The sequence below is a fragment of the Hermetia illucens genome, chromosome 6, assembly GCF_905115235.1.
Source record: "Hermetia illucens chromosome 6, iHerIll2.2.curated.20191125, whole genome shotgun sequence".
NCBI classification, from domain to species: Eukaryota; Metazoa; Arthropoda; class Insecta; order Diptera; family Stratiomyidae; genus Hermetia; species Hermetia illucens.
In genome coordinates this window covers 85,391,927-85,504,167 of record NC_051854.1, presented here as the reverse complement: position 1 = coordinate 85,504,167, position 112,241 = coordinate 85,391,927, and the positions used below count along the sequence as shown (strand labels likewise).

The 112,241-nt window shown below is 42.3% G+C and overlaps 7 protein-coding genes and 1 non-coding gene across 12 annotated transcripts in view; 4 read left to right on the top strand and 4 right to left on the bottom strand.

Moving 5' to 3' along the window:
* The first annotated feature begins 11,357 nt into the window (after positions 1-11,357).
* Positions 11,358-12,926, top strand: LOC119660001 (dehydrodolichyl diphosphate synthase complex subunit DHDDS). The gene is made up of 2 exons (XM_038068379.1): positions 11,358-12,321; positions 12,436-12,926. Exons 1-2 carry the CDS (start codon positions 11,671-11,673, stop codon positions 12,685-12,687), a joined length of 903 nt encoding a protein of 300 aa, XP_037924307.1. The 5' UTR covers positions 11,358-11,670; the 3' UTR covers positions 12,688-12,926.
* Positions 12,927-18,126: 5,200 nt separating this feature from the next.
* LOC119658831 (PH-interacting protein) lies at positions 18,127-45,293 on the bottom strand. Of its 3 annotated transcripts, none has more exons than XM_038066565.1 (16): positions 45,153-45,293; positions 44,947-45,005; positions 44,849-44,878; positions 44,518-44,577; positions 37,148-37,394; positions 36,923-37,083; positions 36,223-36,869; positions 36,059-36,158; positions 35,684-35,998; positions 33,895-35,625; positions 33,576-33,835; positions 33,360-33,512; positions 29,747-30,020; positions 19,806-20,918; positions 19,509-19,749; positions 18,127-19,389 (listed from the first exon to the last, which is right to left on the bottom strand). In XM_038066565.1, exons 1-16 carry the CDS (start codon positions 45,193-45,195, stop codon positions 18,332-18,334), a joined length of 6,492 nt encoding a protein of 2,163 aa, XP_037922493.1. In that variant the 5' UTR covers positions 45,196-45,293; the 3' UTR covers positions 18,127-18,331. The 3 variants fall into 3 exon arrangements, with proteins under 3 accessions (XP_037922493.1, XP_037922494.1, XP_037922496.1); XM_038066566.1 differs by having other exon boundaries at positions 18,127-19,386; XM_038066568.1 differs by lacking the exons at positions 44,518-44,577; positions 44,849-44,878; positions 44,947-45,005; positions 45,153-45,293 and adding an exon at positions 44,146-44,464.
* A 3,020-nt stretch (positions 45,294-48,313) lies between these two features.
* Positions 48,314-63,244, bottom strand: LOC119658587 (E3 ubiquitin-protein ligase RNF13). Of its 2 annotated transcripts, XM_038066043.1 has the most exons (10): positions 63,109-63,244; positions 62,819-63,051; positions 50,597-50,809; positions 50,358-50,536; positions 50,208-50,299; positions 49,949-50,148; positions 49,697-49,883; positions 49,372-49,638; positions 49,140-49,266; positions 48,314-49,068 (listed from the first exon to the last, which is right to left on the bottom strand). In XM_038066043.1, exons 3-10 carry the CDS (start codon positions 50,687-50,689, stop codon positions 48,678-48,680), a joined length of 1,536 nt encoding a protein of 511 aa, XP_037921971.1. In that variant the 5' UTR covers positions 50,690-50,809; positions 62,819-63,051; positions 63,109-63,244; the 3' UTR covers positions 48,314-48,677. The 2 variants fall into 2 exon arrangements, with proteins under 2 accessions (XP_037921971.1, XP_037921972.1); XM_038066044.1 differs by having other exon boundaries at positions 50,597-50,806; positions 62,819-63,194.
* On the top strand, positions 53,891-57,582 carry LOC119660065 (uncharacterized protein K02A2.6-like). The gene is made up of 3 exons (XM_038068444.1): positions 53,891-54,421; positions 54,500-55,256; positions 55,361-57,582. The coding sequence occupies exons 1-3, from the start codon at positions 53,891-53,893 to the stop codon at positions 57,580-57,582; spliced, it is 3,510 nt and encodes a 1,169-aa protein (XP_037924372.1).
* Positions 63,245-63,437: 193 nt separating the features above from the next.
* LOC119658585 (ER membrane protein complex subunit 1) lies at positions 63,438-85,440 on the top strand. Of its 2 annotated transcripts, XM_038066041.1 has the most exons (14): positions 63,438-63,675; positions 63,733-64,360; positions 72,119-72,265; positions 72,326-72,521; positions 72,581-72,697; positions 72,780-72,797; positions 73,181-73,515; positions 73,568-73,762; positions 83,727-83,804; positions 83,859-84,060; positions 84,125-84,277; positions 84,390-84,560; positions 84,622-84,855; positions 84,921-85,440. In XM_038066041.1, exons 1-14 carry the CDS (start codon positions 63,569-63,571, stop codon positions 85,079-85,081), a joined length of 2,742 nt encoding a protein of 913 aa, XP_037921969.1. In that variant the 5' UTR covers positions 63,438-63,568; the 3' UTR covers positions 85,082-85,440. The 2 variants fall into 2 exon arrangements, with proteins under 2 accessions (XP_037921969.1, XP_037921970.1); XM_038066042.1 differs by lacking the exon at positions 72,780-72,797 and having other exon boundaries at positions 63,440-63,675.
* Trnaa-ugc lies at positions 79,923-79,994 on the bottom strand. Its single transcript has one exon. It is a non-coding gene; the product is annotated as a tRNA-Ala (tRNA).
* A 4,424-nt stretch (positions 85,441-89,864) lies between the features above and the next one.
* On the top strand, positions 89,865-101,865 carry LOC119659362 (zinc finger protein swm). The gene is made up of 5 exons (XM_038067413.1): positions 89,865-90,047; positions 90,575-90,738; positions 98,660-100,967; positions 101,030-101,158; positions 101,236-101,865. Exons 2-5 carry the CDS (start codon positions 90,680-90,682, stop codon positions 101,386-101,388), a joined length of 2,649 nt encoding a protein of 882 aa, XP_037923341.1. The 5' UTR covers positions 89,865-90,047; positions 90,575-90,679; the 3' UTR covers positions 101,389-101,865.
* Positions 101,866-106,824: 4,959 nt separating this feature from the next.
* Positions 106,825-112,241, bottom strand: part of LOC119659423 (phosphatidylinositol 4,5-bisphosphate 3-kinase catalytic subunit delta isoform) — a 14,320-nt gene continuing 8,903 nt past the window's right edge. The window contains exons 11-12 of the mRNA XM_038067500.1: positions 107,340-107,459; positions 106,825-107,271 (exon numbers count right to left, since the gene is read on the bottom strand). Of these exons, the coding sequence (XP_037923428.1) occupies positions 107,143-107,271; positions 107,340-107,459 (249 nt within the window). The 3' untranslated portion in view covers positions 106,825-107,142. The remainder of the gene's footprint in view (positions 107,272-107,339; positions 107,460-112,241) is intronic.

Below are 112,241 nucleotides of genomic sequence, written 5' to 3'. Positions count from 1 at the left end.
GAGCCCATCCGTATATGGAAGGGCATCTTCCAGGAGGATTCTTTGAGTCCCCTTTGGTTTTGTATGACACTGAACCTCCTTTCATTGCTACTAAATGAAGCTAGAGAGCATGGTTTAGCAATAAAGTACGGCTTTCGTGCTAAGTGCGAACTGACACACTTGATGTACTTAGATGACATCAAGCTGTATGCTGGCACTGACGACCATCTTTGAGGTCTGTTGCGAATAATAGACATGTTCAGCCGTGATATTCAGATGTAGTTTAGATTAGACAAATGTCAAATCCAGGCCATCCGCAAAGGTCATCACGAGCCGCATGCCCGACATAGCATTGGTGACCTCTACATCGAAGCTACGACCGAGACAGACGAGTACCTAGGAATTCTGCAAGGAACCCATGCCTGAGTTGTTGATCTGAAGGATGCTCTGCTATCCGAATTCCTGCGACCTGTAAAGCTGGCGCTGAAATCGCATCTCTCGGGGAAGAAAAAAATAAGCGGAATATTGCCGTGGACGAAGACTGATCTGGAAAACGTCCAGCGGCGGATACGGACAACTATGTCCAAATTCCGAATGCATCATCCAAAGTCTGCGTGGAGCGGATGAACCTGCCTCGTGACATCGGAAGTAGGGGCGTGGTTGACGGGGCGGCACAGCATCATTGTCAAGTCGACTCGCTGCGCGCTTATTTTTATAGCAAATAGTAGGCGAGTCCCTTGCATGCGGCTGTCTGTAAGGCAGACTGTGGACTGACTCCACTTAACCTGAAGGATCGATCTTTCAATCCTCTGAGTGGGGTGAAGTCAGACCAAGAGCGGATCGATGAATGGAAGTTGAAGGCAATGCATGGTAAACACGTGAATTGTCTTTGGCAGCCATTTGTCGATTTACATTTGTCGAACAGATGATTATGTGCTGGGGAGCTCTTTGCTGAGACGGAGGAGTTCATGTGTCCCATTTAGGGCGGCGTGGTCCAGCCCGAAGATACTACTTTGGATATATACTGTAATAGTAAGGCCAATGATTACCTATGGAGCGGTAATTTGGGCAGAAAGAACCGAACTCAGCACACAAGCCAGGGAATTACACAAGCTTCAAAGACTGGGTTGCGTGTGTATCAATGGGGCAATGAGGACATAGCCAACGGCATCCGTGGAGGTCCTTCTAGAATTAACCCCTCTCCATCAGCACCTACAGATGCAGGTAAGGAGGGCAATATTCAAGATGGCCGGGAGTATCAGTGAGGCAGGGAAATGTCTAAACCGAAAGAAGATTTATATTATTTCTAGGCGGTATCCCAAATTACTGATATCAAGGGATAACATGACAACGATGTTTCACTTTGATAAGAAGTTTGAAACACGTTGGAGTAGCAAGGCAAACTGGGAGAGCGTGGCTGGGACATACGGCGTAAACCAGCAACTGATTATCGCAGGAGAGGGAGCGGGTGCCGGTGTCATTGATCCAAGGAAAATGTACTTCAAGCCACACTAGCATATTCCAGGCGGAAATATAAACCATAGACAGATGTGCCTCTTTTTATTTGCAAAGGAACTACAGGGGGCAGAACATTACGATTCTCACCGATAGCCAAGCAGCAATCAAGGCACTTAGGTTCATCTAGGTGAACTCTAAACTGGTATGGAAATGCCTTGAGAGACTGTATACACTCGGTTCGTCCAATAAGGTCTGAATACTCTGGATTCCAGGCCATGCTGGGTTGGAAGGCAATAAGGCAGCGGACGAATTAGCCAAGAAGGGAGCAGGGACGCCTTTACACAGGCCAGAACCCTTTTGTGGAATCGGAAACGATTTCATGGCTATGACACTAAGAAATGAAGAGGAACGGTTGAGGGACCTATACTGGACGGGCCTACCTGGGATGGAGCAGTCCAGGGTGTTTATTGGGGGATACGAACCCATGCGCACAAAGGATTGCTTAAACCTCACCAAAAAGAACTTAGTGAATATAGTGGGAATTCTCACTGGTCACTGTCGGCTAAACTATCCCCTAGGAAAGCTAGGGATATCTACGGACACTGCCTGCAGAGTGTGATGAAACCTCTATACACGTCCTGGGACAGTATCCGGCACTTGTGCAAAGTAGGTCGAGGCATTTGGAAGAACAGTTAATACCAGATGTAAAGTTGAAAGATCTGGAAGTAAGGAATATACTAAAGTTCCTGACGATTATAGGCTTGCTTGAGATACTATGGTTAATAGGTGCACTATAACCAGTAAAAGGGGGCAATAGTTGTTTAAGGATGCAGGACGACTTTCCCTTAACAGAATAATAATAACATAGAGCATGATTCTATCAAGTTTGGTGGAAATTGCACTATTACCAACAAAGTTATAATAGGTCCCAGTTATCACTTCTTTGCAAATTCAAGGCTTTGAATATCACCTGAATGTGGATATTCTCACATAATATATGCATATATTTCGTGCTAGGTACTAATGGGACAATGCACACTCAAATGTTTTTATAAAAGAAATACACAACCTTTCATACCTGAAGCGTCCAGCTTCCAGTTTCCCGATTTGTCTTCTATTTTTGGAGATAGCTCTGTTTCTAATCAACCACAGTCAATCCGGATGGTCATGCTCGTCGTCCTCAATTTCTACTATACATACTGCATCTAGCGTCCTTAACCTGGCAATTGAACAGTTCCTTGGAGGAGTTGTACAGGAAAAACTCAATTACATCAATATATTATCTAATCCTCCCAATATCCTCCAAATTTGCAAACACACAATCGAGATCTAATTCTTATCTCCATCCTGACCCGTGCCTTCCGGGAAAGTCAACATATTTCCTTAGAAAAAGATCAAGCGGGGAATAACTTCCGCATATTCATTTGAAATTGATTTAAGACAACACAAGGATCAAAGGAACTTAAAATTTTTCCACGCAAATTGCCTATTTGTGTGCGTCCGTATGCGTGCCTCGATAAGCTCGACCAGGACAAGTGCAAAGCGAGCAGGAAATTTAAATTTCAAATGGAACCGATTTAGATGCCCCGAAATTGGAAATATCCTATTTTAGGGTCCTGCTTCCCGCAAGCAGTTCTATCGCCGAAATACACACTCATATATGCATGGATGTGATGTTTTTGTGATAGAAAAGTTCCAGCTTCCCATACAAGGCAACCGCCCTGTTCTCACCCCCCTGCCCGCCCGTTCTGTGCCGTTTGAATTACAAATTGGTTGTGTCCATTAAATTCATGTTCTGCGCCGTATTTAATTTGAATGCTGAGCCAATTTTCAATTAGGGAATATAAAACACAACCAGACGAAATCGCCATGGAAAGCTCTTTACACGCGCAGATGGGTTCAACATAAACCAGTCATCCCCCGAGAGGAATTACGTGTGATGTGAACATTGTAAACATTGCTCGGTAATTGCCGAAGGTCGGGCTTGCGGTGGGTCTGCAGGTTCCCAAATGCAGATGGGTGAAACAGCAGAAGTGTTTGCAATTTGTGTTCGCAGGCTCCATTACGCCCCGAACAAGATACATTCGTCTCAGAATTTCCTCTGGACAGTTTGCGTTAATTCGCGTGGAAGCAGATTGAGTGCGATTAAAACTTCGACTCGCAGATTACGTGCCAAAAAGCCCGAAAAAACAGCTCCACATTCTTCTTGCTTCCAACATTCAGCGCTGGCTTCACGGAGCAATCCAGCGCCGAGAGAAAGTAAACACATGAGGAGACCACTCACGTAGGGGCCCCAGCCTACTCCATCTCTACTTGTTGCGCGCTGTATCCATCCACTCCGGCAGATACTCGAGTTCATAGTTAATGTCACGGCATGGATTCGCCCACACCCCCGCACTCGCAGCCAGGAGCTTTCTTCTTATGAAAAATGGTACATTTTCGTGAGTTTCAGTGGGAATTATGCAGGCTTTGTTCCTCACCAGTACTTACTCCTATTCGTGTGCTGTGAAAGCGCTCACGTAAGTACGGGAAAATGGGAGTGACTTGAATGCACAATGGAATATGAGTCTGTATATTGGCGGATGAATGCTCCTAAGCCAGCCATTGTTGCAGACCTCGAACGCAGATGGAAGATAAAGTGGGTGACATAAAACTCTTAGGTCCATAAAAGCATTAATAAAACTCGATCGGGAAATAAATATGTTACTCGGTCTTTGGATCTTCCGGCACCTTATGGGGAAAATTAACATATAAATTTCGTAGGCAAGGTCGAGACTTGGTTATTTTCGTGAAATGGGAGTAGTCTCTCTGGCATTTTTATTTGTGTAGTTATTTTAATTGACAAAATAAAGATTGAAGGGATTTCGGCAAAATTGTTAGCTAGACGGTTTCATATTGGATGATTGAACATCAAACCCTGCTTCCACTACTAATAACAAAGAGCTCCGTAAATTTACTGCGCGGTAAAGATAATCAGTTGATTGTAATTTGCCAATTCAACAATGGGGTAGGTCGGTTAGGTATCAGTAGCCGCTCCAAGGAGACCAATTAGCGCTGTGATGCGCTGTTTTGATGCCAAAAACTCCTAAGAACCTGACTGCTGTAGTAAGAGCAAGTAGGACAGAGTCCACCCAGCTCCGACTCTCAGAGCCGGCCCGTTGCATCCACGAAGGAAAGCAGCTCTTCCACGCTGCAACTAGAGATCTTCCAAGGTCCTCAAAGAATGGTTTACCTAGTGTCCGCAGCCTTGCTCTGGCTAGGCAGCCGCAAAGTAAATGGCTGAGGGTTTCGCCGCCTTTTCCACAGCCTCGACATTGCGAATTGTAGGATATGCCGGGTCTGACGACATGGTCCCCTATAGGCCAGTGTCCCGTCCAGGCCACCATAATGTTCCCCTCAGGAATCGTCAACGATCCTTAACGGCTCGCTTTCGATACGGGGAGTGGCGTCCCGGAAGTGCCCGAGCAAGTAGTTCTGACCCCCTAGCTAGCATAATACCTGCGTCCTGCAGGAAAGTTCCTTTTATGCGGAGCAGAATAGTAATTGATAATTACTCAGTTATCCAATCCAGAGTCCTGGGCTTTTGAAGACGTGAAATTGGAGGAGCTTTTTCTTCTCCATTTTCAACAAAGCAGAAATATAAACGACCGGTCTCCTGGGATGATCTTGAACTTTATGCCCCCCCAATTGTGGCTGACTTTAGCGGCGAACGGACCGAGAACCTGGGCCTAAGTAAAACGAGACGGTGAAATTCTGAAGAGTACTCCTTTCAGCCTTCACAGTGCTTTTGTACTCTATCTAGATGATGTTTTCCGAGCGTCTCATAATAAAATTAATTTCCAGTAATCTGTCCTAAAGTAGAACCATCACCTCATGCGGCATGGTTTCCTACTCAATCTGAATCAAGCACAGTTTTTGACAACTAACCCTGGTTAAACAGGCATTTCACTCTCAGTGGTAGCGACCTGTTCAGAACTGAGTGAATGAAGTATCCAATATCAATGCTATCAGGCGTTCGTTGCGATCGAATATCATGAACGTATGTTTCAAATCCAAAGTCTACCGCAGTATCGTTCGACCTGTTGCCCTCAATGATTCTAAGTGCTGGCAGACTACCAAAGGCAATGAATGCCGAAGATGTTGCATTGGATCAATGTCGCACCAGCTTATAATCACATCGAAAATTAGCACATCCGTGATCGATATGAGGTTACACTCATATGACTGATGACTAATAAGATGAAAAAAGTTCACAAACATGATCCGCTTATGGATTTCCTCCATTTCATTGCTGTCGTTCACTATCAGTAACCCTAAGTAACAAAGCTGATCACTTGTTCCAAGTTGTAGTGATCCAGTGGTACGTTTTGACATCTGCTTCTGCTATATTGTACACCGTTGTCTTATTCTCGCAGCATTTGGACCATGTCAGAATGTTTATATCATCCACATAGGCCACTATTAGAGAAATTTTGTTGAGTAAAGTGCCAACGCGACATGAAATGCCTCAATAATTCTCGAAGCAGAGTTTATAGCTTTCTTATATATGGGACAAATTGTCATTGAGAAGTTTACGATATTTTATTGCAAAACCATGCCCTCTAGCATCATTCCGTAGGAATGAAAGGGGGTTCCGTGCCAAACAGAACCTAGCAGGACTCAATGAATCCCCCCGGAAGATGCCCCTCCGTAAACAGATGGGCTCTGAGGTGTTAGTACCGTCAGATGAATACACTGATGAGGTGGTATGCCACCATTCCATGACTGTCGCCAAAAGCTTTATTAGTTTAAGACCAATGCGGTGCAGACCTAGGACATCGATCAGCCAGGTGTGGGGGACGGTGTCGAAAACCTTGGCGTAATCATTATAGTAACTAAAGAGATTTCTTTGGCTTTTAGTTGCCTCTCATACACCTACCAAGTCGATAATAAGTTGCTCTTTGCAATCCCTTGACCCAGCTCGGAAGCCCTTCTTTTCTTCCGACAGAATGTTGTTGGTCTCGAAGTACGCATTAACCTTTCAACTAATAACGTGCATTATGTACTTGTAGAGGATCAGTAAGCAAGTAATCGGTCTTGTCCCTGCGGGGTCCTGCACTGTGTCTTTTTTAGGGACAAAGTAAGTAATTCCCGCAGAGAAAAAAGGTGGTTTGTGCTGTGTGCCAACCGACCATGTATACCGGTAAACTTTTCATGCTAAGAACTCTACACCCCATCCAGACCAAGACGCCTCTAATTCATCGAGCCGTTCACAGCTCGATGAACCTTCTCTTTGGTAATGTAGTGGCATGTCGGGTGCCTTCGGCGGCAACACACTCAGCATGCCCAGCATAGTGGGCGAGTAACCCCCAAAGTCCACCCCAATACTCTTTTGCTTCTGTTGCCGAAAACTGTACTGCGTTGTTTATTGTATATTTATTTATGTATTTATTGTTATTTATATTATATATCTTCTTATTGCTATTTTTAAATGGAGCATCCAATTCCCCCCAGGTAAAGTAGGTGAATTTGTTTTCGCGCTAAGTGTTCATCATCATCAACGGCGCAACAACCGGTATCCGGTCTAGGCCTGCCTTAATAAGGAACTCCAGACATCCCGGTTTTGCGCCGAGGTCCACCAATTCGATATCCCTAAAAGCTGTCTGGCGTCCTGGCCTACGCCATCGCTCCATCTTAGGCAGGGTCTGCTTCGTCTTCTTTTTCTACCAGAGATATTGCCCTTATAGACTTTCCGGGTGGGATCATTCTCATCCATACGAATTAAGTGACCCGCCCACCGTAACCTATTGAGCCGGATTTTATCCACAACCGGACGGTCGTGGTATCGCTCATAGATTTCGGCATTGTGAAGGCTACGGAATCATCCATCGTCATGAAAATTCTTCGGAGGATTCTTCTCTCGAACGCGGCTAAGAGTTCGCAATTCTTCTCGCTAAGAACCCAAGTTTCCGAGAAATACATAAGGACTGGCAAGATCATTGTCTTGTATATTAAGAGCTTTGACCCTATGGTGAGACGTTTCGAGCGAATCAGTTTTTGTAAGCTGAGATAGGCTCTGTTAGCTGTTATCGGTTGTGATTTTCGACCCTAGATAGGAGAAATTGTCAACGGTCTCAAAGTTGTATTCTCCTATCCTTATTCTCCTTCGTGTTTGACCAGTGCGATTTGATGTTGTTGGTTGATTCGTCTTCGGTGACGTTGCCACCATATATTTTGTTTTGCCTTCATTGATGTGCAGCCCAAGACCTCGCACGCCTGCTCGATCTGGATGAAGGCAGTTTGTACGTCTCGGGTGATTCTTCCCATGATGTCGATATCGTCAGCATAGGTCAGTAGTTGGGTGGTCTTAAAGAGGATCGTACCTCTTGCATTTACATCAGCATCACGGATGACTTTCTCGAGGGCCAGGTTAAAGAGGACGCATGATAGGGCATCCCCTTGTCGTAGACCGTTGTTGATGTCGAATGGTCGGGATACCGAATTCTCTGATGGCCGTGTACAGTTTTACTCTGGCTATGCTATCATAGGCGGCTTTAAAGTCGATGAACAGATGGTGTAACTGTTGTCCATATTCCAACAGTTTTTCCATGGCTTGCCGCAGACACTCCAGAGAGAAAATCTGATCTGTTGCTGATTTGCCTGGAGCGAAGCCTCTTTGGTATGGGTCAATGATGTTCTGGGCGTATGGGGCTATCCGGCCTAGCAAGATAGCGGAGAGTATCTTATAGATGGTACTCATCAACGTAATACCTCTATAATTGCTGCACTGTGTGATATCTCCCTTTTTATGTATGAGGCAGATAATGCCTCGTTGCCAATCGTCAGGCATTGATTCGCTGTCCATACCTTGAGCATAAGTCGCCTCCATATTTAACTAATTCGGCTGTAATTATGATACATCGACTCCTGGCGACTTATGATTTTTAAGCCAATGAATGAATGAAGCCGATGAATTGCACGGACTGTTTCTCCTATACTTGGTGGTCGCAGTATTTGTCTGTCGTCTTCAGTTGCCCGGACCTCCAACTCGGCGATGTTCTGGTTGTTCAGTAGCTCATCAAAGTACTCAGCTCATCACTCCAATATGCCCATTCTGTCAGAAATCAGATTTCCCTCTTTATCTCGGCAGGATGAGCATCGTGGTGCATACGGCTTCATCCTGCTGACTTGTTGGTAAAACTTCCGCACCTGGTGCGGTTGCTCCCTATACTTTTCGAGTTTACAGACTTGTTGGTTCTACCAGGCTTCCTTTTTCCGTCTTCTCCGCTCGACGGAGTTCGTGATTAGTCTCTGCGCGTACCCGAGTTCTTTGAAAATGCAACATTACTCGGTATGCAGCATTCTTCCGTTCCGTAGCTAGCTTATATTCATCGTCAAACCAGCCGTTCTTGCGGCTGGGGTCAAGAATTTTTTTGGCGTATCAATGATAACGTTCTTCAGATGGTTCAGGTTTCTCCAGGATCTCTGCTGACTGCAGTTATTGTGGCATCCATTTCGCCCTTATAGGTGTTGCGGTGGGCTGTGTTGTGAATGGCTTCGGTATTCACTCTCGCCTGATTGTCAGAGGCGATTGTAGGTGGTGCCGTAATTCGAGCTCGAGTTTGTGGACCGCTTTCCGCGCAAACCAGGTACTTCCAACAACCCTTTCGTTCGATACTGCTAACTCAATAATCCGCAGTCCCTTATCATTGGTATCCCTATGTAAGCTATGGAAGCCAACGTATCGCGTGAATAAAGGCTCTGCCCCTACTTGCCTGTTGAAATTTCCAAATATGATTTTGATATCATACTTGGGACTGGCTTCCAGGATCCGCTCAACTGCCTCGTAGAAGGCGTCCTTCTCCGACTCTGCAGTCTCCTCTATAGGGGCGTGAACGTGAAAGTGTGCATAGCCTTTCGCTTATATTTTCAAAACCGATAACAGCAGGTTTCATTTTTTGGCTGACTAAGAAACCTACTCCGAGCACATGATTTACTGGATGGCCACTATAATATATGGTGTAGCGGCTCTTCTCCAGGAAACCGTTCCCTGTCCATCGTATCTCTTGCAACGCTGTTACATCAGCCCTATATTGGGACACGGTGTCGGCTAGATGCTCAGCAGCATTCGGTCTGTACAGAGAACGCACCTTCCATGAGAAAATGCGCAAATCGTTAATCCGTTGTCGTTGCCGGGTTCCTCGTTGTAAAATCCATCCTGTCCGAGGCTCCTTCCGTGGCTTCGCAGCATCGGTTTTCCATGTGGGGTTGTCAGCCCTACCCAACCACCAACCTGGAGGACCAGTTGGTACATTTTGACCCGTTTTTAGGCGTGGGAGACTCACTTTCATCATTTTTCGTCTGCAGTTTTGCATGAAGAAAGAACTTCCAGCGATCACTACGTGGAGGTGAAGATAGGGTTTGGTAGTAGAGCTGTTGGTGTTGGTTCAACAGGCGTTTCCCAGATTTTATGCTCCATTGTGGGTCCAACCCACGTTTCGCCCTGGGACCTATACTACCCTTTGACCGCCACATATATAGTACGTATAATAAATACGGCTGGTTTAATATAAAAATACATATATATCTATCTGAATTAGACACTACCCACAAACTTCATTAGCACGCATATACCATATACCTACATACACACATGTCTATTTGAAGTAATTGATATTCGTATACAAATGACTAAAAAACTAAAACAAAATAATTCTTTTCAACCCCATTCATATGAACCCACTTCGTTATGGTATTGACGAATTGATGTGACGATGACGTCATACACATTGTAGAATGCACGAAATTCGCAAAAAATGGTAAAGATTTACCCCCTATAACTTTGTTAATAATAGTTGGATTTTCTTTAAACTACGCACTATGTTATCCCTTACACCCATGCCAAATTTTATACATCGGGGATGGACATGGTATGGTATATTTCTAAAATGTCGAAATATACTATTATTAACTTTATTTATGCAGATATCGGAACCGGATGTATTTTGAGGTCTAGATTTCATAGAGATGCACTACTGTGATTTTTTTTCAGATTTTTCAGTTGTTGCACTTTTTGGGGGTCATATTTTGAGCCGTCACTCCCCTACGTTTCACCCGATATCACCATATGGAACCAGTTTCGAAAAGTACTAATTGAGCCCTTTCATTTGATACACATTCTTTTGAAAGTTAGTCGCGGACCTTTGTTTTTTACATTATCCAAAACGATTGAAATTAAAGATGATGAGAAAATAAAATGAGCCAACATTTTTTTTTTACAATTTTCGATGGGCTAGAAAGAAGCGTCCTTTAAAAGATATCAACCCAAATGTGGGATCATATTCTTGATAATTTTATAAAGAATCATACCTTCAATTTTCATAATGATCAGTTGCCTTTTGAGTTAAAATTTCCGCGAATGTGAAAAACGCCATTTTGCGAAAATAGTTGAAAATTGTTTGAAAAGTCGCCTTTCGGATATGAAGACATTTCTCAGTCTTAATTAGGAACAAACTACATTTACAACAAATACAAACGCACTCGTAGAAGGGATTGCGCCAAGTAATTATAAACACAATATTCACATAGCTCTATAAAATTACGTAAGGATATAAGTTACTAATTCCTGGACGCTCGAGCCTGAGCGTGTACTCCATAAGCGCTCGGTTCTACGCGGATAAAATTCAAAGGAACATCAACTTTGCAAAATATTCTTGAATAGTTAAGCCGGCAATCTATGCAATAAAAACATGATTCTGGAAACATCCTAATGCGGTTTCCTCGCTTCACTGATCCTCTCGCCATAAACGGAAATTAGATATCGATTCAGTTCATTTTCCTGCGAAACGATTTTGCCAATTGAACCATTCGAATGACGGCAAAAGTTCCATGGTTTGCCCAATAAGAAATTAATAGATCTGTAACGTTGGCACACCTGCCATGTCAAACACATCAGGCAACTCCATCAACAAGTCTTGTGAGCTGTCACACGGTTTTCCAATTTGTTCTTTAAGAAGTGTCTGACGAAAGCAAGTAGAATTGATATGAAACTCTGCCCTGATGTGCTTTGATGCCGTTAACCCTGTTTGGAAATAACGAAGTGACTCCAAACTAAAGTAGATTCACCGCTCACAAGATACAAATAACCGCAACGGACTAGCCCACGTCAGTGTCTCTCCACCACCCGACCTCTGTTGATGCCGGTCATCGAAAACTGATAAAAAGTTCACTTTTTCTGAATAAAAACGCGTAGGAATGACCTTGATCCGGGAAAATGAATACAAGTGGTATGAAAAGCTAGCGTTCAATGTAATAAAATGCGGTCCGATCCCGCGGCATATTGCCATCATTATGGATGGCAACCGTCGATTCGCCAAAACCGAAAATATTGAAAAAATCGAAGGGCATTCGCGAGGATTCGACAAACTATCGGAATGTCTGGGCTGGTGCTTGGAACTCGGGGTCAAGGAGGTGACGGCATTTGCATTTAGCATAGAAAATTTCAAGCGAAGCCCCGAGGAGGTGTCGGCTCTGATGGACATAACCAAAGTGAAGTTCCAGAAACTGCTTGAGGAGAAAGAACGTTTGCACGAGAATGGGGTTCGAATACGTATCCTGGGCAACTTAGCACTCCTGCCTGAAGAGCTGCAGCAACTTATGTCGGAAGCTATGCTGATGACTGAGCAAAATAACAACTTGTTCCTGAACATCGCTTTCGCGTACACATCGCGGGAAGAGATCACAAACGCGATTCAAACAATCTGCCAGGAAGGGGGTAACCTCGAGGAAGAAGACATCACGGAGGAGCTGGTAGCGCAGTGTCTGTATACCAAAGATATCAAAAATCCGGACTTGCTGATACGAACTTCAGGGGAGAGCCGGCTGAGTGATTTTCTGATGTGGCAGGTGAGTGCCCTCCAGCTCTCCCTAGATTTCCTGATTCCCTTCCAACCCCTGTTAATTCTAGGGAGTACTCCAAGTATGTACAAAGCCATAATGGTATTCTTCTCCACATTCCAGCTTTCTTCGACGGTTCTCTACTTCCCAAAAACTTTCTGGCCGGCAATCACAATTTGGCACCTCCTGTACGGGATATTCTGCTATCAGCGGTCCCTGCTCAGCATTTCAGGCTACAAAACTGCGATCGAGCAATCTTCCGTGAAATCGCAGAGCGGCATGTCAGACCGAGCCAAGATCTTTCTGCACAACGTCGACATGAAGCGTCGCGACCGCTTGGTTCGCCTGAGTAGCGCAAAACACAAAGGCGACTGAGGATATCTCGAACAGATATTCCAAAAATACACACATTCACCCTTATTTAAGCATAAAAATATCGACTGAGTTGTTACTTGGACCTAGGAAGCAATTTTAAGACAATTTACTGTACATAAACGTTTGATTATGTCATAAAGAAGTGGAACCTGTTAGAAAATGGTAAAGTTAGCTATGGTAGGCGCAATCTTGCGAGATGGAATTGAAAAGCGTTGAATAAAATTCAACTTCCAGATAAATTGCTTCGAGTTGTTTTTCTTTCGAACTTATGGTGCCTGTATTTGCTCCCAACGTGTGACTAAAAATTTGCTAGTCAATTCTAGCTGATGACAAGACGGAAGAGGTCACGCGTAAGAACTGTAGAAAATGGCAATCTGTCGACATATAGATACGACAAAGTCAGTCCAGCTTGCTCAGATCTCGAGAGCAACCTCGTAGCTTTCACAAAGGAAAGCAACTCTCCCACCCTGCAGCTAGAGATCTTTTTAAGGTCCTCAAAGAATGGTTTACCTAGTGTCCTAAGAATTTCTCCCTCTTCTCGCAGCTTCGGCAATGCGTATTGTAGGGTATATTGAGTCAGGGGGCATGGTCCCCTATATGCCCGTGCCAGTGCAGACCGCCGTAATTTTGTATGCATTTGCGTGCTCTCACGATCGGGTTTTGTTATAGGCGGGCCAAATCCTCCTTTACTTGGCATAGGCAGTGGGCCTTCATCATCTGAGGTCGCAGCTGGTAAGTAATGCGAATAGATTCCACCCTTGAGAGTCGCCAGCCGGACCACCAAAGGCCTGCCAAGAGCAAAGTCCCGCCTAGCCTGTCCGTCAACCCACTCATTCCCCTCTGTGTTCCTGTAACCGAGACCCCAGAGGAGGGTGACCTTGAGTGTGCCGCCCAGATTGTTCAGCGAGTTTCTTCACTGTCCAGCCAGCCTGGAGGATGTCACCGCTGAGTTCAAGGCCTTACTCTCCGCTTGGGACTGGGATCATGGCCAGTACCGCCAATACTTCCGCTTCGAATACGCTGGCGAATTCTGGGAGAGTGTTCCACTCAACTCGAAAACTCCCGCATCGACTCTTTGATCCGTCGGTGTAGAATCCTGTGTCATGCCTTGCAACACGCCACCGGTCTCCCACTCTGGCCTGGTTGGAAAGTCTACAACAAACTCTCTGGTTGAGCTTGCATGTAGCGTAGACCGCGGGGAATGCCCAGAGTTCACAAAGTACTTCGTCTAGGATGTTACCATGGCCGTAGGGACCCTCTCTCCAGTATCCGGAATCATGGTGGTCTAAATGAACGAGGTATAGGGGTACATTGAGAACATCTGCCAAGCAGGAATGCAGGGATCCGGTAGTACCTGCACGCGTGGTTCTTTGAATCCTTTTAGGCTTCGTTCTTTTGTCTCTCTTGGTGAGCGCCTGCTACCATACAATGGAACCATACGTTAAAATGGGACGTACTACGCCGTGTACATACCGAGACCCATTCTTGACCAGAGACCCCATTTCTTTGAAAAGGTCCTCTATCAGGCATAGAGTGCTATACAACAGTTTAATATTCAATCTTACACACCCCCGGTCCTCTCGTGAAATGGGAAAGGGTTCATAACACATGGGCGACTTCCGGGCGTAAGTAAGTTAGTACGAGCAAATCAAATACGCGTCTGCACATTAAATATTGAAGTGAGGGTACACTGGAAAGACCAGGAATTCGCAATAGCTCTTCGGAAAAGGCGCAATGATATTTGCGCTCTACAAGAAACCCCATGGTCTGATGCCACATAGAATGTGAACGCAGTAAAAATGGCTATAAACTTTTTTTTGGTAGCCCACACACTCAATACGGTGTTAGCATTGACAACTCAAAGGGTTTCCGTGATGAAGGGTATCGTCGAATCATTTGATGACCGGCTGATTAAAATCACCATTATATCAGCTCATCGCACGATTCACTTCTTCAGCGCATACGGACCACAGACAGGTCGACTTGATGCCAAGAAACATGTCGTCTGGCAACTCCTCCATGCAAAGACCTGTAACGGGCGACCTTAATGGTCATGCGGGTGAAAAGGCAGACAGCAACAGTTGCCATGGGGGAAAAAGGCTTCGGTACGCGCAATAAGGGTGGCGAGCATAGTCGATTTTGCGGATACCCATGACCTTGTAATTGCAAATACATAGTGCATCAAACGATTGTCTCATCTTAATCATTATAATCGTTGACGCTACAATCCATATTGGATATTATTCCCTATGAGGCCATCACCCCTCAACATCAGCCGCTGATTGCCGTCTTCCGAGTCAAGCGAGGAACGCACTGGCCCACCGCGCGATTTTGTGAGAAGAAAGAGGAAATGATCTCACTTACGCGATTACCAATCACTACGAATATGGAAGATCCACCGAACCAAGTTAAAGAAACGATCCGCAAAGTGAACTAAGCAGCTCTCGAAATCACCAAGCCTGGTAAGTGGTTGATCCAGTGAGATACAGGGCTTTCGAATGACGATGTTCATATGAAAATCCGTGAAAAGAAACGCCTCTACCACAAGTTTCTCAACGATAAAACTCTGACCAATTGGCGAATTTACAAGAATGCTAACTAGAAAACAAAGAAAGCGATAGCTATTACACGAGCGGTCCATTACAAAGATCTTTACTATAAACTGGACACGAACGCACACAGGATATCGAACACTTCAGTTGTGTCAATGACAAGAACGGTACTTTGCTTACCGACCGACGAGCCGCGACAGATAGCGAGAATATTTCGAGCAGATTTCAACTGAACAATTTGTTCATCCTCCACTTCCACAATTTTTGCCGAAATTTAGAGCAATTTCACCTGTCAGCGCCACTAAAGTCGAGGAACCAATAAAACGCATGAAATCAGGGAAAGTTGCAGAAACTGACGACATCGCATCTGAGCTCTGGAAAGCGGAGTACCGAACCCAACACTGTTGCTTAGAAGATTCTTTAATCCGGTTATTCAGGAAGGAAGAACATCATCTGACTGGCTAGAAAGTACCGCACTTCCAATATGGAAAAAGAAAAGTAATCCAGCAGAATGTTCAAATTACCGTCCGATCCGGTTATTTTCCCATACCATGAAGATTTTTGAACGCATTCTTGACAATCGTATTCGCAAAATCGTTGAAATAACCGTGAATCAAGCCGGATTTGTCAAGAGCTGCGGAACTACTGACGCAATACACGCTGTGCGGTTACCCATGGAGAAACACCGTGAGAAGCATCGCCCTCTTTGCATTACGTTTGACCCTGTGCTACACCAAATCATCTGATATACTCTATAACAACACTTAGTGCCAGAAGAACTCATGCACTGGATTCAATTGCTCTGACACGATCCGAAAAGCAAAGTTCGAAGTGTCTAATAGAAAAAATTATATCGAGCAACCTGTCCAAAAATGGAATAATCGCCTCATGCGAAACGGTCTCAGATTGAATCTGAATAAAACTGATTTTTTGACGACCGATCCCCATGAAACAGGCACAATCACTGTTAGCGGCAGTGATCTGCCCAGAACTGAGCGATTTAAATAGTTCGAGTCAATGCTATCAGCTAATGGAGAACTGCATAATGAAATTGCTTCACGCATTAACGCAACCTGGATAAAGTGGTGTTGCACAACTGGTGTTCTTTGTGATCGACGTATCAAGGGACATCTCAAATCTAAAATTTACCGCAATGTCGGCCGTCCTATCACTCTCTATGGTCCTGAGTGATGGCCGAATATAAAAGATAATGAACGGCGCGTTGCGGTAATTGAGGCGAAGATATGACATTGGACTAGTGGCGTGACACGTTTTGATCAGATCCGAAATGAGGATATCCGTGATCGATTTGGGATTGTACCGATCGTGGAAAAATTGCGAGAGAGGCGCTTTCGACGGTATGGTCACGTAATTCGTGTTAACGAGAATTCACTTGCCTTCATTTTATAAAATAAAATGGAGAAAACGATCGCGACGAGTCGACCCTGCTTGGAGCGGGACAAAGGCTGGGGAAAAAGAAGAAGTAATCATTGGCCTTACTATTGCAGGCTATATCCAACATACTATCTTTGGAGTGCAACCCCATTTTTCCTGCTATGGACCTGCAAGTCATTAGAGCCCTCGTAGCTTGCCGACATGCATCTTCCAGAATAATTTTTTTTCTAGCGTAATTCCAAAATAGTTGACCTCTGTTTCTCGTTTCACCTCCACGTCATGTAGCCTTATGGCCCTCACGTGATCAAGTTTACGTTTTCTAGTAAATGGTGATTTGGGCTGAATTGATACACAGTCCCGCCTTCCTGCACCAGGCACTAGTAACCCTTAATCCAGTTTGGATTCTATCACATAGGCTATCCTCATATGTGCCCCTACAGATTAAAACAATGTCGTCCGCGTAACCCTGCACCCCACCTTAACTTCCATGCGTTCTTTCCACCTTTTGTGGAATATAGCACACATGGACAGTTTCTTTTGTGTTTCAGTTTCATTATCACCACATCTAATACTGTGTAAATGATAAACTAACAGCAATACGCCGTAAATTTGTATTATATATCATAATATAATATTGCTAATATATATAATAATATTGCTCCCGTCAAATTGGGCATAACCCTGCCCCAGGAAGCTAGTGCGTTTACTAGTCTTTCGACTTATTAAGGGTCAATATTGGCCTCGCACATTGGTCGGGGTCAGGGATACCGAATCCTCTCATGGCCGTGCACATTTTAACTTTGGTTATGGTGCAACTGGTGTTGATATTCCGACTCTGCGGCTGGGGCCCAAGTATGTTTGAAGCCGTATTAATGATAACCTTCTTCAGGTGATTGTGAAGATCATTTGTTGATGCTTCACCTTCAGGTTGTCTGTTGACTGCAGTTATGGCGGCATCCATTTCCCCCTTATAGTTGATACGGAGGCCTGTGCTGTGCCAGTATTAACTCTCATGTGATTATCAGAGGGGATTCTAGGTGGTGTTGTTATTCGAGCCCGGAGCACCATGCCTACGAATAGTGATCCGAGTCTATATTGAGCCCCCTATATGTTCTAACATTCATCAAGGCTGAGAGGTGGCGGCGTTTGATCCGCACGTGGTCAATTTAGTTGAAAGTTTTCCCGTCTGGAGAGGCGCACGTTTGTTTGTGGACCGCTTTCCACACAAACCAGGTAATTAGAACAACCATTTCGTGCGACACTGCTAATTGAATAATCCGCAGTCCGTTATCATTTGTATTTTGATATAAACTATGGGAGCCAACGTACCGCCTGAATACGGGCTATCACTTGCACAGCATTAAATGTGATTGCAATAAAAGAGAGATGTAGAAAAATAACAATACGAAAACGACTTTGTGCATGCCCTATACTCCACAAAGTGGTGAATAGGAGCCTTACATATCCAGTTGAAAAAGTAAATGGGCTTGTGTATACTTTAAAGCATTTTAATTAAATTACTCATATTTTCAATTAAATTACACTTTCTTTAGGTTGAAATAAAATTATAAATGTACACTTGACAAAGTAATCATATCGTAGAATTGAACATATACTGATCTCTTTTATTTCCTCATTTAATTTCTGCAACTTCTTTATTAAAAATTAGAAAACTACATTTGGTGGTGCAGTAACCGCTATTCTCTGAAAAGGCCTCGAGCTTTGGCAGTAATTTTCCGTACACGACCTCGACTACTGATACTAACTGTTTGCTCATTGTTGTCGATGTCGCTGTCCACTTCCTCATTACTGGCATTTTGCTGCATCCTTAAGTTCGAACCATTCCCGGTCGCGTACCGATGACGGTACGATGATGATGGCGGCGATGGAGGCGACGACGAACGCATTCCAACTCTTCGCTTGCGCCTATGATCATCCGGTGAACTTTCACCTGAATCTTCATTGTACCGAGGACGCTTCTGATTTCGTGTGTTGCGAGAACTCCTGTTCCGCCCGTGCGGACGATCCTCAAACTCATCATAGTCGTCGTAATCCTCGTCATCTTCATCATCAGACATGTACCGTTTCGACCGCAATGAACGCGTTCTTGATGAAGCATTATTAGCAGGAGAGATTTGATGAGCTGCCCGAGATCGGAGACCGGTAGATGGTCTTTGCTTCAGCGGCTGGTTATCTTCAGAATCTGTTTGATCGTCGTTCTCCGACGACGGGTCATCGAAGTTTTCCTCCTCTTCATCGTCATCATCATTATCATAATCATACCGTGGTCGTGTATTTCTGCCACGCCTCACTGGTCGATCTGCGACCCGATGGTCTTCTACAACGTTCCCGTTCGGTGTTGTACTATTCACATTATGGCGCATTCGCAATCGCGACGATATATTCTCGACGTGAGACGAGGGCAACTCTAAGGGATCGACTTCATCGCAAAGCAGATCCAATTCGTTGGCGTTTCGCTGATGACGAGAAAGCATACGCCGCGTATGCCTCATCGTAGACGGGCCCGGCTCACCGTAGTTGTGATCAACTTGTACATGAGATCTAAATGCCGACGATTGGCTACGGAGGGCAGACGACGACGATGACGGAATCGAATCAAGATTTGTTGTTGAGTTTGCATGCGACCGAGTTACAGACCCTACTGTGGCTGTGCTGGTAGTTGTTTGCCTACTGCGAAGTTGCTGATTTGTCCTTAGAATAGCGCTGCTACCGCCGTTAATAATTCTATTATCTACTAGGATAGACGGAAAGAAACGTGTTAGTTGCAATTATATATGTGCAAATGGGTTAAAAACGTATAGGTTAGTGAATGGCAAAAAAGAAAGCTGGAAAATACCCAACAACTACACCTACCAATATTTCGTGTGGGCCTTGAACGTTGCTCACTAACAGTTGGATGTTGTCGACTTAATGCTGGCGGCTCATCATCAGACTCATCATCAGGTAGAACTCGACTATTTCTATTTGTTCGCACTTGGCGTAATGGAGGTGGATTTCGTCTACTCGGTATAATTTCAGGTGTAATAGTCTCCTCGCCACTTGGCTCAGATTCTGAAGTTTTCTTCCGGCGTGCCGGTGGTCGTCGTGTAGATCTCTGAAATCAAATTCGCCAATTAATACACTAAATACAATCAGTTGTCAGTAACCAACCCTTGCTCCTCTTGAGTTTTCATCCTCGTCGTCCTCTGCCTCATCCATGCTATTCCTTCGGCCCCATTCAATAACTGCTCGCCGTACGCTTGCTCTTGTAGGTCGTGCAACTTCCTGCTCGGTATCCGACTCAACGACAAAGCGTCCAGGCCGCTCGGTCAAGTGATAGCTGTGATCTGATTCATGATGACGATGACGATTGGTTGTACTTCTGCTATTAACCTTCTCACCGGAATTATGTTCGCTGTCTTCCGTATTGTTCTGACGCGTTCTTCTCAGACTCCTACTCTCATTAGCTAACGGTGGTTTACGTGCAGTTCTTGTTTGCTTACTTACTTTATCACTTTCTGGATTTGATTCGTCCTCTGATGTTGCAGAGGATTTTTTCGCGAATTTTCCACGTTTTCGTGGCATAGACTTGCCTGGATTTTCATCTGATTGTGAGTTTCTTGCCCGTTTCGTTTGTCTTACAACGGGCGAATTAGCGCGTCGTTGCTTCCGTGATTTGGCTCGTCTTTCCGTCGGCTTATAACTATCTTCCGAGTCATTCGATCTATTGTTGCGCGCTGGAAGCCTTCGTTGTCGCCGTGAATGACCAAGTTCCGATACCGGAATTCCAGCGCTTTCCTCGCTATCGTCATCCGAAGAGCTTGAAGAAGACGATGATGTGCTACTAGAATCGCTTGTTGTTTCTTGACTATGTTGTGAGGTGTTCGGTCGAGTATTTCTTTTACTCGGTCCTGGAGCCGCATTAAGCTTTCTGGGCGTAGAAGATGACACACCATTCGTTGCATTATTCAGATTACGACGAGGGAACCGATTGCTACGAGCTCTAGTGGAGCCACGTCCTGCATTCACCTCGTTGTCATCGTCGTCACCATCACTTTCATCTGATGTGTTGTGGATGTGCTTATTGTTGGATGGACCAGCTCCTGAATTTCCATTAGTTGGCCTACTGCGAGTCACCATTTTTGAGGTGCCTGGCTTATTTTTACTGGGTGAATTTTTCACGTTAGACTTGTTGCTTCGCCGCCGGGTCGATTTCCAATTGTAGAGAATTGGTTTGATATGAGTTTCAAATAATGTACTTAAGCGAAGTGTCATCGAATATATCTGAAAGGATAACGTTCAGGTGAGCAGAATCGCCGGAGTGTTTACTAATTAAGGGCAATTTTTTTTTTACATTAATGAGTTTCATTTCACTAATTACAATTGAATATAAATAAGTACAAATGATGCACAGCGCGACTGATAAAGATGCATAGCATTCCACAGCAACTTATTTGACCTTCTGGACCCCGGCACAATCGAGATACTTTCGCGAAGGATAATTAACATTAAACCAAAGCTTTCTTTGGCCAGCCAAGGGATCGATTTCATTCATTTCAAAGCAAAATGACAGACCTAAATTCAACAAGGGAGCTGGAAGGCAATGACAACTACAAAAGCACCAGATATTTTTGACAATAGACTTTCTTGTCTTCTTTATCGTTAGCCTTTGTCCCGTTCACAAGCGGGGATAGCTCGTCGTGATCGTGGTTGCGCCATTTTACTCGGTCAGCCTGATGGAGATGCAGTCGCAAGGCTTTTAAATCACCATCAAGCGTATCAAGCCACCGTTGTTTCGGCCAACCTTTTGGACGCTTCCCATCGACTTTGATGTTCAGACCAATCTTGCCAATTGAATTCTCGTCAGCACGAATTACATAATCAGAATATCGAAAACGCCTCTCACTCAATTTTTCCTTGGTCGAAGCAACCCCATATCGATCGCGGATATCCTCATTTCGAATGTGATATCACGTGTTACGCCACTAGTCCATCTCGTCTGCATTACTGTGAGGCGCCGTTCATTGTCTTTTTAGTTGGTTTACACTCTGAACCGTGGACAGCAACAAGGCGACCGACATTGCGGTAAATTTTGGATTTAAAACGTTCGTTGATACGTCAATCACAAAGAACGCCAGTTGTGCGCCACATTACCCAAGTTGCGTAGGTTATCGCGACTTAGAAATAATTCTATCGAAATATTCTATCGCTCTATAAAGAGCGCCTCATGCTTTCAGTTTTGAACAAGTTGCGTGTTGCATGAGGCGATCATTCCATTTTTGGAAAAGTTGCTTGAGATCAGCTTTGCTATGAGACGCCCAGGAAAACATCATCTGCATAAGCAGTACATAGGGCGCTGGTGGTTGGATGTCCCATATGACAGTGTCTGTAGCAAGAACAAAGAGAAATGATGAGACGGCGGTTCCTTGATGAACACCGACACATACGAAGCCGGTTTGATATACTCTTCGAACTTTACTTTTCGGATCGTGGTAGAGCAATTTAACCCAGCGCATTAGTTTTTCTGGTATCAGGGGTTTGCCGCAGGACATACCAGATGCTCCCCAGTGCGACACTGCACTCACTGTAGATCCAGAAATGCAATGAAAAGAGGACCATGCCTCTCACCGTGTTGCTCCAAGAGTAACAGCAGCAGCCTGTATTGCATCAGTAGTCCCGCAGTTCTTGGCAACCCCCGATTGTTTGAACAATGTCGCAATGCGTTCAAAAATCTTCATGGTATGGAACGGCAACCGGATCGGACGATAATTTGAACATTCTACTTTACTACCTATATTTTTCCATAGTCATCAGCAGATACAATACAGGCCTTTGTGTTGATAAATTGCCAGAAAGTATCTTTCTGGGCATCAGGTCGGCCTGTCTGTGGTGCTTAAGAGATGAAGAAATGAATCGTGCGATCAGCTGATATAATGGTGAGTTTCAACAGTCGGCCATCAAATCGCTCGACTTCTTCAATGGCACACTCTGCCATGAATTGAGTACTTTTATAAACTGCTCAACAACCAAAATATCGGCGAGTTGGAGGTCCCGCCAGCTGAAGACGACCGACAAATGCTATCACCACCAACCATGGAAGAAGCAGTCCACACAATTCATGGGCTTAAAAATCATAAGTCGCCAGGAGCCCATGGAATTACAGCCAAATTGGTTAAATATGGAGGCGGCCAAATACACCAAGCGGTTCATCAACGCCACAGCGAATCAATTCCTGTAGACTGGCAACGAGGCGTTATCTGTTCCATACATAAAAAGGGGAATATCAAGAGCGCAGCAATTATAGAGGTATCACGTTGCTAAGTACCATCTATAAGATATTCTCCGCTATCATGCTAGGCCCGATAGCCCCATACGCCCAAAACATCATTGGCTCACACCAAAGAGACTTCACTCCAGGTAAATCAGCAACTGATCAGATTCTCTCTCTGGGGCAAGCGATGGAAAAACTGTTGGAATATGAACATCAGTTGCACCATCTTTTCATCGACTTTAAAGCCACCTATGACAGCATAGTCAGGGTAAAACTCTAAACAGCCATGAGAGAGTTCCTCTTTAACCAGGCCCTGGAGAAAGTGATTCGCAATGCAGAGGTTAATGCAAGAGGCACCATCCTCTTCAAATCCACCCAACTATTGGCTTACGCTGACGATATTGACATCATGGGAAAAACAACCCGAAATGTACAATCTACCTTCATCCAGGTCGAGCAGGCGGCGCGAGATCTTGGGCTGCACATTAATGAAGGGCAAGACCAAGTACTTGGTGGCAACGTCAGCGCCAAAAACCAAAGAACGAACAACATCGAATCACACTAGGCAAACGAAACCAATGAAGATAAGAGACTACAACTTTGAGACCGTTGAAAATTTATCCTATTTTCAATCGACAATCACAATCGATAACACCTATGACGACGAAACCCACGCACTGTTGTTGTCAGCCAACAGAGCCTATTTCAGCTTAAAACTGTTTAGCTCGAAACGTCTCACCATAAGGTCAAAGCTATACTGTACAAGACTATGATCTTGCCCGTCCTCATGTATTCCTCGGGCACTTGGGTCCTTAGCAAGAAAAATTGCGAACTCTTGGCCGCATTCGAGAGAAGAATCCTTCGATGAATTTTTAGCCCCCTACATGAGGATGGACGATTCCGCAGCCTCTACAACGATGATATCTATGGGCGATAGCAAGACCGTTTGGTTGTGAATAAAATCTGGCTCAGCAGGTTACGGTGGGCTGGTCACTTAATTCGTATGGGTGAGGATGATCCAGCCCGGAAAGTCTATAAGGGCAATATCTATGGTAGAAAAAGATGGCGTGGCATACTCTGCCTTAGATAGAACAATGGCGTAGCTCAGGACACCAGACAGCTTTTAGGGATATCGAATTGGTGGACCTCGAAGTAAAACCGGAATGTCTGAAGTTCCTTACTAAGGCAGGCCTAGACCGGACACTGGTTATTGCGCTGTTGATGATGATGATTCATGGAAAAGAAAGACAATAAAATAATAGGGAGAAATTAAAAGGAAAGAATGAAAGCCAATGTCGATAGGTCCTAATCATACAGATGTAATAGATGATAAATGTTTAATCAACGTACTAAATACCTTAGCCTGTCAATCGGAGTTTAACAATACACTCATAGTATTCCCTGTTTCTCGTAAAAGGCGAACATTGATGAAATGGCGATCTGCTACTCTCGGATTTAACTATGTATTGGAATCAGACTGATCTTTCACCTGCTACAATTTCTTTATCAACGGTTTAGGACTGGATTCTGAATGCTCGACTATGACGCGATAAACAGTAGATTTGGGAATTGTCCTCTGAATGTGTGTAACAAAAGGGACACGGTGTCAGTCATTTCATCTGATAATCGCTTACATTTTCTTCCGGATGTTGCAAGGGAACAAAGCCTCGTTCCCTCAGATACAATACGGGCATCTCTAACCCGACTGTCGTATATCAGTGGGAAAACCTGTTGCTACGAAGGTTGCACAAACAAGCCAATCAAAACTAGTGATGAGCACTGGGCCGACATCAAAAGTGCCTTTTTCTCTGGTACGGATGTGGTTGCCGGCTACGTTTCAAAAGGACGTTACAAGACCTGGCTGATAACGTAAACGTGGAGGCGAATCTGACTGCTGAATGTAAGCAACTGAGAGTTGACATCACGAAAAAGCTTGAAGATGGCCACAAGTCTTTCGATAGTCCTGCGAGGGACATTAAGGGTAGAATTCTTTACCCATTACTATTATATAAACGGAATCAAACGGGGTAAAGCCTCCGCACTTGAAGATCTAACTGCGGAACTTTTCCGGGCAGCTACTGCAGTTTAACAGAGTTGTTACTTCATGTAAATGCTGTGAATCTGAAATATTTAACAATAAATGACGTACGACCAGATACCGATAGTCGTCCTGATCAAAAAGCGGAAATGGCAGTGAGTAATGACACATTAAAGAAGCGTAATAACTCCACTACGGGTTATATCATGCAACGAAACCCACCATACCAGGATGGCCGGCGAGTGGAGCATGCTAGAACTACGTGGTGTAGGAAAGCGGAAGAGTGCAAGCTTCTCGCAAAATCGTGGAGTTAGCTGAAGCATATTGCACTGAACCAACAGCAATGTCACGTAGATGTGGTTAAGGCCCTATGTTCCACATAAGGGTTTATGCCCACCATCTATTGCCATCTCTGAATGTTTTCGTGACACAGTCATTTTGATTACGGGCTGTAGAAGCCCACTATACCTTAGCTATCCGTACAGTTTATTTATTCACCTCATATACGACACAGGCTGATGTCGAAAAAACGCCACAAAAATGTTCTACTAAACGGTACCTTACTTACCGACCGACGAACGGCGATGCACAGATGGCGAGAATACTTTGAGCAAATTTCATCAAAAGAACTTTCTCCTCCTGCCTTCTGCAATGAATGCCGGCATTTCGAGCAGTCGAGCTGTTAGGCAGAGAAGTTGAAGAGACAAGCGAATGAGATCTCGGAAAAAACAACAGTACCTAACGAAATCGCACATGAGTTCTGAGCGTGGAGCGATATTGAGGAGGGTAGAACACTATCTGAATGGCAAGAAAGTATGTCCATTCCGGCAATATCTAGTGCTCGAAAAACTCTTGCACTGGGTTAAACTATGGCGTAGCAGATCATGATCATATCCGAAATGAGGACATTCGCGATCGTGGAAAAATTGCGAAAGAATGGTCTTCGATAGTATGGTCATGTAACACATGGACCATTAAGTCCCGAGACTAAAACATACATCGCGCCGCGATTACCATACTACGATGTTTTCGATAGAACCAACTTGAGAGGATACGTGTGGAAATTTCATGGAATTCGATTTAGTAGCTCTTGAGATATTGAAGGCTAAATGACGATAGATTTAGGTTTGAACAAGTCGGGGAACCGGAAGCTGGACGCTTCAGGTACGAAAGGTTTTGTGTATTTCTTAGTACGTAGCACGTAATATATCCATATAATATGTGAGAGTATCCACTTTCGGGTGATATTGACATTCATAGTCTTTAATTTTCAAAGAAACAACAAATTTGAGGTATTATAACTTCGTTAGTAATAGTGCGATTTCCACCAAACTTGGTAAGATCATGCTCTATATTATAGCCTATATCACTGCAAAATTTCATGGTACTAGGATGAACTTAAGGGGGTTTCTAACCAATTACAAAAAATTGTAGTAATATACTATTATTAACTTTATTTAAACAGATATCGGCATGGAAGGTATTTCGGAGCCTAGGCACCATACAGTGGCAGCCCGCTGATTTTTTTCAGATTTTTCGGTTTGGTAGTTTCTGAGAATGGCCCCCTTGAAGAAGTGATCATTTTCAACCCCCCGCGCTCCCCACTCTTCCAACGAATGTCAAAACTAAGATCGGCTTTGCAAAGTACTAATCGAGATCTTTAATTTGATACCCCACATGACTATATTTGATGAAAAAAAATTTTACACTCCCCTTTTGCATGTATGGGGACCCCCCCCCTTAAATTCGACGTAAAAGGATGTAATTCACTGTATGCGGGAACCAAATTTGGTGTCAATCGCTATAACCGTCTCCGAGAAAAATGCGTGTGACGGGCAGACAGACAGACAGACAGACAGTAAACCGATTTTAATAAGGTTTTGTGTTTACACAAAACCTTAAAAACCAATAAAAATCGGTTCGCAAAAGCGTGTTAATCAAATACTGTTTATAATACGAGAACATAGCCTTCAAGCTGAAAAATGGTTGAAAAACTGTTAGCCAGAAAAGTGCCTATCGAAAGCAACCATTTGCTAATGGTATGCGAACTTTAAATGTGGTTGAACATCCACCGAAGGCGCAAGGCGTTTCGGTCCTAAAAATCGTTATTTCCGATCGTAGAGCGAAGATATCTAATAGCACTACGTCGACAATTGTGCAATTGGATATGAAAAATGTTGCTCCAAGTGGGTGCCGTGTTAGTTCACAGTGGAGCAAAAACAACAGCAAATTGCTGATTCAGAGCGCTTTTTGCGACTGTTTTCACGGGATAGAAACGATTTTTTGCGTAGGTACACAACAATAGATGAAAAATGGACTCATTATACTCCGGAGTCAAAAAGAGCGTCAGCCGAACGGAAACGAAAGGACGAAAGCCAGCCAATGTGTTCGAAGACACCACAGTCAGCAAGCAAGGTCATAGCCTCTGTGCTTTGGGACATCCACGGAATTTTACTTTTGGACTTTCTTTCGAATCATTGGATCCGGTTGGTTGACTAATTCACATGGCAAAGAAAAAACTGCTGTTTTATGATAGGGAAATTGCACGATTTACGATTAAAATTGCTATCATACTCCTCATATGCACTAAATCTGATTCCTACTTGTTCGCAAATCTCAAAAGGCAGCTCCAGGGAAAGAGATTCGGCTCCGATAGTGAAGTTATTGCCGCGAATGAAGCCTATTTTCATGCTAAAGACACAATGTTTTATAAGAAAGACATCGAAAGTTTAGAAAAACGCCAGTATGATTGCATCGCTATCTAAGGCAACTACGTTAATGAATGTGTTAATTCGCACCAAGAATCACTAGCTAAGATTGATCTGGGCAACAAAGTAGGTAGGAAACGACCAGAATGCCGAGCGACATTAGTAGTTTGAGAGCCCCACTAAGCCTCTGACAAAGAAAAATGGCGAATTCGATTTAGGCGCGCTGACTCCACTACTAAACGAAGGCTTCCGATTAAGATACCCAGATCTACTGCATTCTGCTATTGTGTCTCACAAGACCAATAGCTCCAGCAAATATCTATCTACCAATTAAAATCTTTGCTCGGATTAACCCAGCCTAGATGACCGGCATTCGCTAGGATTATCTGAAATTGGATGTGCAGTAGGTATACTGTATATTGCCTATCTATGGAATTAAATTCTTCTGGATCACAAAAATCACTGAGAAACATCCATTGTTTAGAGGCAGCAATCATAGAAAGCAACGTGACAAGGTCGGTTGTCATAGATGTTTGTGTTCGTCTTCCTGTTATTTCATTGCTGTAGGGTTATCACTTGCACAGCGTTATGGTAATAAGAGAACTCAAGCACAGTCTACTCCACAAAGGAGCGAACAGTAGACATACAAGGTCACAACGGTTGAAAATAATTTTGGTCCATTTTTCCGAACAGGAATAAAAGCAGTATCTGTATGGTATTGAGTTGGCTAGGATCAGCATGCGCAGAATTTTTCTATCTCGGATTGAAATTGTTAAGGGAAACTGATAATCCTATTTTATGCTGCACATGACAACTAGGAGAGACATTCGAAAAAAGTGATGTTCTTTGTAGCTTTTAGCAACCGATCTATTTGAACTAAGTCAAAAAGTTAAAAATGAAACGTTCAAAATATCCAACTAAGAAACCCAGCGGTTGAACCGAAATATTTTTGAAGATTTCACCGAAGAGGAAGAAAGGATAACAAAGTAGATTGGGGCAGATTTGATGATAACAATCATCAAATGGTAACTACTGTAGAAAGCGGAAAGGGCAATGAAAACCAAAAATGCAACAGACGAATCAAAGACCATATAAATAAGACCAAACACCTCTATCGCGGGAAATACCTTCAATGTTGTCAGTCATTTAACATGAATGTGAGAAAATAGCAAAGGATCAAATTATTGCACACAGACAGTCGCCAAAATAATTTGTAACACAACAAATTGTTTATAACTGTTTCCTATTCTTTGAAGCATAATCAATACTCCACATTATCAATGTACTTTTTTAAAGGACTCAAGTAAACGACAGAGAGCCTCGAAAACACAGATTTCATTTAGTTACCCCTTCGTCATCAATAGATGATGTAAGTAGACATTTTGCCACAATAAATTAATTTCAAATTATACATATTTCAACTGGAATCAACATTAAAACATGCAATTGTCACTTTTAAAATGCATGAACCTTCATCAGAGCAATTCATATGAAAATTCAAATAAAGTCACAACACCAAGCAAACACATAACAAAGCAATAAATGTTTCACTAAATCATTCCTCACCGCGAATCATGATAGTTCATGAAAATGACTGTGAAAGACTAACACTATCAACAGACGTTCTAATTATTAATATATCTTGACATACATTAATAATTGAGATCTGTTTATGCCTTCCCGTCCGCGCAGTTTTTCATAAGAACTGAACACGTTTAATGGAACCAATTTAGGAAATTTTTCTTTATAAATTCACTGTCGTCCTCGTTTCCTGCAAAGCGTTTTTCAGCTTTCAGCCCTCACTGAGCTGGTTCATGATAGAATAATTTGCACGCGCAAAGGAAACGTGTGGACAGTTATTTATGAAACTACAACTAATATTTACGCAATTCATCAAATAAACAAATCAAGAAAGATATTATTTTCAACTCTTACCCCGTTATTATCCTAGAATGTTTTACGGAAGAGAAAGCATGGACAGAAACAATGGTTATGAGTTGATGACGATACATTTAGGAGCGATATTGATGGTGGCAAGACGATTCTTGATCCCGTGTTTACAAAAAAGAGGTTACACAAGAAAGTTTCTACTTACGCGTGATCTTTTGTTTGTATTGTAATTTCGTGAATTTTGAAATATCAGCCTAACGTCCTTGGCGAAATCGAGTGGTCCCTCGTAGTTTCCGCCCAGGAGATCTTCTTTCACAGTTCTTAAATCCATGGGGGTGTCTACAATTTGTAAATAATCAGGATGCTCTAAAGTGTCAACCGGCTCTCGAAATGGTGCTGAATCGTCACATTGTACGAGGAGATCTAGTAATTCACGACAACTAACTCGCCAGTCTGTGTCTGACCGTAACCGTTTGGATCTGGAATTGTTAAAAAATTGAATTAGAAGAAAAGAAATCAGAAAAAAACAGTAACGAAAATACATCCTGCTGGAGCCAGTTTAATAATCATTTAACGATATATCTGAGGTTGCAGATAAAAGTGCAGTTCCCAAGACGCTATATGTGCATCAAATTTTGATGTTATCTTATCGGATCAATAAGCCAATAAGCTGACGTTAACAGCTCTGTTTCTTCCAAGGTGAGACGAGGAGATGGCGAAAGATGAACATAATATAAGCGAACCAAATTATAAAACGGCAAGTGGACGAAAACTGGAATAGATGGGATTAGAACAGTCGGGAATAAAGGGTATAAAAGTCAAGATGAGAGAAAGAGCTGTAACGAGTCTAGCAGAGTAGCAGAAGGGAAATGCAGAAAGACAGTAAACATGGAGAAGAATGGGAAAGCGGAGTAGGCAAAGAAGTAGAATTGAGAGAAAGGAAAGATAATTTCGAAGGATAAGGGAGTGTTGTTAGATAGGAGAACAAGACGAAAACTAGAATGGAGAAGCGGGAGGAAGAAGAGAAAAATAAAGGGAAGAGAAACAGAAGCAGAAAGAAAAGATTAGAGAAAAAGAGAGAACAGAGTAGGAAACAGGAAAATCAGAATGGGAACCGGAAGTCAGGGGTAGCAAAAAAACAGGAAGAGAAGAAGACAGAATGGAAACAGTGTGGACAAGTGGGCCAGGGACAGGACAAGAACGAGAAGAAAACATAATCAGATGAAAAACAAGAGCAACAAGGAATGGCCGATGAAGGAAACAGAAAGTGTAGAAAAGAAGGAAAATTTAAAAAAAATGGAGAGAATTATATAAATCTCCATCAAGGGAGGGGAGGTTACGAGAAAAAGAGGAAGAGAATCGAAATTAAACGAGAGAAATGAAAATTCGAAGGCAAAACAATCAATAAAGGGAAGGCCAGAAAGGAGGGACAAGAATAAAACAGAGGGAAGAGTCAAATGGAAGAAAGCAGAGGAGAGAACAAAATGGATTAAGGGAAAGAATTTAGACTCAGAGAAGAGTCGAGAAAGAAAAAATTTGTAGAGGAAAAGAGGGAAGTTCAGAAGGAGGAAGGAAAGAGAGGGGGAAAGACTCAAAGGGAAAAGAGTAAGGATTGCGCGGAATAATAGACAGAGAGGGTCGAGGGCAAGGAAAGAAGAAAAAATCTAATGGAAAGGGAGGCGGAAGAATGGAGAGGAAAGGGAGGGGGGAAATCGAGAAGAAAAGGAAGAGAGGGTGGTATCGAGAAAAAAAGAGGGAGATGGAAGAATCGAGAAGAAAAGGAAGGGAGCGGGAGGATCGAGAAGAAAGGGAGGACGAAGGAATCGAGAGGGAAAGAGGAGGAAGAAGAATCAAGAGGAAAGAAGCGAGAGGATAAGAAGGGGGAAGAATCGAGATGTAAAGAGAGGGGAAATTGAGAGGAAAAGGAAGGAGGAAGAATCAAGAGGAAAGGGAGGGGTGATGGAGGAGAAAAAGGAGTGAGGAAGAATCGAAAGGAAAGATTAAGACAAAGAGTTGAAAGGAAAAGAGAGGAGAAAAACTCGAAAGGAAAAGGATAGAGAAGGAATCGAAAATAAAATGAGGCAGAAAAAGTGGAGACAAACAAGACGGAGAAGGGAAAGAAAAAGAATCAGCAAGGATTAGAAGGAGTCTGCAAAACAATGAGCGGAGAAAGAAAAAAGGATGGAGCAAGGAAGAAGGATCGGGAAGGGAAAACAAGTCGAGAATGAAAAAGGTGTTGAGAACGGAAAAGGAGTCAAGAAGCAGGAAGTGAACAGAGTAGGTGGAAGTGTGGAGAGAGAGCAGAAGGAAAACGAGGAAAAAGAACAGAAGAGAGGGAGAGGAAAAAGAATGGAGATGAAAGCTGAAGAGTTCAAGAAAGCGAGTTTGAATCGCGACCTTCCACAACGATAATCCAGCGCTCTAATCATTTGAGCCAGTCGGATGGAACAGGAGTTGTAAGGACGAAATGGGGACAACAAGAAGGTCGAAATGGAGACAGCAGGAAACGCAGAATGAGTGCAGGGAGGGGTGATAGTTACAGAAAGGCGAGGAGAAAAGAGGAGGATGGGGGAACAGCATGGAGAGAGGCAAATAGGAAGAATAGTACAGAAAAGGAAGAAGGGGACGGAGCAGGAAGAAGGAAACCGAACAGGTAGGAGGAAATGAAACAAGAATAAGGAAACGAAACAAGAAGGGGGCACGGAATATAAGTAGGACACCTAATAAGAAAGATGGGACGGAAAAAGAAAGAGGAGATGGAACAGGAATAAAGGAACGAAACAGGAAGGAGGAAACGAAACTGAGAGGGGACACAACAGGAAGGTGGAATAGGAAAAAAGTAAAGGAGCAAAAGAAAAGAACAGGAAGAAGGAAACAGGAAGAAAAGAAGGAACAGAAAGAAAAGAAGGAAACAGAAAGAAAAGAAGGAAAAGGAAATTAATGAAGGAAACATGAAGAAAAAAAGGAAGGGAAGAAAAGGAGATGAGAAAAAAAGAAAATAAGTAGGAGAGGAGGAAAAAAATAGAAAAGAAGAGTACAGAAAGAAAAGAAGAGAACAAAGAGAAAGGAAAGAGAGAAATTAACAGGAAGAAGAGGAAGGTGGAAGAAAACTTGGTCGAAAGAAGGGGAACGGGGTAAAGGGGATTAAGAAAAAAGGAAGCGAACAGAGGATACAGAGAAAAGAAAGCAAAGAGAGGAAGCGAACCGGAAACGATGTGAGGCGAACAGGAAAAGAGGGAGCGAACAGGCAAGCGAGGAAGAGAAGGGAAGGGAAGAAATGAACAAGAGAAGACAAACGACAAAATTCCGAATAAAAGAGTAACTGAGAGAGTAACCTCAGGTTTGCCGACATCATGAGGGACAAATATTTCGATCAGGACATCTGACTCTATTCATACTGTCCAGCACCCTAGATATCAGACCCAAAAGAATTCTTCCATATATTTACTATGCGAGTATTCATACTCGCCAACAGCTAGCATTGCTCGCTGGACACTATAGCTGCTGTTAAATGTGATTACAGCTTAATTCAGCAGATCGTGTAAGAAGTGCAAAAATAACATCCTTTGCTACCGCGCAAAGAAAATTTGGTCTTCAATCGTCACAACGTCGTCATTCATCAGAATTCCTTCAGCCTAACGTATCCGATCAAAAAATTATGTTATATCCGGAAATCCTCTCGACCGTTGAATCAAAATCATCTTAGCATTCATTCTTCCTCGTTGAAGACTGGCCCACCCAAACGTTTCATATCTCAATATGAATCCAAATATCGCTCGATTGCACCGTTCTAATATTTCAATTTGTAAATATCTTACCTTCTAGAAGCAGCTGCTTTCCTAGTTGTTGGTGGAGGGGCTGTGCTTGTCGATGGCACAGGTTCATTATCGTTTTCATTTTCTGAATCGGATGAGATGTATGTGGCTACAAGCTGATGATAGACTGCTCCAACATCAACTTCATTCGGATCCCTAAATATCAAGAAAAAAAACATCAAAATCCCGGAGAGAGATATTCATCACCAAGCAACTTACCTAATAATTCTTAAACATAAATCAGTAATAATTCTGGCATGTTTTACTATATTACTATGCGATTGATTAAATTTTTCGGCATTAGTTGCCAAGTAGCGTACATCGAATTGAGCGGAAGTGATGCGACGGTAAAAGTGGTTTTCGAAACGAGCCTTAATCGTAGTCAAATCTATTGGATACTCCACCACGTATGCATATTCTGGATAAATGTTCAAGTCGACTGGTACTAAGAACGCATCAGCAATAGCTAATCCCATTACCTTCAAAACAATTCACATTAACTTATGTGCTATTCATGAATAAAATAAATAATACATACCAACTCCAAACCAGCAATAATTCGCCTACAAGAAGCATCACGATCGCCTCGAGGCCACTCTTCTGCTTTCGGTTGATACAGTGTCGCCCGAAGCTCTTCCGGCAGCACTGGCACCGCGCCTCCGACTTCAGCCGGCAATCGATTCTCATCAATTGGTTCCATATCCCACGGGCTCATGTACTCATACTCTCCATTGTCCCAACGTACACGAAAACACATAAACAGTGAATCAGGAAATTCATTAGACAACGCAACACGAGATTCAATTTGTCCCATCCACCAACCATCGTCAATCATACATCGAAACCGATCACCGGGACTCCAATTTCGAGCGACTGCAGTATCGTAAGTTTGCTTCAACACTAGAAAATCTAGTACATCGGGCATATCGTGGTATTTAATGGTGAATGTCTTCCCGACCATTTGACCGTCTCGATTGATTATTGCCAATTTCATGCAGCAAAGTCTGGGCGGCCTTATTTCGTACTTTATACCAATAACCCTGCACAGCTCGTGATCTCGTAGAGTTAGTGAATTCCAGGGTTCTGAGCTGTTGGTTAGTTTGTAAACTTTCTTGGCACGAACTGCATCGAGATAGCGTTGGTGACCTTGGCGGAAATACACGACTTCATCTCCCATTTGAGGATAGTAGGGAGCTTTCCGCGGAATAACCTCAGACAACCATTCCGGTGGGCGAAATTGTTCAGGAATCTCGCCATTTGTGCCGGGTATTTGAACTTTCTTCCGCCGATTCGCCTGGTTTCCTTGTTGGCTCGTCGTGTCGCTGCTTGGTGAGAAAGCTCTTCGTTCCACAGGCTTACGTTTTGATCGCTTAGGAGGTTCCAAATTGGGACCAGGTTTATCTGCCACCCAATCTGAATAGTCTGAACTTTCTGTTTCAGAAGAACTTGATCCACTCAACATGTCTTCGTTCACTGCAGTGGAAAAACTCGAGTCTGCCGACGAATTACTGGCCGATTCTTCGTCTTCATCTTCCTCTTCATGTATCTCTTCTTCTTCCCGTTCACGAACGGCTCTTGTACGATAAGCAGGTCGCGGTCCTCGTCTGGCATTCCTTGTGCCGCGCTGCCGACTCGATGAGCCCTGTAGCGCAGTATTTGCGTTGGTTGTATTTATCATAATCGGACGTCGACGCATTTCTCTTCTGTAGATCTCCTGCTCTTCCTGCCCTGCTCCGTACACTGTTTGTTTCAAGTTTTGCAAGTGTGCATATTTCATTGGTCGAACGAAAATTCGACGGATCCATTTGAAAGTGGATTCCCGTTGCCAGTTGCCACTGCTTTGCCGTACGCCTTCAACATCTCCATTTCTCCTAGGACCGACTCTTCCAGTACCTCTAGGCGAGTTGTTCATCAATCGAATATTGATGCTATTATTCACACGATCGTTATTCGAATCCGGCGCTTGTTCATGACCTTGCCTATTCGCCAAAGCCTCAATCAACCTATCAATATGTGATAACGAGCTGTCTACCACCTCCACACCTTCTGGTCCAACAGCAATATTTGGAACTAATTGATCTGTAGGACAATTCTCGCGACCAGGCACAAGCCGCTGAAATACAGGCGGATATGGATTCCCATCAACATCCACCAGGAACGGAGGTGGCATTAAATGCGGCATCATCTGTGTTTGCTCGTCCATAACCAAATGGTTTGCATCTCGCAATAAGGGCCGATAATCTGTATGGAAAAACAATTCTTTCGGCAGCTACAAAAAAAACAGAAGTCTTAGCAAGAATTTACTCATGATATGCATCGAATCTTACTGTTTTAAAACGTTCATGGCCTGCCCCCAAGCCAAACATCAAAATATGCCCATGAGAATCGGTAGCAGCTATCATAGTCCCGTCTGGAGACCATTTCGCATCGAACACACCACCGTGCCCTTGACCATCAATATTATTCACAAAATGCGCTATCGATACACCAGCAAAAATATCCCATAAATATAATTGACCATCGTGTCCAGCCGAGAGCAAAATGTGCTCGTCTTTCGGGTGAGACTCCAATACATATAATTCGTCTTTGTGTCCACGGAGAACTTTGTGTAATTTTCCAGTCCGTGAATCCCATATTTTGATCTAGTTAGTGGAAAATTTTAGATTTTTTTTTTGCTTGTATAAAATTTGGCAAAAACTTACAGAGAAATCGTTTACCGCCGTTATAACCCACTTGTCTGAATAATCCCATGAAACCATTGTAACTTTGAGCCGTTTACCTTCCTCATTGTTTTCCGGACAACTTTTGATAAAATACAGGAAATAAACTAGAATACACTTTCAAATAGTAAGAGTGGTATACGTACTTTGGCAGTTTTTCAGTCATGTTCAATTTCAGCGACTTCCACTGTTGCGATTCAAACGACCAAACATGAGCCGTACCATCCTTACTACCAGAAATAAACCGCAATCCTTTGTGAGCCCATTGAATAGAGTCCACTGCGTCTGAGTGAGCTTCTGTTTCCAGAATCCTTTTGGGGCCTTCTTCCTGCATCAAGTATACACGAACATGATGATCTGCAGATCCAGCTGCAAGAAATATTCCTCCCGGCGAAAATGACGCACAAATCATTTGGGCTTGCCCCGGTCGTAATTTCTCATGATACTGTATCGGCTTCGGAGCAAACACAGTTTTGCCACCGCGCGGTGTTGTGTACTGCCAAAAAGCCACAGATCCATCTGTACTTGTCGTCACCAGATATTTCAAATCGCCGCGGGGGGACGGGCAAAAGTTCACGGACGTTATCATTCCTGTGTGACCGGGCAAAACGGCAATAGGTGCTGTTGTTTGTAAGTCCCATACTCTTAATATTCTGTCTAGTGATCCGGCAGCCAACAAAGTGTTGTCTAAATTGATGGCGATATCTGTGATCTCTGCCGAAGCTCCACGGAATGTAGCTAGCAATCGTCCGTCTATAGCGCTCCATAGCTTAACCAATAAGTCATCCGCGCCCTAGAATTCAAATTCCAAAAAACGCTCCAACAACTTCTCTGAAATTCAATTACCGTCACTATATATCTCCCGGATCGATCAAACAAAACACAATAAACCGCTGATAAATGTCCCAACGTCCGCCTTAATAGTTTAGTTTTACTGTAGAAACCGGTCGGTATCAAAAGTTTCCTTGTAATCGACCCTCCAGCCTCCCGTCCCATAAGGACTTTTACTGTAAGAAAGAAGGAAGGACTACTTACTGATTTCAATCGGCTGAGTTTTGAAAGCGAGCTTACATAAATTGTGAGTTGGTTTGCATGCCTCCGAATCAGGTAGTGGCATACCATGAATTCGGGTGCAATAGTCCAATAGCGACCTTGGTCGACATATGCTCTCTTTTGTGCGTAGTAAACTCTGCCGGCCTGAACCTAGCAATGAAACGACGCCTGGTACACTTGGTGGTAGCTCCTTGTCCAAAATAGGACCTATTTTGCAACATATTTCCAGTAGATGGTTTGCCCCAATGTGTGGATATTTACTTTCCTATAAAAAAAATAATTGGCGTGTATTGATCTATCTTTAAAGTCAACTGCAAACACCTTTTTAATTTTTAATTTAGATAGATGAAACATTTTCAATGATTTCCTATTTGCTAATGGGCTTGTTTTCTTTTTTTATATTATCCAGTTTATCTTGGGGATTGGTCTTAATGAAGAGAGACGTAGAGACGCTCCAACTAGCGCAAACAGTGTATTGTCGATAACCTAAACCTGGGTTATCTTTTCAGGAAACATGGAAATATAATTAGGGGATGAGCGATTTCAATTTTACTTGGAGGTTCCGGGCATTGGTCATCCAGGCGCATAGTGAGCTCCAGGAATTGGCCATGACCAAAGATGACAAGCCCAAGATATGATGACTCCCATGTTGTTTTCGATGAGGTAAGAATCCAGGAGGAGGATCCTAGTTAGTTATAGCCCAGAACAGATAATGCAGATTTGCCTGTGTGCGCTGTTCGGGAAAAATTTAGCAGATAGCATAGCCCAGCTTATCAAGAATAAGCACCTAAAGTTCAACACATGAGGAAAGAAGTCAAGAGCAACGTAACTAAGATACGTCTCAAAGAGAATCCGGAAGAGTGCACAGCAACGAATAGCAAAGTCGAAAAGGAGGGGCAAAGGAATTAGCAGTGTCTGATTGGAATGGCAAAATATGATAAATATTAACATTTACAAATTAACGAAGTACTGCTGAAAGTTCAGAGTAGGAACAACTATTGGATTTCTTTACATACTGAATATACTGCACAGAGATGATAGCTTCCTAACAGACATCAATGCCGACGAAATAACCTGGACAAACATGGGCAGATCCGAACTAGAGGCACCAATACTCGCTTGAAAGCCACCGAAGTAGAACCATTAGCATAAGACTCCAAACACGAATTCTAGGGTGGTTTTGTCCCAGGAAGGCAATTACAATCCTGTTTATATATAGGGTAGGGGAGAAAGAAATGTCGTATTTTGTCAATAGATGGCGACACTTAAACATATCTGGTGTTGTACTTATCGCATCGGGTCATTCTATACGGCGATTTGAAAATGACAATCTGTGCTACAAGTGTCTCTTTGACAGTGTTGTGACCGTACGTTTCAGTCTCAAGTTATAGCGCGTCAAAGATGGAGTGCACCAAGCAAGAAATTCGTCATACTACCTGAGAGATAAAAATGCAACGAAGGCGGCCGAAAAAATTTTTGAAGTTTATGGTCCCGATACTGTAACGATTCGCACAACACAGCGTTGGTTCGATCGATTTCGTTGATATAGTGGATGCCAAAAATACACCCCGTACTGGTAAGGCCAATCCTCGTAGAAACCGATAAAATTGTCGAAATCATCCAAGTAGATCGGTATGTGAGCACTCGCTCGATTGGCCAGAAACTGAGTATAGACCACAAAACCGTTTGGAACCATTTGCAGAAAATTGGATTCCAAAAAAGCTGGATGTTCTGGATGCCACACGAATTGACGCAAAAAAATCTCTTAGACCGAATCGACACCTGCGATGCACTGCTGAAACGGAACGAATTCAACCCATTTTTGAAGCGTATGGTGACTGGTAATGAAAAGTGAATCACGTAAGACAACCTCAAGGGAAAAAGATCACGGTCGAAGCGCGGCGAGCCGGCCCAAATCATCGCGAAGCCCGGATTGAATGTTTTGCTGTGTGTTTGGTAGGATTGGAAAGGAATCATCCACTATGGGCTGCTATGGCCAGACCCTCAATTCGGTCCTCTACTGTGAGCAACTCGACAGTTTGAAACAGGCGATCGATCAGAAGCTGGGTGGAAGGGATAATGAGGTTGCCTTCTAAATGTCAACAAGTTTCCGAACAAAACGGCGCATATTTTACTTAAATCCCCATCCCAAACAACCCAATATTACGTAGAACTCAAAGCATTCTAAAAGTGTGCGATTCAGAGTTTTCAATTGATCTTTTGTCGTCAAAGGAGTCCTTCGTCGCCTAGAAAGCTCAACTTTGTCGCCAAGAAGTTCATTGAACTTCTTTCAATCCGTTTTCCTAGGATTCCGTCTTTGTATTACAGGCTGTTCGCCTGCAATAGTTAAGTAACGGTGATCTGAGAGCGAGACTTCATCTAGCACTCGACAGTTTCTAATAAACTCTAACAACTTTGAAGTGCAGATTGTTAGGTCAATTACTTCAGTTCTTCTTGACCCCACGAAAGTAGGGGCGTACCCTCATTATCAGACCAGCTGAAGTGATAAAACCAAGCCTAGCCTCTAGGAGCTCATGTGGTACTGCCCCAACAAATATGCGGAGCGTTCGCATCACAACCTATTAAAAGTTCAAGACCAATTGATTCTGCATACACTACCAGATCCCTTAGTTCTTGCGTCGGTGGAGGGCACAAAGAATCATAGGGTAAGTAAACAGAAGCAACTATGACGTTTCTCCTTTTACCATTACCATGAGACAGAAGCAACTATGACGTTTCTCCTTTTACCATTACCCTGATTTTGTAAATTGCTGCAACAAGGTCCTGGGAACAGAATTGTCTCAGCATGGTTGCCTCTAACAATTTTGACATCAGAACACAGGCCCTCGGTCTCAAGGCTCTTTCATCGAAGAAGATCCTAGTCCCTTTCACTGATCCAATACCACAGATTCTGTTAAAACGAACCCATGGCTCTTGAACCAGAAATATATAAGGACAGTCCTGCAACTTTGCCAGTAGATATGGCATGCTGCAGGTTGATTTGACTAACTCTTATGTTTGTAGCCATAAGTGCAGTCTAAAAATGAAAACCCCCGCTAACTGAAAAGATTGCTGAAAACTTCGCCTCCTTCCATTGTCGTCGGCTAGAAGCCCTCCCAGGTTCACAGAGTCCGAGTTGCATTGATTTGTTTTCACATACCGGCGTCCACATTACAAGCTTCCCTTTGTTCCATTTTTCCGGGTACAGGCAAGCCTGTAGTCCCTTCTCTTTTGCTGCTAAAGTTTTCTTCTGCCGAGCCTTCCTGCCTCGTATTTTAGAAGAGTTAGGCAACAGTGTCACCGACAGGCCGGCTGTAGTCAGATTTCCAGTTCCTCTCATTCCACCTACTCAGCTACTAAATCGATGTGATATCACACCAGGCCGAAATTTAAACAGCCTGCCAACTGGCCTCGCGGGACCGTTCCACATGATCAAGAAAATCACCTAAACGCTTCAATCCAACCCAAATTCAAACAAACAAACAAATAGTCTTGTGGGACTGATGACATGGATTGTGAGTCGAAACATGCCTTCCAAATGGTTTGGATAATTAAATGCATGCAGCAAAAACTCCTTCTCATCGTCTTGTTTATACTAAGCAGGTCATTCCACCAGTTTCCGATTAGACAGTTTGTGATGGATTGACTTATGGGAAACTACTGAAAAACTAACCGCATTAACCACACTAAGTGTTGCCGCACCGTCTAGAAATTCAATCATTACCACATGAAACATAGCTTGTAAAATGGTGCACATTGAGTTCTTCGAAGACCTTTGCTACGAGCCATTTATTGGCATGTGTCTTAAGTTTTCAAAGGAGATGCACCACTCTACACAGCGACAATAGAACAATTTTTGCACGCGTGAATCGCATTTTTGTAGAATTTGAAACCACATAGCATTTCATCTCACTAGTACAGGTGACGCGCTGATTGACATTCGTACCAATGGCAAACTGGTATCAATAGTTGGTATGCTAGCATGAGAACCAAGCCAGATTAATAAAACAATATCAAAAAGAAACTCGTTCTGCACCCTGCATCCAGATATATTGCCATCTAACCATCCATGCTACCGTGTGATCGGCACACTTCATCTACACTAATGGCAACTGAATATTGTAAAAGGATTGTGAAAAGAAAGGAATGAATTGATTGAAATCCTGTAAAACTGCAATTAGTTCCAGGACGCTTAAAGACATCCAATGCCTTGAGTTGCGGCTTCTGTTGTTTAAACTGCAGACAATGAGGCATGGATGGACCAATGTTCTCAGCCCATTAATCGGTAGATATGTGTAGTTAGAGTTCACACTACCTTATTTTAAAAAGCTTCACTTAATCTATCATCATCATCAACGGCGCAAGAACCAGTATCCGGTCTAGACCTGCCTGATGTCCACCAATTCGATATCCCCAAAAGCTGTCTGGCGTTCTGATCTACGCCATCGCTCCATCTGAGGCAGGGTCTACCTCGTCTTCTTTTTCTACCATAGATATTGCCCTTATAGACTTTCCGGGCTGGATCAGCAACCTGTTGAGCCGGATTTTATCCACAACCAGACGGTCGTAGTATCGCTCATAGATTTCTTCGTTATGTAGGGTACGGAATCGTCCATCCTCATGTAATAATAATAATAATCGTTGGCGCAACAATCCATATTGGATCAGGGCCTTGAAGTGTGTTAGAGCACTTCATTCAAGACCGTAACGGTACACTACAGTGAACTGTAGGAGGCAATGTGGTCAGCATTGCGCTCGCCCGAGATTATTACCCTGATTTGACTCAGGTACTCATTCACAGCTGAGTCGACTGGTATCCGACGTCAAATCACGATACAAATCCCACTGCCACCAGTGAGATTTGAACCGCGACCTTCCGTACGACAGCCTTGCGCTCTAACCACTCAGCTATCCATCCTCATGTAAGGGGCCAAATATTTTTCGGAGGATTCTTCTCTCGAACGCAGCCAAGAGTTCGCAGTTTTTTTTGCTAAGAAGTCTCCGAGGAATACATGTGGACTGGCAAGATCATAGTCTTGCACAGTAAGAGCTCAGACCCTATGGTGAAATGTTTGGAGCGAAACAGTTTTCGTAAGCCGCAATAGGCTCTGTTGGCTGCCAACAACCGTGCATGGATTTCATCGTCATAGCTATTATCCTTTGTGATTTTCGACCTTAGAAGAAATTTTCAACGGTCTCACAGTTATACTCTCCTATCTCTATTGTTCGTTCTTTTGGTTTAGGCGCTGACGTTGCCACCATGTACTTCGTCTTGCCTTCATTAATTGTGCAGTCTAAGATATTGCGCCGCCTGCTCGATCTGTATGAAGGTAAACTATACATCTCAGGTTGTTCTTCCCATGATGTCGGTATCGTGGACTTGAAGAGGATGGTGCCTCTTGCATTTAGATCGGCATTGCTAATCACTTTCTCCAGGGGCAGGTTGAAGAGGACTCATTATAGGGCATCCCCTTGTCTTAGATCGTTGCTTATGTTGAATGGTCTCGAGAGTGATCCTGCTGCTTTTAGCTGGCCTCGCACATTGGTCAGGGTCAGCCTAGTCAGTCTTATCAATTCCGTTGGGATACCAAATTCTCTCATGGCCGTGTACAGTTTTACCCTTGCTATGCTGTCATAGGCGGCTTTGAAATCGATGAAAAGTTGGTGCAACTGATGTCCATATTCCAACAGTTTTTCCATCGCTTGCCGCAGAGAGAAAATCTGATCTGTTGCTGATTTGCCTGGAGTGAGGCCCTTTTGTTATGGGCCAATGAGGTTCTGGGTGCATGGGGCTATCCGACCTAACAAGATGGTACTCAGCAACGTGATACCTCTATAAATGCTGCACTGCGAGATATCCCCCTTTTTATGTATAAGACAGATTATGTCTCGTTGCCAGTCGTCAGGCATTGATTCATTGTCCCATACTTTGAGCACTTAATCTATGTGAACACTTAATTTAACAAAAATAAGCCACGGTTTCGTCCAGAGCGGAGGCAACTCGCCAGACGCTGCCTCACATCCGCCCCAGAGGAAGAATTTCTTTTCAATTGGCTCGCCATCAAGTGGACAGCTGGCTCAGGACTCCCTCATATCCCTAAACACCAACTTAATTTAAGCCGACGGAACATTTTTAGGATAATCCAACTGGACAAGGAAATAATCGGTCAGTGGAGATTGGTGGTGAGTACACACCAAGGATCACTTTAGTAGCCTTCCAAAAAACGTCTTCTACGGATTTTGTAAACAGACTGGAATGTCAGTTAAGACTGTCGCAAGGAAGTTTTTTAAGGATACTCTTCTGGGGTCCACTCCTCACTCCCCCAATGTAAACTTTAAAGGGGAAAAAAGTGGCAAGACAAAGGCCCTCAAAGTAGCCTAATCAACGAGAAAGCCCCCCAAGTAAACACATTCCAGAGCTGTCACCTAATTTCTGCAGGTTCGTAAAGCTACAAACAATTCCAAAAGGATACTTTACACCCATTCAGCAATGGTAAAAAAGTGAAATTGTTTATGTAATCACGATGACCCTTTATTTTTCCCTCATTGAATTTCAACAAAGTGCCAATTACCAAAAGTCCAATTTTCTAATAAATAGTAAAACCCATATGACAAACGACAAACCAATGGCTTAAAATAGGGAAAACATTTTGACTCTGCTCGCAATTGCCCCTTTTTCCACCAAGCCATTGAATGAGAAAGCGAAAAGCAACATGGCCGATGCGCCACCGACGGCACGAGCTGCAATGACAGGCCAAGCATTTTGATGTGCATCGGATGCCGCAAGGCCATTAAAATGGCGTTCGAGTCGATTAATGCGCACATAGCATTTGCACTTTCACTACATATTCTAATAAATTCCATATTCCATTACTTAATGCACATTTCGGCCTCAAATATAGCAAAATTCTATTCCGGCAGAACACGACATATTGCTGTTTGCTCTTGGATGATTCATAGCTTGGACAATGTTGGTTAAAGGACATGGAAAATCGGTTTTTCCTACTGTTACTTACAGAATTAAGGATAATAACCGAAAATAAATAATTGCGATGAGCTGTCTGGGAACAATGGCGCAATATGGCCGCGGCGGGTGATGCAAATTAAGACATTCATTTTGCACTCGAGCTGCGACCGGTTGCAAGTCCTTTTCAGAATGTAGCCGGTCACAAATTTAAATCTAACACAACACGCTCGCTGCTCAAAACCCACCGCATACTCCCACTCACGTCGGGGACAATGGCTTTCACTCATTCACTTTGCACTTTCAGGCGGAAAACGGCACTATTTACTACTCCGTGACATTTAGCAAGTAAACACCTTATGAACTAAGCTGTAAACAAACCGAAAGTTGTCTAAATTGCAAAACAATCACAAAATCTACTCACAAGTTCCTCGAACGTCTGGTCATGTTCACTGCCCTCCCAATCGATTCTCTTCGGCAGGATCTGCAAGAAAGTTACGTTTAGACCTTGCACCACGGCAAAAGGACCCTGTCGACTTAAAAAAGGACTCGCGCTAGCGACAGTCGTCCAGCAATGGTCCAAGAATCACATCAAAGCAAGAGCCATGCAGTGCGTCGCGAGTTTCATCGAAAATAAGATCTTATGACAGTTTTTAGCACGTGCGAAACTCCCCGCGTTTTCTATTATCGACTTTAGTATGATTCTGGACTCTAGAACAGCTGGTCGGAGGATTTCACATGGGAAGTGGACTCACCTTTTGCTCCTCGAGTTCGCGGATCAAAACCTGAATGGCACAAAGAAATTTTCCCGTGAGTGAAATTGTGTAACGCGCTCTAACTACAACAAAATTACCTTTGCCGTTTCCTGCAGCGGCCCGGCGGACAGGAATTTCGCTATCAGAAAATAGAGCTCTGCAATGGAAAAGGGAAACACAAACAGAAAATCAGTTGGATCGACTCAAAAAGTGCAAGGCTGTAACCGAGACATTTGTTTTGATCGAAGAAAAGGGCCTGGAATTTTGCGGCACTTTTCCAACGCGAACTAACACTCTTTCGTACCTGGAACTACAATCGATTCACGCACGGAACTCTTATCAGTCATTTTTTCACCTTTAGTTTATAATTAATGGCAATTCTATTAGGAAATATCCGATTTTTCCAAGTGACTGCAAATTACACTCGACAAGTCAGCCATTGCTGCCTGCGTTTATGTAGTTGTGTTGGTGTGGAACATTTTGAAAACCGAGCGAAGATGTCCGGTGACAAGCTATGCATGGACACGAACTGTAGCGCCGCTTTACGGCCGTGGTAATTGTCAACCAGTTGAAAGTGAGAAATGACGTTGAGGACAGCGATTCTCAAAGTGTAGGAGTACAAATGAATTTAAACGATCGCATATCGTTTTTAAATGGAGGATATCATCTTTAACCCCAAGATGCAGAGAGTTTAGTTTTCATATACTTACATTGAATTCAACTTTATGTCTGCAGCAAACTAGAATGAAAAGCCTGCTGGTAAATTAGGAGAAATTACTCTTTTGTATGAATTAAATGAACTTTCCTTGGAGACTGTCCAATCAAAAACTAAAATGTACATTTTTTACACATAAAAGGCTCATAAAGAACATGTCGCTTTTCTTAAATATTGAGTTGTAATTATACATTTCAGAGTTGTAAATGAACTGTTTGCTTGATCGTTGATAAGGTTCCGCTTGGCGGCGTTACTAAAACAATTTCACGGCAAAACCTTGCATCGAAAATGCTTAGTATGTACATAGGGGCATTTACTACATAAGGTGCAAAAGTAATCTCACCCAAAATTTGTAGCCCGTGTCGTTAGAAGACTGGCTGCTGCAGACTATCTATTATTAACAAGGAATTTTTATATGTTCAACAACAAACTTATCTTAGTGTTGCTATGGCCGAAGTAACATATTATCAACGGCGCAACAACCGGAATGCGGTCTAGTCTGCCTTAATTCCACCAATTCGATACCCCTAAAAGCTGTCTGGCGTCCTGACCTACGCCATCGCTCCATCTTAGACAGAGTTTGCCTCGTTTTCTTTTTCTACCATAGATATTGCCCTTATAGACTTTCCGGGTGGGATTATCCTCATCCATACGGATTATGTGACCCGCCCACCGTAACCTATTGAGCCGGATTTTATCCACAACGGGACGGTCATGGTATCGCTCATAGATTTCGTCATTGTGTAGGTTACGGAATCGTCCATCCTCATGTAGAGGGCCAAAAATTCGCAATTCTTCTTGCTAAGAACCCAAGTCTCCGAGGAATACATGAGGACTGGCAAGATCATAGTCTTGTACCGTAATAGCTTTGACCCTATGGTGAGACGTTTCAAGCAGAACAGTTTTTGTAAGCTGAAATAGGCTCTGTTGGCTGCCAAAACCGGGCGGAGATTTCATCATCGTAGCTGTTATCGGTTGTAATTTTCGACACTAGATAGGGGAAATTGTCAACGCTCTCGAAAGTTGTAGTCGCCTATCTTTATTCTTCCCGTTTGATCAGTGCGGTTTGATGTTGTTGGTTGGTTGGTTTTCGGTACTGACGTTGCCACCATATATTTTGTCTTGCCTTCATTGATGTGTAGCCCAAGATCTCACGCCGCCTGATCGATTTGGACGAAGGCAGTTTGTATATCTCGGGTCGTTCTTCCCATGATGTCGATATCGTCAGCATAAGCCAGTAGTTGGGTGGACTTAAAGAGGATCATACCTCTTGCAGTTACCTCAGCATCACGGATAACTTTCTCGAGGGTCAGGTTAAAGAGGACGCATGATAGGGGATTCCCTTGTCGTAGACCGTTGTTGATGTCGAATCGTCTTGAGAGTGATCCTGCTGGTTTTATTTCAGCCTAGTCAGTTTTATCAAAATCGTCGGGATACCGAATTCTCTCATGGCCGTGTACAGTTTTACCCTGGCTATGCTGTCATAGGCGACTTTAAAGTCGATGAATAGATGGTGCAACTGGTGTCCATATTTCAACAGTTTTTCCTTCGCTTGCCGGAGAGAGAAAATATGATCTGTTACTGGAGTGAAGCCTCTTTGTTATGGGCCAATGATGTTGTGGGCGTATGGGGCTATCCGGCCTAGCAAGATAGTGGAGAATATCTTATAGATGGTACTCAGTAACGTGATACCTCTATAATTGCTGCACTGTGTGATATCTCCCTTTTTACGTATGGGACAGATAATACCTCTTTGCCAGTCGTCAGGCATTGATTCGTTGTTCGTTGTCCCACACCTTGAGCACAAGTTGACGAACCACTTGCTATAATTGGTCGCCTCCATATTTAACCAATTCAGCTGTAATTCCATCGGCTCCTGGCGACTTATGATTTTGAAGCCGATGAATTGCACGGATTGTTTCTTCAATACTTGGTGATGGCAGTGTTTGTTCGTCATCTTCAGTTAGCGGGATCTCCAACTCGTCGATGTTCTGGTTGCTCAGTAGTTCAACTCATCGCTCCAATACGCCCATTCGATCGGAAATCAGATTTCTTTCTTTGTCTCGGCAGGATGAACATCGAGGTATGTAAGGCTTCATACCATACCATCTTTGGTAGGTAGCCATCATTCGAATTTTATGAGTTACCTCTGCCCTAGACTAGACCTTTAGTATGACATTTGCCACACCCCCTATGTGAATAAATATGATAAAATTGTCCTTAAAAGATATGATCTCATTGCCAAATGATAATAACAAAGACGAACACCCCACTTTTCTGATTGGCGCAACAGTCCAATTTCGATCTAGGCTTTGGCCTTGTTAAAGCACTTCATTCAAGACCATAACGGTATACAAGGGGGCAATGTGGTCAACAGGCATCCCGTCCGGAATTAATACCCCGATTTGACTCAGGTTATTTACAGCTGAGTCGGCCGGTATCCGACATCCAGTTCCCCTTGCGCTCTCCACAAAGCCATCCGGGCAAATCTTAATCAGTCGAATATTGTCACAAGTGATAAGATATCCTTGACTGTCTGCAGCTTCTCATCAAACAATAAGCTGAAATACTATGAAAATCCCACGATCATTCTCCTCATCCTTTTACGAGTGAATGCATTTCAAGTGAATGCTTAGATTTTCGAACTTGCAGGGCTGGAAAATCGAATTTCTCTGATCAACAAGAGCTTTTTGTTGTCTCTGCCGTTGCCCTCTTTGCGGTTCACATTCCCCTAGATCAAAAGCAACTAATAAAGGTTACATCATTATTTTTTATTTAAATAACTAAATATTTAATACACGGTTACATTAATAAAAACTTTTTTTTTGTATAACTCAAATAACAATATCCTTAATCATAAAAAGAAATAGTTGTGAACATTTTTTATCATATACAGGCGACGACACCGCATTGTTCTTACGTATCATAACTAGTCCACCATAAGAACATAACTTCTACGCGATTTGTTTTCTCTCTGCTTATAAAACGTCATCAATTCTTTCAACTCATACAACTACGGGGCTAAAATAGCGTTTTTTTCTCATTAATTTCACATTAAATCACATTTCGGAATAATTATTAGATTAACATTGGTTGCAACTAAACGAAAGGAGATTAAACCATAAAACTTCGATCTTCATTTCTTCGTCGGCCATTCACACGACTACCGTCAGCCCCACTAGTCGCTGTTGTATTGAAATTAACATTTGGCAACGCAACCACACCAAGACGCCCTTCACTAGGCGTGTGCACGAACATTTGGTTGATAGCATTGGCATCTGTTGGCGAAGCGATCGGTTCGTAAATGGAACTTTGCGCAACATTCTCCTCATCATCACTGTCCTTGAAAGATCCACTTAGATTCGTATTCAAAACGTTATTGGATGAGGGGTGTTGAGATGTGTTTATAGCTGCTGATACGGATACGGTTATGTCGTTTGTTATTGGAAGGGAATCTGAAGTGTTGCTTAATTGCGTGGGGCTGTCTGGTCGACGACGAAATATCCTGGGAATCAAAATTCCATTGTAGGATATTGAAAGTAAATAGGTTTGTTAGGATCTAGGCGTGATATATACCTTGATAGCCTACTCCATATGGATTGTCTTCCAGTTAGTTCGTCTAAAAGATTTGGCGGCAAATTAGGTACTCGATTGAAAGGATTAACTCTACCAGTAGAGCTCTGATTCGAACTGTCGGCCAGAACTGAAATAATTGAAGTGAAATATAGAACTTCACGATTAAAAGACGCTAGTAACGATTTTTGACCGAATTCGTTTCGAAGTGGGAGTTTCTTCAACATCAACTTACGGTTTTCATCGTCGGATGTGGGCCGTTCGTTCGCATTATCGCCCTGTATATTTCTTTGCCCAATAGAAAATGTCCCGTGATTAGAATTTTCAACAGGATTCAATAGAGGCGTTGTATCATCCGTTTCGGAGTCCGACATGCTGTCCGATGAATTGTTCCTCCTCCTGACGTTCCTGGGCTCGCCTCGTACAAAAACCTTCCGCTTACAGAGCGGGCAGATTCGTCTGCTCTTAGTCAGCCAAGGATCGATGCATTGGCAATGATATGCTAGAAAAGCAATTCACAAAAATGTATTCAAAACAACTGAATCGAGGGCAGATTTTACCATGCGCGCATGGAAGTACTCGTAGCTTCTCGCCTTCTACATAATCGTCTAAGCATATGCTACATGATTCGTAGGGTTGGTTCTTATTATATTTTATGACGGGAATTTTCTTAAGCAATCTTTTGGGCAAGCGATGTCGTCGTAATCGTCTTTGCTCTCTAGCACACTTGTAGATCATGTAGACAACCTAAATTACACAATATCCAAAGTGAAATAAGCTCCAAAATCTGTCCTCAACTAAATTGAGCATACCATACTAATAAAACACAGCCCAACTAGTATTGAAAATGGCAGGATAAGATGTGTATTAATATTAAACGGATAATCCTCTTTTAGGAGCAGTTTGTAACCGCTTTTCCAGACATAGTTATTAATAATTAATCGTCCCGAAAGCTCGCCAACAAACACCGATGGAATGTGTATGTCTTCCCCATTTTTAGCAGACATTCGTTCTGGAATCAAATGCAGCATTTAAAGACATCCTTCAAAATGATTAAAAAAAGGGATATACCTAGCTCATTGCTACCGATATTGAAAACAATCGCACCATCATATCCTGCCGTTTGGGCATTACGAACTTTATCCTCAAATGTGCAATTAGTTCTGGAATATTTAAGAGTTCTTAAATTCGTCCTCGACCGTCTAAGATGCAAGTACAAACCTTGCTATAACCACAACAAATTTAGCAGGCGGCAACGGAAAGTCATCTGGCTTGACTGGTGCCGGTGAAATTTTACCGCAGCCATCTGTCGGAAATGACTCTATAGCAAAAACTTTGAGTCCCTCGGTGGGAACAGTACCACCAAACTGAGCCGGTAAGTCATGGAACTCTTCAATTATCTGAAATCAAACCGCAAATATAACACTAAATTTTATATACTAAAAGTCATCTCCACTGACCTCTTCTGTGTCTGCTCTGTATATAATTATATCACCTAAAGCTACATACGCTAATGTAATAAAATATATGGCTATGATATTAACTGAATTCATCTTTAAAATTGCAAGTTTGTAATATTTAGGTTGTAGGGTATTCAAAGTATGCAACTTTGTTGCTTAGATCTATTCTTCGCCGGCGATCGCTACATCATTCGAACAATCATCGCATGTCTTCTGAAATAAACAGGAAATAAAGGTAAAGTGAGACGTTGAGCCGTTGTAAACACGATTTGAAATAATATATTTGGAATTATGACACATAATTTCACACTCGGTAATGAACTAATCATTATCAGAAGCACTCGGATTGCACTCTTTATCAATTCAAAGTTAATATTCATATACATTTGACAAGTTGCAAATTATAGATTGCAGTAATCAGTAAATTTCCTATGCTCACATTTCAGAACGCTATGGAGAATGAAATTGAAATGAAGTCAATGGGAAGCTGGAAATAATCGATGAATATCAAATGCCTTATGACGTCGATTTATAGTAATGAAAAAAGATACTATTTGGTAACATTTCCCATTATGTACAGCTTATTTACAGAGGGTTTGGTAACCGCTAATGGAGTACAGCGCTCTAATTTAAAATAAAATTAATAGCAAATAGTGATTCTATTGTAATATATAACAGGGACTCCATCATTGGCGCCTTGATTTACAGAAATCAATGGCAGTGGAAAGAATAAATAAAAAATCACAACGAACTACTATTCCTCATCAAGCTGAACTGTCACAAATCGGAAAGTGAAAGTTCAACGCTTCAGGTATGAAATAATTTGCGGATTTAGTTCCCACTGTTCCGTTTGTACAAAGCTCATAGTGTAGAATGGGGTAAATTTACGCAAAACAGACAATTTTGACCTATTATCACTTAGTTAATAATAGTAGGATTTTCACTAAACTTTCCAGAATGATGATATATTTTGCGAGCACTATATGGTTCCGTTCGCCCTGAATGGGATATAGTATGTTAACCACGCCCACGTGCCATCTCTGACAATTCATTGAAATGGGCTTCATTCAACTCCCTCCAGAACTTTCCGAGCCGCCAAACAATATTTCTCATTGTCGTGGGATACTGATAGTAGCAACTTTAAATGACTACGCCATGCAATGAAATTGCGAATCTACTTTTATATATGACTATCCACTACCACTTTTGCCTTTTGATCAACATGCTCACAAGTAACTGGCATGGGCTCGGACAAAGTTAGAAGTTGTATTGGGCCAGCGTACCCTGGTGATTGGTGGCGGATAAAAGTTGATGAAAGCTCGTAACTTTTGATTGACTGTGGTGGTAACTTGCTATAGCAGCTACTTCCATATAGCAACACATAAAGAGTGTTAGCACAGAATAGTGTCAACTTGATTCTGGTGCTGAAATAGCTGCATTTCCAGATTTTGAACAAAGTAGCTAAGGCACATCTAGTCAAGGTGTTTGAAGAGACGTGCCATGGTCCATTCACTGTCCTCCGGACAAGGCATGAAGAACGTCACCAATAGTAAGAAGGACTAACATCGGTGGCAAGATGCCACCTTAGTGAACTTCGCTTTGCACTTCGAATTCCAGTAAAATTTCACCTCGTTACAATACATGACATTGCTCTGATAATAGCTATTAGTTTTTCCGGAATGTGCCCCTTGCGTAGAGCACACTAGATATACTCCTTGTTCACGCTGTCGAAATCCTTCTCGAAATCGATAAAGAGCTGTAAATCTGTTCCACGCACTGCTTCAAAATAATCCGCAGGATTTTGATGTGCTTTTAATATATTTTTTGATGCATTTCAATATTATTGTAGCTATTATTTTTACGACCACAGGTAGCGCACGAATATCCCTCCAAATGTGACATTCAAAACGGGTGGTCTTTTCGGAATCCCAACGATCATCCCCTTCTTTCAATCTCTGGGAAAGGTCTCGGATTCCCACAATACCCGTATAAGATTAAGCAGCACCTCTGCAGAAACTGCAGGAGCAGCGATGACTAGCTCTACGGAGAAGCCGTTGTAGCAGTTTTACTCCGTTTGAGTACACTGATGACCGACATGATTTCTCTTTTATTTGGAAGAGCAATCCATATCCGCACGTTACAATGACTAGTCATTTCAGCCAAGAGAAACGCAACTTCACTAGGATCATCGAAAGATCATGTGGTATGCGGTACTAAACCATTTGTATCTGCGGTAGCTTCTGCTTTCTTGACCAGCGCAATAACAAATTCCCTTTTGTCACGGGGTCCACTACACTGAACTTCCTGGGATTTCACTCGGTATCGGAATTCGAGCTGTGCCCGGATGGCTCAAGTGGTTAGAGCACTGCGCTGTCGCAGCGGAAGGTCGCGGTTCAAATCTCGCTGGTGGTAGAGAGATTTATTATCGTAACAGAATGTCGGGTACCAGCCGACTCAGCTGTGAATGAGTAGTTGAGCGAATCAGGGTAATAAGCATTGCGCTCGTCGAGCATTGCGCTCGTCGAGCAATGCTGACCGAATTGGCTCCTACTACTTACTGTAGGGTACCATTATCCTGTGCGATAAACTCCAAGTAGGATTAAGGATTTGTAACAGTGTGAACTAACCATTAAATGTAATACATAGTGTGAATTAACAATTAAGTTTACTACAACTGTATTTAATATACATTCAACTGTCAAATATTTTTTCAAATAAATATGATTCATACATACTGGCGACGAGGACGATCGTGTTTTTCGTTTTTCCGAGCGCGAGTTAAATATGGACGCCACACAGTTTGCCGAATTTTTACGTGTGCAGGCGGAGCAACAAACCGCCATCCTAAAAATTCTTGAAAATTTCGCTACCGTGACGGTTGGTAGAGAAAACATCTCTACAGAGGTAAAAAAACAAAACATCCTAAAAAACTTTAAATGTGAGAAATATGATGGAGTTACAACGGCTAGTGTTTTCGTAGATTATTTTGAAGCCCAGTGCCACATGTGGGGAATCGCGGATGATATAAGTTCGAAAAGAGAATTATTCGTATCATGTCTAAAGCCGGAAACCTATCGTGAACTAAAAATTGCATTTGCGGACGCAAAGAAAAAATTTGAAAACCTGACTTACACGGAAATCGCGGAAAAATTCGTGAAGCTTTTTGAACGAAAAACCACGCGCTTCAAAGCTCTAACGAACTTTTGGAATTGTGTGAGGAAAAAAGATGAGTCATTCGAATCTTACGCGAACAAGCTAAAAGACATAAGTCGCGATTGTGGCTACGACGGCGACATGCTAGAACGTCAATTACGTGATCGGTTTGCAACGGGTCTCAACCATCCCCGACTTGAAGTGGAATTGAAACAAAGGTGGCCAGAGCTAAAAACATTCGATGATATTGAAGGCATAGAAAACGAAGTGTCGTTCGCGGAAGTTTTCAAAATAGCGCTATCAAGAGAGTTGGCGGAAAAAGACATTGTAGAAAGTGAATGCGCGGAAGTGAAAAAGATAGTAAAACGTCGTGCGAAAATCGGTAAGCGGATCCGAATTTTGTCGGAAGAACAATGTTTAAGATGTGGTGCGCGTCAAAGACATTCAAAAGACAACTGCAAGGCGGCGAATCACAATTGTGAAGCGTGTGGCAAACGTGGACATTACGGGTCGTGCTGTATAAGAAAAGGCAGAGCTAAATTGATCGCGAGAGACAAAAAGAAACAACAGCGTATTTACAACGTAAAAAATAGTGATACATCTATTTCGAGTTGTGAGCAAGTTTTTAAAGTAATGAGTGCCATTGCTAAGAAAAGAAACATTGACGTTAAGGTAAACGGTGTCACGTGTACGATGGACTGGGATCCGGGCGCGTCAGTTTCCATTATAAGTACAGATTTTTAGAAACAGATCGGATCACCAACGCTTAAAGGGAAGCCAAAACTACGGGCTTATGGCAATTTCGATTTACCTTGCCAAAGGGAAGCTACAGTGACAGTGACGCTGAACAAGCGAACGCGATCTTTGAAAGTAGTCGTGGTGGACAACGCGAATCCAATGTTATTTGGCTTAGAGTGGAATGAAGCCTTCAATTTGCCACTGCCCGAACCAGTGTACAACGTAGATCGTGTCAACAACCACGTGCAGCCGACAACGAAACCACTGCATCAGAAGTTAAATGACATATTGGAAGAGAACAAGCAGCTATTCGAAGAAGGACTGGGAAAAATAAATAACTATCAAGTTAAAATTCACGTAAAGGAAACAGCAACACCAATACATATTCCAGCCAGGCCAGTCCGATTCGGAATTCAAAAAAGCGTGGAATTCGAACTTGAAAGGTTACAGCAGCTTGGAATTATCTCACCTGTTGACCCCAATGAAACACCGATTGAATGGGCAACACCCACTGTCAACGTGGTTAAACGAAACGGAAATATACGTATTTGTGGTGATTTTCGTGTTACACTGAATCCAGCACTAGTAACAATACGACATCCAGTACCAACATTCGAAAACATCCGTCAGCAGCTTGCCAAGGGTGAGAAGTACACGAAATTAGATCTACGCGATGCCTATCTACAATTCGAGATTAGTCCAGAGTCAAGAAAATACCTAATCATATCCACACACAAAGGGTATTTTCAGTATAACCGTATGACTCCTGGTATATCGAGTGCACCCGGAACATTTCAAAATTATCATATATGGAAAATCTACTTGCTGGCATATCCAACGTTGCAATCTATTTCGACGACATAGGCATTACAGGTCCAGATGAAGATAGCCATCTAAGATCATTAAGAGAAGTTTTTAAACGTCTGCGTGAAGCTGGTTTTCGTATCGAAAAGAACAAATGTAGCTTTTTTCAAGGCAGTATCGACTATTTGGGCCATCAATTCAACCGAAAAGGGATCTATCCAGTGGAAGACAAGCTGATAGCGATAAAAAATGCTGCAATACCCACTAACAAGAAGGAGTTACGATCCTTTCTGGGATTGGTCAATTTTTACGAGAAATTCATACCCAACTTACATGGAGCATGTTCCGAACTACACGCATTAACTGGTACAAAGTCGCAATGGCGATGGTCAATAAAGGAACAGAAACAATTTGATAATGTTAAACATATGATAGCTAGCGCCCGTCATCTAACTCCTTACGATCACACAAAACCGCTTTATTTGGCAACAGACGCATCCGATGTAGGCCTTGGTGCTGTTTTATATCATCAGGACGAGGCTAACAACGAGTTACCTATCGCCTACGCGTCACGAAAATTGAACGAAGCAGAACAAAAATACGCTACCATTGACAAGGAGGCATTAGCAATATTTTTCGCCGTGAAGAAATTTGATCCATATTTACGTGGGACAAAGTTTACATTAATTACGGATCACAAGCCGCTTCAACACCTGTTGGGAGACAAACGAAATTTGCAAAAAATCGTAAACAACCGTCTGACGAGATGGGCACTAATGTTAGGTGCATACAATTACGATATACAGTATCATCAAGGCAAATACAATATTCTAGCTGATTGCTTATCACGCTTACCAAACGCACATGAAGCAATTTCGGAGGAAGCGCAGAAGATTCATAAAATTTATGCGGTAATTCAAACACGGAAGCTTGATGATATTGTACTAACAGAACAGGAACTTAGGAAGCAGACGAAACATAACCTAATATTACGACGAGTAATTGAGTTAATTGAGCGTCACTGGCCAGACACGAAGTGTATCAACAATGAGCTGAAACCATACTACGACAAACTGGAGGAACTATCATACGAAAACGGTATTTTGATGTGGCAAGGACGAATTATCGTGCCCGATAATCTTCAAGAAGTAACATTGAGGCATCTTCATAGAGGGCATCCAGGCATTGGCTCTATGCGTGCGTCAGCGAGGTACTATGTATGGTGGCCGAACATCGACAAGGACGTGGAACATACAGTGAAATCATGCATGGCATGTCAACGGCAACGCCCAAAACAATCTGAACTGCCAATCTACTTTTGGTCCCTGCCAGAGCATTGTTGGCAACGACTGCATGTGGACTTTGCAGGTCCCTTCGAAGGAAAAATGTGGATTGTGCTTCTTGATGCTTTATCAAAGTGGGTAGAAGCAGATGTACTTTATGCTGCCACCACAAGAACTTTGTGCGAATTCCTAGAGGAGAAGTTTATAACATTTGGTTATCCGGAAATTATCGTGTCGGATAATGGTAGTCAATTTACGTCAGAAGAGTTTCGAAATTATTGTCAAAGTCATGGAATAAAACATGTAACGTCTTCACCGTACCATCCGAAAACCAACGGACTAGCCGAACGATTCGTACGAACATTCAAGGAGCGCATGAAAGCCAGTGAATATGATGGTTTATCACAACGTCAGCGCTTGCGCACATTTCTATTTACATATCGAAACACACCACACTCCTTTACAGGGAAGGCACCATCTGAATTTTTGCTAGGTCGACGCCTGCGAACTTTATTTGACAATCTGAAGCCTAATGTACGGCGAGAGATGCATTTTAAACATGTAAAACAAAATCTTCAAGCAGAGCAGTCTAACAGAGAGTTCCAACCAGCACAACCAGTATTCGTAAAGACAGACATCGAGAAAATGTGGGAACCAGCCAACATAGTCGAAAGAACAAATCGATATTCTTACCGGGTTCGAACAAAGGAGGGTGTAGAAAGAAGACGACATGCAGATCATATCCTAGAACGGAGGGTAATACCACCATCAATCGACTTCCGGGATGTCTCAGATTTTAAGCGAAACAGTTTCCATTACCAATCTGCAAGCCCGACAGCAAATGATGAACAGGAACATCAGCAGTCTATGCAGCCCGCTATACCGTCGCATGAAAACGGAAACATGAGTGAACAAGGACAACACACCGAAGCACAACAAATTGAACATCCAGTACGGCGAAGCCAACGGCTAAGAAATCGACCCAAGAGACTAGTCGAAGAGATGTAAAATTGAAGGAAGGAGAAATGTAACAGTGTGAACTAACCATTAAATGTAATACATAGTGTGAATTAACAATTAAGTTTACTATAACTGTATTTAATATACATTCAACTGTCAAATATTTTTTCAAATAAATATGATTCCACAACAGGATTACAAACAACTTATGCAGGAGGTTGGTAAACGCTTATCCAGCCAAAACATAGTAGTACTTACCACGAAGATCAAGATACACTAAGGCCACTTATACCGCAATAGTACGATCAATGATTGATGACTACTTATGGTACGGTATCCGAGAAATGCACTAGGATCATAATGGGTACAACCACAAACTACCACTTAGGGTACCCTTGGAAATCTAAAGACATTATCTATAAATTTTGTGGTGGATGTGTGTGATTAACATAGTGAAATTTCCATGCACTCCTGTAGCAATATTCAGCACTCGTTCATAGCAGGAAAGTACAGCTGGAAGACTTTCAAGCAGGCGACATCCTAAAATTTTTATCCACTATAGGACTAATAAACATATTGTATTATAGTTAAGATAGACACATTGTAACTATCAAAACGCCACAAAAGGTAGGACGTAGTGGCAAACCCCTTGATAATAGTAATAATATTGTAATGTTGAATTCAAAAATTGATTGATCGTTGTTTTGCTTCTACTGGTTCGGAACTCACACTGATACTTACTCCTAGGGTCGTTTTGACTTCTTGCCCTTAGAAAATGCCCCCTTGCCCTTAGCAAAATAGTCTTACTTAACCCCAGCACAAGTTTAGCAGCTATAGATAGTACCGTAAGATATCCTTGTGGCCTAAATTCATTAAATTAGCCCAAAATTTTAGTGAAATATTTGTGTCTTTAACGCAATTTGTTTTCAAGGCTATTTATTCATAAATTACCATTTCGTTTATTAGGAATAAGAAATATGTTTGAGAGCTTATGATGTGTTACTAAGGATGGAAAGGTGGCATTAACGTTGGTTCACCACAAAGGCAGAACTATCAAGGAAGGATAAGTGCTACAACATCGAAACACTCGTTGACATGGTCCGTTCTGGCGACTCCTAACAGTAAATTTCGGAAAAACAACGGAAGAGGAGGAAAAAACAGAGTTCAATCCTTTTGGTCGCAACAACTCATAAAATCAAGGATACTTAAAAAAAAAGCTGCATGATTCATTTCTTTACTGCATGTGTACAACAGGCAAGCCTCTCTAGAAAGCCTAGAAAGATTCCTTCTGGCAACTAGTAATAATAATCGTTGGCACAACGATCCAATTGGATCAGGGCCTTGAAGTGTGTAAGAGCACTTCATTCAAGACCGTAACGATACACTACAGTACAATGTAGGAGGCAATGTGGTCAGCATTGCGCTCGTCCGAGATTATTACCCTGATTTGACTCAGGTACTCATTCACAGCTGAGTCAACTGGTATCCGACGTCAAATCATGATACAAATCCCACTGCCACCAGTGAGATTTGAACCCGATGTGGCACGGGGGAAACGCCTGCTGAACCACACCAAAAGCTCTACTACCAAACCCTACCACCACCTCCACGTGGTGATCGCTGGGCGTTCTTTCTTCATAAAAAACTGCAGACGAAGCAAGATGAAGGTGAGTCCCCCGCGCCTACAAACGGAACCAAATGCACCAACTGGTCCTCCAGATTAGGGGTTGGGTAGGGCTGACAACCCTACACGGATAACCAAAGTTACTAAGCCACGAAAGGAGCCTCGGATAGATGGATTTCAAAACTACCCGGCAACGGAATAATGATTGGCGCATTTTCTCATGGAACGTGCGCTCCCTGTACAGAGATGAAGCTGCCAAGCAGTTAGCCGATACCAATATAGGGATATAGGGATGATGTAACAGCGTTACAGACGCGTTGGACAAGGACCGGTTTCCCGGAGAAGAGCCGCTACACCATGTATTATAGCGGCCATCCAGTAAACCATGTGCTCGGAGTAGGATTCTTAGTCAGCAAAAAAATGAAACCTGCTGTTATCGACTTTGAAAATATAAGCGGATTATTCAGTTAGCAGTATCGCACAAAATGGTTTGCGCGGAAAGCGGTCCACAAACATACGTGGGCCTCTCCAGACAGGACCAGGTGTGAACAAACGCCGCCACCTCTCAGCATTGATGAATGTAAGAACATATAGGGGGGCCAATATAGACTCGGACCACTATCTCGTTGGCATAATGCTCTGAGCTCGGATTACGACACCACTTACAATCCCCTCTGGCAATCAGGTGAAAGAGAATACTGAAGCCATTCACAACACAGCCCTCTATAACACCTATAAGGGGGAAATGGATACGGCAATAATCGCAGCTAGCAGATGTCCTGGTGATGCAGCATCAACAAATGATCTTCACAACCACCTGAAGAACGTTATCATCGATGCGAGTAATGTTGCATTTTCAAAGAACGCGGACACGCGCAGAGAATTATCACGAACTCCGTCGAGCGGAGAAACGGCTTCACCAACGGAAAAAGGAAGCCTAGGACAACCAACAAGTCTGTGAACTAGAAAAGTACAGGAAACAACCGCACCAGGAGCGCAAGTTTTACCAACAAGTCAGTAAGATGAAACCTTATGCACCTCGATGCTCATCCTGCCGAGACAAAGAGGGAAATCTAATTTCCGACAGAATGGGCATATTGGAGCGATGGGTTGAATATTTTGATGAACTGCTCAACAACCAAAACATCGGCGAGTTGGAGGTCCCTTCAACTGAAAACCACGGACAAATGCTGCTAGCTCCCAGTATAGAAGAAACACTCCGTGCAATTCATCGGATTAAAAACCATAAATCGCCAAGAGTGGATGGAATTACAGCTGAACTGGTTAAACATGGAGGCGACCAATTACACCAAGTGGTTCATCAACTGCTCAAAGTATGGGACAGCGAATCAATGCCTGACGACTGGCAACGGGGCATTATCTGCCTCATACATAAAAAGGTGGATGTCACGCAGTGCAGCAATTATAGAGGTATCACGTTGACGAGTACCATCTATATCCTGCTAGGTCGGATAGCCCCTTGCGTCCAGAACATCATTGGTCCATAACAAAGAGGCTTCACTCCCGGCAAATCAGTAACAGATCAGATTTTCTTTCTGCGGCAAGCGATGGAAAACTGTTGGAATATGGCCATCAGTTGCACCATCTTTTCATCCACTTTAAAGACGCCTATGACAAAGCCAGGGTGAAACTGTACGCGGCCATGAGAAAATTCGGTATCCCAACGAAATTGATAAGACTGACTAATCTGCGAGGGGAGATAAAAGCAACAGGACACCTTTGAGACCATTCAACATCAACAACGGTCTAAGACAAGGGGATGCCCTATCTTGCGTTCTCTTTAACCTGGCGCTGGACAAAATGATTCGCAATGTCGATGTAAATGCAAGAGGCATCATCCTCTTCAAGTCCCCCCAACTGCTGGCCTAAGCTAACGATATTGACATCATGGGAAGAACAACCCGAAATGTGCAGTCTACTTTCATCCAGATCGGGCAGGCGGCGTGAGATTTTGGGCTGCATACTAATGAAGGCAAAACGAAGTACATGGTGACAACGTCAGCGCACTGGTCAAACGAAAACAGTGAAGGTAGGAGACTACCTAACTTTGAGACCGTTGAAAATTTCTTCTATCTAGAGTCGAAAATCACAACCGATAACAACTACGACGATGAAATCCGCGCACGGTTGTTGGCTGCCACCAGAGCCTATTTCAGTTTACAAAAACTATTTCGCTCGAAACGTCTCACCATATAGTCAAAGCTCTTACTGTACAAGGCTATGATCTTGCCAGTCCTCATGTATTCCTCGGAGACTTGGGTTCTTAGCAAAAAAACTGCGAACTCTTGGCCGCGTTCCAGAGAAGAATCCTCTGAAAAATGTTTGGCCCCCTACATGAGGATGGACAATTCCGTAGCCTACATAACGACGAAATCTATGAGCGATACCACGACGATGTGGTTGTGGATAAAATCCGGTTCAACAGGTTGCTATGGGCGGGTGACTTAGTCCGTATGAATGAGGATGATCCAGCGCGGAAAGTTTATAAGGGAAATATCTATGGTAGAAAAAGAAGATGAGGCAGACCCTGCGATGGCGAAGGTCAGGACGCCAGATAGCTTTTAGGGATATCCAATTGGTGGACCCGCGCAAAATCCGGGTGTCTGGAGTTCTTTATTAAGGCAGGCCTAGACCGGATACCGATTGTTGCGCCGTTGATGGTGATGTTGAATGGGCTCCTCGGCGGTCTTCAATATTTAATACTTTAAAAAGTTAACAGATGGCCACAAATCTTTTCAAATTAATAAACTTATTGCAATTAGAATAGTACAGAGCGTCGAATGTCGTTCTTTCTAGAGATTCGCATGTCTAGAATATTATCTAGGAAAAATTTTACAAGAACTGGAATGAGAACTATGAGGAGCCCTGCTTGAGTAAGGATGTTTCATTGCGGAAATTTTTCAGGAGTACCTGGTATCCCAGGCTTACCTCTTTCGATCTAAACAACACGGAGGCCATTACGAATCACTCTTATAAGAAATGTATCTTCGGATGAGGAATAAAAATGATATTTCTTATGTGATAAAAATGATCAAGCTACATTAGTAAGTGTCGGATTTATTGAAGCAAGAGAGCAAGTTCCAACCAACCCAATTAGTAACGTTGCAGATACGCTCCGTGGAACTAAATAAAGATACCAAGGAATTATCTGTAAAAGCAAAACCAAGTCCCAACCAGAACTGAAGTCACAGCTTTTGCACTCCAAAGGGACACAGGCCTACATGTTTGCACCTTTGCATGATAGACACTACACCGAACTTCATTTGGCAGCTGGGTTCGCAGCAACATTTCTTGAGATGCTAAAACGAAGAAGCTACCCTTTGTAGTTTCCACGATTCGTGACTCATTCATGCTCCAAACGAGACAAGCGATACCTTTTAAACAGTTGATCGCGACTCGCAATAAGCAACCAATCCACTCCCAGCACAGATCACGTAGAGATTATGAATAAGACTCACTTTATCCACTTTGTTTATTGGGCCCAAATTACCGTAGCCAAATGCGACCCACCGCTACCGAGTGGGGATAGATGAAAATACATCAGACGGGGTTTTTACGCCATCAATTCTCACGACTGACCCAATCTAAATCGATCTGCCCTGCTCGCCCGGGCCAAGAACTACCAAAGTCTTTCCTTACCATTTCGTATTTTATCGGGAAAACCTGATCGAAAAGTTTTCCTATTGTCGCGTCCAGGTATATTTGTTTTCTTCTCGTCCGACTCCCACTTGAAGAAAAACACTTGTCTCGCGAAGTGACACAAGTCCCCACAAGACGGATGGAAACTTTTTTACGTCGTGCGGTTTCTTCTCTTGCTTTATCGCCCGAAGTAGGATTTATCGTCGCGAAAATCACTGCCAATCAAAAACAACCTAAGGAAAATGTCATTACTTTATTGACAAAGAGGTTCACGGACGATATTTCCCTACAAAAATCTAACTTTCAATGACAGATGTACTTATATGTATGTATCAAAGTTACACTCCACCATCCGCTGATTTAATTTGCGAATGCCAATTAAAAATTACGATCCACACAACGGGATAGTTCGACAGTTTTCACTAAATGTTTACGAGCAACGAAAACGGGTATTTTGAATAATGCCCGGTTATTCGTATACACTCAAATAACTTGTTGAAATGTAAATCCTTTCAAAATAAATCCTTCAATGCACGTTATCAAGAAAACGACATTTTATCGTTTAGAACAAGACTGTTCTAAATCAGATGTCAACTATTGGGCATTATACTTCCAATAAGAACAGTCTGTCAACTACCACTGCTGTCAAAGTCAGATGTCAGGAGTGCTAAAGTCTTCACATCGCTTCTGACTTGCAAAACTTTATCGGCAAAAAATTGTATTTATAAATTAGAAACTAAGTCCATTGCGATGAGGTCTATACGAACTAGTTTTCTATTGCTTTTCCTCATAAAAGTCTTACTCAGTTTTGACTTCTGCGCTGCATTATACGAGGATCAAATCAAAAAATTCGATTGGTACCCAACCACACTTACCCAAACATCAAATTCAATTTCAATCGTGTCTTCTTACAGGACTCTTGAAAATATTGGCGAAATAATAACTGCTCAATTCTATACATCAGACTATAACACTCGCATATTCGTGGCGACGAAGGAAAACGTCTTGGCCGCATTATGCCCACGTACAGGAAAACTACTGTGGCGAAGAATTCTTGAAAAAGGTCCACGTGGATCTGTTCGTTTCTTTCACATAGAAAACGAAGTTTCTTCGTCGGCAGTAGCACGCACAACACATCCCAGTGGTGTTATTACAGTTACAGGACATGCTCCGGCAATTGTGCGAGGTTGGTCGCCCGCAACTGGCAATGTCGAATGGGAATGGTCGGTGATGCCGGTGCAACAAGAGCGAGCGGAAGACGCGCTTTGGTTTTTCCATAGCACATATTTGTACCACGTTATACCAGTGTGGGGATCACATCTTGAAGTAACCAAGTACTTGGCTACAACTGGACAGAGCCGGGGAACTACGGCAAGGATCACGGCTCCTTGGATTCAAGATGCTAAATGCACCCTCGCCGCGTCACATTTTGTCTGTTTAGATAAAAATCAACTTATTTGGCTGGATTTAACTGAAGACACTCCACAAATCCAGCGTAAAACTTTGGATTTCTTGCCGAAAGCGAAACCTGAAGCTTTAAAGGTGAGTAATGGTTGTAAATATAACTAAAAGTCTAAAAAGCCGAAAACCTTTGCGGAACAAAGTACTTGGGTGATTATATTTTGAACGATTTCAATATCCTTGGTTTCTGAAAGCATCGTCTTGGTCCGTATGTAAGGAGGAAAACCATTTTCAGTTTTTATGCCGTTGTACCAATTGGAGAAAAGTCTTAAGTAAAAGTGTCAGCCCAAGCGTGTGGAGAGGATGTTTTGGCGTGGTTGCTACCGCTGTTGGCGATCTGCCGCGCCCACACACTGGCCAACCATCAACAAACAGTCGTAACGCAAACGTATGGACAGTATTTTGCATTGGATGTGTCCGTCCGCTAGCACTTGCCGGCAATCGGATAGAGCGTCGGTTTTTTGGCAAAAATCAAAGGATGTGTGCATTTGTATGCGCGATGAATAAGCGATGTGAAATGCAGTTTGTGAACAAACTTTGCCGACTTGAAGCGAACTGCGCCGACGTGGAATGTTCATTGAATTGCAGCTCACACTGCACATTTCTGGGGGTTTGCAGGTTCCCAGCAAAAAAAAAAATTTTACTGCGCGGGGCTAAAAAACAATAGTTTCTTTATTTGCTTTAAAAGTGAAACATGTTTTTTCTATAGTATACGTGTAAAATCTAATATTTTCACTTACCCAGTGAAGTCTATATTTATAACATTGCACTGTTGCACTTAAAACTTTTATTGGTTTCACTGCCCTTGAGTAAGTGGAAATCAATGAAAAATTTTCCAAAAAGATCATGCGCGAAACCAGAAACAAAAAAATAAAAATATATATGTGCGTATAGTTCCACCAAGCTGCCAATAGAAGAATTATGAAACATTCACTCACAGATTTCATTGAGATCAATAGCCATCAATCCTAAATGAATCTTTTACGAAGCTGTGCCTTTGGTTCCCGCTGGATTGCAGCTACCGACAAATGTGTTGAAGCCGGCTTAATACTAGCCACATACCAGCAAGCAAGCTGTCAAGTAAGTTGTTTGTTGCAGGGCAATAGCACGTTTGTCGTCAAATTCTGGTTGCAGTGAGATGGGAATTGAATTGAATTGAATTCAACAACTAATCACAATATACGCGTTTCATTTAGCGCTCCATACGCCTCCAAAACGGCTCCATTTGAATCCGTGAATTTTCAGTCTTTGTTCCGTGCAGAAGTGGAGTCGACTCGTTTTGATCGATTGCGCCATTTTAATCGGTTAAAGGCCTGATTTAGATAGGGGTCACGAGGCTCTCAAATCACCATCCTGCGATCAAGCCATCATTGCTTCGGCCGGCCTTTTGCTCGTTTTCCATCGACGTTGATGTTCACATCAAGCTTGATAAGTGAATTCTCGGCAGCGCGATTTACATGACCATACCCTCAACATGCCTCATATCGGTCGCGGATATCCTCATTTCGGATGTGATCATATCGTGTTACGCCGTTATTCCAATGCAATGTCTTCACCTCCATTAACACGAGGTACTGTTCATTATCTTTTATAGTCACCCAGCGTGTGTTTTGAGGTGAGCCTCTGAGCACTCAGACCTTAGTGGTCCATTGTACTCGATTCCACCGTCTAACGGAATATCCCGGATTCGTTTATGTATCTTAGGATTTCCGTTAATGGATGTGATGCTACCGACTGCAGTTGAAGCACATCAGCACCAAAAATCTGATGTCTGATGCGTCCATAGGCCCCTCATAGACCCTCATACAGAAAATGTTCCGTGGTTTCCGCTTCCTCATTACAGGATGGACACGTATCATCTTGGTTAATTCCTATTCTGAGAATTCCCAGCTAGAGAATTATGCCCAGTCAGAATGCCCACAAAACTTCTACAAGTCTTCCTGCTTTTCGACAGGATAAACTTTGAAATATGTTTATTTGGTTTTGAAAGGAAAAGTTTGACCTGCCTAGCAGCATTAAGGCTTCGCCACCTGTCATTATGGGAAGCTTGTTTCCAGTTTTTGATAGCAGCATTAGCCAATGCTACCGACACCCCAATTGCTGGTTCCGGTCCGGGCATGGGGAAAGTTGAAGCCTCTTTTGCTAAGGCAACTGGGATTCCATTTCCCTCTACACCACAATGACCAGGTACCCAGATTAAATCTACCGTATTGGATCTAGAAACAGAATTCAATCGGTTTCTACATACCTGAACGATTTATGAAGTGATCAAAGTACTTCACAACGCCCTCAATGCAACTTGACTATCGGTACAGATTGCGATGCGCCTGCCCTTCAACCGCTCGTCAATCATCCAGGTTGGTGCCCTTAGTATTGCCTGAAAGACCGTTGTGTATTGTCCCAAAGGACAAGCCTTTCTCGTTTTTATTTGAGAGGTAGACTCCTGCTCCAGAACCATTATCTGTTTCTGAGCCATCGGTATAGACGTCATTATATCCTGACACGCATTCTTCTGGTTCGCTCCAGTTTTCTCTTCGTTTCAAAATAACATCATAGTCGCCCAGTACTCAGAACTCTAGAGGACGTCAGGGCGGATGACACTGCGGTAAAATTTAGTTTCGATACGTCGACCACAAAGAAGAAGTTGCGCTGGTGCGTTGCACAGGGCAGCATTGCATTCTTGAACGAGTTTGCTATGAGACGCGAGGAAAATATCATCTGAATAAGGCAGTGTATAAGACCTATGTCCCGTGCGACAGTGTCCATAACAAGAACAAAGAGGAATGGTGAGAGAGATTTCTTGATGAATACCAAAAGAGACACGAAGTAATTTTAATGAACCCGAAAGACTTCGAACTTTACTTTTCTGATCGTGGTGACGCTACCAAGTCTTTTTTTTTTTGAATTTATGTTTATTAGCGAACATTTATGGATCGATTTCAATCCTTTAGTAATAAGACGCATATGCCCCACTAACTATGCTCAACGGGGCTCCCTCTCACTATAATTTAATGTGGGTGAGTATCCCATCAGTAGTTTTAAGTAGATTTAGTAATGAGTACCATCTGGAGATACATTACTGAAATCCGAAGAATCAAAAAGCCCACTTAAAAATTGGAACCCAAATCTCTTACCAACGGAATTGGAATAAAATCCGTGTAGGGAAACACTTCCGCTCTATTTCTTTCTCAATCCCACTTTTGGTTTTTTTAATTTTAAATTCGGATAATGTGACACGCTATCATTCACGATTGTTTTGGTTATGCTTCCACTTACACCAAGGCCGTCCGATAAGCAATTCTCCACTGTTCTGTACCAGTGTGTTAGAGCACTTCATTCAAGACGGTCGGTTCCATTACATGGTATAGCTCGCAATGGAGTTTTCACCCTAACTCAATGCATGACCTATCCATTGCCACTTCCACCTTTTCATCAACATCCATTAAAGTCGTCAGCATAATCGAGAGATCAAACGAAAACGTCAGAGTTCATTGAAGCCATCCACGTCCTACAAAAAAATCTGCATGAGGGGTAATAGTATCGGAGACAAAGGCAGCCCTGTCAAACTCTGTTTAAATTTCAAGTTCTTCGGTTATTTTGCATCTATGCAGCATTGAATTTTGTGTTGCATTATATATAGTACATCTCGTTTTGATGATAGCTAATAGCTTTTTCAAAATGCCCCATCTCTAAAGCACTCCATACATACTCCTTGTTGATGCTATTGAGTGCCTTCTCGAAATCAATGAAAGGCAAGTTAAACGGTGATAAAAACTAGGCGTATAGGTCCACAATGGTCGGAAGTGACGAGGCAATGAAAGTTGGAAATATCTATATAACTTTCACCATTACTATTATCGTCGCCAAAACTGTGTATTCCCATCATAAACTCGAGCAAGGTATTGTCAGGGCTCATCTTGGCATTCAAGCTTTACGAAACCTCTCCTGGAGTGTGCGTAGTTGCTTATCGAAAACATCCTTCTCCTCTATACCAAACATTTCCCTTTTGTTCGTAGTGCTATACTGTTGTGATGCTTTGTCATCTTGACCAGGGCTTCACAGTTGAAGTCTTGTCTGAAACGGGTTCCGAGCCCATGAGAGTGCGACTTGCAGAAACTGTCAACTTCAATCCGACAATGAATTCGCTTCTATGACCACAAGCCTACCTAACTGCAAAAGAACAGTGCCGTAAAAGAGAAGAGAAAGAGGAATACTCACCAGAGCCCAATTATCTTTATTCACTCAGGCCCAGAATGGCCAGTCTGTAGCGCTGAAATTCTAGCTCAAACCGGAGGAAGCGATACTCAGGAACGTGTACAGTTTCTAAAACCAACCATAAACCGTTTTCGTTAGATAAAGGTGGTAGCGGTCAGGTCAATCCCTATTGGAGACGCTGTAAATTCTAAACTCAAAAGGGAAATCCATATCTTGTGTGATATGTCTTACTTTGAATTAATAGTAACACAGTTAAGAGCAAACCAGGTTTATCCCACCTTCTTCCTGAGACATCTTCTCCTTTCTCCAACAGATTTGGGAATGTCGTTGACGGGGTCGTTCGAGGTGGTATCACGGCATTTTTATTCATCACTAACTACCTACTCAATGAAGGTTTTTGTTCTATGTGCAGTATTGCATTGCCAGTCATCAAAAAATATCATTATCAAACAACTATCCACTTCTAATCCCCTCTCCTTGCTTTAAATTCATAGGTCATGCAGTCCCAGTTCACTTCTCCAGAATTGTTATATCGTCTTTAGATTGAATCGAAAGAAATAGCAAAGGGTTCTAACAATAGACATAGGACGAATTGTATTCCAACGGCCACCTTCCGGTTAGAACATGAACATGAGAAGTGCTTAGGAGAAAACAAAAAACGTTGCCCTGGTTGAATTGTTTTAGCGTCATCTTATTGATCATGTTGCCCCGGATTCAAATCCTGGTTCGTCGTGTTTAGGTTTCTAATTTCCACGGAAATAAGTCCGATGATAATGAAACTGAAGTGCAGTCTAACTGAAAATAAAATAGGATCCAATTACAATACGAAAAGGAGGCCATGTGGATGTCCTATACTCCATAAAGTAGGAAACAGCAGACATGTACGTTCTAACTGAAAGTCAAACCTTACGAGGGTTCTGAATGTCAGAGATTTACAAGGGTGTCGGTTGCTTAAGCACAACTGATAAGATCAAAATCTTGTTTCCGCAAGACAAAGGAATAAGAATCCTAATTACGTAATTAAAATTCTGTGAGAATTGGGGAGGTGAAAAGCTTTATTCTTTATTTTGCAAAATTTCAAAAAGAAGTAGGCGATGGAGGTAGAGTACCTCAAAATTCAGGAGAGTGCTTTCATAAGCTCTATGTCAATATATTCCGATCTCTACTCGGTTGTTTTATTTTAAGAAATACTCCTCCCTTCGGCTCCCATTTCTGCAGAGTAACAGGTGAAATTTGTTTATACAGTGAAGTCGTGATAATTCGTACATCGATATCGCCGTATGTATGATCAAAGGGGCAAAGAATTTGGTACGAAATATAGGGACCCAATTATCTTGAGTGCAAAATAAAGAAAATTAACTCTGGGTCCGGCAAATTTGTACGAATTAGCCAGAGATACGAATAATCGATGTACGAGTTATCGACATTTCACTGTAATAGTATATTTCTTTTTTTATTATTGCTGACCTTCCGCGTAAATTTACTGCATCGTAAAACATCATATGAAGAATATCAATATCATATATATGCACACGAACTATTTGCAAATGGAACCATTCATTATGAACAGGGCAACAATTGCAATGAGGCCCACCAATTTAATATAATAATAATCGTTGGCACAACAATCCATATTGGATCAAAGCCTTGAAGTGTGTTAGAGCACTTCATTCAAGACCGTAACGGTACACTACAGAACACTGTAGGAGGCAATATGGTCAGTATTACGCTCGCCCGAGATTATAACCCTGATTTGATTCAGGTACTCATTCACAGCTGAGTCGACTGGTATCCGACGTCAAATCACGATACAAATCCCACTGCCGCCAGCGAGATTTGAACCGCGACCTTCCGTACGACAGCCTTGTGCTCTAAACACTCAGCTATCCGGACACCAATTTGATATCCCTAAAAGCTGCCTGATTTCCTGACCTACGCCATGACTCCATCTCAGACAGGGTCTGCCACGTCTTTTTTTTTCTACCATAGATATTGCCCTTATAGACTTTCCGAGTTGGATCGTCCTCACCCATACGGATTAAGTGACCCGCCCACCACAACCTATTGAGCCGGCCTTCATTCACAACCAGACGGTCGTGATAGCGCTCATAAATTTCATCGTTATAGAGGTTACGGAATCGTCCATCCTCATGTAGGGGCCGAAAACTCTTCGGAGGAATATTCTCTCGAACGCGGCCAAGAGTTCACAATTGTTCTTGCTAAGAAGGAGTACATGAGGACCGGCAAGATCATTGTCTTGTACAGTAAGAGCTTTGACCATATGGTGAGACGTTTTTAAGGTTTTGCTTGCAAAACAAAACCGTATTAAAATCGGTTCAATGTCTGTCTGTCACACGGAATTTTCTCAGAAATGGCTATTCCGATTGACACGAAATTTGGTGAGAAGGTGGGACCTGTGAATGCCCAGACTTGCAGTGAGTGATATCTTCCTACGTTGACTCACACAAGAAGCAAACAAAACCTTTCCTACCTGAAGCGCCCAGCTTCCGAGTTCCGGACTTGTTTGTAATCTGATATAGGCGCTGTTGACTGCTAATAACCGTACGCGGATTTCATCGTCATAGCTATTATCGTTTGTGTTTTTGACCCTAGATAGGAGAAATTATCAACGGTCTCAAAGTTATAATCTCGTTTAACCAGCGCCATTTGATGTTGGTTGTTTAGACGAGGTACATCCTCTTGCCTTCAGTAATGTGCGGTGTGTGAAAGTAGACTGTATATCTGGGGTTTTTATTTTCATAATGTCAATATCATCAGCATAGGCCAGTAGTTGGGTGGACTTGAAGAGGATGGTACCTCTCGCATTGACCATCAGCATTACGGATCACTTTTTCCAGGTTAAAAAGGGTGGATGATAGGACATCCTTTTGTTTTAGAGCGTTTTTGATGTTGAATAGTCTCGAGAGTGATCCTGCTGCTTTTATCTGGTCAGGGTCAACCTAGTCAGTCTTATCAATTTCGTCGTTTACAGTTTTACTCTGGCTATGCTATCATAGACGGCCTTGAAGTCGATGAAAAGATAGTGCAACTGATGGTCACATTGTAACAGTTTTTCCATCGCTAATGTGCGTGGAGTGAAGCCTCTTTGGTATGGGCCGATGGTGTTCTGGGCGTATGGGGCTACTTGGCGTAGCAAGATAGTGGAAGGTGTCTTATCAACGTGATAACTCTATAATTGCTACACTACGTGATATATATTCGAAAAATAATGTCTCATTGCCAGTCGTAAGGCATTGACTAACTGTTCAACACCTTGAGCATCACTTGATGAACCGATAGGTATAGATGGTCGCCTCCATGGAACCATTGTGCATCCACAAAATCGTTCATATCTTAATCGCCGAGTTACCGGTTTTCGACTTGTTTAGGCAATGTTGACAGGGATATCATGTAATAATTCGAGTAAGACCCAGAGGTAAACGTTAACGGATTTGTTGCGATTAATCAACATATTCGAGCCTAATCTGGAAATCCATTTTTATTTCGCTTCTCTATGTTTAGCCAGCATTTGGTGTGCTTTATAAACTACGTTCAATTTCTAAGAATATCTCACCTACACTAATCTATTTAGATAAACTCACTAGAACTTTCTTATATTATCAGAGTCACAATAACGCCATTCTTCTCGACGATATCATCATTTCACTGGTCGACGAGCGTATTTCATGCCAGAAAGAGGCTGACGCGAATGCTTTCCATTCGATCCTACAGGAGCAGCCAGCAATCATTTTAACAACCAAACATGAAAAAGTAAGTAACCGTTTATTTTATTTTGCCCACTCCTTCTGCATACCGTTCCTGACTCCACAGATCTTACAAATATCCACCATAAACGCCAACACATGTGATAAACTCAAAGACTCGCAAAAGTCCATCCAAATTCCCGACGGCTACGGGAACTTCAAACTTGAAGCCGTCGATTGTAAAGTTAAACGGGGCACCAATAAGTTTGGCTGCAACTACCTTTTCTCAACAGAAGATGGTGCCATCATCTTAACCAATGGCGGTAAGTCATTATCATCTTTACCTCCTGCTTAATAATGTATATTATGCGAACTTTTGCAGAGGATATTCGGTGGACACGGGAAGAGTCCTTATCGAAAATTGTAGCAGTTGAATTCATTGACCTTCCCTTGTCGGACGCAGAAGGGGCCATCGAAACTGAATTGAATAGCAAACCAGGTAATGAAAACACTGTTGAGACAAATGGATTTCGAAAATAATAATCGCAATATCTTTCACATTTTGAATATTTTACCAAAAGAGGATGAATATGACGATTGTAAGTTACACAGCGCTAAGTGCATTTGTAGAAAATTTCCTGATATCAGCATGTTTGTCGCCATTATAAAACAGGACAAAATAATAAATTACCGCTTTCTTTTGAATGATTGATCATGGAGTTGACTTCTAAGCTCCGCCAAACAAAATTGGTCCGAGCAAGGAATTGGCAAAAAATTACTACAAACGTTTTTCTCAAACCTCCATGCCTTGAACAAGTCAATGCGAGCTTTCAGTGAAAGCAGCCACAATGCTATCCCTTATAACATTTACGGATTTTAGTTTGCTTGCGGTTTTATTGATTATATATATGTATAGATTTCTAAGTGGTGCGAATTTTATTCTAGGCTTCAACAATCTTTAATATGTCTCTCTATTCACTAGGGGACATCCTTGGAGCATTAGTCCGTCGATTTTCCAGTCAAATTCTGCAACTCAAGCATATCTTCTTTACGGTTGTTGGATTGGGGATACCTCAAAGTGCAACACAAAAAGCTGGTTTGGTTCGAGATGCTTTCGGGTTGCACAAGATGATTGTAGCTGCAACAAATACCGGAAAACTTTTTGGTATCGACAATTTGAATGGAAAAATTCACTGGATGAAGTATTTGCCTTCAGTCGATGGCTTTGCTAATAATGAGAACGTAAAATTGATAGTTCAAAGAACTTCGAAACATTTCCCCAATCAACCGTTATGCTCGTTAGTAGGCAGAGAGAAGGTTAGATAAAGACCCCTCAATGATGCTTGAAATATTAACATTTTCTTAACAGTCAACAGGCTTTGGATTATTATATCGCTTCAATCCCATAACTGGACAGCAGAGTGAAGGTGGATTAACCAAATTGGATTACAAAGTAAAACAATTGGCTTTACTTCGTGATCGAGAAACGGATTTCCTGAAACCGTTACTACTGCTGGACGCAAATAATGCCGTTCATGTACTGCCGGAAGATGCAAAGAGTTCGGTAAGTGTGTGAGAAAATAGATGTTTGTCATAAGTGTTACTCTATTTGTTGTTATAATGCAGTTAGTGAAAAGCAACAAATTGCTTTATGTTATTTAATCTAAAATACACTTAATGTTAGATTAATTTTACAATTTCTAGAGGGAGGCGTCGTTTTTTCCCGGGGTCAGGATTTTCTTCTTACGCCTCGATCTTAATCAATCACTAGTTTCCTTGATTTGAAATGAAAGCTTGTATTTTCATAAGTTAACACCACTCTGTTGTATCATAAACTGCTGTCCAATGGATAGCCCCAAAGTTTAGCAAAATCACAAGATCACTTTTCCATTTAAGGTGCTTCGAGACTTGACGGTGTCATTCATATCATTTATTTAGGTAGATAAAATTCTGGAGGCAACCCAATTGTTGTGTTTTCATTGCTGTTAAAAATTGGCGCTAGAAAAATCTTTTATACTAAAGCCAACTGAATTTGTTGTCCGGATTGGTGTAAATGACTGTGTTTAGAGAGTTGTTGTACTTCAGCTTTGACGTGGAAGTTAAGAATCTATTTTTCATTTTACATTAGTTCAGCTTCTTTTGTGTGAGCTTGTTCAGACAGTTTTTCCAATCGAGTTATTATTTTTAGGGGGTACCGTAGTTTCAGTATTTAGGCCTCTATTAAGGTGTATTATATATGCATCTACCTCCTTTAAACAATTATAAATATCCATGATTTTGGATGGGATTCGATCCTGGCCCGCAAGTTCAAAGTCGCGAAACTGACTCTGGAACCAATTCAATCATTGCATCATTGGTCCACGGAGCCCTCGTTTAGGACTTAGCGCCCAAACTTTAAAAAAGAGGGAGTAAGTTGCTCCCTATTTGGTCCGGTCCAGCATTAAGTTGATGCGGACTTAGGACGCCACAATTCCCAAAAAGAATATTTTCAGCTCTGGCCAAGCTCTGGTAAATAAGGCGGATTTGTGCTCAATATAATTCGTAGTCATGTGTTCTGCGCATTATATAAAGGAGCACTCAACATCTGCGAGCCGCTTAACACCGTGCGTGAAAAACACGCATGCGGTAGTGTTTAATTATTCGAATCTATTCAAAACCTCACCACAATTACCGGACTACATTACTATTGAGAACCTGCAGGATTATATCGACGATAGGCTTCGCGAAGGTGCCATTTTGAAAAACAAAATACTCGATGGAACGTCTTCTCAAATAGTGTCATTATTACGATTTTTTGGCATTGACAGGATTTCAATTTTGCATACGAAAATAGAGAGAGCTTTCTCGATAATTCTTTTTGAATTGTATCCAACAGACTGTACGTAACGTTCTTGTAAAAAGAAAAACAAAATACATACAACTCCTTTTATCCCCTTCCTTACCACTTATGTATTTCGATGGTGTCCGGATTTCATTTTTGCCCATTGTATATTGATAATTCCGACGGTCAAAGATAGCATAGACCTTATGATTACAAGCAATAAGCAAAACGAAAACAGCTCTCGTTTTTTTTCCGATGGTGGAAATTTTCTAAAGGCACTGGTATCTTCCAATATCTAGGATTTTTACCCACTTCCTAACTCCTGTCCTCTACTCCGCGGAACGAGCGCAAAGTATTACGTCGCGGGTTGAACATTGCTCTAGCCTCTCTCTTCACGCATTACATTCGCAGTTGCGACTTTTTCGCCTCGTCTGTCTCTCTCAACCTGAACTTAATCCATCCACTATGTGGTTAACTGCATGCCAGTTCTCCTGGCACAAAAACACTTCCTCAGTTAGACTCTCCGTGAACCTAAGACAATGAAAAGACACGCTGCGGGTCTTCTGAAATATAATTACACTTGTGACAGTTAGAGGAGCTATCCGGTTTAAACCTATACAGGTATTTACGATGCATCTGCCATATTCCGTAGAAACTGTAGAGAATTCCCAATCCTTGATACTGGGAATCAATGTTTGGGTCCATCGAGTCTTTTCCGCCTGCTCTTATCGTTATTGCCGCGTTTAGTCCATCTTCATACTTGCACAAGGTTGGTGTACATTTTTTTATCCAATAAGGGAGCATTCTCAATGATTACCCGTCCGAAAAAATCATGATGTTGCCCCTATACGATATTTAGACCCCAAAGTCCCCTTATTATATTTGAGAATGCACTGCGTGAATGTTAATATAGATCACAATTCAGAGCATCAAACTAGAAAATTTGATGAAACTACTGGTATTATTAACAAAGTTATAGTAGGTTGAATTTCTCGGTTTCGCGTAAATTTACTGCACCTAAGACTTCATATGTACACAAACGAGTGGTTCAGATGAACTCCTCGAAAGTGACTAGCATTGAATGCTTTTGTTTCTCATCAGCGCCTTGCCATACGAGTCAAGCTAAGTGGTTGCTGAATGAGACACATATGTATGTGTACACATCGCGTCTCTGATCATTGATGATTATTTACCGTAGGGAGGTAACTATTTGTCGTAGAAAACAACAAAATAATTGAATCTAAATAAAATACAATTGATTTTTCTCTTGAAATGGGATATATTATTTATTTGTATATACGTATTTCGGGCACAAGTTGTGCCCTTCTTCAGTACCTGACCAACTAAGATATGGATTTCTATTCTGCTCTATAAATATTAAATTTAACATTGGGAGATGATGATGATATTAATGTTGCCCGATGTCTCAATTACTGCCTCTCTCAAAAGCTTCGATTGTACGTTACCCGTGTCGTAGTTCAATTTGTTCCCTTCTGTTTCCATTAGGATCGTCAAGCTCATTTGCGCGTCCAACTACCTCCTGTTCGCACATTCCCTGATGACTTCTACATTATCCCATGTGATGCTACGCCTCTCTTCTACCATGTGTTGTGCTATCATTGATTTCAGCACTTTTTTTTCTTATTCTTTCTCTTGGCCGTTTCTACTTCTCTCTCGTATCCTCTCCAGCGTACCCAGATCAGTCTTTTATTGTGTTCTATGTAGCACCTGTCACAATCTGGACATGTCACTTTATATATCCCTCTGTATTCATGTTTTGATTTGCGGTCCTTGGGGGATCCCAGCCTGCTTTTGAGCTGGTAAATCCTACTGAATGGCACCATGTCGATATTTAGCCCTTTCATCGTTTTTATAAATTTCGACAAAGCCGCAGAGTGGGTGATCCCTATTCTTCTTTTTCCGTTCAAGTTATTAACAAGAGTTGTCATTATCCTTATTTATTGTCGTTTTGCTTTTTTCCACATGAGTCTTTTAATAATCGACCGTTGGAAACCGTTCTTCATTCCGGTGTCGATTATATATTTCTTTTCATTCCTAAATCCTCCTGCGCTGAGGCGCAGGGGCCATTTTATGTGAATGGGAGTGGTTCGAATTATCTAGTATCGTTCGCTGTGTGTGTGTAGACTTTCTGCAGATATTAAATTGATGTTTAACAAAATAATGTAACTCTAGACCAGCTTGCAAATCTGCTGTGTACAAAATCTTTGTAGCAAGTGTGGCAGTGCCCTTAAAGCGCATCGGGGAAGTAGTATCTGGCTTCCAACATGTCGATATAAGAGAATAAAAAATAACTACCTCTGCCCTTTAATTTGATTATCCTCTATTTACAAAATCTGATCAACAAGAAATTAGAAAACTAGTTACCTTATTTGAAATAATAAAAGCCGGCTTTTCCTATTCGCTAGTGTTAATTTATTGGTCTTACAAATACCGATATTTCGGGAACCACTTGTTCCCTTCATCAGTGCTAACAAGTCTCAGACTATACAGACAATTAAATCCTTGAAAGTTTAACGTGAGCACCTGTCTCATCATCATCATCAACGGCGCAACAACCGGTATCCGGTCTAGGCCTGCCTTAATAAGGAACTCCAGACATCCCGGTTTTGCGCCGAGGTCCACCAATTCGATATCCCTAAAAGCTATCTGGCGTCCTGACCTACGCCATCGCTCCATCTTAGGCAGGGTCTGCCTCGTCTTCTTTTTCTACCATAGATATTGCCTTTATAGACTTTCCGGGCGGGATCATCCTCATCCATACGGATTAAGTGACCCGCCCACCGTAATCTATTGAGCCGGATTTTATCCACAACCGGACGGTCATGGTATCGCTCATAGATTTCGTTATTGTGTAGGCTACGGAATCGTCCATCCTCATGTAGGGGGCCAAAAATTCTTCGGAGGATTCTTCTCTCGAACGCGACCAAGAGTTCGCCGTTTTTTTTTTTTGCTAAGAACCCAAGTCTCCGAGGAATACATAAGGACTGGCAAGATCATAGTCTTGTACAGTAAGAGCTTTGACCCTATGTTGAGGCGTTTCGAGCGGAACAGTCTTTGTAAGCTGAAATAGGCTCTGTTGGCTGACCGTGCGCGGATTTCATCATCGTAGTTGTTATGGGTTGTGATTTTCGACCCTAGATAGGAGAAATTGTCAACGGTTTCAAAGTTGTATTCTCCTATCCTTATTCTTCTTCGTGTTTGTGTTTGACCAGTGCGGTTTGATGTTGTTGGTTGATTCGTCTTCGGTGCTGACGTTGCCACCATATATTTTGTCTTGCCTTCATTGATGTGCAGCCCAAAATCTCGCGCCGCCTGCTCGATCTGGATGAAGGCAGTTTGTACGTCTCGGGTGATTCTTCCCATGATGTCGATATCGTCAGCATAGGCCAGTAGTTGGGTGGACTTGAAGAGGATCGTACCTCTTGCATTTACATCAGCATCACGGATCACTTTCTGGAGGGCCAGGTTAAAGAGGACGCATGATAGGGCATCCCCTTGTCGTAGGCCGTTGTTGATGTCGAATGGTCTTGAGAGTGATCCTGCTGCTTTTATCTGGCCTCGCACATTGGTCAGGGTCAGCCTAGTCAGTCTTATTAATTTCGTCGGGATACCGAATTCTCTCATGGCCGTGTACAGTTTTACCCTGGCTATGCTATCATAGGCGGCTTTAAAGTCGATGAACAGATGGTGCAACTGTTGTCCATATTCCAACAGTTTTTCCATCGCTTGCCGCAGAGAGAAAATCTGATCTGTTGCTGATTTGCCTGGAGTGAAGCCTCCTGTCCTGAAGCACCTGTCTGGACGACTTAATCTCATGGTCTTCTTAAGACACGGATTGATTTTGTGACCACAATCAGAGCCCCGCTGAGACAAGCAGCAACGGTACCAGTCTGTACCAAGTGCATGGCTTAGTATTCATACTGGTGGATGCAAGACCTACGTAAATCTCTACCGAACTAAGGAGTACGGCACTCGTGTTGAAACGCAACACCACGCCGAGGTCCGAAGGTCTCTGTACTCACATCGAACGGGAGTTCACCCGAAGTATGAGAGTCCAGGGCTATCTCGGTTCCCATGGTACCAGTATACCCCTGGTGAGGTTTCATGACTAATTTGCCACTTCAGATGAGTCCCCGTGCAGACTCGGGTCTGATCGCCCTGATTAGGCCTTTGGAGCATTCGCCTACTCCATCACGGCCGGCAAACCATAGTGAGTATAGCGTCTCCCGGTGCCACCACTATGGTTTGGTTTGGCCGACAGGGTTGCCGCCCCGTCTTCCTCATCGCAACCTCTGAGCACCAGACTATACAGACAACAATATACCTTAGTATATTGCTTCTGATACACTTGCCAAGATTGGTCTGAACATCGAAGTCGATGGTAAATGACCAAAAGGGCGGCCGAAACAACGGTGGCTCAATACGCTGGATGGGGATTTAAAAGCCTCGAGATTCCGCCCAGATCAGGCATTCGATAGAGCCAATGGCGAAACCGATCACGACGAGCCGACCCCGCTTATGAACGGGACAAAGGCTGAAGAGAAAGAAGATTACTTCTGATAATCGGAGGTGTGACGATAAAATCAAGAAATATGTCGTACTGCAAAAAGATCTACTATTTAAGCACTGGCTAAATCATGTATTCAATTCTGAACGTAGCTTACTCAATTTACTCTTGAAAGGATTCTTTGAAGAGGCTCTTGGAATCCGATTAGAATAAGTTTAAAGGATAAGCCAAGTAAAAAGTTTGGGAATATAGTGTGAGGTTAACAGATATTGTACCTCAAGAATTCTAAAACACCATTGAAGTTCTTTGATTGACATTTCTTAGCCTAATCCACACAAATGCGTGAAGATTTCATGATTTGGTGCAAAAGTATTTTGGAGATGCCGGGGATCGAACCCGGGGCCTTTCACATGCAAAGCGAACGCTCTACCACTGAGCTACATCCCCGCACATAGAGTTCTCTTGGAAGCTGGGCATTTCAAATGTGACATATTTTCTGAAGTTTTTTGTGTAACAATAGAAGATTGGATTTTCTCAACAAAAAATAAAATAACTGCCTAATGCCTTACAGCTAGGAAGAATGATTTCATAGTGTATATGGCACTTTAGTATTTCAAACTATTCATCTTAGTGTGATACTGATACAGGCATACCTCGACATATCACGTTGTTTGGTTCCATGACATTTTTTTCGTTTTAAAATTATTTATTGAAAAAACAGTGACTTACATTTAATACATAGCGTTTGTTTCTTACTTCTAGCCCAAATGTGGCTTATCTATCATAATTATATATTAAAACACGGCTATTACAATGTCTAGCCTGCCCGACCTTCTCTGACATTACTTTTAATGGTGCATTTACTTCACACATTGATGTTGACAATTTATGATTAAAGAAAAACTGAACATATATTTGAAAAAAACTGCGCCTGCACCTAGAGCGCGTTCCATGAGAGTGCGTTATAAGTTGTAAGTAATACATGCTCGTATGCATAGGATAAAGAAGAATAGAATTCTTCGTTAATTGTTGCTTGTTGCTTATGAGGTACCAAAGCTAACATTTACATGTATATAAATATGAATATTTATGAGTCACACCTCATCACTTGATGACAAATCACGATGAATCCCTACTAAGGTTTATAGTTGAGAAGCTGTCCCAGATGTTGACGGTTTAAAAAAATTAGTTAAAGTTTTCTGACTTTTTAAGCTTTCTCGATTTGTACAATTCCCGATAACATTCAACACTTTTATTTGTTGAAAAGGACACCGTCTGCCTTGTTTCATTGTATCAATCATCCTCCGAATACTCCAACGCTTCCTGAGAGTGCTCCAAACATTTGGAAATTTTTTTGGTTGGAAACTCTTTTTCTTCCTCGTCTAAATTTTGTTGTACCAATTCTGTGTCAACTGTTACAATATTAGTATTAATTACGTCAAATATATCCTCTTCATCGATTTCGTCAAAGCCTATAGTTTTCGTAATCTCAAGAATTTCTCTGTTGATTTCTGAATCGCTGTCGATATCAATGCCAGAAGGAGATTCAACCGCTTCTGGCCAGATTTTACACCAGGCTTTGTTCATTATGCCTCTAGTTACCTCTTTCCACAAAGCTTCGATATTTCCAACAGCCTTGAGAGTATCAAAATTTTTCCAGATTTCTTTAATTGATGATTGCCCATCTTTATCCAATGCTATTATATCGTCTAAACGTTCCACCAACTGCCTGAAATTTCGACGCAAATAGTATGCTTTAAAGGTAGCAATTACACCTTGTTCCAGGGGTTGCTGTATGGAAGTGGTATTTGGCGGTAGGAAGACCACTTTCATATTTTCATCGCTTGGGTTGAGAGTTGCAGGATGTCCAGGAGCATTATCGACTAATAGCAAAACTTTGTGCGATCATTTGTTCTTCCTATAGTATTATTTGACTCCTGGACAAAATTGATTTTTAAATCATTCAGTGAATAACGCGGAAGTTACCCAAGCCTTTTTATTAAGTCTCCAAATAACTGGCAGAGTGATTTTCGAAATGTTTTTTAAGGCCCCTGGATTTTCCGAATGGTACACTAGTAGAGGCTTCAGTTTGAAATCGTCAACGGCATTTCCGCCCAAAACAAGTGTAAGCCTGTCTTTGGAGATTTTGAAGCCTGGTGTTGTAGCTTCTTCCTTGGAAATAAATGTGCGTGATGGTAAACCCTTCCAGTAAAGTCCTGTCTAATCGACATATAAATACTTTTCTCGGGCTGTAACCGCCTTCATCAATAATACTTTTAAGCATGTCGGGAAATTTTTTCGCTTCTTCATAATCAGCACTAACCGCTTCTCCAGTCAATTTTAAATTATGCAGACCAAATCTTGATTTGAACTTGCCGAATCATCCTCGACTTGCATTATATTCGAAAGCTTCGTTTTCACTTCTGATGGTATTTAATAAACTCTTCGTCTTGGATGGATGGATGGATGACTGCGGTTGAAATTGGTATGTTTCTCTGGTTCATGTCGAGAATGCAGGCATACAGAAATTGTTCCGTCTTCTCTAATACAAAGGATCGGTGTTTTGTTATTATGGTACTTCCTGGTGAAGAAATAATAATAATAATAATCGTTGGCGCAACAATCCATATTGGATCAAGGTCTTGAAGTGTGTTAAGACACTTCATTCAAGACCGTAACGGTACACTACAAGATACCCTATAGGAGGCAATGTGACCGGCATTGCACTCGCCCGAGATTGTTACCCTGATTTGACTCAGGTACTCATTCACAGCTGAGTCGACTGGTATCCGACATCAAATTACGATACAAATCCCACTGCGACCAGTGAGGTTTGACCCGCGACCTTCCGTCGTGGAGAAGAAATGCCCGCCTTAATATGCTTTTTTCGGCATTGCTTTTTATCTGTCTGATAGCATATGCCTTCAATTCTAAGGAGAAAACAATTTGCGCTGCTCTCCCTCCTTCGACCAAATGTTTCCATTTTTGTTTTTAAATTAATAACTTGCCTCTGCCTTTTCTTTTTAGAGGAGCTGTATCCTTTATCTATACTGCTATGTGGGTTTTTGATCCTTTTTCTGTTAAAACAATTTTGTCACTTAGAATATGAAGGTCCGTTTAAAAAGAAAGTTTCTTACCAAATTTTAGTCGTTAATTTCTTACTCGAAATCAAACCAATATCGTATTAGGCGTCCTTTAGACTTGAGTTCTACTACCAAGATTGAATTGAAACTAACGAAGCTTCTTTTATTTATGTGTCAGATAATTATGTACATAGTTGGATGGATTTCAATATTCGCAACGTGCGATCCTTTCAGGCTTTATTTGAACAGATTGCTTATATCCAACGGATCCTTATCCAGCGTTATCTGAAAGTGCAATTACCTAACTTGCTCCCAATGTTTATCTAAGAATAATCTTCTAATGGTCTTCCGCTTTCATGGAAACTTGCAAACTAAGCATAATAAATCAAAATAATTTGTTCAGATGGTTCCTTTTGTTCACAACCATCGAAGTTTGTTAACGTGCACCAAGTTCTTCCCTTTCAACAAATATGTTAACACGTAACTAAGGATCCAGAAAACAAGGCATCAATAAAACATATTCACACCTCTCAAATACTTCTAATAATCGAAAACACCGCACACTTGTGTGAATTCTCAGAGCTATATTCAATACATATGCCCAAACGGCGCCAGTAATTAGAAGAAATATTTTAACTTGAACATATTTTACACATTGCCTTCAATCAACACATCCTCCAAGCATGCTCCTTCATTCGAGTGTTATAAGTCAAAAATGAAATAGGTCGAAGTGTGATAAGTCGAGGTATACCTCTCTGTTTCCTTGATCAGAGTACGGAGGGGTTGAATCTCCTATTTGTTTGCTCCATCATCATTGGCCTAATTGGAAAGGGCAAAGCCGAATTGAGGATATAATAAATAACAACAAAACCAAGTTTTTATTGATCATCGCCTTCTTCCTATAAGTATTAATGGGCGCAATATTGAGGGCGTCGAATGATTCATTAGTATCGCTAGATCAGCTTCCGCTATTCTGTGCAAAAGTTGATAATACAGTTACTCCAATATCAAGCCGAAGTTCCACCGTGCCAACGCTTTCTCGGTACTGCTTTATGCGAATTAAATATAATCAGTAACTATTTGTTTTCTCCCGCAGGCCGACAACATGTACATGTTCACAGCCAATAAGCAGTCAGGTACCCTGCAAGGATTTTATATCGACGCTAAATCGGAGGTAATTTCTGAGAAAATATGCAATTTACTTTATAACGTCAGAACTGATTTACAGAAAGTAGTTGCCAAACCAATTTGGAAAGTTAACTTAAGCAATCAAGGAAGTCCACAGAAAATCATAAAAATTGCTGGAAAGAATCCAAACGAGCACGTCCACTCACAAGGACGAGTGTTGAGTGATCGATCAGTTCTTTACAAATACATTAACCCGAATTTGGTTGCTGTGGTGACACAAAGTTTGGATCCGATTCATAAATGTAAGCCCCAAGGAAAGTTGGTAATGGTAGCGAGTTTAACATTTTTTTTTTCAATATTTTTCAGACATCTTGAATGTTTACTTGATTGATGTTGTATCCGGGTCGATTGTTTATTCAATGTCGCACCGTAAAGCCAGAGAACCTTTACAAATTGTTCACTCTGAAAACTGGCTTGTCTATTCATATTATAATGATAAAGTTAGAAGAACTGAATTAAGTGAGTATTTAGGCTCAGCCAAGGCCTTATATTCGCTTGAAATTGCACTAGATAGAGAGCGTTTGAATATACTTCTTTAATCGAATGATAAATATGTTAATTTGTCTTGCAGCAACGGTTGAACTTTATGAAGGAAAGGTCCAAACAAATAGTACAATTTGGAGTTCACTAGATGCCTTACCTGTTCCCCTCATAGAGAAGCAATCATATATCCTTCCATCCACAGTAGAGACCATGCGTGAAACGATTACTGAACGGGGAATTACTAACAAACATGTTCTGAGTAAGTCAAACTGTGTACGATTCAAATGCCTTTTTTCTACTAATTAAGTTTCAAAATGTAGTCGGAATCTCGTCTGGAGCAGTGGTTGAAATGCCATGGGCCTTGCTGGATCCTCGCCGTCCCGTTTCAAATGTAAATCAAGCACGAGAAGAAGGTTCTATACCATACATTCCGGAATTACCCTTGCCAACAGAGAACATTATCAACTACAACCAGTCAATTTCGAGGATAGAAAACATACACACAGCGCCAAGTGGACTGGAAAGTACTTGTCTCGTAATCGCGCACGGTCTAGGTATTATGAACTAATTCCACAAATGTGCTGAAATTGGAATTCACCTTTTGAATTTATTGTTACAGATATTTTCGTCACGCGTGTAGCACCGTCGAAAACATTCGATTTGCTGAAAGAAGATTTCGACTACTTTCTAATCACCGTAGTCTTAATCGCTCTGATAACAGGTTCATTTGTGGCAAAGCATTTATCAGCGAGAAAGGCCTTAAAGCAAGCTTGGAAGTAATAGTCCCATTTTCACAAATGGTTTTTTACACATCCATAGAAATGTGTATGCATTTTTTGTTTGGTGATTTATGTTTTGATTATTAGTCGTTGTTTCTTTTTTAAATATATCGAGTAAGTCTGTGGTACATTTAGATTTCAATTTAGTTTGTTTGTACCAAATAATTTTGAATACCAAAATGGATGTATGTTTTGGATACGCATAGTATTAAAAAAGAAAAGTCTAATTGCATGACTGACTCGCGAGAATTATGAGCAAATCGGAACATTTTCTATTAGTCGTAATAATTGGGTATTTGCTAAGTTAAGTCATTAATTTCAAATGAAACGCGGGAGGAAATAGAATCGTTCAAAATAAAATTAGTTGGATTGATTATTGGTTAACTCGTAAAATCTCTATCCATGTCACTCGCCCGCAAATTCAAAGGATTGCTCACAAATGGAACTCTTTCCTGTGGATCCGACTTATTATCGGAAACATCTGCATTTAGAGTTTTTCATGGGAAATTTGAGAAAGTATTGAGTTCTTCCGAAGTTGTTATGCTGGCTGATTCTGCTCACTATAGGATCCGATAGACCTTAAGGAAGGAGGAACGGAGAATTTCCTCTAACGTATACATCTTATTAATGGAAATATTTGCAGCAGAAACTTGGACGATGTTGAATGTTTACATCCACCTTCGCTGGATTTATATCAATTCCATCCGTTCTGAAAAAACTTAGGAATGTTTGGGAGTGCTCAGTGTTGCAAATATTTTTTGTTAATCAGTGTTATTAATACAGATATCTGCATTTAAAGATGTTCATTGAGAAGTTAGGGTAGTTTTGAATTGAAGGAATCGATGCAAATAACTTATCCGAATCGAGCCACTCATTAATTCTCACTTGCCGTTTGTGTTTTTTAGAGAGGATGCTCGTTTATCATTAGAATATTTTTGGACTTTACAAACTGATTGGTTGCCTTTCAATTTTGATCTCGTGCTATTTTATACCTTGGTACGTGAATACTTTGCTAAAAACTATATAAGGTTGTCTTTCACCCCTTGGTGGGGTATAGTGCGTCAACCACACCTACGCGCCATCGCTCGCGGTTACCTGAAATACACTTCAGCTCCCCCCACAACTTCCCAAGACGCTCGCACTCTTCTACTGTTCTGCGCCAAGTGCCCTTGAGGCAACCCACTCGTTGGCCATCTTGGGAGAGTGGATTCCACTGCATGGGAGAGTTCGCAGTGCAATTGTCGCTCCTCTTTAATATGTTACCTATCCACTGCCATTTCCCTCTTCCTATCACATTGCATACGAGTGCCAAGCCTTTGCGCCTACCAAGTTCTTCATTTGAGATAGTGTCAGGTCAGCGTACTCCGATGATACGAGGCAGAGTGAGTTGATCAGCCTACTCCACAGAAGTGGCGATAGCACACCTCCTTGAGGGCAGCCTTTTGTCGCTTCCGTTGTTAAGTGGCGATCAACACCCACTTCAGCACACAACAATCTCTGCGTTAGCATAGCATAGATCCATTTTATTAGAGTTTCGTCACCATGCTCTCTAGCGGCATCAAAGAGCTTTTGTAAGGGCGCACAGCCAAGAGCGTTTCCAATGTCCACGAACCCCCCTTCCCCTTCTGCCAAGAGGAAGGCATGTAGCCCAGAGGAACACATCCTCGAAAAATATTTCTTAGAAGTTGCTTTATGTGCTCTATACCCTTCTTTAGCATCGCTGGGTAGATGCCATCCATGCCAGGTGCTTTGAAGTGTTCAAATGATAGTATAGCAGCTCTCGCTTTTTCATTGGTAACAACCGCTCTCGCAGTGTCCCAATTCTCCTTGCAACACCTTCGTGTTGAAGAGTTTACAGAAACTGCCAATTTTCTTTTTGCCACTTCTGAGAGCTGTTCCCCCGGGTGGTGTACTTCCAAGGGAGTCTGGATAGACTCAACTCTGGAGTTCGTGAAACTACCATCCGGTTTTCTAAGAGAGTCCAACTTGGCCGACTCATCCTTATTAAAGACTCTGTACAACCTGGGTGTCTCTCTCACCTTCCAGTTCCTCACAGTATGCTCTAAAAGAGTCTCGTTTCGAACGTTTTACGAGCCTCTTATATTCACGCTGTGAGTTCCGAAAGTTTAGCCAGTCTTCATCTTTATTACTTTTGCAAGCACGATTTAGAAATCGTCTGGTTGATTTCCTTAGTCTCTGCAGTTCTCGGTTCCACCATGGAACCGTTTTACCACGTTCGCCTCGGGAAATATTACAAGCCTCTTCAAAGCACTCTAAAAATGTGCGACTCAAAGTTTTCAATTGATTTTCTATCGCCAAAGGAGTCCTTAGTCGCCTAGGAAGCGCAACTTTGTCGCCAAGAAGTTCATTGAACTTTGTCCAATCCGTTTTCCTAGGATTCCGTCTTTGTATTACAGGCTGATCTGAGAGTGAGACTTCATCTAGTACTCGCCAGTTTCTAATCAACTCTAACAACTTTGAAGTGCAGATTGTTAGGTCAATTACTTCACTTCTTTTTGGCCCCGCGAATGTAGAGACGCACCAAACGTTCGCGGTCATTAGACCAGCTGAAGTGAGAAAATCAAACAGCTTCTCTCCTCTAGGATTGCATTTGCTACTACCCCAACGAATATGCTGAGCGTTCGCATCAGAACCTACTAAAAGTTCAAGGCCACTTGATTCTGCATACACTACCAGATCCCTTAGTTCTTGCGACGTCGGAGGGCACAAAGAATCATAGAGTAAGTAGGCAGAGGTAACTATAACGTTTCTCCTCCTACCATCAACCTGTAAGTTGACCGCAACAAGGGAATAGAATTGTCTTAGCATGGTTGCCTCTAACTAAATATATAAGGACAGTCCTGCAACTTTGCCAGCAGTAGATAGGAAGAAGCTTTGACATGCTGCAGGTTGATTTGACTAACTGTTTGTAGCTATAAGTGCAGTCTAATATGAAAACCGCCGCTAACTAAAAAGTCTGTTGTTCAGTGTGGATCTAACCAGGGTTACCAGCTTATCCTCATCTTCCACCGAAAGTTCCGTTTTCATGCGTCCGATTTCTCTGGATACTGCCACATTTGATGATGTAGCAACTTCCATGTCCTCATTCCCAAGAAACGTCGCCTTCTTTCGCAGTGCCTTCCGTTGTCGTCGGTTACAAACCTTCCCAGGTTCATAGAATCCGGGCTGCATGGATTTATTTTCACATACCGGCGTTAGATCAGTTGCGTCCACATTACCAGCTTGCCTTTCTTTCGTTTTCCCGGGTACAGGCGGGGGAAAAGGTTTTGACACTCAAGCCTGTAGTTCTTTCTCCTTTGCGGCTGAAATTTCTTTCTGCCGAACCTTCCTCCCTCGTATTTTAGTTAATAGTTGTACTCCAATAGTGACAAGCTGCATTTTTCCATTTTCTGTTCTTCGTGGTGTCTGATATCTTATTTAACGAAAATTGTAGTTCCCCTCTGGCTTGGCGACTGCTAAGTGTTGCATCATAGCAGCAAAAGCCACGGATTTTAGTGCTCATGGACCCCATGAGGGCTTTCTGAGATAAGGCATATGCCTTTTTTCCAGTATTAAGGAAGACTTGTAGGTGCTGTTGCAGTCCATTTGCATTCCATTTTATGATTTTGAGGACATTTTTCATTATTCGGGTATATATTTTTGTCTCCTTACGTTATACTGTTTAGGTTTGTCGAACATTTGTTTGTTTACTATTTGTTGTTCATCAAGTCTTCTATTTAAAATAGTTTTCAGTATTTGATTACCATTTTATTTATTTATTGTTTTTTAATGCATCTTTCCTATTATATTTTCTCGGATCAAAGAACAGGCATTGGGTTGGTTTTGCATGACTGAGTTTGTCGTTTTTCGGGAGCAGCCAACTTTAGCCTTTACGTCTTAGCTTCCGTAATTCTTCCGCTACTTTGCAGCCTCCATAATTGGCTGGGTTGGCCATTACAGATTTCACATTTTGCCGAGGAAGCTCCGTTGTTTGGACATTTTGATGATTCATGACCACCAGCACTTTTCACACAGCTTGAATTTCGATTACAGCACCTTTGTGTGTAATTGAAACTTCGGCATCTTTTGCACTGGGGTATTAGGTCGCTGACTTTTCTCACCGCTTCTATTTTGACTTTCTTGTTAAGGATAGCTGTTAAGTTGTGAATTTTGTTTGGGTCTTCACTATTGTTGAACGTAAGCATGAACAGTGAAAGTCCTCGCTTACTGATTATTGTTTCTCCATTGCGCGATTGAATTATTGGAAACGATAGTTACAACTGTATAAATGCGCTACTTATCACAAAATTAAAGAATCAAGTCAACATCTCCAATAGAACAGAGCAGATACTCCAATTCATAATACCAGCTGCGGCACCGAAATTGGACTCGCATAGAATAATGAAAGGAAACGCGTAATTTGATCTCCTAAAGAGTTTTCTCGTGCTTAAAACTTTGCTACGTAATTTTTAAAATATTACAGTATAGTTTAAACGGAAAAAAAATTATTTCTCGAAAGCTCTAGAGTATAGTGCCCCCTTAAAGTAAAATCTAATGCAATTTTCCGTTTTCCTAAACTGGTTGAACTGAAGTCAAAAGGAACCAATTTAACAAAGATGTGCAGTATTTGAAACCAAAATTGTTTAGTTTAATAAAAGAAAAATTGGATGTTACTCCGAAATTGTTTATCTTCCCTATAACACCTAAAATATGGCAGTACATTCACTCGTCGATACAGCGGGTCTTCGGACTTTCTAATGACCTCGCTAGCGCCGCCTGTTTTCGAAAAAGTAAAGTGCTACATTCGAGTAGATGTCACACGAAAAAATCTCGAGATTTCATAGTCGTGAAAATTACGGAAAACACGGTATTAATCCGATAGAAATCATTGTATAAAGCATAAAACGCCATCGTTATTACCAGAGAATAGTATTAGCAGATAGTGGTGTGAAAACATCTGAAAATAGGCAAGTTACATCATGTGAAATAATTTTGGAATTGGATACTGCATTCGAAGTCTCCATTTTTGTGTTCTCGAAAAGTTTTCGACTTCGACGACGGCAAATGCAAAAGGCCACTCGGACGTGTTTTCGTAGAGTGCGATTTATTCAGTAATTTGGTATTTCGGATTGGATGCATGTTTTCAATCATTGTTTTAAAGTAAAGTACGAATTTGCACGGGTTAATTGGACGATCGAGGTGAATTTTTCTGCAGTTGGGCAGTGCGAGAAGTTCGATGTGGATGTGACAGGGCGCCCATTTGCTTATCAAAATCGAGAAAGTCTCCGACGATTTTTTGCTGCCGCGATTAGTAGAAAAAACACGCTCGGGGCTAATGTCACTTTGTGTTACGTAGTTTTGTGATTAAAGTCTTGCCGCACGGGAACAAGTGACTTCTGCACGTTGTGGGAGTTCCGTCCCGTGAAGAAGAAAACACAAAAATAGCAAATACTCCAGCGCCTAACCTCCCGGGTGGATTCTCGTCTATTTTCAGGACTTTAGTGAATACTGTGGAAGAAGCGTGAATATAGGAGTCGGTCAGTTTGCTGTCAGCGTTTAACAGGATCGACTAGCAATTTGGATAACACAGGGACGTAGGATGATCATTAACAATCCGGAAGCCCTGAAGGGCTGGTTGTCGGAGGTGTTGGCGCCACTGTGAGTAGATTTTCTATTTATTTTGTTGAATTATTGTAAATATTGTGGCGAAACGTTTGCCGTTAGCAAAGTAAACTCTGCATTGCAGAAGTTCCTGAACTTAATCTGAAAGGTAGCACGAATAAAGTAAGGTTTGGTTATTCTTCTCACCGCGATTCTTTTGGGCGTTCTGTTCACTGAAATTGGTTGATTTTGTTGATTTCCTCGAGTACTTTAACCTTATTTTTGCCCGCAAATTCACGCCTTCCAATTGGGAATCTTGCTTATATCTGTATATATTGTGGTTTGCAACTACTGCATCCCTTGAAGAGTCGCAGGTCAGCTTTAATTGCAATGAATGTTTTCTCCAACCCAAATTTATTTTTGTGGGCTATTGAGAAAAATGTATTTTTGTTTTTGAAATAGAATTGTACTTTCCTTCAATTAAGTTTAATTCTGGGTAACTAATGTTTTCGAGTGAAGTGGTTTTGGACTAGGAGCACATCAGTAAGTATCGGTCGAAGCCAATGCTTAATTGCTTCATACAATAGTCTGTCGAATTGTTTTACTCAGCAAATGTAAAGCGTTGGGCCATGTAACTCATTGATGGAATTTCCGCTACGTTTTTCAGAAGGTGCCATCCACCATGGAAGCTGTGAATGTGCAGACTCCGTAAGGTAGATGGTATCCCTATCAACGCAGTATTGATGTACATCTAGATTAAAGACGGCTACCACTTTCGTGTATCAAGCTTGCAAAGTGCAGCGATCCCGACCGCTGGATAACTTCGCTACTCATCTTCGTCGCTACTTTTAAGGTTTTGTGTAAAACAAAAAATTAAAAATCGGTTTACTGTCTGTTTTTTTTCTTGCCTTTCGCAGTTTATTTTGGATAGATGCGATCATGCAGTTGACCGCATCCCAATTCTCTTGTTTTGTTAGCATTTTCGCCACCAGATTTTCTGGTACCAGCACCCCTCCTAGAGTCTCCTCTAGATTTCTCCTTCTACAAATCTCGCACAATGGAAGAATACATGCTCTGGGTCCTCTGGGGCTCCATCCCAATTTGGACAATCGGGTGAGGTCTCCAATTTAAACCTGTACAGGTATTGGCGATATCCTCCGTGCCCCATGAGAAACTGGGTGAGATTATAATTAATCTCATCGTGTCGTCTCTCCAACCACTCCTTCAGGACAGGAATGAGCCTGTGAGTCCACCGACCCTTTCCCGAGCGTTCCCACCGCTCTGGCCATCTATTTATGGATCTCTCCTTCTCAGCGTTCTTCGTCTGCGATAAAGGAGAGACTGGCTTCGCATTGTATATATTCGCCATCTCATCTGCCAAGATGTCACCCCAAGTGCACCCTCAGGGCTAGAGGTATGTCGTGGCCCTACCACGTTCGGCATCATCCTCGTCAGGGCCATACTAACAGTGAATGATTTGCCGCAAACATATTGCACTGCGTCCGGATGGCTCAAGTGGTTAGGGCACTGGGCTGGCGTAGCGGAAAGTCAAATCTCACTGGCGACAAAAGGGGTTTGTTATCGTGATTTGACGTCGGACCCCAGTCGACACAACTGTGAATGAGTACCTGAATCAAATCAGGGTAATAAAAATGCGAGCGCAACGCTGACCACATTGCCTCCTGCAGTGTACTGTAGTGTACCGTTACGGTCTTGAATGAAGTGCTCTAACACACTTCAAGGCCCTGATCCAATATGGATTGTTGCGCCAACGATTATTATTATTATATTCTGCATGTGTTGCTTATAGCTGAGCCTCCCGTCTATCATCACCCCCAAGTATTTGATGGTCGGCTTGGAAGTGATGATATGATTCCCGATTCTCTCTTCCAGCGCTTAGTGATGAGGACCGCTTTTGTTTTTTTCCTCCGCAAGTGTCAGACCAGAGCCAACTTTTAACAGCACTGATTATCTCCCTTGAGTCAGCAGCGAAATGGCGGGAATACCAACCTTCGCCAGAGATTTCCGTATTAGATTACAATTGGCCGAATTCAATGCATTTTTTCACGTCCAGGGTTACTACCACGCAATATTTGCTGCTACTGGCACTCTTTCTGCTTCTGATCGACTCTAACTACCGCCCTTTGAGCCGCTCTTCTGGTGGCAGGCTGATCGAAGGCCGGTCAGTTCATCATTCGACCAATAGTTTGGTCTTCTACTGGGGAGTGAGCACCTCTTAGGCATGGACGGGTCACATGTATTGGCGATGCATTGAGCCAGATGGACGGCTCTTTCCGTAGAGGCGCTTGCTTTATCAGGTTGATCTAACCACACTTCTATGAAGATCTGCTCATCCAAAGATTTTGCAGACCAGCCTAAAAATTTTTTCGGTTTCGGGCATGACAGCTTTTTGCCCTGTGACTCGACACATGTCTCAAAGAAGATTGCCTGGTGATGACTGTGGGTGTAGGGTTCGCTGACACAGCAGGACATACCACCCGCAAGCGTAAGGCTGACAAAGATCAGGTCTAAAACCGAGCCTGATCTCCCTTTCTGAAAAGTGTTTACAGCACCTTCATTAGCCAAAACTATATCCATCTGCGCAAAAGCTTCTAATAAGCTGAACCCTCTAGCAATTGATTCTCTGTTACCCCACTCTAGGGCCCAAGCATTGAAATTACCTTTGGACTTCGTCCCCTTGCGTTGAGAACAAGATTATCAGCATTTCCTCGAATTCAGACAGTGCCAAACTGGGTGGGGTGTTGTCTTATTTTCGCCCACACAAAGCCCCTGGCTGCTTGACTTGCAGTACATTGTATGGCCTGTCGACCGGAAGCCCACATCGCTGCTCCACCAGTCGAATCTGGAACCCATATGCCACCGTGCCGTCTATCTGTCCGTCACACGCATTTTTCTCGAAAACTGTAGCAACGGTTGACACCAAATTTGGTGGAAACGTGGGAACTGTGAACATTCACGCATACAGTGAGTTACATCCTTTTACGTCGAATTTAAGGAGGAGGGGGTCCCCATATATGCAAAAAGAGGATGTGATTTTTTTTTTACCAAATATAGTCGTAGACAATAGGTCATGTGGGGTATCAAATGAAAGGTCTCCGTTAGTACTTACCAAAGCTGGTCTTAGTTTTGACATTTGTTCGAAAGGCGTGGAGTTCGGGGGGTCAAAAATGATCGTTTATTTAATGGGGCCATTCTCAGAAACTGCCCAACCGAAATAACTTTCATACCGATACCCCTTCAAATAAAGTTAATAATTGTATATTACTATTGGCTACAGAACCCCCCTTAAGTTCATACTAGCACCCCGTAGCCATGCAGCAATGTAGACTATAATATAGAGCTTGATTCTACCAAGTTTAGTGGAAATCACACTATTACTAACAAAGTTATAATAGTTGAAAGTTGTCACGCGCTTGTGCACCAATTTGGGCATGGGATTTTTGCTATCACTTTGCGGTCATACAAAATTATTTTGTGAACTTTTTTGATGTTTCTGTCGGTAACAGCCTCTTTGGAGCGCCCACTGCGTGCATCGTTTTAGATGGTCAATTCGCCTCTTTTAAACTTAGCAAACCACTTCTTAATGGCAGTGTTGGGTAAACTCATTTCGACTCACTCACCTAGCTGAGTCGACTCAAAGAGTCAGCATTATTTTCATTTCACCTATAACACTATGACGAATATTTCGTATCGAAAACTTAAAAAATGGCTTAAAATGATAAAATACATCTAAATTTACTTCAGGATGAACAGTTTGTCCAAAACATTGTGATTTCAGTTTCCTGGTATTCAACATTCCGAATTTAGAAAGAAGTCTTAGAAGACAATAGGTTTGTTTTTTTAATAAATATACAAAAGCCTGGGTGCGCTGGGGTTATATACAAGTTAGTACATTCCCATCTCTGTCCCAATAAATACATTCCCCAAGTCAGCACTTACCTGGGTGAGTAAAGAACTGCAAATTTCCATTCAAAGCGCCATGTTTTGCTCCGTAAGGACATGCGGAACCCATTTGTCGAGCTTTTTCACCTTTCCAAGTTGTTGCAATTGCCGGGAAACTATCGAATAGTGTACACCCAGTTTCTCTAGAATGGCTCTCACAGACTGACGTGTGTCGGATTCGAGTAGCAAACGCAGCTCGTCGTTGTCAATCGATGGTCCTGGATGTACACGTGGCTTATTTTGAAGGTTTACGTCGCCTGACCGGAATTTTTCGAACCACCGCCGTGTGGTTCGTTCACTTACCGTATCAGCTCCAAATGCGCTGTTAATGTTCTTGGTCACCTCCGCTGCTTTATGACCGAGTTTGAACTCATACAGAAAAAGTATACGTTCTTGGCTCTTTTCCATCCTTATTTCCTTGCTATTCACTATTATACAACGATGGTTAAAACTGAAATGATTCCTTGATTAAATGTAGGAGTATTTATACTTCATTATCCGACACCAACAGCGCAAACTGGTGGTGATTTGATACATTTATCTTATCTTATTCACTAAAACGTAATCTGATGCGGAAAGTTAATCCGTAATTACGTTTGCGACTTGCTAATATGTCGCTCATTTGCAATAATGGGTTAGGTTCTATGAATATTCAAATTATGTACTTCATTTCATATTGAAATTTGTTCATGCCACATTTCGCCTTATAATTGTCGTTTCGACGTGCACAGTACAAGATTGCTCTGTAAACATACCTACCTACCATAAATATATACAATACTCATTAAAAGAGGGACGAAGACGGCTACGGTTTCTTACCAGGACAGAGGCAACTCTTCAGACGCTGCCTCACCTCTGCTCTGGGAGCAGCGTGATCGAAGCGGCTCGCAGATGTTATATGCTCCCTTTTATAATTTGCAAAACACGACAAGAGTGTGAATTATATTCAACCTAAATCCGCCTAGAGTTCAGAGCAAAAGCTTGTTCGGAGCTAGACAATTTCTTTTTAAGGTTTTGTGTAAACACAAAACCTTATTAAAATCGGTTTACTGTCTGTCTGTCTGTCCGTCACACGCATTTTTCTCGGAGACGGTTATAGAGATTGACACCAAATTTGATAGAAAGGTGGGAACTATGAACGCTCACGCATATAGTGAGTTACATCGTTTTACGATGAATTTAAGGGGGGGGGGGGGGTCCCCATACATGCAAAAGGGGGGTGTATATTTTTTTTTTCATCAAATATAGTCATGTGGGGTATCAAATTAAAGGTCTCGGTTAGTACTTTTCGAAGCCAGTCTTAGTTTTGACTTTTGTTGAAAGGGTGGGGAGTGCGAGGAGTTGAAAGTGGTCATTTTTTTAACGAACCCATTCTCAGAAACTACCAAACCGAAAAATCTGAAAAAAATCAGCGGGCTGCCACTATATGGTGGCTAGGCTCCGAAATACCCTCCATACCGATACCTGTTCAAATAAAGTTAATAATAGTACATTACTATAATTTTTAGTAATTGACAGGAAAACCCCCCTTAAGTTCACCCTAGAATCACTAAATTTTGCAGCAATATAGGCTACAGTATAGAGCATGATCCTGCCAATGATGCCATTGATGAAAATCGCGCCATTACTAACAAAGTTATAGGTTAAAAGTCAAAACTGTCCTCTGCCAATTCAAGACTATGAATGTCAATATCACTTGAAAGTGGATATTTTCACATAATATATGCATATTTTACGTGCTACATGCTAATGAGACAAATGCACGCTCAATTCTTTTTATAAAAGAAATACACAAAACCTTTCATACCTGAAGCGTCTAGCTTCCGGTTTCCCGACTTGTTTAGGGGTGAAGGAGTCCTAAGCCCGCATTTACTTGATGCCGGCCCGGACCAAATGGAGAGCAACTGGCACTCACTCTTGATGGTCCACGGAGCCACTCTTGATGAGTGATCAAGAGTGGGAACAAGTGGTTCTCCATTTGGTCCGGTCCGGCATCAAATGAATGCGGGACTAGAACTCCCCCACCCCTAAAAAGAAACAATACTCATATTGGCTACATTTGCTAAAAACGGAAGTATCTACTATACATAAAGTACATCGCATCAACAAGCCATCCAATATCGTCGCACCAATTGAGTTGACTCACATCTCGCTGAGTCGGATCAGAAGCGTGTTCATTGTCTCGTTGAGATTGTGTTGTCGCATCAATTGAAGAGGTTCGATGCCGTCGAATCTTCTGAGGCGGTTCGATGTCATCGACTCGCCTCTTTCGTGCTGAGTTGACTCACTAACATGAATGGACTGAGTAGCACAATTGAGTCGACTCGCAAATGATATCCTTATTGGTTATTTTATTGAACATTCCAGCTCGAAAACATCTGCAGGGAACTGGAGCACATTTCAACGATCTGGTGACGATGGCGCTAGCTGAAAATAGCTTTAAGTCTCCAGAAATGCCCTTCTTTGTTAGAACATTCCTAACATGTTGTCGATAACCTTCTGAAAATTAACAAGGCGGAAATCGGAAGGTCGGCGCTTTAGGAATGAAAGGTTTTGTTGATATTTTGTGTAAGAATATTTGGCTTCACGATGATTGCAGTGATAGATAGCTCGTAGTGTATGTACGTTGAATATATCCGATAGTCAATTCGATGTGATATTGACCGTTTATTTCGTGGAGGGGAGTAATTTGACGTGAAAGGGGCAATTTCGACCTATTTTAATAATATTTTTTGTTAATAATAGGATTTCCACTAAACTTTCCAATATGATGCTCGCCTAAACTCAGAAAATGCTCGATAATATCCGAAAGGTGTTCATTTTGTCGGTACAGTAGGGTCGGAAAGCAGAAAGCTCTCCGTTGATGAATAGTTCAAATATTTTTCCTAATTGGAGCAGCTTTGATTTCCTTCCCCATGTCAATGGTTGAATTGCTATGATTGCGGCATGCGCTACGCTGAATTCTATCACCACAATGGGATGGGATGGACAGAGCTTTTAGCTACTTACTTTCATCGATCCGCTTCGTTTGAGGGATGCCATGTAGGTCCCAATCAAAGAAAATGTCATTCTCTAATTTTGGTGACGCACATTTCTCACGAATTAAATCATTACATTGCAGGATATGATTGGTGAGTGGTCTTAGCGTCAATGCATTTGTGATCGAAAACTAACCTCTTTGACCCTTAAACCAATCCTCCTCCTCCTCCTATTTCCATGAATTGACATGTCTGCGAGTCTCCACATCGTGTTACATACGAAAGCTTTTAATATTTTCCCATCAATTTGGTTTTGAGCTCACATGATCCTTATTTACTGTCATATTTCCGGAGCTCTTTATTTCGTCATCCCTTCTAGTTTTGGGTGCAATTTAGAAGCTATGTGTTTCTTTGTTAAAGGCAATCTCGTTAAGAGCCTCGGGTTTGATCACAATTAGTGAGGACAAATCATTGCATTCACTCGTTTACTCTATCACATTTTGATGTGCTTATGAAGATCAATACATTTCTATGTTTTTGCAAAGCTCGCCTAGTGTCGATTAACCGATTTCTATTGATTTTTCCCTTATGCCTTCCCCCGAAAAAAAAATATTCTTCCTTTGTCGTTACCAACGGACCAACAAACCGTGTCCCGTCTAGACTTGTCGTAGTAAGGAGCTCTAAACATTACGAGAGATCTCGGTAAACAGTGGCGTATGCTACACATCGAAATTGCAGGCAGTGATGGATTTCTTTCTTAAGGTTTTAAAGAATTAAGTGAACTGTTCTGCGGTTGAGGCCTAAGTCTTTCCAGATACTCGTTCTTCACTTCTTCGAAAAGCTCAAAAATTATTCCTCTAATTCAGGATTAGGTTATTTAGCGATTCAATTGTAACTGTGTTTGTGTCTTTGTCTTTATAAAAAATAAGTAAACTGTGTTATGTTGAAGCATTGACTTAATAATCTAATTCTAATTTATACGAATGACGATGATGGTTCCCATTAAATATATATCCATTTCTCTATATTATTTCCAGATGTGAAGCCGAACCGATAGCACTAGCACGTTATGTTTTCGCTCTCTTAAAAAAAGACAAACCGGTTAAAGAATTGAAAAAAAGTATGACTGAGCAGCTTGATGTATTTCTTGGCAGTGAAACAAAACCGTTCCTTGATCGACTGTTCTCCGCCATTTCATCTGAAGAATACCTGAATCAGTTGCCCGTCACAAAGAATGCCATTGATGCCGAAGTACCACCCATGCCAGAAGCGATGGAAGTAAAACACGAAAAGGAATGCACCCCACCATTATATGATAACAAAGCCAAAGAAACGACAACAAAAAGTGCCGAGATCACATCGAACGTATCGCCGGATGAAACGCAAACACCAGCAGCAGATACTGTCTTGCCCGTCGGCACAATACAAAACAGCCCAACAAAAACGTCCGATAAAGAAAATCAACCACGTGAGTCTCGCCGGAGACGGGTTTCTTTGCGTTCACGCTCACGTTCCCGATCACGGTCCGGGGAACGATCTAGACGATCTCGATCACGCGACCGCCGAGTCAATGAGAAACGTGTCTTCCGAAATAAATCACCTCCACCTGGTGAAAGAAGAAGACCAGAACGTCGTGTTGCAGAACGATCTCCCAGACCGATTGGTAAAAATAGAACAAAAAGTCATTCGGCGTCAAGAAGCCGGTCAGGTTCGCCCGAGCATAGAAAAATCTCCCGCTCATCTTCCCCACCTGCTAGTGAAAATAACAACATAAACAATGGTACGAATAAAAGACAGCGATGTCGAGATTTCGACGAGAAGGGTTACTGCGTTCGAGGAGAGACGTGCCCTTGGGACCATGGCGTGAATCCTGTCGTGCTCGAAGGGATCAATAATCCCACTCTCATTGGAATGCCATCTCACTTACGTGAATATAACCCTGACGCGCCGGAGCTGTGGAATCGAAGTAGTGCATTCCAAGGAGCCCGCGGCCCATTTCCCCATAAGTCTGGAGTTGTTGTACCTGGTAATTATACTCGTCCGCCTGGCGCAGGCTTTCGGCCAACTACAGCTGCATTCTCGTTCCCAATCAATCCAGCTGCTACCCCGTTGCAAAGAGAACTGATTTCCGTGCCAGTGGTTGATGCGAACGCTGGTGGCGACGTGTCAGCATCGCAGTCGAAGCGTCGATATGAACCGGAAGACACCGTCGCCGTAGCTGAAGGGCCTACGAAACGAAAACTTCCCATAAATAGCAGATTAGGGCCGCGGGTTGGGCCCCAGCAAAATTGTACTTTGGAACTGCGCAAGATACCCCGTGGCATGAATACAATCACACATTTGAATAACCACTTTTCGAAATTCGGTAAAATCGTGAATATTCAAATCTCGTACGAAGGAGACCCCGAAGCTGCAACTGTGACATTTTCCACCCATGCCGAGGCGAACGTAGCCTACCGGAGTACAGAGGCTGTTCTTAACAATCGTTTCATTAAGGTATTCTGGCACAGTCCGGGTAGCACTGAAAACCCAATCGTTACTACTCCAAAGGAGGACATCGTGGCGAATGGTCGAAAGCAGAGCCAGTACCATTTGAACAATGTAGTTCCTGCCGTGCCTACTACCGCAACTGAAAGTGCCAAAATCATTAATGCAGCTATCTCGTCTGCGGGAAGCACTGCCACGAGTACGGCACCAACAACTGTGTCATCGGCGATGACTCCTACTGCTCCTGCACCTGGGCCAGTTCGGTTGAAAACAAATCGCTCAATTACACTTCCGACTACCGCAATTATCCGGAAAAAGCAGGAGGATCACATAAAGACGGCTGTGCAATTGGCTCATGGCCTGCATAAACGTAAACACGAGCTTCTACGCGAATATTTGAAAGAGATGAAGGCTGCTGTGGATCTTGTTGAGAAAACCGATCCTTCGGATCCGGCCCGTGCGAAAAAACTGACCACAATCAAAGATTTGCAGGTCGTGATCGATAAGCTGCGTAAGGAAATTGCCACGGAACAAGTCCAATTATCCGCTCAAATTCAAAATCAACCGCCCGTGAAGAAAACAAAGGAGCAGCAGAAAAAGGAGTTGCTCGACCTGGAGTTGGAACTGATTGCACAACAACAAGAAGGTAACGATACCACCGCAATTCAAAAACGCCTCGAGGAACTTCAACGGAGCTTGGGGATTTCTTCGTCATCGTCGACATCACATAAGACGCATTTTGGACGAAACATGCGCGTACGCAACACCGTTTCGACATGCGTCGATCGGAGACCGACGACTTTACTGATATCTGGATTCGATAGTGAAGACAGTGATTTACTATTGGGACATTTTAAGGTAAGTGGAGACGCATCACGGAAGTGTGGAATAAAAAGGCTACAATGATTTCTTTCTTACAGCATTTCGGCGAAATCACTAAGCATGAGGTGGATCGATCCGCTCCGCAACTAACCATTTCGTATGCAACTCGGCTTAATGCAGAGCAGGCCGTGCTTCGGGGTCGAGTTTTCAAAGAGAAGCGCTTACAAGTATGTAGATTTTCAATCTTAGTTTTTACTTTTGCCATCATTGAGCTCAAGAAACTGATTCGTTTGAATTCCCACAGATTGCTTGGGCACCTACACAAAACAAAGTGGACAACACAGCTTCCGATTCGACGACCAACAAAATGTCTACCGAATCAGTCCCGGACAATCGTCTCGAGGACGAGGAGGAGGAGGAGGATGCCGAGTCGGAGGATCGGTCCTGGCGTCGTTGATACTGCTACACCTAGAACTGATCAATTAACACAATGTTATCTAGACACATAAGAAATGACTGAACGTAAAATCATTTTAAGGCTTTATGAATTCAAGTGAGAAAGAAGAAAACTCCGAATTGGATCGAAGTTGTAATTGCAGTTTCTGATTTTGTTGATAGTTTTTTTAGTGATCGATTTTATAAAATGATTTTCCGTACGGTCCGCGTAGTTTGACCCTAAGTTCTACGATAGATACTGATATCCAATACAATAGAATGACTTCCTCCATTCTCTGAAGAATTGCACTTAATGGTTTTCAGTTCCATTTCACTCGGCATAGTGAATTATGCAACCTAGAGAACGCTACATGAGACAAAGGAACTATCATAGGAGAGGACGTGTGGCGACATACGTGCTTTTGTATTGTTGTAAAATAATTATATTGTAATAATCTGTAATTTATAAAATATAATAGGTTTAATGCAGATAATTGAATTAAGGAGAATTTATATATTGATTCGAACACTTTACTGTAGGTCGAAGAAGAACTTTATGATGCTAAGGAGTGCACGGCGAAATTATGAATCGTGTTGTATAAAATCAAAAATTGTCTGAGATTCTATGAGAAAAAAACAATTTCAAGAAGTGTTGAGGCTTTTATAACACGGCAAAAAAAGATGAAGCAAAAAATATAGAGCTCGAAAAAAAGACGAGAAGAGTGAAAAGAAGAAAGAGAAGAAGAGAATTCTTAAGAGCAGAAGAAGAAAGATAAATAATCAAGACTAAGAAATAAATAAGATCGGTTTTCATATAAACATGTCTTTTACTCGATAGTTTGCAATTAACGGAATGCATCGAAGGGGACTGGTAAGTAGAAAATAGAGCTAGTTGTCTGCCCACTCTGGACTCTGTTATGGCTGACCACCTCATGATCCGAATCTATCATCAAGCCGCCATGAGAGTGATTACAATTGAAATTTCTCTTATCCAAATCTCGTTAATTTGCAAAGATTTGGTCATGGTAATCTAGTTGTTCCCGAAGTTCTCTTACGCCCCGGGAGTAGAGCTATATTTACGGTTTACGTTGTCCGTCCGTCCGTCTGCCTGCCATACCTATTATCTAAGAAACGGTTACTGCTATTGATACGAAATTTGGTAGAAAGGTAGGGCTTGTGAATCCCATTGTATGCACACAACGATTAGTAATTTTTGATGTTGATATTAGTATTACCAATGTCAAAAGGTTGCACAAGGGAGCAGTGTGGGGGTCCGAAAAGTGTCAGTTACTTCCAGGAGAGGAACTACCCAACACAAATATCTGAAAAAAAATATGGCGGCCCGTGCGTATGGCGTCTAGCCCTCAAAATACTCTCCATACCGATACCGGTTTAAATAAAGTTAATAATAGTATATTGCCGTAATCATGATAAGTATATATTTTAGAAATTGACTGGGAACGCCCCCCTCCCCCTAAAATTTATATTAGAATTCCCTCTTAATATTTATGGATGGAAATCTTAAAAAGACGCAGCAGTGTGTGAGGTTCTCACCCACTAAAACCACCTTACTTCTCCGCCCATATCCCTGCAGGACCACTACAAAATATTACTTCGCGAGGAGGACCCTGGCTTACACCAACACGATTAAATCACGCGTCCTTCCCGCTTTCCGGGCTCGATTCAGTTCTTACAGTTGTTCGTGTATCGCAACTACTGTTTTTTCTACCTTCAGCCTTTGTCCCATTCCCAAGCGGAGTCCGCTCGTCGTGATCGGTTTCGCCATTTGGCTCTATCGAATGCCTGATCTGGGTGCAATCTCGAGGCTTTTAAATCCCCATCCAGCGTATCAAGCCACGGTTGTTTCGGCCTGCCTTTTGGTCGTTTACCATCGACTTCGATGTTCAGACCAATCTTGGCAAGTGAGTTCTCGTTAGCACGATCGGTGCAACCCTATAACGATCGCGGATATCTTCATTTCGGATACGATCAAAACGTGCCACGCCACTAGTCCAACGCAACATCTTCGTCTCCATTACCGCAAGACGTCGTTCATTGTCTTTTATAGTTGGCCAACACTCAGATGTCGACATTCGTTGATACGTCGATCATAAAGGGCACCAGTTGTGGAACGCCACCTCATCCAGATTGCGTTAATGCGTGAAGCAATTTCACAACGCAGTTCTCCATTGGCTGATAGCGTTGACCCGAGGTATTTAAATCGCTCAGTTCTGGGCAGATGACTGCTCCGATTTACTTCTGGCCTCAGCATATCCTTCAGGAGATTATGGAGTCCGCTAACTACGTTGAGGGCGTCGTTTAACCTCCCTTTTTCAATCGTGAATTTCAGACAATGGAACGTCACATGCTCCAGGTCCTCGGGTGTAGCGGCGAATTCGGGACAGTCTACATCCGAAGCGATCCAATATTTCCTGTTAACACCGTGTCCTGTAAGGAACTGCGTCAAATTTTAATTCAATTTTTCATGATTTCGCTCGAGCCATGTCTCAATATACAAGATCAGTATATCGGCCCAGCGGTTTTTTTCGGAAATATCTCCACCGTTGCGACCATCTCCTGTTCAGCTCGTCCCTAGTGGCTTTCCGGAAGTCGGCTGCCGGATTTGCCCACTGCCTCCCCGAATACTGTCTGGGGGGGATGAAAACCCAGGATTCCCTCGAGACCGGTTATTTCTCGGAAGCCCGGAATAGGAATTTCACATAACAAAGGGGATAATATGGAGCCCCGCATAATTGTCGCCTTAGGCCCCTATAATTATCATCCATGGCCTGGTTTGCCGCATAATTTTAACCACGGGGTCGGATTTTATTTCTACGCCTAGACAGGAGCCGTGTATAGCAGGATGGATTTCACTACCCCTGCGATAAGCAGCCAGCGCACAGTGTATCAAATGTATGGAAAATGTGGACAAAAATCAAAAAGTTCGAGTTTGTGATTTATTTGCATTGGTTTTGCCACCTGGAATTAATTTTAAGGATCAATGTTTCGCATGATGCAAATAAAAAGTATTTTTAATTAGCTCGGGTTGACAGCCTTGGGGCATGTCCCTCGCAGAAGATGTAATTCACTGGATCGCTTTCAGAGGTTAAACTGATATTTATAAATTTTGTATAGTTGAAAACAAATTTATTTCAGATTTCAAAAAGCATCATAGCTAGAAACAAATATTCATCAGTGCTTGATACGTCATTGGTGATCGTATACTGGCTATGGTTGGTACTGACATTGAATCCCCATTTGTATGTTAGTTTTAACTCTTCCTCTCCATTTAAACTTTCCCAATATACTCTGCGCTTTCAGTTGAAGAAGCTAGAAAACGGATTTTTTCTTGTCGCTGGAATGTAGCCAGACTCGCGCTGATCAGCAAGGGTAAAGGAGACCCGGAGCTTCCGTCTGCACACCGACCACTGTGTATACTTGACACGGCCGGGAAAGACACGTTGAAGCAATTCGCGCTGCCGGGGACTTATCCCCAATGCAGTTCTGGTTCAAAACAGGGAGATCCACAGTGGATACTATTATGGAGGTCGTAGATGCGGTTCATCGAGCCGGGGCACACAGCTGCCGATCTTGACAGATAGTGCTGCTCATAACGCATGATAACAGAAATCCCTTCAATTCCGTAAAATGGACATCTAGGCTAGGCACATTAGAACACTGATTCCACGTGCCAAGCCATCTCATAGGGACAATAGAGAGCCAGAAGAGGACAGAAATCACGCCAAAAGTAGCACAGAGATCCATCATAGGATCGGACCGATATGCTCGAAGAGTCACGCCTGGTCCGTTATGCAGACTTGGCGGCACTTGTTGCCGGACGCACTGTTGAACAAGCGCAAGGCAGACTTGGCATATTGATGCGACAGGTAAGTGGATGGATGACTGCTCACCGTTTCAGCCTGGAAAAAACCGAAGTAGTCTTCTTGATCAGAAGGAGAATCTCGAACTTGCGTCCAATATCGATCGGTGAGTTGACTATAGAGACAAAACCAGTGGTTAAATACCTTGGTTTAATGCTCGACTCGAAGATGACCTTCTTCGAGCAAATCAAAGCAGTCAGGGCTGCAGCTGAAGTCTCGGCCTTGAGCCGGCTAATGGTGAATGCTGGGGGCCCTATATCTACTAGGAGACGCCTCCTTATGGGAGCAACGCAGTCGGTTCTGCGCTATGTCGCGGAGGTATGGGCTGATGTCAAGGAGGTGCATCGTAAGCGCCTTGCTCAAGTACAGAGACGGAGAGCTTTGCGAGTGGCGTTCGCTCATCGCAATGTCTCAGAACCGGCCGTGATTGTGATCATGGGTGTGTGGAGAAGATTGAACTCGACCGACAGAGGGACCAGATGGTAAGGGGTTCCCTGATCTAACAGCACCCTTCCTCCCCTCCCCTCCCGTTGGTGAAAGTGATTCCTCGGCTTAAAGGCTCCCAAAGCCGGAAGGGCTAGCCCGAAGTAATGTGCCAAACGGTTCCCGGCTATTTCTCTGATGGCAGGAAGATGTTTAGTTGGTAGTCCGCCAGCGTTAGGGGAATCAAACACTTTGTGTAAACGCATTCACCCACCATACTCTAATAAAATAAAAAAAAACTTACGAGACTCACATATTCAACGCAATCCTACGTCTCGTCTATCTCCCCGAGGCTTGGAAAAATTCCTACTTTCAAAAATCTCACCACATTTAGTGGAAAGTAAAGTAATTCCGCAGAACTAGTTTGGTTTTCGAGAGAAGCATGGTATAATCGAACAAGGTCACAGCACCGTCTCTGGGATAAGGAGTGTACTGGAGGATAGAAAATATTGCTCAGCGCTCCTTTTAGACGTGACACAAACCTTCGACAAAGTCTGGCACGAAGGTCTTTTAAATGTTTTTAAAGTAAAGAAGCTGCTTCCGGCATAGTTTCATGGAACTTTGGAATCTTCAGTTATTTTCGAAATTTATTTGGCTGCTTCAATTAGCCGGCCAATTTTATATTATGTAAATTGTTTATGTTTTTGAAATTTTCAAACTATCTTTTGCTCGCCACGAAGGTTGATTCAGAATCTGTGTTGAATTAATCAAATATTTTTTAGCCTCAGCCATTACAAGGCAGAACTGATCGAAAGACGATGTGACACACATCCTCGAACTAAACACTTGAGGCATTTTCTATCTCTTCCAGGTACTAAGGCCACTAAGTGGCTAAAGCCATTCTCACAAAATTTGTAGTCTGAGAAGCCATTTTGTATGCAACGAGAGCTCAGTTTATTTTCTTGAATTGTTTAAATTTCGACGGATTTCTGCCTCAATTCGCATTTCGTCCCCTCTCGGCCCCTTACCAGTGATTGTGAATAGTACTTATCTTACCTCGATTCTGTCCGTACAATAAGTATGAGCAGTAGACATTCTTCATCAAGAAATTAACGCATAATCAAAAACACAAAACGAAATGAAAAAACGCAGTCTATGTAAAGAAAAATCAACCTTAGTTTCTATATTAATAAATACTCAGCTTGTAACAATTAGTTTATACCAAGCAAGATAAATAATTTCCCAGGCCTGCAAGCCCTCAATATTCACTCCTAAACTCTAAACCTCCTTATCATATAATTCAGAGGGCCTCAACTCAATGCGCAGAACAAAAACAATTTCGTGAGACCGGAAGACAGCCCTCCAAATCCGAAGCCATAATTCTAGTTTTCGATCAAATTTCCACATTTTTCTTAGCATAATTGATAATATTATAATAATAGTAATTAATAACTATAGTATTTCGCTTAATGTTATTGTTTAGTGTTTTTAGAGAAATTATGTGACGCCCAGTTCAACGATGTTTTCCAGGAATTCGCCAATGCCTCGCTGAATTTCGAGCGAAAGTGCTCTCTAGCCTTATCCTCCGGCAAATCGAGTACCTGAAAATGCGAAATTGGAAAGATCGAATTTCATTTATGGCATTTGCAAATGGGCTAGGGGGACATACCAGTGTTTCCTTCAGATAGTTTAAATCTTTCTCAGATGATAGTTCGGGCAGTCCAGTTGACACCATCATGGCAAATAGTGATAATATAAGGCAACCGTGCTTTCGTAATATTAAAAATGCCTGAAATGGTAAATGGGCAATAGGATCGTTTTATTTAAGGATTTCAATAAGACCAGATTTTAACAATAGTATTGCGTGTTTACATTGACCGAATTCATGTTTGAACAAATAAACAAATTCTAACTTTTATGTCAATAAATTTCGTTTATTTTCCGTATTTGTATTTCGGCAGTCAATCCCAGAAATATCCTTAACCTAAATATCTACTATTTTAATCTAATTATCTTTATGACTGGGCTTTAATTATATCTTAACTAACATATCCCCTCTATGATATCAGTGAATACAGATCTGAGTGCGCGTTACCCATATCTGTATTTAACCGATGCTCCTGAGGCTCTTTTCCAATGAAGGAACTCTCGTAAGGGTCCAATTTGTTCCGGTTGACCTCTTGGCCGCGTTCGAGAGAAGTAACCTCCGAAGAATTTTTGGTTCCCTACATGAGGATGGACAATTCCATAGCCTACATAACGACAAAATCTATCCGTTGCCGTGGGCGGATCACCTAATCTATATGGATGAAGATGATCCAGCTGGAAAAGTCTATAAGAGCAATATCTAAGTAGAAAAAGAAGGAAAGGCAGACCCTGCCTGAGATGGAATGATGGTGTAGGCCAGGCCACCAGGCAGCTTTTAGGGATTGATGGACCTCGGCATGATGTCTGGAGTTCCTTATTAAGGCAGGCTTAGACCGGATACCGGTTGTTGGATCGTTGATGATGATTATGTTTTTTTAAAGATGAATCTGGGAACCATATGATTGCCAGACATCAGAGCCACCTGATGTTTGTCAAGGAATTTTCAGATGAGCACACTACCGTACGATTGGTCATCTTTCCATGCATCAATGGTATTAAGTCTATATGCGTCGCTAGCTGTTTTGCGTTCCACCTCCAAATGAATGGGAGAGCAGATTTACGACAGCTTCGAGTACCGCACTCTAGTAATACTACTTACTTGCTGTTAGCAAAGTTCACTTTCAATCACCAGAGGTTGCTTGGGATTAAATATGGATGTATAAATCCTATGAATTTGTTATTATGAAAGTCCCTACGTCTTACCTATCGCAGTCCTACAGCACCAAGGAGGATTTCTGATATTGTTCGTGGATATGCTACTTCCTCGATAGCTTGAAATCGAGACGTACTCCTAAACTTACGATTAGATCGTAAGGAAATGCTTATGCGAAGATTTTTGTGTCCTACAGGCGTCACAGCAAGATATTGAAGTTAGTTGCGATTTTGCTGTATCAAACCACCATCAGATGATGCTTTTGGTGTCGGATAATGAAATATAAATACTCCTACATTTAATCAAGGAGTCATTTCAGTTTTGACCATCGTTGTGATAACAGTGAATAAAAAGGAAAAAGGATGGAAAAGAGCCAAGAACGTCTACTTTTTCTGTATGAGTTCAAACTCGGTCATAAAGCAGCGGAGATGACCAAGAACATTAACAGCGCATTTGGAGCTGATACGGTAAGTGAACGAACCGCACGGCGGTGGTTCGAAAAATTCCGGTCAGGCGACGTAAACCTTCAAAATAAGCCACGTGGACATCCAGAACCATCGATTGACAACGACGAGCTGCGTTTGCTAGTCGAATCTGACACACATATTATTGCAAAGAAACTGGATGCACTATTCGACAGTTTCCCGGCACTTGAAACAACTTGGAAAGGTGAAAAAGCTCGACAAATGGGTTTCGCATGCCCTTAAGGAGCAAAACAAGCCGCTTCGAATGGAAATTTGCAGTTCTTTACACTCCCGCAACAGATGCGATCCCTTTTTGCACAGAATAGTGACATGTGATGAAAAGTGGATATTATACGTCAATCGTCGCCGATCAGTACAATAGCTAGATGGTGATGAGCCACCGAAGCATATGCCGAAACTGAGCCTCCATCCGAAGAAGGTAATGGTGATTGTTTGGTGGTCTATAGCTGGAGGTATTCACTATTCTTTTTTGGCAGAGGAGAGGAACGATAAATGCACAGAAATACTGTGCCCAACTCGAGGAAATGCACCAAAAATTGAGTATTCAACGGCCAAGATTAGTCAACAGAGATGGTATGATACTCTTTCACGACAATGCACGACCTCATGTATCCAGAACAACGGTTTAAAAGTTGAACGAATTGCAGTATGAGACTCTGCCTCATCCACCATATTCACCGAACCTTTCGCCAACCGACTACCACTTTTTTTAAGCATTTAGGTCATTTTTTGGCGAAAAAAAAATTTAGGAATGGAGAGGTCATCAAAATTGCCTTCGATGAGTTTATCAACACCCGAAAATTGGACTTCTACACGAAACTACATACATGCTCTTGTATCTCGCTGGGAGAAGTGTTTTAAATCGAATGGCACCTATTTCGACTAACTAAATAAATTTTTGTAATCTTTAGAGTCGTTTCAAATTTTAGTACCAAATCGGCCATTTCATGTGCAACAACCTAATATCAATTAACAGAGAAGATAATCGTCTCCCTGTAAGAAGGCATTGCGCCTCAACAGACTTCTGTCCGGTCAGTATATGGATCTTTCTCCACTCCAATATGTAAAGAATCCAACTATTTTAGGGTGGAAAACTCGAGAGTGTGTCTCTCCGATCAGAGTTGAATATTTTTCAGTCTAAATTTTGCTGTAGAGGCCTCCAATTGCTCCAGAGACCCCAGGACGGTCGACTGGAAGCTTGGTCAAGTTATCAATAATAAACTCTGCGATGTGTAAATTATCAACACTTGCACGACAGACGAGCTGAAGTCTAAAGTCGAAGCTCTGGAAAAATCATTCGAAACCGTCTTTGAAAACAGCAAGAAGGTGGTAGAGGGTTCAACACCCGATACAGGCACAAATACTGGCAATCACACAAAGATTGTCTGAAGAGATACAAGACAACCATTAATATTGCCAAGAAGCGGTCCTGATTGGATTGTTATAAAACTTTGAACCTTTGAAATTATCAAATCGGTAATTATCGAGAATAAAATCGGCTGGGCTATATACAGCTTCTGCGCATATAAATCTCCCAGCCCATATGGCATAACGCGCGCATATTTTTCATAACGAAAGCGGGGAAGCGGGACCATGAGTTATCTAAGGACGTTCGACCAATCAGCCTCAACTCTTTCCGTTGCAGATCCTAATGACCTGTCTTTAGCATTCAAATAAGAACGATTATAAAAACAGCGCCCTTCGCCCAAGTCTCAGCACGCCTACCTCAAAGGCAAAACAACAGAGAGCGCTATTCTTGCGGTGATTAGCATGGTTGAGTGGTCGCTCACGAGGAACTTTACTGTGGAATTTGTAGAACCGACGACGTCTTCCAAGGTTATGATACAGTATTCTACACCGACGGATAAAAAATAGTCGGAGGGGGCCAATGCGGGAATTTTCCCGAATATGCCCAGCCTGTCAAGTTTCACGCTTTTCCGGGATTCGACACTGTATTCCAAGCGAAAATACTGGTGGTATTGGAAAGATGTCGATAGCTGGGGCATGATCCGAGTCCCAAGCGAAACATAGCCATTCTGACCGACAGCCAGCGGTCCTTAAGGATTTGTACTCAGTGGCAACATTTTTTAGAATTGGTAGACTGGTACAGAGACGCGCTGAGCAGTCTAGATGGCACACTCAAAGTCACACTCCTCTAGGTTCCCGGTCACAGGACTGATGGACTGGCCAGATGGGGCTCTCCTTTTGTTAATACCTTGGTGGGCAAAATCGGCGTCCCGTTGACGAATGTCGGGAGCAGAACCTAATGGCATTACTTAGCAGCCGATGGCGAAGGCTCACCATCTGCACCAAGTCAACGAGAATTTGCCTATAACAAGACCCGATCGCAAGAGCTCTTGTGCCTGACATGTGTAAATGCATACAAGATTACGGCGGTTTACAGGAAGTATTAGCCTATCGAAGACTACCAAACTCGCCATACCCTACAATTCACATTGCAGAAGTTGCAGAAAGGAGGGAGGAACCCTTCCTTTGCGATTGCCCAGCTCTAGCTGGAGCCAGGCTACGCACACTAATCATTCTTTGAGCAGCTCAAGGAGATCTGTAGTTGCAAGATAGGAGAACTGCTATACTTCGTGAACGTCCAAAATACCCCCTGTAAGTGTGCGGTGGAAGTGTAGTTGCTAACGCCATTACCACTTTTCTTCGCAGAGGTATTTTCCTGGTCAATGGTCATTTAAATATGCGACGAAAGTCACCCCATATAATGCATATGTTTGGAGTTGCACAGTATGATTTCGTGTATCCGTTTCATATCGTTTCATTGATTTTTCAACTGTTATCGCCCAATATACAAGGCATCGCACATCAATGAGTTTCTTTAGTCCCGTTATTTAGTGTGCAAAAGCTGCACCTTAAATTGAAACAGGAGAGCAGCTCTGAATCAATTCTTAAATCTATAAACCGATTTAGTCTGAAGCCCGCTTCTGAGACCTCAGTAAGATACACCAAATTAATTTTGACAATTATACGCAGCGCTTGATGATTCCCAAAGTGGTTATCCCGATTCTAAATGTAGTCAATAGAATAACTTAGCACTTCGGTTACACAACTCTAAACTTTGGACGCCAGCTGCAAGGTGAAGTGTATTGCAGCTACTGGCACCATCCGGGCGTATATCACTTACCCGGAAAACCGTTTTTAAAATAGTACGTCACCTATCCCAGTCTGTAATAAAGGGCACAGAAATTGAACTTGTAGTTGAAGTAATTATTAGCAGATAAAGGTGACTCCAACTTATATTTCTCCGTCTTTTCGGAATCCC

What these genes read in the sequence shown, in the direction of transcription:
- LOC119659362 (XM_038067413.1), top strand. Translation starts at nt 90,680, where the DNA reads ATGATCATTAACAATCCGGAAGCCCTGAAGGGCTGGTTGTCGGAGGTG. An exon ending in TCGGAGGTGTTGGCGCCACT is followed by an intron (nt 90,739 to 98,659) that starts GTGAGTAGATTT and finishes TATTATTTCCAG; the next exon opens with ATGTGAAGCCGAACCGATAG. An exon ending in TACTATTGGGACATTTTAAG is followed by an intron (nt 100,968 to 101,029) that starts GTAAGTGGAGAC and finishes TCTTTCTTACAG; the next exon opens with CATTTCGGCGAAATCACTAA.
- LOC119658831 (XM_038066565.1), bottom strand. Translation starts at nt 45,195, where the DNA reads ATGACTGATAAGAGTTCCGTGCGTGAATCGATTGTAGTTCCAG. An exon ending in ATGACTGAAAAACTGCCAAA is followed by an intron (nt 36,159 to 36,222) that starts GTACGTATACCA and finishes TTTTATCAAAAG; the next exon opens with TTGTCCGGAAAACAATGAGG. An exon ending in GCCATGAACGTTTTAAAACA is followed by an intron (nt 35,626 to 35,683) that starts GTAAGATTCGAT and finishes TTTTTTTTGTAG; the next exon opens with CTGCCGAAAGAATTGTTTTT.
- LOC119658587 (XM_038066043.1), bottom strand. Translation starts at nt 50,689, where the DNA reads ATGAATTCAGTTAATATCATAGCCATATATTTTATTACATTAGCGTAT. An exon ending in TTTGTTGTGGTTATAGCAAG is followed by an intron (nt 50,300 to 50,357) that starts GTTTGTACTTGC and finishes TAAATATTCCAG; the next exon opens with AACTAATTGCACATTTGAGG. An exon ending in GGCTGTGTTTTATTAGTATG is followed by an intron (nt 49,884 to 49,948) that starts GTATGCTCAATT and finishes TGTGTAATTTAG; the next exon opens with GTTGTCTACATGATCTACAA.
- LOC119658585 (XM_038066041.1), top strand. Translation starts at nt 63,569, where the DNA reads ATGAGGTCTATACGAACTAGTTTTCTATTGCTTTTCCTCATAAAAGTC. An exon ending in TAACAACCAAACATGAAAAA is followed by an intron (nt 72,266 to 72,325) that starts GTAAGTAACCGT and finishes CTGACTCCACAG; the next exon opens with ATCTTACAAATATCCACCAT. An exon ending in TACTAACAAACATGTTCTGA is followed by an intron (nt 84,561 to 84,621) that starts GTAAGTCAAACT and finishes TTCAAAATGTAG; the next exon opens with TCGGAATCTCGTCTGGAGCA.
- LOC119660001 (XM_038068379.1), top strand. Translation starts at nt 11,671, where the DNA reads ATGACCTTGATCCGGGAAAATGAATACAAGTGGTATGAAAAGCTAGCG. An exon ending in GTGATTTTCTGATGTGGCAG is followed by an intron (nt 12,322 to 12,435) that starts GTGAGTGCCCTC and finishes TCCACATTCCAG; the next exon opens with CTTTCTTCGACGGTTCTCTA.
- LOC119660065 (XM_038068444.1), top strand. Translation starts at nt 53,891, where the DNA reads ATGCTAGAACGTCAATTACGTGATCGGTTTGCAACGGGTCTCAACCAT. An exon ending in AAAGAAACATTGACGTTAAG is followed by an intron (nt 54,422 to 54,499) that starts GTAAACGGTGTC and finishes TTTTAGAAACAG; the next exon opens with ATCGGATCACCAACGCTTAA. An exon ending in GTATAACCGTATGACTCCTG is followed by an intron (nt 55,257 to 55,360) that starts GTATATCGAGTG and finishes TAGGCATTACAG; the next exon opens with GTCCAGATGAAGATAGCCAT.